Source organism: Lygodium microphyllum, chromosome 2 (assembly GCF_053477565.2).
Source record: "Lygodium microphyllum isolate KBCC chromosome 2, Lygodium_microphyllum_v1.1.10, whole genome shotgun sequence".
NCBI lineage: Eukaryota > Viridiplantae > Streptophyta > Polypodiopsida > Schizaeales > Lygodiaceae > Lygodium > Lygodium microphyllum.
The window spans coordinates 82,148,084-82,292,262 of record NC_141136.1 but is presented as its reverse complement, the minus strand read 5'-3'; the positions used below and the strand labels follow the sequence as shown (position 1 = coordinate 82,292,262).

Genomic DNA, 144,179 nt, shown 5'->3' with positions numbered 1-144,179 from the left:
GCAAGAAAGTTACGGATGCAGAAGCGGAGACATCCACTCCAAAGATGACACAAAAGGGGAGTACATAGGTCGGTGAATATCCTAACCCAAGGCACCAACTTGAGGCAATAGACAAGGTCAAGGAGTGGATAAGAGAAGCCCAACATCACCTAAAAGATGTTGAGCCTATCTTGGAGAACGATTTAGATGACCTCTCTAGTGCGAGCACACCAGTTTCACCAATGCGCTCAGGGACAAGAGACAATACTGCACCTCAAGCAGCTCCTCTTAGTAGGCAAAGCATGAGAAAAACAAGGCAGTAAACTAGTCAAGGCCATTGGCCAAGGAACACAGAGTTAGGAGAGAGGCAAGCGGCTAGCAACCTTCTTATGACACTAGTCAACACCCCTGTAACTCTAAGCTTAGGAAGCTTGCTTCGGCAAATCTAACACTATGGCAAGAGCTAAAGCATTGGGTAGAAGGACTTATAGAGTTAGGAGCACTCAACTTGCATGACAATGATACAATCACACAGATACCTAGTCTAATGCTACACTTGGTGTCCAAATCCTTACATGTTAATGCTTTCTAGGAAGGCATAGAGATGCATGTTGTGTTACTAGTCTTGGCACTGGGAGATGCCATGAGAAAGGGGATTGTATACATGGGGGCAAACGTAAGTGTGCTTAGCCATGCAATGCTCCAGGATTGGGGTAACCCACTGTCAACAATGCTAGGTTCAACGTCACACTCGCCCCAATGGAATGAGGGTGAAACCATTCGGAGTGTTGAAGAATTGGCCATTGAAGATTATAGGAGTGCAATTCCAAGTAGAATTCATTGTCATGAAAGGTGTGGATTACGATGTCTTGCTAGGCCGGAATGCATGAGTCATAGAAGACTAGGGTAACCGTCTAATCTTCTTAAGCAATCGAACAAAAGTTGTGAGGGTGGAGATGAACACTTGGAAGACTACACCAATTGACTTATAGGCCATCTATACTCTATTGAAAGGCGATACTCCAGTTAGGGAACCGTATGGGCCACTGACAAAGTACATCCCATGTCCGGAGGATGAGCAAGATTGGATGCACATGCTTGCCACTATCGATATGACATTCTCAAACGAAGAGGAATACAAGCGCACTGCCAAGACAAGAAGTGGGCCCAAGAATGAGTCCTCATTACTCTTATGCATGATGGCTGGAGCTCCTAATGGACTACCAATCCCGGTCATGTTCCACTTCCCAAGCAACAAATGAGAACTCCATGAGATCATTGTATATTTTCACAAGCAAGCTAGATGGCAATCCACCTGCTAATTTGAAACCTCTTAGGGATCTCTTGGACGAAGTACACAACCTAAACTTAAGGTACAATTGGGCTTTAGTGACCAATGGAAATGAGGATCTAGATCTAGGAGAGGATGAGCAATAGGTCAAACTAGGGAGGTTCAAATGATGAATATAAGGACTACCAGTCCTTCAGTGACAAAAGCGAAGAGGACATTGATATGATTGAGTATGACATTGAGGACGAGTAATAGAGCATATACGAGCATACTCCAAGCCACGGGAGGGGAATACCTTTGAAATTAAATGGGGAATAATGAGAATGGAATGTGATCGTGCCTGGTTGGAGCACATAGGAGCAATCGATTATTTGCAAGCTGGCCTCGCTCAACCTAGTGCTGCATCACTGCTTTGGGCAGAGATAGCATCTGAATTAAGACCACCTAGAGAGACTCCCTCTTCTAGTGAAGATGAAGAGTTTAACTCAAAATCAGATATAAGCTCTGACAACGACCCCAAAGTACCCTGATCCCCTACAACTAAATGCACCAAACCTAAGGCACATGCAGTTAAAGGAGCAAAGGAGAAAGCAGACCCATGAGTTAGAAGCTAAAGAGAAGAAGAAACTGAAAGACCTACCAAAGAGATTCACAAAATTCAAAAAGGGTGATAGGGTAGTGATCTTTCTAGGAGCCAAACAACAAGGGCAAGGAAGTGAGCCAATAGAAGGACGAGCCAAAGTCAAGGATGTTGATCTAGCCAAGGAAGGGGAGACACCCCGACCTGTCTTAATTATAGCCGATGACTTGACCAAGGAGGAAGCGAGTCTCATTGCTCTCTTAAGAGAGTACATAGACGTATTCACTTGGATAGATCCAAGTGTAGTGACTCATAGCATCCCTATGATGCCAGATGTAATGCCAATCAAAAAGAGACCATATCCTATGAATCCCAAACACGCACATGCTGTGAAGGGGGAAATAGACAAGCTAATACAAGTTGAGTTCATCTATGAAATCAAGCACATGGACTGGGTTTCACCCATTGTTATCCTAATGAAAAAGAATGGAAAGTTCAGCCTGTGTCAATTATAAGAAGGTTAATGCTACCACGAAGAGATACAATTATCCACTACCGTACACAGAGCACATGCTAGAAAGAGTGGCGGGTAAAGAAGCCTACAGTTTTTTTAGATGGCTTCTCAAGATACAACCAAGTGCAAGTGCATCTCAAGGATAGGCATAATATTTCATTCGCTACTGAGTGAGGTGTCTTTGCCTATGTAGTCATGCCCTTCGAGGGCTGACTAATGCACCAGCCACATTTCAACATCTCATGTGTGCCAGTTTCAAGGACATGCTTAGGCATGAGCTAGAAGTATTCGTAGATGATCATTGTGTCCATTCTAGCTAGCGAGAACAACTAGATAAGCTCAGTGTTGTCTTTGAACGATGCCGATTATATCATCTCTCGTTGAACCCCCTTAAGTGCTAGTTTTGGGTAAAGCACAGTTGCATTCTACAGCATGTGGTGTCGAAGAATGACATTGCCATAGAATTTTCAAAAGTTAGGGTAATTGTTGACCTTCCACCCCCAACTGATCATAGGGGAGTTTGGTGCTTTTTAGGCCATACAAGATACTACCGGCAATTTGTGCCATACGATGCATCGATTGCTAGACCTCTCTACAACCTACTCTTAGTATTCAATTGGACTGAAGAATGCCAGTGCCACGTATACAAGGAGTTGAAAAAGGATCTAACAACAACACCTATCTTAAGATCCCCAGACTGGACCATAACCTTCCATGTGCATATTGATACTTCAAAGTTTGCCATGGGGGCGGTGTTATGCGAACCTAGTGAACACAACTTAGATTATCTTGTGAGCCTTACTAGCAGACAACTCACGGATATGAAGATGAACTACTCCACCATGGAAAGGAAGGACTAGCCATGGTATTTGCTATGAAGAAATTCTGGCATTATCTCTTGGCCACGCCCTTCACTTTCTTTGTTGATCATCAAGCATATCTAGTAAATAAACCATGCGCTATACGACGCATTGCTCAATGGTTGCTTCTACTTCTTGAATTTGACCTCTCAGTGTGGTATGCAAAGGGGAAAAATACTACATAGCTGATCACATGTCCCGCATGTCCACTAGAGAAACCGCTGAACAAGGTATAATGGACGACTTGCTGGATGCGCACCTCTTTAACTTGTCTAGCGAGAGAGATTTATTTAGAGCCGATTTAATGCCGTACTGGGCAGATGACATAGTCCAAGTAATGAAGCATGGACTACTTAAGAGACCCATTGAGAAGGCTTTACTTAGGCGTCTCATCCTCAAGATACAACCATATTAACTCATAGCTGGTCAAGTCTATAGGCTAGGACAAGATGGCTTGTTACGTAGATGCGTGTGCAAGCATGAGATGCACAATGTGCTCACAGAGGCGCACACTAGAATTGCGGGAGGACATTTTAGTGGTGGAGACACGACAACCCGCAAGGTGTTGTAGTCTCAACTGTGGTGGCCAACCCTTTTTTGTGATGCAGCAAGATTTGTGAGGCATTGTGTTGAGTGCCAATGGACCAAGGTACTTGTTCAGAAGGACAAAATGGAGTTGACCCCTATTATTGCAAGACAACCATTTGAAAAATGGGGAATAGACTTCATTGAGCCCATTAGTCTAGCAACATAATACTCACAAGCCAGATATATCATAGTTGCCAACAGATTACCTTACAAAGTGGGCCAAAGCTCAAGCTACTAGAAAGAACAATGCTAGAACCACGACCAAGTTTCTTTGGGAACAAGTGATCTCATGATTTGGCTATCCCATCAAGCGGGTTAGTGACCAAGGCACACACTTTATCAACAAAGTGATTGCCCACCTCCTGTCCACCTTCCTGATCATACATCAAAAGTCCTCACCTTACTATTCTCAAGCAAACAGTCAAGAAAAATCCATGAGTAAAATTCTAGTGAATGTGCTGACCAAGGTTGTATGTCCCTCATGTAGCGACGATTGGGACAACAAATTGATGGCAGCATTATGGGCCTATCATACATTCTATAAAATGAATATGGAACAATGACTGGCCTATGATACATAAGCTATTCTATCAATAAAATTCTTTGTACCTAGTCTAAGGATAGCCATCCAACAGAGATGGGAAGGAAGGGAAGCATGGATGGATTGTCTGGCTGAGTTGGAGTGCTTATTGGAGACTCAACTTCTGGCAACATATGCATTGATTTGCATGAAGGCACAAAGGAAAAGCTAGTTTGACAAGCATGTCAAACAACGAGACTTTGAACAGGGTGACCTTGTACTACTATATTTGGTAAAGGGGCATAAGCAAAAGATGAAGTTCAAAGGCTTAGGACCTTTTAGAGTCCATTCCATCAGCCAAATAGGTAATGTGGAACTGGAAACCCTAGACGGTGAGGGCATAGGTTTTTTCAATGGTAGTCATATCAAGAGGTACTATCCTCCAACTCATCCACTCCATGAACCCCCGATGCTAGAACCCCTTGTCAATGTCAGAGTTGCCACCTTCATAGAGATAGAATATGAGGATGAAGAAGCTGTAATACCCACCTACTTGCATATAATGGTCACTGCTCAGAACACAACCTCGTTTGGCGCATTGATAGATGGAGCTGACTATAACATTCTGACCCATGATCATTGGACCCGAATCGACTGATTGCAGCTGCAACCCACAAACGCAAAGGTCAATCCTTTTGGGAATCAATCACATACACTTTTGGGAAAGTGCAACGTCGCAATCTCTATCAAGTCTGAGAGCATACCCATAATCTTTTATGTGTTGCCAAATGAAAAAGATGTGGGTAAGGAATCAGTACTAGGATGCACGTTTAAAAAATAAACCCACTATCATGTTGATTACGAGTTGCAATGCATCCACCTTCCCATTGGGAATGTATGCATAGTGATAGCTTTCAGCAAAGGGTAGTGTAGCTCTATCAAAGACCGCAAAGCCAATGATAGAGACACCCACAACTAAGTCTAAAAAGGGGGGTGATGACTTGGCACAACCCGTCGAGTCTCAATGTCAATGCACCACCATGAGCGGAACCAAGACCCATGAACCCAAGTTCAAATGGGTCCCTAAACATCAAGGACCACCACCTCGAAGTACTCAAACACGACATCACAATGCTAGGAACCCGTACTCAATACCTAGGAGGTAGAGAAGACATTATGGGCGTAAAAGAACGATCAAACCAAGATGGATCCCTAAGATCCTATTGCAAACACAAAGTTATCGTGAGGGAAATACCTGGATATGGGTATACCTAAAGCCAAGACTGCCAATGGCACCCTTCAATTGCAACCCTCAAGCTTGACCATGCAAGATCAAACAATAAATCTGGAACCAAAACCACCAATAGCTCAAGCTGCTAAGCCCACCCAACACAAGACCACTAAGTCTACAGAGCCTCAACTAATCTATCAGCCAAAACCGCATCATGATGTCCCTAAACCACCTCAACCTAGCACTACTAATGTCCACAAGCCCTCTCAAATGCCTGACAATTGAGACTCAACATCATAGACTACCTCTAACGTACAAGAGGCAAAGCTACACTCGTAAGACCCCTCAACATTGTAGACACCAACTGCAGACCTGTCTAGCCCAATCAAACCCCAACCACCACTAGGCTTAATTCCCTCTTATGAGAGCTGATCAATCCTTACTTTGGCCTTGGATTCGGCTGAGAATACGGGGGATGACATAGTCACTTGCATTTTCCACTTAGATGCCACCTTCATGACACTTGCTAAAAGCTATGACCGGTTAGACTTAGGTCTCTTAGATGAACCTATGGCCACAAAATGCATACATTCCCTTGTTCTTGGGAATAATTGGAATTCATATTCATTTTAAGGCCCCACAAGCAGTTTAGGAGTTCATTGCCACCGAGATATCCATAGAACAAAATTGCAAACAATGCCTTATCACCTCATACAACAAAAGCGCAGTCTCAGCCACAAAACTCAGGAGGTGGAAGAGTTGCAACACATCACTAAAAGCGATTATGCCTTCTTGAGCAAATGGTACGCTCTTTGCATTCAATGGGAATAGAGAGGCTGCCAGATCATAACTCATGCTGAGCAGAGACGTGCAAAAACCTAGGAGTATGATCCAACTTACATAGCTCCGATCTCATGTAGGGTGTTGACCATCATCCGCAATCAACCCCTAGAGGAACACATCATGACCCATCCTTATTTAAACCACATTCTCTCTGAGGAGGAGTCACACATTGCTAGCAGAATCAACTCTAGTGACTTCCTAATGGATGTCCTAACCTACATCACTCACATAGGCATTCGACCTTTCGACATGGACTACTATGCTACCTTGGAATACAATCCAAACTTCTATGTGTGGCTCATGTGAAGATAATGCCCCACACATGCTAAATGCCCTTAACCATTCATTCTCCAATCCTAGGAAGAATCTTTGTCAAATTGGGAGAGGAGGGGGCAAGGTGAGGAAAAATCAAACCAAAATTAAAAAACCAAACAATAGAATAAGTGTAGAAAGTAAAAAGAAAACAACAAAGCATAAAGTCGAAGGGCAAAATATGGTATACTTATGCTTTCTTGGAATGTATGAATGATATAAAAGGAAAACCTTTGTCAATATTAAAGAAGCTTGTCATTCTTGCCACTCTACATTGTAAAATTACCTCAATAAGAAACTAATTAAAATCCATTCTTGCCATGCAGAAATCAAGAATGGTAGCACACAAGGACAAGGGACACCTCTTTTCTTTGAACGACACGATGAGCGCCACAGATACAACATCAACTTTGAGACCTATAGCTACAACCAACTCAAGTTCCAAAGTGTCACTAACCTGAACAAGTTGGTGGCCGAGGAACCAACAGCAAAGCAGGTTGTGGATCAATGCAACCTCGCCAGATATGTAGAGAAGTTCTGACCACCAAAAGTGTTTGTATTTCCTGAGGGCTTATGATGCCACAAGGGATGTTGGAAAAGTGAAGATAAGACAAGGTGGAGAGATTAAGGAGATGGAAGTGAGATCGGCCTTTGGACCCAATCAAAGGATCCTTAGGATTGGTACACAAGCCCGAAAGAAGGCCTAAAAGAGATGTGTACTCCATGTTGCAGATGGATAAGGACAAGGTACACACCAATGACGGTATCAACTTGGAAGATGTGCTAGATAGGGAGATAAAAATGCAGGCCAAGCTAAAACATACCCTCTTCTCTAGCCTACAATACAATGTGATAATGCATTGAAGCACCATCCCCATGTTGGAAAGTGTGGCAATCAGGGTCTTGGATGAAGTGAACTTGAACTCGTACGAAAAACATTCCATGCCTCAGCTAAGGCACTATCAGTAGCAAGGCAGGTAGGAAGAGAATCCCCAGCATCAACTACAGAAAAGAAATGCAAAACCCTTGCATCAAAGGCCTCATTCATCCACTTCAGGAGGATACTCACGACTTTAATTAAATATTCCATTGGGGAGGTGGAAGGACCCGAGCACACGGGGGAGACACCGGATAGGTCACCCTCTCAAGAGCAAGATGTACCACCAAGACCTAGAGGGCCGCCTGAGAATAAATAAAGATAAGACTGAACTACAGAAAATAGCAGAAGAATCAAAAAGAGAAAAGGAGGACAGGAGAAGAAAGGAAGAAGAAGAACATGAAGAGTTGAGGAGGAAGGAAGAAGAGGACTTGGCACGAGCTGTGCACATGTCCATTGAGCAGCAATGTAGACACGAGGAATTGGCAGCAATAAGCCCACAAAGGCAAGATAGGATGAGGACCAATGGTCGAGTGCCAGAAGACTTGCCTCCGCCCAAGTGGACTACGACATCTTGCTAGGCCGACCCTCGATGCACAACGCGAGAGTCGTAGAGGATTGAGGCAACGGTCTTATCTTCTTAGGCAATCGAACGAAGACTGTAAGGGTAGAGATGGACAATTGGAAGACTACATGCCAGTCTACCTAGATACCATCTCCACCATGCTGAAGGGTGATGGAGAGATTAGGAGATCCTATGGGGCCCTTACCAAGTATATCCCGTGCTCTAAGGATGAGTGAGACTAGATACATGCTCTTGCTACTATCAACCTGCCGTTCTTGGACACGGAGGAGTACAAACAAGCCAACAAGGCAATTAGCAAGCCCAAGGACACACCCTCAATGCCAATCTGCATGATGACTGGAAGCCTACGCAAAAAAACCAACCCTGTTACATTCCAAGTCCCAAATAATAGACAAGAGCTCCTCGACATCCTAAGGTACTTGACTGACAAGTTGACTGGCGATCCAACAACTAACCTCAAGCCACTCCAAGATCTCTTGGATGAGCCTGATTGGTGATGGTCCAAGGTGTACGATTTAAACTTTAGGTACAATTGGGCTTTAATCCCCGACCTACCAGAAGAGACGTATCAAGACTTGGGAAATGAGGAGCAATTGGATAGAGACAGCTCTGATGATAAATATGAAGGATGTTTTTCCTTCAGTGATGAGAGTGAAAGGAAAATCGATACTATAGAATACGACATTGGGGGACATGTAATTGAACAAATATGAGTTGACTCCATACCACGCAAGTAGAATACCTTTAGGATGGAGAGAGAAGTCATGCGCAGGGATTGCAATCGAACCTGGTTGGAGCACATAGACGCAATTGACTACGAGTAGACAGGTCTAGCACAACCGAGTGACACACCACTACTAAGAACCGACTCACCTTCTGAGTTGCGACCACCAAGAGAGACTCCCTCTTCTAGCAAAGAAGGAGAGTTTGATTTTGAGTTGGAAGTCAGCTCAAGTCTAGCACAACCGAGTGACGCACCACTAATAAGAACTGACTCACCTTCTGAGTTGCGACCACCAAGAGAGACTCCCTCTTCTAGCAAAGAAGGAGAGTTTGATTTTGAGTCGGAAGTCAGCTCAAATAGTGATCCTAAGATACCTCGACCTTCCAAGACTAGACACACCAGGGGGGACCTACCCATCCACCTAAGACGCCGGTGGCTAAGGAAGGAATGACGGAAGCTGACGGAAGCTACCTCGAGAAACACAAATAGAAGAGCAGCAAAAACTACAAGACCTATGAAAGCGATTTACGAAATTCAAAAAAGAAGATAGGATGGTGATCTTGCTGGGAGCCAAACGACAAGGGGAAGTAAGCAAACCAATCAAGGGACCCGCCAGGGTTGAAGAGGTCAATTTAGCCAGGGAAGGGGAGACACTGTGACCCGTCTTTATAGCTGATGACTTGACTAAGGACGAGGAAGTAGGTTTCATTGCTCTCTTATGAGAGTATATTGACATCTTTTCTTGGTCCCTAAAAGAGCTCAAAGGGGTAGACTCGAGTGTAGTGACTCACAACATACCCATGACACCTGTGACGCAACACTGGTCAAGCAACGATCATATCCCATGAATCCAAAGAATGCCCACGCCGTCAAGGAAGAAATTGACAAGCTAATGAGAGCAAGATTCATCTACGAAATTGAACACACGGACTGGGTTTCCCCCATAGTCATCATATTAAATAAGAATGGAAAGATCAGAGTGTGTGTCAATTACAAGAAGGTAAACGCAGCTATGAAGAGAGATAATTACCCACTGTCGTACACTGTCGAGAGAGTGACTGGCAAAGAGGCCTACAGTTTTTTGGATGGATTCTTTGGATACAATCAAGTGCAAGTTCATCCTAATGATAGGCATAAGACCACATTCGCCATTGAATGGGGGTGTCTTTGCCTACATAATCATGCCTTTTGGGTTGACTAACGCGCCAGCTACCTTCCAACGATTGATGTGTACAATATTTAAAGACCTACTAAGGAAGGAGTTAGACGTCTTTGTGGACAACTTGTGTGTACACTCTACTTGGCGAGAACACTTAGACAAACTTTGAGCTATCTTTGAATGATGTCGACTATACCGTCTCTCATTGAACCCCTTGAAGTGGCAGTTTTGGATGAAGCATGGATGCATCTTAGAACACGTGGTGTCGAAAAACGTCATTGCCACAGATTTCTCAAAGATCAAGGTCATTGTCGATCTTCCACCCCCCCAATTGATTAAAAGGGCATTCAATGCTTCTTAGGCCATAGAGGGTATTATCGACGGTTCATGTTGAACTATGCACTGATTGCTAGACCTCTATACAAGTTGTTGATCATATTCAAATGGACCGAGGAATGCCAAAGCGCGTATGAGAAAATAAAAAAGGCTCTGACCACAACACCAATTCTATGAGCTCCAGATTGGACACTTATGTTCCATGTGCACATTGATGCTTCAAAATTCACCGTGGAAGCTGTGTTGTGCCAACTTGGTGAACACAACCTGGATTACCCAATGAGCCTTGCTAGCAGACAACTCACTGAGACTGAAATAAATTACTCAACAATGAGAGAGAGGGCTTGGCCATGGTATTTGTTGTAAAGAAATTTCGGCATTATATTTTGGCTATGCCTTTTACCTTCTTTGTTGACCATCAAGCCTTGTTATATCTTGTTAACAAACCTTGCGCTACAGGTTGCCTCGCTAGATGGCTACCCCTGTTTTTGGAGTTTGACTTCTCTGTGGTGGTACGTAAAGGGAAGCAGCATTACATGGCTAACCATATGTCTTGCATCCCCATGGAAGAAGTTCTTCGAGAAGGCATTGTAAACAAATTTCTAGATGTGCATCTATTCCATTTATCTAGTGAAAGGGATTTGTTTAGAGCTGACATGATGCCATATTGGGCAGATGACAAAGTTCAAGTGCTTGAGCATGGACTACCAAAACGACCGATAGAAAAGGCCCGACTTAGGTGGCTCATCCTGAAAATCCAACCCTATCAGTTGATAGCAGGCCCAACTCTACAAGTTGGAGCAAGACAAGTTACTACACAAACGCGTGTGTAAGCATAAGATGCATGACGTACTCACAGAGACATATGGTGGGATCGGAGGACATTTCAACGGAGACGCAACAGCCTGCAAAGTGCTGCAGTCCCAACTGTGGTGGCCTACTCTCTTCCAAGATGCAGCATGATTTGTGAAGAATGATGATCGTGCCAATGAACTAAGGTCCCTATTCGTAAAGATCACATGGAGCTAACCCCAATTATCGCATGACAATCCTTCAAGAAATGGGGGATTGACTTCATCAGACCAATTAGTCATACGGTACAATATTCACAAGCTAAATACATCATTGCTGCCACCGACTATCTAACAAAATGGGCAGAAGCATGAGCTACAAGAAAAAATGACACTAGGACCACTGCCAAGTTCTTATGGAAGCAAGTGATCTCATGATTCAGCTGCCCCATCGAACTTTTCAACGACCAAGGTAGACACTTCATCAACAAAGTGTTAGCTCACCTCCTGTCCTCCTTCCTAATCATCCATCGGAAATCTTTGCCTTATTGCCCTCAAGCAAACAGCCAAGCCGAATCCACAAATAAAATCTTGGTAAATGTTCTAACCAAGGTCATCTCTGTTTCTCGCAGTGACTGGGATAACAAGTTGATGGCGGTCTTGTGGGCCTACTGCACGACTTACAAGATGGCTGTAGGGCAAAACCCCTTTAGGTTGACCTATGGTACGGAGGCAATTCTACCCTTAGAGTTCTTTGTGCCTAGCCTCACGATAGCCCTCCAAGAGAGATGGGACGGGAAGGAGGCATGGCCATATGCTAATATGCGAGAAGGCAAGACACAAACATTGGTTTGACAAGCATGTCAAGCAGCACAATTTTGAATAGAATGACTAAGTACTGTTGTACTCAGTCAAAGGACATAAGCAGAAACTCAAGTTTTGGGGGCTGGGTCCTTTTCAGATTCGAACCATTAGCCAAACTGGCAATGTAGAACTCGAAACCCTAGAAGGTGAAGGCACAGGCTTCTTCAATGGAAGCCACATAAAGAAGTACTTCCCTCCCACGCACCCATTGCATGAGCCTCCAATGCTAGCAACCCCTTTCCAAGTATGAGTAGCTACTATCACTAAGATGGACAATGAGGATGAGAAAGCCGTAAAATGAGCTTACCTAAGCATAACGGTCACTGCCAAGCCCACATGCACCATCAATGCATTGATCGATGAGGGAGCTGACTCTAATCTCTTAACTCATGACCGTTGGACCCAAATTGACAAACCGTAGTTACAGCCCACTAACGCTAAGCTCAGCCGTATGGAGGCCAATCATACACACTTTGGAAAAGTACAAGGTTGCAGTCTCTATTGAGTTTGAAAGCATGCCAATGATCTTCTATGTGTTGCCCAAAACTAAAGATACAAGCACATAATCGCTGTTAGGATGAAAACTTTTAAGAAGCAAGCTCGTTGTAATGTTGACTACAAGTCACAACATATCCACCTAGCCATGGGCAACGTTCGAATAGTTACATCTTTCAGCAGGGGCAGTGTGATTCCTTTCCAGTCCGAAAAGCCAACGATAGAGAACCCCACCGTCAAGTCTAAGGAGGGGGCGTGACTCTCACAACCCACCAAGCCTCAATGCTAGTAACCCGCTGAACCCAACATTGAAGCCAATTAGTCCCAGTTCAAATGGGTACCTAAACATCAAGGACTGCCACCTAGAAGCAAACACCCATGCCCTTGCAAAGCTAAGGATCCACACTCGAAACCTATAAGGCCAAGACAAAAATATAAACATCGACATAGGGTCAAGTCATGGTGGCTCCCCAAAACCTTATTGCAAGCGCAAGGCTACTATGAGGGTAACCCCTGGATTTGGCTACCTAAAGCCAAAACAACCAAAAGTACTACTCAAACGCCACCCTCAAGCTTGGCCACATGAAACAAGGAGCCATAGACACTTGGACCATAAGGAAATTCGACCGCCAAGTCCATAGAATCTCCAACGCCTAGATTAGTAGGGCCTAACCCAATCTATTATCCAAAACCGCAACCTACTGCTAACAAACCGCCCAAATCTAGCACTGATGATAACCCTCAAAGCTTAGAAGCATCTAGTAGCATTACTACGGCAACTACAACCAAACCCATTGAACATGAGGCCAAGCTACAACCTAAGGAGCAAACCAAGCTGCGAGACCATTAGCTACGGAACTCTCTAGTTCTATCAAACCTCAACCACCCATCTACCGACCTTAGACCCTCTTATGAGTAGCGATCAATTCTAACCTTGGCTGCCAACTTAGCTAAAAATATGAGGGATGACTTGGTTGCTTGCCTTAGACGATTGGATGTGACTTTCATGTCACTCGCTATAAGCTATGACCTCTTAGACTTGGGACTCTTAGATGAACCTATAGCGATGGAAGTACTCACACTCCGTTGTTCATGGGAAGAATCGGAATTTGTGTGGCTTCCGAGGCAGTTGCGAAGCTAATTGCCACCGAGGTTTCCCGTGCACAAGCATAGCAATAATGCCTTATCACCTCATATGACAAGCGCATAGCTTGTGCCAACGATCAAGAGACAGAAGACTTGAAATAGCTTGCAGCCAACAACTCCCCTTTCTTGAAAAAATGGTACACTCTTCACCTTCAATGGGAGCTTGAGGGATGTCAGGTCACGTCAAATTCCGAGCAAGGTCATGCACCAAAACATCAGAGTATGACCCAACTTATGTGGCTCCAACCGCTTATAGGGTATTAACGACCATTCATGGATGAACCATGGAAGAACATATTCATAGAAATCCCTACTTAGATTGCATCCTCACCAAGGAAGAATTGCACATTGCTAGTCGCATGGACTCTGGTGACTTCTTGCTTAATGTCCTTACTTACATCACCCACCTCAACATCCGACCTTTCGACATGGACCAGCATGCTTACATGGAATATAATCCCAAGTTTTATGCTTGGCTCATGCGAGGGTAAAGCATTATAACCATGCACAGAACGCCCTCTACACTCTAGCTTTCAATCCTAGGAAGGATTCTTTTCAATCCCAAGGGGAGGGTAAGGGTAAGGTAAACCAAACCAAACACATAAGGAAAACAATAAAGGAAAGGCACACATTGGAAACCTCAATGGTAGGATGAAACAACTTGTAAGCGTGGAAAAGGTCAATAAAACATTTGAAATCAATAAACTAATCGGAAGAAAATTCAACTTTTGCATTTGAGCAATTCAGTTCAGCAAATATGCATTTGTTTCCTTTTGCTTGTGAACTATTCTAGATAACACTAATGGTGAATATAGTTTCATGACAGGTACCCATCATGGGCAGGCCAAGAAAAGGCTAGGAAATTTCCTTTTTTGAGAAGAAGAATAGGCAAAATGCAGTCTTTCGGTGGAAACATAAGCCTTCAACCAGTTTAAGTTCCACCATATCTTCAACCTAGAAGACATGGCCATCAAAGAATGGGCTATGAGGCAGATCATTGAGCAATGCAATCTATAGAAATACGTGGAAGCAGTGGGACAAAGGGTAGACTACATTCAATATGCAGAGTCTTTGCGGACTTTCCACAAGAACCACGACACCGTAACTGTGCATGAGGGAGAGGAAACTCATCGATATAGATTGAATTGACCCTGGAGCTGGTGGAAAAAGCATTGGGCTTGGCAAATAAAGTGTAGAGAAAGACGAAGAGAGACATGTATGCCTTGCTAGGAATGGACAAGGTGAAGGTCCACACAAACGATGGCGTTAGCTTGGTAGATATTTCGGATCCTGAAGTCCAACTCCAAGCCAAGATGGTGCATGCGTTGTTTTCTAGTCAAGAGGTACAACACCATCATGAGCCACATTAATGTCCCCTTGTTAAAGAGCATTGCAGCACGGCCGCTAGATGAAGTGAATCTCAATGGTTTTGTGAGGAAGAACATTGAAACCTCAACAAAGGCTTTGCAATGGGAGGGCAGCCCGTCGGAGAAGAATCCCTTGCCACCAAGGCTAAAAGAAAAGCTTCATCTTCAAAGGCTGCAACCATGGGATTCAATGGTATTCTTACCGCCATCATCAGGGAAGCCTTGGGGCAAGGGCAGGAAGGAGGAGGAGACTCAGTGGATCAAACACCAAGCAAATCGCCACCTCACTAGGAACAAGAAGCACAATCTAGCGAAAGGACGCTGACTGAGGAAGAAGAAAATAGGGAACAAGAAGAGCAAACTATCTAGGGAAAGGCTAAGAAGATGAAGAAGAAAATTGCACAAGAAAAGCAGGAAGAGGAGAGAAAGAAAAAAGAGAAAGAAGAATTGCAAAAGGCTCATAGGGAGTCCAAAAAGGTTGAGGAGGAAAGAAGAAGAAAGCAAGAAGAGGAGAACGAGGAGTTGAGAAGAAAGGAGGAGGAAGATGTCCATTGAGCAACAGCAGTCCAAGCAGGACACAAATTAGAACTTGCGAGCCAGCTTAAATATGAAGGGCCAAGCTCAAGCGCCCACATGCCAGAGTTCATGCCACCTGCTGTGTGAGAAGGCACAAGTAAGGCCCCAATCACCCCCACTCTCTCCCTTAGCGCCCACCACCACTGTCATGTCCACATCCAGTTCTATGACGGCCCAGGTGGACGCCAGCAACCTAATGGCTTGGGTCCAGCACTTCATGAATAAAGAAATGACCCGGAGGAGAACGAACCCCTCTAGTAGGAACCAAAAGGCCGGCCACAGCAGACGCCGAGTTGAAGCAAGACCCAAAGAAGAAAAAGGTGGTAGCCACCACAACCTCTGTTCCTGCAAATAGAGAGGCCACCCAGAGAATACGATGAATATGTCAAAGAGCTTCTCTCTCAATCAGAGAAAGCCGAGGAGAGAAAAATCATGGTAGCAAATAGCCATAGCCTAAAGGGAAGGGAAAGTCTCAAAGATTTGAAAAGGAGAGTAGAAGAATGGGCTAACTAGAATGAAAAAAGAGTTAAAGCCTTGGCACATCGTCTAGCTCAAGTAGAAAAAGAAAAAATACTTGCTGAAAGAAAGCAAAGCGGAGGCTACCCAAGTGAACTTCCAAACGCAGTAACACGCCTTCCTGGATACCCTATAGGACGTCACCCATGCAAAGGCAAGAGAGTCCATAGAGGCCATGAAAAAGAAACTGGGAATGTCTTGTAGAGCCCTGAAAGCAAGACTGCAGTTGCCACCACAACCTAAGGGATTTGGCCCAAGCCTGGCAGAGCAACACCACTACCCCCTATTGGCAGGGCTAACCCTACAGGAAGTAGACGCACTTGCATTCATCGAAGAAGAGTAGCAGGAGCCAAGGCAGGAGAGGGAGGAGGATATGAACTTTGAAATGGGACCACACGAGGAAGATCTTGTCCCACCGCCTCCTTCCCCGCGGCCCAAAGAGCAACAACACGCAGACACCTCCACGCAGAAAGAAATTTGGTGCTAAGGGAAAGAAGAAAACAAATGGTGGAGGAGACAAGGAGAAAATGGAATGCCAAGGGAGTGAGGGCACCCTAGGCACCTATCCCACCATGTAAGAACGATGCCCCAGTAAGCTTCCAGGCCGACCTTGTAATCTGGGAGAGGCAAGAAATGTCCAGGAGCCCCTTCGACTTTAACTTCTAGTTCCCCACCACCTTGCGTAGGGTTTTATCCATCAAGGTAGTGAAGGAGGTGATTAACATTGGAAGCAAGCTCGGACAGAAATGGCTGAGGAGAGAGAGCAGAACCCCACATTATGGGTCACTAAAGATGCCGAATTTCAGCAGAATAAGGTTTTGAAGTGCCAAGGTCTGTGCATGGCTACGAATGCCAACCTAAATGGAGAATAAGGGTATGTGACACCAACATGGATACTTGGATGGCCTTTTGCAACACTCGAGCCTTCGAGTGGAATGACCCAACCTTTATGCCCTACCCTCAAAGGATGGGAGTGGATTTTGACTCTAGTGACCACAGCCACTATGATGTCCCAATAATATATAATCATCATTGTACTACATATGAAGATGCCCTCGTCTTCACATCAAAAAATTTATATGATACCCTAATCCACTTCACAAGAATTCTCTTCATGCCTTGATCCTGCCTTTATTACTACTTGTAATTACCTTAGGCTACTTAGGATACTCCTTAGGCAAGACCCCACTTCACAGGAGTGTGACCTTCCAGTTCTCCATTTTGATCCTAATGCTATAGATAGTTGTGTGATGGCTCGATTGATGATGTGAGTTGCTCTACTACCTTCATTTTGCTTAGCTCTTCTAGAGGATATGAATGATAGCCGCTTCACCCGTTGCAATCATTCATTCCTCTCCACCACCACCCTTCAAGTTCGCCTAAACCTCGGGGTATCTCCAAAGCTACCAATTCCTTAATAAATCTATTAAGCCCCCTTCTTCACCTCACTCCGATGACGAAGACTAACTTCTGTCATGACTATGCAACTTGGCAAAAAAAAAAAGGAGACGAGAGATAAGGAAATAAAAAGAGAAATCACACGTAGACATAACAAGCTGCACATAGGTCACAGTCACTGAAGCTGGGCATTCTCAAGCTAGGTGCGTCCGATGGCTTCAGTCGGCCTACTCTGTCCCTAACCCCGCACATCAAGGGCACGACATACCTAGGGAGGTAATACTCACCTATGGTTAGACCTATCACCCTAAGCTACACGCACTGCACCCCCTTATAAAAGGAACTCGGTCCTCAAGTGAGGGACAGCACCCAAGCTTGACCTAACTCCCAATCCCACTAGCACAAGCACAACGTACCACACGGCAAAGCAAGACACCCCTAGGTAGTATGCCTTCTTTTCTTTTTAAGTACAAACAAGGCTTCAATCCTTCGACTTCCGAGGCCCCATCATCCATGCAATGTACTCTAGGCCTCCACCACCTTAACTAGGAGATCAATTTCTTCCCAAGACCAATTCCCCTGAGACCCCATCATCATCGACTCACATGTCTACCCTTTCTCATTGAACCTTCATCAGCTCAAAACCGCAGGTAGGCTCGAACCTAAGAGAGGGGCCATCTTATGCAACAATGTCACCATGTAGGCCCAACAAAGCAGGGACAGACCGCATAGCCCCAGTCAAAAAGTGAATGAAGAAGCTCATTGGGAACAGCACAAGAGAAGGCAACCGCGGAGGGCCAAGGGAGGGATCCGCCTAACACGATATTCAATTTTAAGGATGGATCCGCCCACTAGTCTCTCTTCACACAAGGATCCAACACGATATTTAATTTCAAGGACAAATTTCCTTATGGCCAGCAGCCAAGGAGGATACATCCAACTCCAATCTTATTCAAGGGAAGGTCGGCCAACCTTAAGAAGGGGGTTTGCCTTAACACCATTGTCAATTTCAAAGGCAAACCTCCACCACAGTCAGCTCCTCAAAGGGACTCACTTCAACACCATCTTTAATTCCAAACATAAATCCCTCCAACACATCCTCAACCAAGGCTTGTATACAAACTCAAAAAGCAATCCGGCTACCCCATCCACTACCGACCAACTCACCACCCAGCAGTGCCATGGGACTGGCACTCCGCTAGAAGGTGGGTAATGTTTACTCTAGAGCAAAGAAAGCGGAAAAACATGTATCAAGAGGAAAAGCACAAGGTGGAAAAAAGGAAAAGGCACCTCGTAAGAGAACAAGCCCAGAAAAACTTTAAAAGCATGGGACCGACCACTAGGAGTCCAAGCGCAACCATGGAAGTTGCAAAAAAGCCAAAAGCAAGAAGGTGCATCCAAAATCTTTGTAAAAGAGCACAAGGCTCCCTCCTGTGCGATTTGTAACCATGGACGGGGCGGTAGGACTAAGCTAAGAAGATAGGAGGACAATGGAAAAAAGGATCTTGCCATAATGGTCGGTCATGTGAAAAAGGAGATAAGGAGATGATGGCCCAAAAGAGATTTGGGGTTTTGTATATAAAGTTCAAAAAATGAATGAGAGTTCATTCTTTGGTGTGTGGAAAAGTAGACTCTTCTCTTCTCTTGCCTGCTTGCTTGTGAGTGCTTAAGGGAAGGGAGTGTGAGTGAGGGAGGGAGTGAGTGTGTGAGGATGAGGGATCTTGGAGGTGAAGCCCTCCACCATCTCCTCTCTTCTTCTTCCCTTCTCTTCTCTCATCTCGCACATGGCTATGGAGGATGGAGCTTGGAGGAAGAGGCTTGAGGATGCTTAATCTTGTATCACAAATCGTGGAGCTATCACAGTGCTTGAGAGAGGAAGCAATTCAATCAGGCATCAAGGTAACCTCACTATACTCGTAGAGAGGGATAGCGCGTCGACTGTGTAAGAGGTAGTCATTAGTGCTTGCTTCAAACGCTTGAAAGAATAAGTGTCCATGGGTCTTGGCGGTTGAGCGTGAGCTTGGCTCTACTATGTCTTGTAAGAGGCATCAATGTGCATAGTCAAGAAAGTATCTAAATAAGAGCTCCAACCGGCATTTAATATGATAGCTCCTTCTCTCAATTGAATTTACGTGGAGCTTAATCTTTCTCACCTATAATCAATACCATCCTTAAAATGCTCAATCTCTCAACTTGAACAGGCTTGGCTTGCACCTTGCATCTCTATGTGAGCTAGAGATGGAGATTGGAGAAGTAAACAATATGCTCACGTTAAAGCCTCTAATGGCTTCCTTTAGATACCATTTAAACTCATGTTAATTGTTAACCAATGATCCTTCTAAAGAAGTCCCTGCTCCTTACTCATAGCACGAGAAAATGGGAAGGGGGAGGAAGAGGAGGAGATGGTGATGATGATGAGGGGACTACAGTTGTAAGATGAGCTTGGCTAAGAATAAGGAGCTTGGTTCTGCTTGAGCCATTGAAACTTCTTCTTAACATTTTGCTCAAGCTCATAAGAGCTAAGGCTTTTCCACTTATATCATTATGGCTTGTTTACAAAGATTGTAGGCAATGTGCTTTAGTTAAAGTATTTTTTTAAAATAGAACTACAAAACACAAAAAAAGAATTGGAAGTGTATTCTACACATTCTTCCATGTAGTCTATGAGAGTTGTTCTAGACTCCTAGTACAAGACACCTCCCTTGAGATGCCATGATGACATGAGGTTGAATTTCTTACCTATGAGTCTAGATAAACTATGTAATGGACTTGTAGGTCATGAGAGTAAAGATCACATATGCCCACCTCCCAAATAATCCCTCTTTAACTTGTCAATCATCCAAGACAAGCTTAGCCCCAAATGCTCAAATCCATGCCATCAAGCCGAAGTATATTGACTTGCAAGTGTGCTATGACAACTTCAGGTCTACATGACCACAAGCAAGTCCAAGTTGTAGAGAGAGAATGCAAGAGAGAAAGCACAAAAAGCAAGAGACACAATGCGTAAAGGAGAACCAATCTCCAATCAACAACTCCTGTGAGCTCCAAAAAGTTCATGGAGTGCCCTTAATTTTTAGAAGGCACTTCATCAACTCAAGTGAGGACACAAGTTGGAGCACTTGGTGTGCCGGTCACATGATGTAAATTGTACTCCACAGACTTGTGTAGGTACAATTTACATGTGTAGCATAGCTTTCAGTAGTAATGCTATCCATGATTAGTAACTTGGATTCATGCAAGCAACACCATCAAACAAGGTTAAGCCAAGCTCTCCTAGTGCGTGGAATATAGCCTAAACATTGTTTAGCCCATCCTCTAATTGTATAGTGCAAAAGGACGGCCATCAAGTGCATCATACTCATTACTCATTTCAATGTTCATGGAAAACCTTTTTTCAACCCCTAAAAATAGGGACATGTCCCAAAGCAACTAATTCTCTTGCTCAACTATCTTAAATGACAATTATTATAGCTAAACTACTAAAAAATCCACCCTTTTTAAAGATCATGACAAATTCAAACCACTAGTTTAGACTTTCACTTGATACAAATACCCTTAAAAATGCCTTTTTTGTGAGCATTCTTCTATGGTCTCAACTCATGAGCCCTCGTCTATGTCAAACAAGCATGTCCTTATTGTTCTTGCTTATGTTCCACAATGTGTAATTGAACACATATAAACATACGACTCTAATTTTGTACATTTTATTTAGTTTTCCTTGGTTTGACATAAGGAGATCTAAGAGTTTGTTTTTTGTCATCCATGCCTTGGTCTTATATCCTTAGGCTTATATCTTACAATTACATCTTGCCACTAGTTCCAACAATGCTTACTTTCTTAATATAAGCTTGTATCTTACAATTACATCTTGCCACTAGTTCTAACAATGCTTACTTTCTTAATATAAGCTAAGTACATTTTTTGAGGAACCATGAAGCAACTTATTGTAGTTCCAATTGGTTACAAAGGAATTATGTGTTGGTGTAAGAAATTTCTAGTCTTTCTTAAATGAGTTTTCAATGGTTAGTACAAGATACAATGCTACCTTCTAAGATGAAGCTAAGGTAGTAATTTAATCAAAATGTGAAAAGTACAAAGATCATGAAACAAGGTAAATATTTTCATAAATAATAATGGCTTTTGACATTTGAGTGTGTTGCAGCTATCCTAATATGGATCCATTTCATAACACTTCCAAAGCATAGTAAAAACCTAAGAGAAACTTCAGAATCAATTTTGAAGATAAACACCAATTCTAAATGTTTCTTGAATCAACAAGAAAACACACCTCAAGAAGGAAGCAGAAGAGGTTATTGAGAACCGAGGCAAAAAAATGCACCTATTGTTCAATGAGATTCATTCAAATAAGGGATAACCATTCTTCAAGGATTGCAAGAGACAAATTCTACTGAAGACATTTGCTAAAGAAGTAACATTTTACCGAACTTTGTAACCCTAGGGGATGATGACTCTTGCTACCAAAGGTATAACATGTGATTCAATGTTCTCAATGTGTATAACTTGTGATTCAATTATGTTGATGGGATTAATGTATCTAATCACCCATGGTTGAAGACTTGATAAGAAAAGGGTGTTGAAATACTTATAATGAATGATGGCTAGGAGCACATAAACAAGGGCTAGAGAGATACATACCGAAATGGGTAAGGATCACAACCAATCAACTTTTGAACATCTAGTACAACTTGACAAAATTGGAGAGCTTCATGTACTATTTGGCTATTTAAGAGTTGTAGGTTAGCCATGCAATTCTGACTTTGCATCTGGCAGAATAACATGGCAAAGCAACAAAATAAGAAACTTATTCTAAGACTTTACGTCGATGTTACCCCAACATTAGCTATTGAGAATACAAGATTGATACACATCATCTTGTCTTAAGCCTCAATATCTACTCGTATGGAAGGAAAGGCAAGCCCTAAGGGTAGATATATGCCTCGCAAAGCCTTTCATTGGACATTGTAATCTCTCTTAAAGACATGACCAATCAAGTCCTTGTTCAACCTCCGTAAATGCCCCCTTTCTTTGGGAAAGATCAAAGCATACTAAAGCCCAACATAATTTATTGAAAGCGTGCATGTATAAGGATTTGCCTAGTAGTCATGACCTTGCCTTTACACACACACACACATGTGCATGTGTGTGTGTGTGTGTGTGTGTGTGTGTGTGTAGAGAGAGATGCACGTGTGTGTGTGTGTGTGTGTGTGTGTGTGTGTGTGTGTGTGTGTGTGGAGAGTGTGTGCGTGTGCGTGTGCGCGTGCGTGTGCGCGCACGCACGCATAGGGTAAGAGAGCCAATTGCGAAACAAGTGCCAAAGAGCAAACACTTTGGGGCTAGTAATGTTACAAAAGAGGAATATGCTGAGAACCCTGCTTGTGTCACTTATTGTATTTCTTAAATAAGTGACACAAGCTCCTGAAATCAATAAGAGACACAAGCAGGGTTCTCAGCATATTCCTCTTTTGTAACATTACTAGCCCCAAAGTGTTTGCTCATCTATTCAAATATTTAAAAAGCTACAAAATGGAAAACACACCCCCCGCCTCCCCTCAAAAAAAAAAAAAAAAAAGTCTTAGGTGTTCTATAGTTGGCCCCTTTACCCTAGTTGTGTGCATCGACATAGTGAAGAAAGACCAAAAGATGTTGCTTTGATCAAGAGTTACCACTCCTTTCGATTGTCAGACGACTTGCATTATTCAGTGTGCGCTAGGTTTGTGATTCAATGATCAATTGACACTTTGTTCAACAAAAGAGCAATCGCAAACGTTAGACTTAACATCATAAGCAAGGGCAATAGAAAGATCACAGAAGACGGCTGCTCTTGTAAACATTTGAAACTCAGCACTAAAGTATGTCGCCTTCAAGAAGGTTTACAGCTGTGTTTTGGGCTTTGCCAATCAGGAAAGGACCTAACACTCCAAATGTAAAATAGCTGGGAAACAACGTCGTATGCATTGCCTTCTCTATTAGATGTAGAATTAGAATTGTACCAAACCACGTTGCACCTTCTTTCTATGATCACATACTCAAATTACACGACGTCTCTCCTCAAAGAAACATCGTATATTCAATCCCATTTTCCACCATTTCCTTCGAGTCTTAGATCCTACAAATACTTGTTGAAGTGAGGATCCACACCCCAATCCTGTTAATCCGAAATGGAGACAACTTGCAGTGCATTCTTAGTCAGAGATCTACTAGCTCCAAGAGCGACAAGCAAGAGGCTTTTAAAATTGGGGATGGGGACATACCAACATTACACCATCCGCCTTAGACGCATTAGTGTTATGTCACCTGCACCAAAGCCTTCCAAAACTGCTCTTGCTGCTGGAAATTCAGCTCTAGCTGTCAAGCTGCAAAGGTCCAAAATTTCAAATAGAGAGCAGAAGATTGTTATGGACAGCAATATTTCCTTGTGAGCACAAGGCAAAACGTTGCACACAAGGCTTAGCCAGAATTCTGGAGGTTCTTTCCCACAAAAATAACGATTTTACTAGTGAAGATGAAGCGTTATAAAAGACATCATGATAACACACACACCTGTTTCAAACATAACATAAAATCAAAGAAGCAGAAGTCGTATACATTAAATATTTAACTTTGTAGCCATAAGCTGCTATTTTGCAGACAAATTGAAAGCATTATTAGGTAGTATCCATTCAAAGTAATCGGATACTCCTTACAAAAGGGAAACAGGACTTCTATAGTAACATATTTTCGAAGGAAGATTCAACCATTGAGAACGATGCTTGGCATTTGCATCTGCACACACTATGTCACAATTAACTCTCTACTGTATGAGCTTGCCAACTTACGAAGAGTTTAGAGACTAAACAGCTCCTTTCTCTTATACAGATCTAACTCCGACATTTGAGTTGATGGGAGTGTAACATCCAAGGCTGGGTGCCACATTTGAGTTGATGGTATGTCCCCCCACGAGATACATCCAAGGCTGGGTGCCACACGGTGGAGAATATGGCAAGCTCCTCTCCACACGAGCTGTGCCGCCTCGCAAGACCAAAGGCAGTGCTTTGGAGTTTCCAAGTGCTGCTATGGGCAGCGCTTACAATCTCCATCTTGCTACATCTGAGCCAACCAATTCTCCACACTCAAACCCCCATATGCCAAAAGCCAAAGGAAATATGACACCCTCCTCAGCCTCCAGTTGTCCCACAGGCGACGCTAGAAAGTCCGACAGAAGGCATCCGTGATACTGTGCTCCGCCCAGTATCTGCTACGCAAAGGCGCACAATCCATGTTCTCCTACATCAGTACATGTCTACCAATCCTCGTTGTGTATCCAAGAACCTTAGTGGCTTCTTGGCGACCACAGTGGCCAGCCATAGCCAATCTGGAGGGTCCCACTCCAACTCATTAAGTGGCTTTCTCTCCCATATCCAAAGGCACCACTCCCGAAACTCCTCCCAGGGCACATAAGGGTCCAATCGCCAGGTCTTCCCCTAGAGTCCAACCACACGAATCCTCCTCCAAGGAAGGACAACAATTTACTCATCCTGCTGTCCTTTGTCAAGAACCAAATGCCCCACATCCTACACGGTGAAGAAAGTCTCGTAGGGGGCACTGCCCACTCTACCTGCCACCTATAAGGGAATACCTGCCAGTGAGAATTTAGCAGTTCACACCTCACCAAGCTCCACCGGCTCTCAAATCGGGGGGTCTAGCCACTCCTAAGGGATCGTTGAGTCAATCTCCCTCCTTATCTCAGCTCCTCGTTGACAACCTGATGCCTGTTGCAACACCTCCTGATCCGCCATCCTGTACACCTCCCGCTACATGTTGATAGTACAAGCAGGGGCAACCTCCCAGCCAACCCACTGGATGTGAGGGCGCTCGCCAATCTGTATCCCATCCCGATCTTTGACCTCGGGGTTCCAAACCATTGGCTAGCAATCTATCTCCTCCTAGCATTCTGGGGGCCTCTGAACTAGGGCCTTGCGAAGGCCCTGCCACACTCGAAGTAAGCTGTAGAGGAAGGAAGATTTGGGTGGCGTAATCTGGGCAGTCGTGAAGATCCATCTCAAGGATAGCCTCCAACCACCGCCAAGCCTCGGTCCACACTCTTGCAGACCCTCCTACAGAAGGACCTTCTAGGTCTGCCCACTTGGTGTGAGACCACGAACCACTAGCTTACCCAAAAGGGCCAAGCTTGGGAACTCTGAGTCGATGGTCCCAAGCCCTCCCTTAGACTGATGTCGAATGATGGTCGCCCACACCACCTTGGCCCGAGAATCCCTAGAACCGTTGTCGAAGCATTTGGGATCGGAAGTCTACTACGCAGGTAAAAGACAGAAGTGTGAAGGGAGATTCAGGGAGAGGAGTAGACGGAAGAGAAGGGGTTTAAAGAAATAGATGTAGAAGAATACTCATAGAGATGAAGCCTGTTAATTTATTTTTGCATCCTGAGAAGATAAATCTCTTGCAAACCAAAAACGTGCATAAAACAATAGCTTCCTCTTTGCTGCTCAGACCGCTAATCTGATGCTTCCATTGGCTCCGAAAGGAAGGTAAAATATCATGACACCTGGTAAGAATACTCCTACATCACTCCTCCCAATCCGGAGTGTTGTTTGCTGCTTGTAAATTGCGATCACGCATCGCACAATTTCGCCAATCCTTCTTTTTGCATAAAATCCCCTAAAAATGGCTGAAAGCCACTTGCTTTCTTTTACATGTCACTCTATTCTAGAAGTTGTCTACAACTTTTGGATATTACAAGGAATAATATCTAAAATATCAAAAATAGGCTAAACTTGTCCAAAAATCTGGTATTTTTGAACCATCCATACTACGGACACTGACACTAATGACTAATATGGCATTGACTCTCTAGATCAATAAGAAAGCCGAATGACAATGCACTCTAGAGTTTTTCACACTGTGCTTATGGATCTGCAGTGTCAGAAGAAGTATCCTCTGTCATGTCAATGTCTTCATCTTTTACCTCTTCTTATTCCATATTCTCATATTCATGTTCAGTATCCAACTCCTTCAACTCATATGCTGAAAACTCCCTATGTTTAAAGAGCTTGATACGTTTTCCAGCCACTGGAATCCTTAGAGTTGTCCCATCCATCTCATTTAATGCATAGGTAGCATGGTCAAAAACAAACCTTACCACATATGGACCAAACCACCGCTTTGCCATCTTCCGACTGATACTATACTGATTTTTCAAGCTGTTGTCATAAACCAACACCCAGTCCCCTTCTTGTATAGCTCGTGGTCGAAGTCTGTGTCGCTTGTCAAACCTCTTCTTGTTCTTGATCCTTGTAGTCTTCAGCTTTTTCATGGCTATCTCAATGTCTTCAGGCCTCCTTTCTAACTGTCTAATGCGTAGGACCACCAACTCTTCTCTATTCAAACCCTCTTCCCATGTAGAACACTCCAAGTAGAAATAGTCTCCTCAATAGACATGATTGGTTATTGTCCATACATAAATTCAGCAAGCATATACCCTATAACTGCACTATGAGTGGTCCGATTAGCCCATAAAGCAAAGGGTAACATTCTTGGCCACTCTTTCATTCTACCCTTGCATGACTTTCGGCCTGATGACCTCTTTCACTTTTGCCATTTGTTTCAGGATTGTAGGCTAAAGTTAAAGCCAGCTTGATACCCAATCATGAAAAGAAGTCACGAGCCTCATCCACATCCAATTCTCCTCTATCTGCAACTACTTTACCAACACAACCATACCTCCAAAAGACTTCTCCCAATAAGAACCTACAAACTCCTTGAGTAGTCTTTGTACTAAGAGCTTGACCTTCCACTTAATTTATCAAGTCTTCTCGTGCAAGCACAAGATATCTCATATTTCATAAGCCTGTAAGCATAGTAACCAAATCAACTACCCATTTGTAATGCATAGACAATGGATAGGTTGGTTACAACCCATCTCTATGCTTTACCATGGAATACATCTGACAGACACTACATGATTTCACATAATGCTCCACATCTTTATATATGTTCTGCCACCAATACTTTTATTTGATCTTGGTAAATGTACCCCAAACTCCTCTATGTCCAGCCCATAAACTTTTATGAAACTCTTGCATCACTTGTTGTTGAGAAGCCCTATCTCCCAATACACATATTGGAGCTCCTCTCTTTTTCTTTGCATGCTTCCATAAATATCCGTCTTTCAAGAAAAACCCATAAGCTTTTCTTTTAATCCTTTTGAATTCAGCTTCAGACCACTCAACCTTTTTTGTCATGAGACTGAGATATTGGCCTATTTTTAGCCAATCATCCTCATACAACTCTTCCAAAAATTGTGTTCTCACAGAAGCATAACACTGATGATGCTTTCTCTCTTCTGCCCATCTCTTCTTCATGGCTGTAAGCTCTTTTCTTACTACTGAAATCCATGTTACAACAGTTGTACTTGTAGTAACAACAACTGCATACTCATTCCCTTCTGTCATAAAGTTGTTTTCAACACCTATTAAATCGTCCTCTTCATCTTCCATCACCTCCTCTTCATATTCAAACCTTGCTCATGAAAGCATGTCAGCCAAGGGGTTTTCTCTACCTGCAATATGCTGAAAATCAAGGTTAAGTGACTTTATATATGCAATCCACTATAACATGGTAATATCGGGAGTTGAGCAATTTACTATCACACCCAATAGAGATAGACAATCAGTCTCTACCACTACATGAGCTCCCATAAAATACTCCCTATCACACTTAAGGGCTGTCACTACACCCCAAAGCTCTTGACTTGACAATACCGCCGTTGCCGTTTATTGAGAACATTTGCTCCAAACCGAATGGCACACCTATTCCCATCAGTATCATCCTGACCCACTGTCCAACCAATGCCAATTGGGCTTGTATCCACAGTGAAAATAATAGACTGTCCATTCTCATAATTTGCTCTCTCTAGTGTTGGGGCTGAAATCAATAAGCCCTTCAACTTCTGAACTGCCCTCGTATGTTGTTTACCCCACCAAAACTTTTGCCCTTTTCTCAAGAGTTGATATAAACTTTCAGCCACATGAGCAAAATGCGGAATCCATATCAAGTAAAAAACACATGCACCCAAAAATCTTCTTACCTTGGATACATTCGAACATGTCTCCCGCATCCTGCTTATGGCATCAATCTTTACTCGTGAGGGCTTTCTTCCATATGGTCCACACATGTGCCCAACAACTAATACTTTCTCCACTCCAAAAATCAGCTTTTCTCCTGACAGAGTCAAATGCACTTCTTCATTGCAGCCCATAACATTCATGATCAGCAAACTCTTGAATGACTTCATACATCTCTAAAGTGTCAACATAAATAACCTTTTGTTCTGCCATGTTTTCAGCATTAATTGCTGCAGGAATTTCAGCCATTGTATCAACATCAACCAGCCCTGAAAACAACCCTGAAATACCTTCATTTGCAGCCATCAAACCATGTCTTCAGCTCTTTTTCAGCCCATCCTACATATTTCTTTTCAGCCCTGCACATGGCTGAAATATTCTTAAAACTGCCAAGACTGCATGCTGTCCATTCTTGCAATCCAGACACAAACACAGTTTCCCTCTTTCTTGGAGGCATTATTATCTCACTAGAGGCACTACCATAGCCTCCACTTACAACAGTGCTGTCTAAAAACCCTTACACTCTCGTACATTAGGTGACATGGGATTATCCTGCAGCCTATCCTGATTGCGGGGATGATTCACACAAACAGTGAGAAACTGTATAACCTTTGTATTGTCTTTACTCCGAACCCGAGCATATGAAGAACCATCATCCAAGGCTTTTGTTTCCAGCCTTGATTCCGAAATATAGAGCTATCCCAAAATCACCGGATAACTACATGAATCTTGCACAAAAAAATGATATTCATCCCTAACATCTCTTATAGTCACACGTACATTCGGATAAGCCGCATAAACATCCCCTGATGAATTGTTTGCTGCCCACATACGCCATCCCGAATCTATATCAATTGGCCAACCTCCATTCTCATACAAGCTGCGTGCCATAATATTGATTTCGGAACCATGATCCAAGAGAGTTATGCAAGGCATCTCTCTTGCTGCCACTTTAACAATTATCTTTGTTGTAGTACAAGCCCAATGCGTTCATGAATAATGTCTGCTTGGAATAAAATGAGCATCTTCTTCTTTATGTACTTGTTGATGGGCATCCCTATTATACATAGCCTTCTCTTTATGCTTACTCCTGCCCAAAAGACCAATTTCAACCACAAGCTTGCTGTCTACATTCCCATTTAACCCATTTTCAACATCAGCCTGCTCCAAATCAACATTACATGCATCATCATATTCTCTTTGAAGTTGTTTCTCTATATCTTTGTCAACCTGCATCAATGCTTGCAAAACTTCACCATCAAACTATCTTTTTCGTTTCAACATATCAATGATTGCATCATGAAATTCACGCTTCGCGATTCCAAGAAGTTCACCAAGCGTAAATTCCACTCTACTGCCAAGTATGCGATCTTCCAAGATCTTTTTAAGATTTGTGGCATTCTCAAGATCCAATTGTAACCTGTAACCGAGCTGCTTGCCTCTTTTCTTCCCTTCTTGTTTCGTCTCTTGAGATACATCCTCCATAACATGCTCAGGTATGCCTTTTTCAGCCTCTTTTTACTGCTCCATTTTACTTCGTATTATGCGTTTAGATGGGCCTGAAGAGGAAGGATCAGCAGTGTTCTCATCTCTTCTTCCTTTTTCTTCCACAAGAGCTTATTGATTATGAACCTCAGTCAAATAAGCACAAGCTAAAAATAAATCCACTAGTGCACTCCATTCTCTTCTTCCTCATATACTCTGACTTGCATTAGCTAATTCAGGCTTTGTTGTTTTGCCCTTTTTCATGCAATCTAGTGCTTGTATCCAAATGCGAGATTTTGCTTCAGCCATGCCTCATTTATGAGCTTCATCAATCCTTTCAATTCTCAACTCATATGTAGCTGCATCTATGGCAACAAATGTTGTCCTTGCAGCCAGATCTTCCAACCTCTTCTGCATGCTACCATTTCCAAAATTTGGCTCTATTGAAATACAAGTTTCTGTTGCATGTATTTTGTCATCTTTCCAAAAGACTAACCTTTTCGATTCTACTTCATGGTAGGCTGTACAGTCTCGCTTTTCATGCTATAAATTGTCACACCAAATGCATCTCCTCTTGTATCCTTCTCTATATGGCCTTTGGGCTGTTGCCCGACCCTTCTCTTCTACCTTGACATCCAATTTTTTGACCTTTGCATTGATTTCTGTCAAATTCACCCTCAAATCACGCATGCATTTCATTAATTCATCCATAGCATCACCTTTAAGAGCCAGACCAACAAGTATAGTCGGCTGTTCCGCCATAGCTACAGGCGCCTTGGTTGTAATTCCTTTTCGCTTCTGCTTCATGGTAGGCTGTACAGTCTCGCTTTTCATGCTATAAACTGTCACACCAAATACATCTCCTCTTGTATCCTTCTCTATACGGCCTTTGGGCTGTTGCCCGACCCTTCTCTTCTACCTTGACATCCAATTTTTCGACCTTTGTATTGATTTCTATCAAATTCAACCTCAAATCACGCATGCATTTCATTAATTCATCCATAGCATCACCTTTAAAAGCCAAACCAACAAGTATAGTCGGCTGTTCCGCCATAGCTACAGACGCCTTGGTTGCAATTTCAGCCCCCTTCTGAGCACTGGTAGGTGTGGTGCCTATACTCCATCTCAATTTCATCCGCTCTCTCTTTACCAACATATGCACTGCCTATTAGCCCAATCCGATTTTCATCCCGTTTCAAAAGAGGCATCTTCTAAACGATCATTCAACTTCTCTTGGAAGACAGGATCTGCAGCCTTCAAAAACAAATCAATTTTCTGACTCTCCAATGATTGCTGCTCATTGGCATCCAATTGCACATACCGACTTCCAAATTCACAGAGCAAAGCTGTAGCAGCCAACCCTTTATTAGGCTTTTCAATCCAATCTGTAAATGTCTTTTTAGTTACCAATCCTGCATCTTCCAAGAAAAACTCTTCTCTCAAAGCTTTCTTAAAAGCTACCCAATCAGCATCTCTTCTATATAACTCATCAATCCGATCATGCAATGCATGCATGGCCAAACGGGAGAAATACCGACTCCATGCATACTGCGGTACCCCATGAAACAACATCTTTTCTTCATACAACCGGATGAAGACCGAAACATTTTGACCCTTAAACTGCTTCAATTTCTCTCCCACTGCCTACAATGCATTCACAGCTAAGGAATCAATTGTTTTTGCTTCCTGCCAAGTTTGCATCTGTTGTTGTGACAACAACTGCTGTTGTTGTTGTTGCTGCAACAAAGCAATCATCTATTGTAAAGCATCACCATCACTTGAACTGCAAAATCCCCCATCTTTGCACACCTGCTGTCAACTTTCACGTCGAGTTCACCACTGTCGAAGCATTTGGGGTCGAAAGTCTACCACAAGGGTAAAAGACAATAGGTAAAGGGAGATTCAAGGAGAGGAGTAGACAGAAAAAAAGGATTTTCAAGAAATAGAAGATGTAGAAGAATACTCATAGAGGTGAAGTCTGTCAATTTATTTCTGCAACCTGAGAAGATAAATCTCTTGTAGACCAAAAACGTATATAAAACAATAGCTTCCTCTCTGCTACTCAGACCGCCAATCTAATGCTTCCATTGTCTCTGGAAGGAAGATAAAATACCAAGACACCTCGTAAGAATACTCCTAGATCACTCCTCCTCCCAGTCCAGAGTGTTATTTACATGTAAATTGCAATCGCGCGATTTCGCCAATCCTTCTTTTTACATAAAATCCCCCAAAAATGACTGAAAGCCACTTGCTTTCTTTTACATGTCACCCTATTCTAGAAGTTGTCTATAGATTTTGGATATTTACAAGAAATAAATATCTAAAATATCAAAAATAGACTAAACTTGTCCAAAAAACTAGTATTTTTGAACCATCCACACTACGGAAACTAACACTAATGACTAACATGGCATTGACTCTCTAGATCAATAAGAAAGCCAAATGACGATGCACTCTAGAGATTTTCATATTGTAACCGCATAGCAGCACGACAGCGTCTCAGCCAACCCAGAAAAAATTCCGCACTAGGCAGCAAAGCTGAACCACACAAGACGAGGAGAAGCACCAATGAGAGGCGATGTACCAAGCTGTCACTAGGAGGACCTGGTTGACCACGAGGACTCTCGGCCCACTAAGGAAAGGCAGACAGTGCTCCAGTAGATCAGCTTCCGCCTAGTAGAGTCGAGAACTTGAAGAAACTGCTGGGCAGGAGTGATGTCGAGTCCCACCTGGAACCCTAGATATCGAACGGTCTGTCCCCTGCTCACCCATCTGAACCCCAATGGACACCCCACTCCATGCTAGAGTCTAGATCTGTAAGAAAACCAACCGACTTTCGCCAATTGATTTTCGCTCCAGCGGCAATGCAAAATACCTCCAGAGCTAGTCTCACTCTCTCCAACATCAGCTCATCATCCTCTACATAAAGAGTGGTATCATCTGCATACTTTGAGTCCAGCAGCTCAGTCTCCTCTCTCACCGAAAGTCAAAGGTCACGTAGCCCGCTCACATATGAGCGGAGAAAGTAGGACGTCGCCTCCGTAAAGAGTAAGAACAGATACGGGGTAAGAGAGCAACCTTACCAGACAAATCTCTCTAGCCGAAACTCTCCCCCCCTCCTGCCACTTATGAGAACTCTGCTAGTGGCCAATCTGTAAAGTGCTAAAACCCCACAAATCCATGCATGGGGAAAGCCCAACCTCACCATGGTTCCCTCTAATAAATCTCAGTCAACCCTATCATAGGCCTTCTCGAAATCCAAGAGTACATCTAATCCCTGACCACTATACTGAGCCCACTCGGTCACCTCGAAGAAAGTGAAGATATTATCTAGGATGCTCCTATCTTGGACAAAACCTTTCTGGGTGTCATGAATGATGTCTAAAAGCACGGGGGCAGAGTCGACTACCGATCATCTTGGTCAGTGCCTTATAGGCCACTAACAACAAGGTGATCAGTCTCCACTGGGACAGCTCCAACCGGTCTCCCCCTTTGGCAAGGAGACTGACAAGACCTGCCGATAAACTCCCTGGCATTTGTCCTGAGCTGAAAATCTCCTAAAAGGCCAGTAGTAGGGGGCCCTTCACCACCTACCAATAGGTAGTGAAGAAGGCCACCATCCTCACCCAAGCATTTCTACCCATCTTGTGCATGGAAGGCCTCAGCTAACTCCTTTTGTGAAGGGGTCTAGGAGGAAGCGTCCCATCTCCTCTGTGACAAGGGATGGAATGCAATCCCAGACCTATTGTCTACAACGCTCTACTCTGGCTGAGACTAACTCTTGTTGAAGAAGCTCTTTGTAGAAGTCAGTGGCAATCTCCATCACCTCATCTGGGCCAGAGTAAATCCTACCGTACTGATCACGAAGGCTGCAAATCTGATCTCTTGAGATGTGAGGCTGATGCACATGAAAAAACTCCCTGCACATCATGTCCCCCTTCTGCGCCCAAAAGGTTGCTGAGGTACGGAAGGAGAACTCAGAGCGTCTGTCCTCAAGACCGGCAAGGGCTGCCCGTGCGTGCACCTCCTGCGTGTGGAGAGTAGGATGCCTTGGTGCCTCCTAAAGTAGTCTTTGAGTAGCTGCTAGGTCTCGCTGGAGTGCTCTCTCCTTCTCCTAACTTTGCTGCCTGGTGTGTAGGACTACCTCCTAGCAGATCCTGCTCGACTCGGCTAAGACCCTCTACAACCTCCTCTATGATCCGGTCTCCCTGGCCCACTCCCTAGTCCAGAGCTGCTCAATCAGCCTCCTCCCTCTTGTAGATTGAGTCATGGATCCGACAGGATCGCGTGTCAAGGGCTAAAGCGAGAGCATCAAGTGTGAGGAGAACCGGGTCATTAGAGAAATACTCTCTCCCTGTATCTAACCTTAGGTATTTAATATATATTCTTGTCTCCTCAACCAAAGCTCTAAAAAATTTTTAGTGAGTGAGCACCTTACTTTTCTCATGCATAAAATAAACCCATTCTTTTCAAGTATGATCATCAATGAAATATACATCATACTTGCAACCACTCATAGTTGCAATTTTTATACAATCTCACACATCAAAATATATCAACTCAAGTGGCTTCTTGCATACATGCTTCTCGTGCGAAAATACATGCCTTGAACACTTTCCAATTTGATATGCTACACATACTTTATGAATCCTATCAACTCTAAACTTTGGCAAGCTGTCCACAATATCTTTTGATTGTATATTTTTCAAATGTTGCACATTTATATGACCAATCCAACTATGCCAAATTTCAATGTCACCCACAACACTTGGACCTTATGCAAATAGAGTAGCATCATTCATTTTAGGTAGACCTACATCAAGAGTAAACAATATGCCAGCATGGTTATCTATTTGCAATCAATGTGTGACCAATAGTAGGAATGTCCTCTACATAATAACCATCAAATGTGAGCCGAACCTACAATCCCTATTCCACCATCTGTCCACAACAAAAATCAAGTTCTTAGTTATGCTTGTGCATGTCGCACATCAGCCAAGTACTTTGTTTTACCATCTTGTGTACTAAGGAAACATCTCCAATGTGAGTAATGGGACTATCTCATCCTCTTGCTCCACATATCTTGGAGACTCTCCATTGTGCATCTCTCTTAACCACTCTTCATGATAAGTCATGTGGTTAAATGCATCCAAGTCTACGTAGCAGTGATTAGACAAAGTGGTGTCAACCAACTGCCCTACCTGGCCTCCTCGAGAGGACCCCCACTCTCCCACATAGAACCGGTCCAGCCGCTCCAAAAGAGCTCTGCCCAACCGCTTGTATCCCCAAGAGAAGTCCAACGACCTCTCCCTCCTGTGAAAAGTTAGGCCCTACGAAGCATCATGTGCTCCTACTGCGAGGAGGAAGACCTCCCATGCCTCCTGCTCCTCCCTTGCCATACCCTAGTAATCTTTGCCTCTACCCTGTTGGTCCTCTAAGGCCTCCAAGTTATTGAAGTTTCCTCCACCAATCCAAGAGTCCACCTCTAGAAGTTCTGCTACAATCTCCATATAGAACCTGTTGCGTGCCCTAACCTCAATAGGAGCATAGACATTGAGGACTCCAAGGCATGAGTCCCCTAAATCCAATCTAATCCATAGAATCCTCCCTGCCACAATCATCCCGTGGTCTCGCACACATGCGGTAAGGCTCGGGCCAATAGAGGTGCATACGCCTCCACTCCTACCATGGGCATTGATGGAGTATTCCCAGTAGGTGTGTGAGCTGTCTGGAAGTACCTTCCCCACCCGATGGACTTGGGAAGGGGTGAGCTTGTGCTCCTGAAAAAGTAAGATGTCGATCCGTCCGGCAAGGGCAAGCTATTGCTCTTGCCAAACAATCAATTTCTTGGAACCATGTGCCCTACTATAGTGGAGGTTGTTCACATCCCAAGATGCTAGGTGTAGACTCATGGGGAAACTTGTGACTGACCAAACCGGCATCTGTTCGGTGTGGAAGATGCTGATGAAGAAGAAGAGCTATGGGGCATGCAAATGCGCTTGGCCGCAGGCTTGGAGGGTGAACTCCATTTCCCCATGGTGGCTCTCGGACAGACCATGGGGGTGATAGATGCTCCAGGCGGTACCACCAAGGTGTCGATCAGACAAGCTGAGAGTTGTGACTGTGTTCAGTGGTAGAAGCGGGCAGCCTATGCGAGGAGCCACTCCATCACATTCATTGGTGAGCTCCACTGGATAGGGGCTCAAAAAATAATGCTCAAATGTGAGACCTCGACTCCAGCCCACTAGTTAATGTCCATCATACACCTTGGCCACTACTGGGAGAAGAGTGCTAGCCCTCCTTCACCCATCCACCAGGAGATGTGGTCTACAACCTGGCCCCTCACTTCCTCTATCTGTGTCATCGTCTAGTCTCCTCAATGAGAGGTCTGAAATAATAAAGCATAGTTTGGTCCATCCGATGGTGCTAGTAAATGGACCTTGCCACTTCTTAACTTGCGGACCACGAAGATCCCCACCTCCAAAGGTAGTGGAAACTCTCCGCGCTCCGCAACTCTCAAATAGAACCATGAACCATTGCGGAAAAACCCTGTGGGAGCAACTGCGCCTGTCGAGGGAAAGTCTGACATGTGCAGCTGGGCCAGATGAGCTAGTGGCTGTGGCGGCGGCAAGGGGGAGAAGATATGGGCGTGTGAGGCTCGTCACCCCCTATGAAAAGGGGAGGGAGGGGGGACAATCACATGTATTGGATGAGGATCAGGGGGGCTAATCGGCAAGGGAGATGGTGGGGAAGAGAAAGAGTGAGGGATGGTGGGGTGATCGGAAGTATGAGGCAGGTGTGAGGGGGGGGGCAAGTGGCCCTGAAAGGGGAGGTCTATGGGATAGGGTCGAGGGGGAATCCATGAGGAGGGGGTGGAGGGGGGGCAATCACATGTACTGGGTGAGGATTAGGGGGGCTGATCAGCAGGGGAGATGGTGGGAAAGAGGAAGAGTGAGGGATAGTGGGGTGATCGGAAGTATGAGGCAGGTGTGAGGAGGGGGCAAGTGGCCCCGAAAGGGGGGGCCTATGAGATAGGTTCGGGGGGCAATCCATAAGAATGGGGTGGGCATGGGGGCAGGGGGATCTCACGTGGGGTGGGCTATGACGTCTCAGTGGGTGGTGGAGGTGGAGGCCTGTGATCCTGTTGGGTGGGACAAGCGGAGGGGCTACTACGGGGTGCTCTGGGCCCGTCGCATACCCTCCTACTCTCTACTACCGCAGCTGTGTCTAAGGGGCTGACTGAGGCCCCTCCCTCTCTGTCATCGCTAGACCCATGTAAAACCATCAACATCCACCTGCGGGTCTGCCAACTGAGCTGCCTTGGCTCCGAACTACGTGCAATCTACTGCATGATGCCCAAAGTCATGGCATCGCAGGCACTGACCAGGTTGCCCTATCACAATAATCTGCTGCCTGAAAGAGTGTCTGATTGCCTCAATCTCAAGAAACTTAGGTATGTTCTTTGTATATTTCACAGCCACCCGTACCTTCGGGACTCCTACAGCTATCACTGCATCCGCGAAGGAGGGAGAAAGAACTGTGCCAAAAAGCCATCCAAAGTCCTCCACTAACTGACGATACTCTACCGCCAATCCAGGGAATAGAAGGGTGACTAAGTGTCTAGGACACCTATTGTGGAGCGCGAATTCCTCTACTGTGAAGCCACTATACCACGGAACCATATAGATGACCCCCTTCATGGAGGCATAAGGTGAGCTATCCACTAGCTCCCAGGCTGCATCCACGCAGGTGAGTCGAACCATGAAGATCCCCTAACCCATGAGAACTGCCCCCGCAATCTGCGCTGCACCAATGCATAGCGTGGAGTGAAGCCAATCCTCAAGTTGTGCCTTGGATGGAGAGTGTCCTACAACCTGTCCAAAGATTGTTGTTTCTTTCAGTTCCAGCTCTGTGGCACGGACGGAAAGGAGTTGTTCCTCAGAAAGGATGATGCGCAAGGTGTTTGACTGGGGGGCACTCGCAAAATGCACCGGTGTCTAACTAGAGGTTTCCATTGCGCGTCACTGCTGAGGACCTACCGAGCTAGCTGCTATGATACCAAGGGAAATGTTGCTATAGATGTTGGGAGCAACTAGGATTTTTTTTTTCTTTTTTTCTTTTTAGATTTTCGTGGTCAAGTATTAGGCCTTGACAGGCAGACTTAACTAATCGCATAGGAGAAGCACACAGAAGTGTCGGTTGAGTCAAGGGCAGATAGATGGCCATAGAGCATTTGAGAGGGGTGGGCGAAGCTTAGAGAGCCTGTTTGGCGGAGGATGCAGGGGGCCTAGAAGCCCTCAGCAAAGAAGACCAACTTGACATCTGTCCTGATGTTGATGAGGTCGAAGGTGAGGGAGCCGCTGCATGTGTGAACAACGCAGAAGTGCCACAAATGCTTGGAGCAGACCTTGTTGGCGCAGGCCAAGTATGCTGGATCCGCCTTCAAGCACTGGAACTGCGCCAGCCACCCACGACGACCCAAACTTCACGCCGCTTAGAAGACACGATGCATGCTATGTCCTTCCCTCTCCCACCAATCGCAGCCTCCCCTTGCTCTTTCATTCCATAGTTCTTGCAGTAGTGGATCTGACATTCCAGCAATCTCTCACTCGCTCTTGCTGTTCACTCTTCAGTGTGTGCATGTGCATGTGCATGTAGCTGAGCATTGATCCAACAGTGGTATCAGAGCAGCCTCCATTTCCACCATCTAGTTCATGAGCTGCTGATGAAACGATTGAGCACTTGGGCTCAACTTCTTCTCTTCTCAGCCGGCTGTACACCTCAACCTTCAGCTGTCATTGTTCATTCAGTCTGAGCACCATCTTGGCTGGCAGCTGTATCCACTCCCATTAGTGCAGAACTGCCACCACAGCCAGCTTCACCACTGCAAGTGCTTCCACAGAGCTGCCTGCAGAAAGAACGTCACCTCTACTCTGTGCTTCCAGTTGTGCAGTTCCAATCCTGCTAGCCTAAGTCCCGCTCAGTACCTCCACCCTGCATCCTGCCCCCAGCAGTTACACACCTGCTCTGCCATTGTTGCCTGCTGCCTCTCAACATTGCCACCAGCTGCCGCCTACAGAGTGCCACCCTGTCCACCCTCAATAGTGTGTTTGCTTCCAGCCATGTGCTGTTCACCAGTGACGTCAGTTGCTTGACATCTCCAATCTCCAGCGTGCCACCTGTCTGCTAGTCCAGCTGCTGTGCACTGCCTTAAAGCTGCCTGTCATCACAGAGACCAGTAGTCTTCCCTGCCGCCCTGCATGCAGCCCAAAGCATATTTCCACAATGTAGACCAGCAGACTGCAAAAATTTGGGGTTTGCCAGATATGATAAAAGAATTTTCGCCTTTCACCTTGAATTTTGTACCAATTTCATCAGAAAATTTGGGGCTTCCCAGATATGATAAAAGGATTTTTGTGTTTCACCTTCAATTTTGTACCAATTTCATCAGAAAATTTGTGGCTTTCCAAAGTAGACCCTAAACTCAGAGAATTTCTTCATAGCTTTTGGGGATTTTCAAATACAAGCAAAATTTCTGAAAAAAAATTCACCAAAAATTGGGGCTTCATCAGGATTCCGGCTTATTTCAGATTCTTACATGGCATTCCATGACATTGGGAGCAGATTCCCTCCACATTGGCAGCATTTTTCTTGACATTCAGGTATGTCATCTTCAACTCAGTTAAAATCAATAAGTTTTTGCATTTTGCATTACATTTCCCTTTTTTTGTACCTATTCAGTTTTTTGGATAGTAGCTAGTTGCATTTGTCAAATACACATCGTAAGAATAATGTCAGCTCAAAGTGACTTCCTTAACATGTTTGGAGACAATGACAAGTTGGATGGCACCAACTATCCGATGTGGGGCTATGAAGATATGCTAGGGTTTGCACTAAGAAATCACAGAATGTACGGACACAACTAAAACACAATAACTCAAATAGTAACGCAATAAACGCAAACCCTAAATGCAAAATGCAAAAACACAAACACAAACAGAGAAGAAAGAGAACTCTAAATTGAATGAATCAATGCCTCAAAAGAATGAGAGAATATACAGAATGCTCAAGGGCAGATCTGTCTAGCAAGCAGTGGCTCTTGTGGGAGCGGGCTGAGGGAGGTGTCGTGTGTCGTCCACCGGAGATGGATCGCAAGTGCAGGAGCCACCAATCAGAGCAGAGGCTGATGAAGCAAGTGCTAAAAACACAAAAACCACCCGCTGAAGACAATGGCAACTAATCACCGGAAACAGTGGGAGGTGAGGCAATAGTGTAGACCATGTAATAGCAGTCGTGGGGGCTGGACAGCTCATGGAAGAGGGCTGACAACCAAACCTACAAGACAAGGATGGGCTGAATGGTGGGCAGCCTCTCTATTTACAGATGCAAAACAATCCTCCCAAATTAGGGTTTCGTATGCAGGACATAGAAACTCTCTAGAACCACTCCTCATTTAATGAAAATTTTGGTAATTTACATGTTTTGGGGCTGTTTTAAAGAGCTAATCAGTATAGAATGAATTTTTAGCTCAACACACTTCGTAGGTCCAAAACTGGAACCAGAAAGAGACTATAAGGAAAGCTCAATCCTATTGTTTCCCTAAGGCATAATTTTAGATCTTTTACGTGCATATACTATCTCTAAACCTCAGACTTGGGATACTCATTTACATTTATTACAGTTTGCTTACAATAATACACCGCACACATCTACAAAGAAAGCACCTTTTGAAGTTATTTATGGATATAGATTATCTACACCTGTTGCATCTTTGTCTAATAGAATTCAAAGTGCTGATGATATTGCTGCTATGCATAATAGTATTTTTGATGAAGTAAAGGATATGATTGCTAAAGCCCAACAATCATATACCAAACAAGCCAACAAGAAAAGACAAGCTATGAATTTCAAAGTTGATGATTATGTTTGGCTTAGAATACAAAAGCGTAGACTGCAAAGTGTAGATAGACATCCAGTTGTCAAATTAGCTCCTAGATTCTACGGACCATTTAGAATCACCCCAAAGTAGCCAAGGCATAGAACAAAGGGTGCACGTCGACTTCCCAATGGCCTACCAAGACTATAGAGGCAACGGTCATCTTACCAAGGGAGTCCAAGTAATCAATCCATAGAGGCCAAGGCATCAGACAAAAGGTGCTCGACTGCCTAATGACCTATGAGGACTTGCAAAGGCAAATGAAACAACATTGAACTTTTTCTTTTTGTCTTTTTTTAAATGGGTTTGGAGAATAGATATGGTTTGTGGCCTTTAAAATACCTGGCCCCGAATACATCATAAAACAAACAAGGTATCCCAACCACTCATGGGTGTCCATGACAAGGGAAAGTGGTGAAGAAGTAAAGGGAGGTGATGGTAAAGAATTGCGAGTGGAGATAGCTCAAGATCTACCCAAGTGTACTCTACACAATGAGATGCATAGAGTAGCAGGCTACATTATGAAAATGCACATGCAACAAACTTGGACAATGTTTCTTATGGGCAAATTGTTCAATTGCCCAAGTACCCTTGTACAAAGATAATGATGATCATGCAATACAAAGGGGAGGTACAATGGAGAAGGGAGGTCAATGTCGAAGATAAACACTGAATCCTCTAGAATACCAAGAAAGAATAGGAATCCCCTCTCAACCCTAGATGTTGAGGCCGAAAGAGGAAGAGAACCCTGATGTCGATCTTGGTGTGGCGCCAAGAACCATGATGATAGATGAAGATGAGGATGAAGCACCCCAACTGGAAAAACACCGCCATGATAGAATCATAAGAGATGACACAATCTCCCTTGACAAAGGATGCATCCATCCTAGAGCAAATCTCCAAGGAAGATGAAACCACGAAAGGAACGGTACACATCCCATGTTTCTAGCCTAGGAAGGATTGATGCAAACCTACATGTTAGCCCTACACTAAAATGCACAACCCTACAAGAGAAATCAGAACTACAAAATAGAGGTTAGCAATCAGATGCTTCCAAGCAAAACAAAACAAAAAAGTAAAGCTAAATGAAATATGTGCCATATGTGTCTGTATGAGTAAATGCAACACAAGACTAAATGAGAATCTATGGATGTTGTCACCATCGCATTTTTCCATCAACACGTCTCTACCAATGAAATGCATGACAAGGTGGAGAAGTGCGCCTAGGGTGGGGTGCAGAAGGAGACTCCTTAATGGATGCAAATAGTGCAATGGATGAGGAGCCAATAAACCAATTAGCTAATCCTTCAAGGGTAACGAAAGGTTTAGGTAGCTGAGGCTATTCGTGTGCCACATGTCCAGTGGCAACTATGCACTAGAACGAGCAAATGGGGCAACAATAGAAGGCATAGTTCGAGTGGATTGTCCAACAAGAGTGGAGGTAGTCCTAGTGGGATGTTGTGGTTCCTTAGATGGGAGATCCTAGACCTTGGTGTGACACTCCTCATCCACATGACCCAATCTCTGGCAATGTAAGCAAAACCTATTCTTTTGAGAGAGTTGCGCATAGTAAATCCAAAAGTGGAAATGGACTAGCTAGGCATGGGCATGGTGACCATATGAGTAGCCCATGGAGGAGGGATGGGGACACATGGGGCTAAGGATTTGAATCCTTATGTGGAAATGACCCATGGAGTGTGTAATGGTGCACCATAAGAAGAGGATGGAAATCGTTGCCTCTCAAAGACCGATAGATGAGGATGTGAATATATGGGGAAAGTGAGGGAAATACCTATCACCGCCATCCAAGGGTAAACAAATGTGTTCATTTGTGAGTGTGGGTAAGACATAGTATTGAAGGTTGTATCAGCGTGCAAAGTGACATTCACCTGAGGATAGGTAACATGGAGTGTAGAAAAAGAGTAGAAACTAGGAGCAAAGATGGAAGATCCAACTCCCAATGTACTGGATGCAAAAGTGGAGTGCAATTCGAGATTACAGAATGCAAAAGAAAGAGATACCTGAGATATGGGTGGGATGGGAGGTGAGTGAGATAAACCCTAATAAGGATTTGATTTGTGTGACATAAACATGCTCTAGGATCAAATTTGTTTTTAATAAGAGTTTGGTAAATTTGAGTTTTGGGGCTGTAATTAAGAGCTATGTAAAAATGCATTATTTAGTCCAACTAGACAGCCTCACATAACCACAAGTGAGCACTTCTTTTTACCCTGAGATGGTTGTGATGGGCATCCCCCTCACTACCCCCAATCGCTCACCTCCTTATCTATCAGCCTTCCAAACGCAGGGATTTCAATCCTCTGCTTACATTGCACCATCACGCACTCCATGGGCCACTCCCACCCAATCATTTCCATCCTTTGCTCCATGTGTCCCTATCCATCCTACATGGGCTACTCATGTTGTCACCATGCCCATGCCCAATCACTCCATGCCCACATTTGGTTCGATTGTGCACACTTCCCACATGCATGGAGGGTGCTCTAGGATTAATTTCCAAGTGTACTCCACTCTCTCACCGTACCCACCCTATCCCCATTACATATCTTATCCATCTCCTAGCACTACCACTCATGTTTCAACGGCCAAGTATGCCTTCATGGATAAGAATCATTTTAACTGGTCAAACATTCACCACTTGGTCGAACTTCATGCAACAATTGCTTGAATCTCAGGGACTTTGAGACCTAGTAGTCTTTGTCTCGATGTCAAACCCTCGACTGCTTACTAACCTTCAGCACATCCAGCTATGGAGAGCCTACAATGCCACAACAAATGTTGAGCTTATGCAAGGATTGCTTCCTTAGTTCCACTCTCAATTACAGCATTTCCCCCTCGCATCTGAGCGTCGGAGTCATCTCATTGACCACTATGCGGCACAAGATCACACCCAACATACCAATTTCGACTTTGAGCCTCAAGAGTTTTCCATAAAGTAAGAGGATAATCTGAAAGTCAATTTGGCCGAATATCGTCCATTACTCACTAAGGTTGCCACTACTGGCTCTCCAAAGTCGCGGACGAAGATCAAGTTACATTCTTTTGAATAAGTTTCCTCAAAATTCTTCCATGTCATTCAACACATCATCTTATTGCCTCGATTGCCGACATTTTATGAGTTCGAGTATGGTATCAATTCTTGCATTATGCAAGGCTACATGATCAAGTCGACAAGAAGTTCTCCGTATACTCTCATTCAAGGAAGGGTCAATTTGCCTCTTCTTTGCAAGGGAAAAAGATAGGTGGCAAAAACTCATAAGATGCGAAGGCGAGCCAAAACAAGGGTGACACCCCTTTCTCCAAACGAAAACAAAGAAACAAAACCCCAACAAACACTCTCGCTGCTGCCCTGTCTGCTCCTCCTATCTAAGTGACTGCTAGACATGTGATATGCGGACAGCCTCAATAGCCTACCATGACACTGGCCACACCCTTAGCCTTTCCTTCTTCAGACTTCCACAACATTCACTTGTACATACACACACACACTCATTGCACATATTTCATTTAGCTTTACTTTTCTTTTTTATTTTTCTTTGGAGCATCTCATTGTTGACCTTTGTTTTGTAGATTTCGATCTCTTTTGTAGGGTTTTGTATTTCAATGTACAGCTAACATGCAGTTTTGCACTGGCCATTCCTAGGTTGGAGACGTAGGATACACATCGGTCCTTCCTAGTGTTGGAGACATGGGATACGCATCATTTCTTTTGTGGTTTCATCTACCTAGGAGATTTGCTCTTCTACTAGCGTGGAGGCTTCCCCTCCCAAGGTGGATCATGCAATATCTCTCTTGATGCTATCATGGCAGTAGCTTCTACCTTGATCTTCCAATCGAGGTGCTTCATCCTCATCCTCATCTTCATGGTTCTCCACACCAGACAAAGATCAACATCAAGTTCCTCTTCCTCCTTCAGCCTCGACATGTAGGATTGAGAGGGGACTCTTACCCTTTCATGGTATTCTACAAGATTCAGCATTTCCATTCAACATCGGCCTTCTCTCCCCTAGTGTACCTTCTCCTTTGCATTGCATGATTTCATCATCTTTATAAAGGGCGCTTGGGTCTATAAACAATTTCCCCACAAGGGACTCTGTCCAAGTGGCACCTACTACATGCACATTCTCATCATGTAGCATACTATTATACATCTCATTGTGCAGAGCACACGTGGGCCGTGAGTTGTCTCTACGAGCGATTCTTCACCAACTTCCTACAACCTCGCCATTCTACATCACCCTTTCTCTCCTCATGGACACCCTCACATGGTTGGGTTAACTTTTTTGTTTTGTGATGTGTTGAATCTAACCATCCCTTGTCATTCTTCCCACGGGGCATAGTTACTTGAAAGGTTGCAAACCAAATCTATTCTCACCTCACCAAAAAAAGAAAAAAAAGAAAACTAAACTAAACAAAAAAAACCAAAAAAAAAAAAAAAAAAAAAAGTAAGGTTCCATCTGCCTTTGCAGGTGCCAAGACTTGGTGGACCACTAGGCAGCCAATGAGCATCATTTGTCCAATGGCTTGTCCTCTCTAAGGTGACTATTTGGACGCCCTTGGTAAAATAACTATGACCTCTATAGTCTTGGTAGGCCACTGGACAGCTAACAAGCACCCTTTGTCTGATGTCATATCCTCTCTAGGGTGACTACTTGGACTCCCTTGGTAAGATAACTATGACCTCTGTAGTCTTGGTAGGCCGCTAGGCAACCAACATGTACCCTTTGTCCGATCCCCTGGCTACTTTGGGATGGAACACCTTGGGGTAAAAATGGGCTTAAGCTTGTCTTCTAGTCTCTTTTTGGTTCCAGTTTAGGGCCTGAGAGGGAATGCTGAGCTAAAAATCATTACCCTCCAATTAGCTCTTTAAAACAGCCCCAAAATAGTAAATTACCAAAATTTTCATTGAACAAGGAGTGATTCTAGAGAGTTTTTGTGTCCCACAAGCAAACACCTAATTTGGGTGAATCCTTCCACATCTATAAATAGACAGGCTGCCCACCATTCAGCCCGATCCTTGTCTTGGGGTTTCCAGCCAACATAGACCCTCTTCCACTAACCGTCTAGCCCCTAGCAATTATTACTACGTGATCTATAGCTATTAGCTAGCCTCCCATTGCTATATGTGATCAGTTTCCATCATCTACATCACGTCGTTGATGTGTTTTTAGTGCTTTTCTTCATCATACTCTGATCCGACTTGTGGTTGCTATAGTCAAGATCCATCTGTGATTCGCAATACACATCAATGCCTCCTGAGCCTGCTCACACGAGAGCCACCAGCTATTCTGCTCCTATTCCAAATTTCAAACACTTGATAAATGAGTTTGAAGAGTACTTGCACATCATGTATAGTCGAGCTTACACCCCTCCTACCATCTTTGCTTCTACATCCGGACCAGTTGGTGAGACTGATCACCTCTCCAATCATGGAGGACATACAACATTTGGGATAACTAGCGACCCGTCTTCATTTCAGCTAGGCGCAATGTCAGGTTCATTCAGCCCCTTTGAGCCATATGAATCAAAACCCTCTCATGTTTCTCCTTTTGGTGTGCAAGATCCGGATGATTTTTAGTATGTAAACTTCAATAGAGGGGCTCTTGAAGTAGACATCCTTCATCAAGTATACCTACATCTTCTATTTCATTTGAACATGTAAAACACTCTTCTTAAATCCCTCCCATCCCACCCTCTTTTGAACCACACCTCAATTTCCTCTCTTCTTCATTCCAAAACCTCGAATTGCACTCCACTTCCGCATCCAAACACACTAGGAGTTGGATCCTCCATCTCCGCTCCTAGCACTTTCGTTTTCTCCACACCATATTCCACGTACAAATGTCAAACAGCTGATGGCAAACCCTAGCATATCTTCACAGCTCTTGATGAGCTCCCATGTCTCTGATTGTGCCAGTATGCTCCAGTAGGATGTACCCAACCACTGGGCAAAGCCTCCAAGCCCACATGGCACAAGACCCAACCTTGGTAAGCAAGATCCTATCTTGCATCTCTATCTCATACAATAGGTGGAGGCCTTGGTTGACTGACTGCCAAGGAAAGACTCCCCAAAAGATGCATCCCAAGCTAGGCACCGATCGACAAAGTACACAGCACACACCTCTCTGCACCAACTGCACCACCCAACATGACCATGGGTAGTGCCCCACAAGCCATAAAAGGCTTGAGACTCTCCTCAGCCTCCAACTATCCCAGAAGGGTTGCAAAAGGTATGACAAAAAGCCTTCCTAATACAAAGCTCTACTCAAAATCTACTATATGATGGTATATGCACATACTCAAAATCTACTATATGTAATGTGTATATGCACATACCAAAGAAGATTGAAAGATGTTTGGGTCTGAGTCTCTCTTTTCTTTTATAATCTTGTGGCTAACCTAGTGGTTATCCATGTCATAAGGTTATGTTAATCTCTCTCTTAGAGAAAAAACCATGACTATCAAAAAGCCTTTATCCCCAAAGGATGCTTTATGTGCTTCTCAGTGGAAAGAAGCTATGGACAAAGAGAGAATTGATCCACTTGAATCATACTTGAGGTCTAGTAGAGAGACCACATGACAAAAAGGTAATTGGCACAAAATGGGATTTTCAAAGCCAAGATCATTTTGGTAGTTCTTTGAATAATACAATACTGGACTGGTTGCAAAAATGTTTTGCTAGAGTTGGTTATGAAGAAACGGTCGCTCCTATGGCAAAGTATTCTTCAATTTGTGTTGTACTTGCTTGAGCAGCTCATTGCCACTGGCCTGTTTATTAGATGGTTGAAAATTCAGCCTTTCTAGATGGTGATTTTATGGAATCCATCTACCTAGAATGGTCAACTGGTTTTACACTTTTGTGACTAGATATAGCTACAGCTACTGGTCATAATCCTACATCAAAACGTATGGTTACAACACTATAACTACTAGAAGAGCTCATGTCACCTAAAGGAAATGCGGTCAAAGAAGGCATTCAAGTGTGAGGACATAATTTTGAAAATCTACATACCTGCTTCTAACAGCCACGCATGGCATGGCTATCCGCTGGGCTGCTTGAACCCCTGTTTGTGCACCTGCCAAAAGTATGCAATGTTGCACATCAACTCCAGCAACCTCAGCTCCTGCCCGCAACACTGCTACAGCTTTTCTGGAACTGGTTTATTGAAGACAACACATGAGTTTACCTTTGAAGTTTCTGATCATCTTGTCAACTCTTTGAACACATCGAAATTCATGCAAACTTTGAAGAATTTATGTTAAGCTGGCTACTTACACTTTTGTAAAGCATGTGTCCACTTCGACGCTCAATTTTAACATTGATGCTATCTCCTCAGCAACTCGTTGCTTTTCAGCAGCAACTGCAGCAACAGATCATTCTTGAAAAAAGTGGAAAAAAGAAAACAATTGCCTGAGACTCCCTTAATGTAGTTCTTAGCGAATATAGATTCATATAAGCACATGCATGACTGTTTTGGAAGGACATACCAGCCTTTGCAGCCTCCATAGCTAATTCTTCATCCAGACCCATTGAAGATCCAGCACCAAGGACAACTTGTCCATATACACTTTCCTCAACTTCTCCTTGACCGACAAAAAGAATCTTTCTAGCACGATCAGAACCCAGCTTTTCAATTAAAGATCTGAGGCAAAGTCAGAATAGTAAATTGAGACAAAGTTTTGCGGAAAGGATTTGCTATGACACAATACTCAGAATTTAGTCATGTATTTGTGACTCTGCATTTAGATTCCTCTGGCCTTTATACCTGCAGTAATTGAGGTATCACTGAATGTTAGACAGACAAACTTGAGAAGAAGCAGACAGAGATGATTTTTTACAAAAAAGGCAGGACATATAGCTCGAGTCAACATGACAGATAAACTGTATTTCCATTTGGGTAATATAATGACTTCTCAACTATGATCAATAAGCAAGCCCTTAATAACAAAAAGAGGCGATGAAATGCATATTAATTGACAAATCGTGCAAATAAAATAAACCAGAAGGTAATTCATGGCCAATGGTGGGCCTAGAGGCTTTGCTTAGGCTTCAACCAACATATTTGACCGCATGTTGTCACAATCAAAGGTTTGGGAGCTTCTTGGGAGTCTAGGCCACTACCAGCTGGCATTACCCCAACTCTCCATGAACCTTCCTCATAGGTGACCTGATTCTACACATTCTACAGTTAGGTTTTCTCAGCCTACTGGCCAACCAGCTGTTGAGGCCTTCTCCAGCATTTGTCTTCACTCTCAACTCTGTGTTTACTGGTTGGACAGGCCACCCAACATCCCTGCAGCATCCTCGAGCTGTCACTATCATTCCAACTGCTGCATTTTGCCAAGCAAAGGTCTTCTACAGCTGCTACATCTGCATTTTATGTCCAGGCATGCTGCCCTGCTGTTTGACCAGCTATCTACCACCTCTCAAACTGCTAAAATCATCATTAGGTCAGCTTCAGCATTCTGGACAGCATACAACAGCCTACATCTGACATCATTAACCCACTGCTGCATCTCAGGATCTATCTCAAGTATGACATATTCCTACATCATCTTGAAACAGTGCCACGGTCATAGAGACACAAAGGTTCAAGGCCCCCTGCTTATATCATCTTCATTCTCATTCAGCATTCCAAACATAGTCACAAGTGATGGGGGACGGGGACGGGGACAATGACAGGGACGGGGAGCAGCCAAAAATAGGGGACGTGGGATGGGGAACCGAGATGGTATTAAAAAAATCAAAATATATTTAAAAGATTAGCCTTCAAGGGAAGACATGGCGGCTGGACCCCTATGTTTTCCGGGAGGAGCTCCAGGAGTGGCGCCTCTGGATTTGGGAGGGCAGGCCACTTGACGAGCTGGAGTGGGATCCAAGAGAGTGGCTATGGACGGCCACTACGGTCGCCAAGAAGCCACCGAGGTTCTTGGAGTACATAGCCAGGATTGGCAGACACGTACTGATGCAGGAGGACATGGACTAGGCGTCGTCACGTAGCAGGTACTGGGTGAAGCAAAGCATCACAGATGCCTTCCGATGGACTTTCTAGCACCGCCCATGGGACAATTGGAGACTGAGGAGGGTATTGTATTTCTTATGGCTGGTGGCGCATGGAGGCCTAGTGGTGGGGAGTTGGTTAGCCTAGATGCAGAAGGATGGAGAGTGTAAACGCTGCACACAACAGCTTCTGGCATAGTTGTCAGGTACAAAAGGTACAATACGATACAATAAAATACAGTACTAAATGGTACCTTAAGATTTTATAAGGTATTGTACGATATTAGTACGAAAAAAAAACTTGATTATTTTGGACTAAAGATAATAAAATAGATATTTCAAGTCTAAATAGCAATGCTATTAGAGTATATAAGATAAGTACTTGAGGGTAACATGCCAAAACCTAATGCTGCATGCACAATATGTGCTACTACTACCTACAACTTATAACTACATAGATGGGAGTGGAAACATCATACATACATGATCATACAAATAAGAGAAGTGTGGGCTTAAGAGAGAGAAGGTTGTGAGAAATTGTTTGAATCTCAAATAACCTAATCTCATGGGAGAATCATATTAATGTAAGGAGCACTTAGCTCATCCCAAAGTGTAGCTCGAATGGGAAAGATGTATCCATTAAGTTGGTACCTTATGGTACTAATACGTAAGGTACGATACCTAAGGTATGGTATAGTATCAAACCTTTAGAGAGAGAGAGAGAGAGAGAGAGAGAGAGAAGGTTGAGAGAGAGAGAGGCTTGGGGGAGAAATAAGAAAGAAAGAAGTACAACACCCCCCCCACTGCCAAAAATAGCAGCTTTCTCCCCCCCTCCCCCCCCCCCCGGCCATTGATCCCCCCACCCTCCAATTGTTCCCTCTATCTGCAACAACTTTCCCCCCTCAGGTAGCACCACGACGTGATTGGTAGTTCTCTCAGAAGGGACGCACAATGGAAACCTCTGGTCAGACGCCGGCGCACTCAATGAGTGCCCCCCAGTCAAACACATTGCGCATCGTCCTCTCTGAGGAGCAGCTCTTAGCCGTCCGAGCTAAGGAGCTGGAGCTAAAGGAAACAATGATTTATGGTCAAGTAGTAGGACACTCTCCAGCCAGGGCCCAACTTCGAGACTGGCTTCACTCCATGTTGCGCATCCGCATAGCGCAAATCATGGAGGCAGTCCTAATGGGCCAAGGGATCTTCATGGTTCGGCTCAGTTCGGCAGACGCAACTCAGGAGTTACTAGCTAATTCACCATATGCGTCCACAAAGGGCGTCATTTACATGGTCTCGTGGTACAGTGGCTTTATTGTGGAGGCATTTGCACTCCACAACAGGTTTCTTCGACACCCCCAATCACCCTTCTTTTCCCCGGCCTAGCGATAGAGTATCGCCAATTGGTGGAAAACTTTGGACGGCTCTTCGGCATTGTCCTTCACGTGTCTTTCGCCGATGCAATGGCAGCAACATGAGTCCCAAAGATACAGGTGGCACTGAAAGAGGTCAAGAATATCGCACAACTCCTAGAGATTGAGGCAGGTGGGCACTCCTTTACGCAGCAGGTCATTGTGACTGGGCAACCAAGGCAATGGCTGCGCCGCCACAACTTTGGACATCATGAAGCAGTTTTTACACGTTTCAGAGCCAAGGCGGCTCCGTCCATAGGCCCGCAGGTGGACACAAATGGCTTCACATAGGTCCAGAGAAGACAGAGAGGGAGACGGCGGGGGGGGCGGAGCCAGCTCCTCAAACCCATCCTCGACAACAAGGAGCGGATGGGAGCGATGCCCCCTCGACAAAGCACTCCATAGCCTCCCCTGCCCATGCCACCCGGTAAGACCGAAGCCGCCCACATCCACCACCCACGCCACAGACTACCTCGCCTTGAGTTTCCACAGAGCCCACACACCCCCCCACGTCCCATGTCCCCCCCCCCCAACACCCCCCATGTAGATCCGTCCAACCCACCATCCCTCGATCCTCCTCCCCCCCACCACCTCCCCTACTGAGCACCCCCCCCCCCTAATCCACACCCGGTTCAGGTATTGCCTCCCAAACCCACCCCCCCTCTTCCCACAAGAGGTGATGAGCCACACACACCTACATCCTCCTCACACTAGCAATCTTCCCCCTCCCATACAGCCACCAACTCATCCGCCCCTGCCACCCATCACACCTTCTCGAGACAGGCACAGCTGCCACAGGAGTTCTTCCGCAGTGGCCCATGGTCCTACCTGAGAGTTGCGGAGTGCGGAGAGTTTCCACTACCTCTAGAGGTGAGGATCTTCATGGTTCATAAGTCAAGGAGGGGCAAAGTTCATCTACTAGCACCACCAAATGGACCAAACTACGCCTTTTTTCTTGAGTCCTCTCACTCAGGGGAGTGGACCACTACATAGATAAAGGAGGAGTTGAAGATCACGTGGCGGATCACACCTCCAAGTGGATCGGAGATGAAGGATTAGCACTGTTTGCACAGCAGTTGCCTAGTTGCATGATGGACATTAACTAGTGGGCTGCTACCGAGGTCCCACACTTGAGCATTATCTTTCGAGCCCATCCACAGTGGAGAGCTCCAAGGGATGTGATCGAGTGGCCCTTAGCATAGGCGGCCCATTTCCACTAGTGTACAAAGTCACGACTCTCAGCATAGCTAATAGATGCATTGATAGTACCACCTGGAGCACCTATCACCCCTATGGTCCGGCTAAGGGCCACCATGGGGGACTGGAGTTCGTTGTCCACACCTGCGGCAAAGCGTACTTATATGCCTTATAGTTTCTCCTTCTTATCAGCAACCTCCACACCAAACAGATGCCTGTTCGGTCAATCACAACTTGCCCCATGAGATTACACCTTGTATCCTGGAATGTGAATAGTCTCCCCTACAGTGGGGCACGTGGTTCTAGGAAGTTTATTGTTCGGCAGGAGCTGCAGCGTGCCCTTGCCGGACGGATTGACATCTTGCTTCTACAAGAGCACAAGCTCACCCCCACCCATGCCCAGCAGGTAGGGAAGGTACTTCCGGGCAGCTCCCACACTTACTAGGAGCACGCTATAAGTGCCCACAGTAGGAGTAGAGGCGTATGTACCTCTGTTGGCCCGAGTCTCACCGCCTGTGTACGAGACCACGGGACGATAGTGGCAGGGAGGGTTCTATGGATCAGATTGGATATTACGAACTCGTGCCTTGGGGTCCTCAATGTCTATGCCCCTATGGAGGTTAGGGCATGCAACAAGTTCAAGGTGGAAATCGCGGATGGACTCCCAGAGGTGCACTCCTCCATCGTTGGAGAAGACTTCAACAACCTGGAGGCTTTGGAAGACCAGCAAGGCAGAGACAGAAATTACCAGGGCATGGCTGGGGAGAAGCACAAGGCACAGGAGGTCTTTTTGCTGGCAGTCGGAGCATGCGATGCTTGGAGAGACCCTACCTTCCACATCAAGGAGAGATCTTTAGACTTCTCTTGGGGATACAGGAAGCTAGGTGGAGTCTTGCTGGAGTAGACGGACAGGTTTTATGTGGAAGAGTGGGGAGGCTCTCGTGCAGGCCAAATTGAGCAGTTGGCACGCACCACGTTGTCCGATCACTACCCGGTTCTTCTGACACTTGCCCCCCCAACATCCGCCCTAGACACACGATCCTGTCGGATCCTTGACTCGATCTATAGGAGGGAGGAGGTGACGAGACAAATAGATAAGATTTGGACCAAAGAGTGGAACAAGAGGGACCGGATAACAGAGATAGTTCAAGAGGTCCTAGCCGAGTCGAGCAAAATTTGCCAAGAGGCAGCCATACAAGCCACGCAGTAGAGCTGGGAGGAGGAGAGAGCACTCCGACGAGACCTTGCAACCACGCAGAGATTATTACAGGACGCACCAGGGGATCCCACCCTCCACGCACAGGAGGTGCGCGCGTGAGTAGCCATTGCTGGCCTAGAGGACAGGCGCTCGAATTTCTCTTTCCAAACCTCAACAGCCTTCTGAGCGCGGAAGGGGGACACGATCTGCAGGGAGTTCTTCCAGGTGCACCAGCCTCGCACTGCAGGAGAGCAGATACGTAGCCTTCGGGATCACTATGGGAGGACTCGCTCTAGTTCAGAGGAGGTGATGGAGATTGCCACCAACTATTTCACACGCCTTTTCTAGCAGGAGACAACTTCAGCTAGAGGACAGAGATATAGACAGCAAGTATGGGATCACATCCCTTCGCTTGTCACAGTGGAGATGGGACACTCCCTTCTAGCCCTCTTCACAAAGAAGGAACTAGAGGAGGCTTTTCATACACAGGATGGGCAGAAATGCCCAAGGGAGGATGGCCTTTCTAAGGCCTTCTTCACTACCTACTAGGAAGTGGTGAAGGACCCCCTACTGATGGCCTTCCAAGAGATTTTCACTTCAGGACACGTGCCAGGGAGTCTTTCGGCAGGCCTTATCAATCTTCTCCCCAAAGGGGGAGACCGGATGGAGCTTTCCCAGTGGAGACCGATCATCCTATTGTCAATGGCCTATAAGGCACTGGCAAAGATGATTGGTAGGCAACTACGCCCCGTGCTTCCAAACATCATCCATGACACACATACACGCTTTATATAGGATAGGAGCATCCTAGACAATGTATTCACCTTCTTTGAGGCGACAGAGTGGGCTCAACACAGTGGGCAGAGACTGGCCGTACTACTCTTGGATTTCGAGAAAGCTTATGACAGGGTGGACTAACATTTCCTAGAGACCACCATGATGAGGTTGGGATTCCCCCAGGTTTGGATTCGTGGGGTCTCTGTCATTTACAGATCGGCCACCAGCAGGATTCTCATAGGCAGAAGGTGAGGGGAGGAGTTCCGACTAGAGAGATCGGTTCGACAGGGCTGCCTCCTGGCCCCATACCTGTTTCTACTCTTTTCAAAGGCGATGTCTCACTTCCTCAGGGGTCACATGTGAGCGGATTACGCGGCCATTGACTTCCAGTGAGAGAGGAGACTTAGTTGTTAGACTCAGAGTATGCAGATGATACAGCACTCTACATAGATGACGATGAGTTGATGCTAGAGAGAGTGAGGCTGGCTCTTGATGTCTTCTGTTCTACAACGGGAGCGAAAATCAACTGGTGAAAGTCGGTCGGTTTCCTCATAGACCCGGACTCTAACACGGAGTGGAGCGTCCACGTGGGATTTAGATGGTTGAGCAAAGGGCAAACCATCTGGTACCTAGGGTTCTTGGTGGGACTCAACATCACTCGTGCCTAGCAGTTTCTTCCTGTCCTTGATTCTATTCGGAGGAAACTGACCTACTTGAGCACGGCTCATCTCTCACTAGCTGACTAAGCCCTGATGGTTAACCGGGTCCTCCTAGCGACAGCCTGGTATATCGCCTCGTGTTGGTGCTTCTCCTCATCTTGCATAGTACACCTTCACTGCCTAGTGCGGAATTTCCTTTGGTCAGGGTCAGATGGTTCTAGGGATTCCAAGGCCAAGGTGGCGTGGGCGACCATCATACGACATCGGTCGGAGGGAGGCCTTGGGATCATAGACCTAGAGTATCAGAGTATGGCCCTCTTGGGCAAGCTAAGTGTCCGCGGCCTCACACCAGGCGGGCAGACCTGGAAGGTCTTATTGCATGAGGGCCTTCAAGACTCTAGACCAAGGCTTGGCGGTGAGTGGAGACAGTCCCTGAGATGGATCTTCACGTTAGCCCAAATCACCCTTCCCAAATCACCTTTCCTACACAGTTTACTCCGCGTGTGGCAGGGCCTTCGTAAGGCCCTAATCCAAAGTCCCCCAAGCTGCCAGGAGGAGATAGACCATTAGCCGGTGATTTGGAAACCCCAAGTCAAAGATCAACAAGGGGCACAGATAGGCGAGTGCCCTCACATCCAATGGGCTGGTTGGGAAGCGGGCATGGCTCGTACTATCAGGACATGGCGGGAGGTGTACAAGATGGCGGACGAGGAGGTGCTGCAGCGAGTATCAGGCTACCAAAGAGGAGTGGACTTGAGGAGAAGGGAGATAGATGGAGCAATATCTCTGGAGTGGCTTGCTCCCCCAATACGAGAGCTAATAGAGCCGAGGGAGGTATGGGCAGCTAGGTTTTCACCAACAGGCAACCCCCTACAGGTGGTAGGTAGAGTGGGCGGCGCCGCGCACAGGACTTTCTTCGCCATTCAGGAGGGGGGACGTTTGGCTCTTGACAGAGGACAGCACGATGAGGGGATAGCCACCCTTTCTTGGAGGAGAATTCGAGTGGTGGGCCTTTAGGGGAAGACATGGCGGCTGGACCCCAATGTTTTCTGGAAGGAGCTCAGGGAGTGGCGCCTTTGGATCCGGGAGGGCAAACCACTTGATGAGCTGGAGTGGGATCCAAGAGAGTGGCTATGGCCGGCTACTGCGGTCGCCAAGAAGCCACCCAGGTTCCTAGAGTACACTGCCAGGATTGGCAAACACGTACTGATACAAGAGGATATCGATTGGGCGGAGCATAGTATCACGGAGCCCTTCCGACAAACCTTCTAGCGTCGCCTATGGTATAGCTGGAGGCTGAGGGTATCATATTTCTTATGGCTGGTGGCACACGGAGGCTTGGCGGTGGAAAGTTGGCTTGCCCAGATGCAAAAAGAGGAAGGTTGTAAGCGTTATACACAACAGCCTCTGGAAACCCCAAAGCACTGCCTTTGGTCATGTGAGGAGGTGCAACTCGTGTGGAGAGGAGCATGCCGTATCCTTCGCCGTATAGCACCCAATATTGGATGTATCTCATGGGGAGCTCTCTGTTAGTAGGCAGTTAGCCAGGGCCGCCACCTTTTGTATGACGCCGGCATGTAGAACGCGATATTCATTATCGAGCCAGGGTCGTACGCAGTGGTAGGTTTGGAGGCTCCACCCATCCGCTAGGTACTGGAGCCCACAGCAAACCGCTCGAAGATATGGGAGATCATAGGGATTCTAACTGGATGGCATATCTAAAAGGCGCGGTGTTAGGAGGCTTTTGGCTAAGAAAGACTTTCACTACAGGTGACCTTAGCAAAGCTCTGGACCTCCATCCACTCCCTCTGTAGCCGATGGGATCAAGTGTAGGGCGAGTCCAGGGCGAGTCAGGAGCTCCGATGTCATTGCATGCGCACTTGGGGCGGCCAGGACCTGTTTTTCGTGATGCAAGTAGGTAGCCCCAGTTGGCGATATATCCCCCCCCATGGTTTCTTGCCCCCATCCCCCCCAGACTGCCTTGAGAGGCTTGTATACATGATGTATTTGTGACTTTGCATCAGCTCCAGCTAGTCTGTTGAGCATGAGCACTCTGTTGTAATCAGTTTTTTTGAGTGATATAATCAGCCACATTTTATTTGCAAAAAAAAAAAACATTTTACTCTCCTACAGAGTTTGCAACAGCCATCTAGGGACTATTTTTGCTGCATTTACAGCAGCCCTTTTTTGTTGTACTACATGTTCCAATGTTGGAGGCATAGCATCATCAATTGCTTGTTGTTCGAGAGCATGTGGTGCAATGGCAGCTTGCTGTAACAAGCCTGTCTGGCCACTTTGAGCAGGCTCGGACCCCAAAGAAAGTGATAAGAGGACTTTGAAAACATCACCTGAGTCATAGGTGGCTGGCATTTCAAATTGATCATGCGAAAAGGCTGCATTTCCACCAAAAATAACATCTCTGCTAACAAACACTTTATTTGCGCATACATGAGGCTCCTTCGCCATATCTGCATCCGCTATGCATCCAAACACCCAAAAGTAGTCAACCTTTGGTTTCTTTCCATGCCAAGCCTCAAAAAGGTGTGATAATCTTTAGTGCCTTTGTTGGTGCATGATTCAAGACATGATTAGCACACTAAAGGCCCTCAAGCCAAAACTTATGTAGCAACCCCCTTCCTCTAAAGCATACATCTAGTCATTTCCATGAGTGTCTGATTCTTTCTTTCAGCAATGTCATTTTGCTAAGGGGTCATCCTCATAGTGGTTTGATGTGTGATACCTATTTCGAGCAAAAATGTCTCAAAAGCACGAGACATATTCCCTCTCTCTATCCATGTGAAGAATCTACACTTATAAACTAGTTTCAACCTCAAGGTTAGCTACCGAATGTTTGAAGTGCATGAACACATCAGATTTTTCCTTCAGCCTATGCGGCTAAGTATACTGTGAGTAGCCATTTATAAAAGTGACAAAATAGATATGACCCCCAAGTGCTCATGTCCTCATGTGACCACATACATCAAAGTGTATCAATTGCAATTTTCAAACAGCACACACTGCACCATCCTTTTTGAAAGCAAACCTATGCATTTTACCCAAGATGCATCCTTCACATGCATGGAAAGGTCGGGTGTCCATAGGAGGTAAGGTGTTCACCATCTAACAATGCTGAAGAGTCATCATGCTTACAAAACTCATAAGACCAAATCGGGCATGCCATAGCTCATAAGACCGAATCGGGCATGCCATAGCTCTGCATTCTCCATAGCAAGCGTAAGAGTGCTAATTGCAAGAACATTATGAGATCTCTCATATGTATCTAACAAGACAAGGCCCTTATACAAGGTGTCTAACAAGTGAAGAGCATAATCAAGCTCTCCATCTCTAGCAATATACTTGTCCTCCCCAAAGATGACCTGAAAGCCATGCTTATTGAAAGCAGAAATGGACAAGACATTTTTAGTGATACCAGGCACAAACAAGACATCTAGAAGCATAAAATTTAAGCCATCTATAGTAGTAATCAGCATTGAACCAATGCCACAGACATCATAACTATTGTTATTTACACATGTAATGTGTTTCCCTCCATGGGCTACATGCAAAGATGTAAACCAACACTTCCATGAAGTGATGTTCCTAGATGCCCCACTGTCAAAATTGGCATAGTCCTCCTTTACAAAATTGTTTGTACCATCCCCATTAGTAGATTTTAAGGTTGATGTCCCTTGAACAGCCAACAAACCAAAGTCCTTCTCTTTGGCCAATCTTTTCCTGCATTCATCAATGTGATGTCCAAGTTTCAATAGTGGACAATAGTGGCATTTCCCATTTTTCTTTGCCTTTCTTATGTCTCAGGTAGCCTTGCTAGACGGTTGTCCCACATCAGCTTTGAGCTAATATCAACATATTGCTTTGCTTTATCCTTGCCTTTGTACTACATGGCTACATCACTTGAACACACAGCAATATAACCAATTCTCTTCGCAACAAGTAAGAGATTCTAGCTTCATCCGGGCTGCAAAAATGCTTTCCAAGACATCCCAAGCTGCTTCAGAGGAGCTTTGGGCTAATTTTTTTACATATTGCTTTTCTTTACCCTTGCCTTTGTACTTAGAGAGCATGGCTACATCAATTGAACACAACAATATTTTTCTGAGTTCATACCTCTTGTAACAAGAGGCCTTCCAACTCCATGAATGTAAGGGGCTGCTGCCCCCCCCCCCCCCCCAAAGGACAATTCAGCGAGGTGTGGAAGCCAAGATAAGACTCTAGAGGTGAATTCAAAGTGATATTCACTATTTCTTCATTGAAAATAACCTCATCAATATTCATTAGCTGCTGCTGACATAAGTCCTACAAGTGTATAAGGTGATCAATCATACTATCACCCTCATACATATGCGCATTAACCAATTCTCTTCATAAGTAAGAGATTCTAGCTTCATTCTGGGCTGCAAACATGCTTTCCAAGACATCCCAAGCTGTTTTAGAGGTCCTATATGACCAAATATGAGATATAATCGCTCTCTTGACTAACAAGGCAATCAATGACAAAGCCTATGCATCCTTTGAATCCCACCTCCTCTATTACTAATTACCTAACCTCAATCTCTAAGATTTGAATAGAAAGGCACTGCCATTTGTATCCTCCCGGAAGATTGTAGTTCATGGCCTACTAACACAAGCTAGAGTATATGGGCCCTCTTGCACACCAAAAAGAGAAACAAGCACACAGCAGCCCAATTAGAGCATTTAGTGTTTTGTCATTGCAATCTTCACCTTCTTGAGAAGACCGTTGTGTCTCCTAAGCATTCACAAGTAAGGAATTGTATTATGCATAATTTAAATTTTTAACATTGCCCCTACTTTAAAGTTGAATTGTAAATTGTAATATGTATGAACATTGAACATGTTAAAACTACTATCATATCTTTGTCTTGTTCACTTTTATAGGTGAATGTAAATAAAATTAATATAGAGAAGGTGCATGACACCCCGGAGATACCACAGGAGAAGCGGAATATCTACTCCGTGCTCTATGAAGAGCTATCAGCAGTACTCTATGAGACTCGTACACACAGGAAGGCTAGAGCAACTAGAGCAAAGCCCACATATGGTCAATCAATATAGCTAGAGTCTAAGCTAGAGTCTGAGGCTAAGATTGAGACTACTTCATCATCTTCTTGATCAAGGTCCTTAAAGTCAGATGAGAAGATGGTGCACGGATCCTCACAATCCGAATGAGTCATAACTCATAGACTCTAGAGATTGAAGTCGTGATACCTCTGGAGTCAATTTAGCATTGCAATTGTCAGTTACAAGTCACTAGTGGTATTATGCATATCACACCACATTGATATCACGATTATTCATTCATACTAATACTTATAACTAAGTAGTTAATTTGGCAAAAACTCTCGTTCTCTCATTTCTGTTTCTCCCATTTCCAAAACTCCCCTGTACTATGCACAAGAGAGAGACACAGGAAGATACAATAGACGGCCCAAGGCTGTGGCAGGGCACCACACTAAACAATAGCCAATGTACAAGGCTGCGGCATCTAGTGCTGCAAGTGGCGACATTGGCAAACAAACCAATGGAGCTGGGTGATGGCAGCTCCTCTTTCTGCTTCTCACAGACTAACAAGTTGATTGGCGACAACAGAACCTTCGCAAAGTGATGGTGGCTATTCAGGATCCACGCGTAGGAGCTACTCTAATACTAAATGTGAGAAGTGCAACTAGCTATGGAGGAGAGAAATGAGAGAGTAAACAATAGATAGTATGTGAGTTGGAAACAGTTGTGTGTGCTTGGTGAATTGAAAGTGATAGAATGAAAATACAAGTTAGGTCTAAGCTAAGCCTAACCCCTAACTCAACTCGAGTCAACTTTAACTCTAAATGTAGTGACACACTGCAAACTAAATAAATAGAATATTGAGCACTACCCATAGAATTGGCAAATTCTAACAACCACAATCTATTATGAGTGATAGGAATCATTACATGACAAGTCTCTTTGAAGAGGCAATCTTGAGAATATAGGTATGGCCCTAAAGTTGTCATCTTTTCTCTCTAACAGCCACAACCTATTATGAGTGATAGAGATCCTTACGTGTTGAGTCTCTTTTGAAGAGGCAATTTTGAGAAAATAGGTACAACCCTAAAACTGTCATCTTCTTTTCATCCACAAACTAATGGGGAGCCTATAGCAGCAAATGCTACTATTTTATATCTTTGAAATGCTATGTATCCAAGCAAAAAACCAAATGGGAACTATTTTTGCCTCTTGTGGAAGGAGGAAAGAAAGTCCCACCCATCTTGCATTCATAGGATAAGATCTTTGAGGCCAACAAGTATGTCGAGAGTATGGATGAAGCTTATGCGAAAGGAAAGATTGCTCTCCAAAAGACTCGAGAGAAGCAAAAGAAAGCAGCTAACTATCACCATAGCACTTTGACATGTATAGAGGGTAATTTGATCTTGTTACACTTGGAAAAGGCCAAGTTAAAGAAAATGAGGGTCAAGAGCGTATTTTTCCTAAACTCAGCATGAGGTATCACGGGCTTTTCCAAAGTATTGCAAAGGATCAGTGAGGTGGCTTACAAGCTGAAGCTACCTAATCACTAGAAGATTCACAATGCCTTTCATGTGAGTCTTCTTTGGCAGTTCAGTGTGGTGATATGCCAAAGGATATTTGTGATGAGATGTAGCAAAAGGTTGAGGAACTTATGAAATCTTGATTCCTTAGTAGACATTGGGACATAAGGAGACGAAGGTCAAGGGTAAAGTCTCCCATCGCTATTTGGTAAAGTTTCAGAACTATGCACCACTTGATGCAAAATGGATAAAGAAGGATGATTTGGTAGAATCACCTCATTTATTTTAACTTTACCTAGATACTTTTCAATTGGAGCCCCGCCATGCTCAATCAGGCTCAGCAAAGCATAGATCTAGAACATCACACAATGCTCAAGAAGGGGATGGTGCTTCTACTTCGTTGCTACAGATATACTCACATATCTAGTGGCTATTTAGAGAGCTTTCAGATTCCATACACATAATTCTATGATCAGCCTACTAGATACTTGTGTTTCTAGAATTATATTTAGTTATTTACTACTACAATGAATACTATTTTAATAGTTGTGGTTTTCTACTCTTGTGATCAATTGTGCAGTAACTACCATCTTGGAAAAATATATATCAATAGAACATGGAGCAACAACAATGTGCTTGGTTACTTGGAAATATGTATGGATAAATGTACACTAGCAATACATGAAGTAACAACAACGTGCTTGGTTTCTTCGAAACATGTATGAATAACAATACATTCACGATATGTCTAGTTGCTAGAAAACATGTATTGGGCATTTCACATGTCACATTGGATCTTGATTACATGCAATCGAGGTCGCGATACTTCAATAGAGGGGTATGTCATTATGTGCAATCGGGATCACTTGCAAGATTTCAAAAGAGGCGTATATCACCATAATGAGAAATAAACTTGATGATTTAATTAAACTTCGCAAAGATTTTTAATTAAAATGAACTTTCATTCTAGTTTCCCTAGCTCTGGGCATGGTGACCATTGTACATGCAATGAGGATGTGACGGATTTGGCATTGGACATGCAAAGGAAAAGTGTATAAACTATGTAGTGCAAGAGCAACGCAAAAGGAACAAAATGCAAGCCGAAACTTTCATCAAATTGAAAGTTTGTACCTTAGAAATAAGTTGCATTTAAAGTTTCACCTAGTAAGCAGCTGACTTTGGGCAATTGAGTTAAAAAGAAGGCCTTGAGCTTAAGTTTGATCCAGTGAGCAAGTCACTTATGATTAATGATCAAGTCATTAATTATCCCTCAATCAAAAACAAGATCTAATTAAGGAGCAGTTGGTTACTCATTCCGAAAGCTTATCTTGGCTATTTGGGGCTTCTGCTCTCCCATTTCAACTGCCCAAGTTTAGAGACAACCATTCTTCTCTTATTTGCTACTAAAATTTCATGTTTCAACCATGGAATATGAGCTAACAGCACAGTTGAGTGTGGACAGCAACCAATCTTCTCCTCTTGGCATGTGGAGCCATTGTGCAGCTCTAAAACTCCATTTACAGTAAGGTATGCTGCTGTTTTTGAACTAAATATTAGAAAAATACATTATCGCAACGCTACAAGCTAAGACCCTTTCTTCTTCTCTGAGATCTCAAGCATACTTAGTGTACTTTCTAGACAACTTTGTTGCAAAAAAAGTGACAATCTCACAGTTATCTAGGGAAATACCAAGGACTATACAAGAACTATATAGGATAGTTATCTAGGGAAATGCTCTCCAAAGGTTCAAACACTAGTTATCATTTTTAGGGTTTCGCAAGCTAACGTATTCATTTGTATTTTTGAATACTCTACAATTGATTGGAAGCTAGTATTGAAGGTGACGTCATTCCAGTATTGGAGGTGACAAGGTCATTGTGCACCCATAGATCAGTTGTGTCACGAGAAATTACTGGCCATTTGTGTTGCAAGAAATCACTGACATACAACCATTTGTAACCAATAACAAGCATACATTAGTCATCTAAAGAAATACCAAAAGGGATGCTATGCTTAGGGAACAATAAGACTATAAGTGTTATGTGTGGTGCAAGAGCACTCTAGCTCCAGTTGTATGTGGATTTTTCTTGCTAAATTTACTGCCAAGCTGAATTAAGTGTTTGCTAGAATGTGTTCTACTGCGCTTTGGGATTTCGAAGGCTGGTTTCATCCACCTAAGTCATCTAGCTTTGAGCATCTTGTATACTCACTTATTCATTTACAGCATTCATTCATTACTTCAAAATTGTTTTACCTCTATTTTTGTTTTTTGCATTTTGCACTTTTGTCTGAGTTATTGTGTTTTACTCATGTTTATGCATTCTGGGTTTTCTCTAAACAAACCCTAGCATATCTTCACAACCCTAACTGTTAGGATTTCTTTCATCTTTACTTATTTCCTCTATGGTGAGACCTTTATGGCTTGATTTGCAATTTAGTCATACTTAGTTGTCCTTTGTGATAAGCTCTGACCTACAAACGAGGGAAATTGAACAGCACTTCGAGTGTACCATATTGCTCATATCTTGTAGGTCCATTTGACCACTATCCGATGTTAATGAATCTCTCTTTCTCTCTGCCATACCCTTCTCGTGAGTAGCTGCCCAACCTCTTCTCAACCCATATTCACATTTTTATTTAAATCTTCTCTTGATGTAGCATGTTTGGTCACCAAATTGTGCAAAATGCAGGGCAGGCCTTAAAACATGTCCTTCATGTACTAGTTGCTACAATAGAAAAAAGGGGATCAATCAACATCAGTTTCTACCATGATAGAATGCTTCCATGATGCAAAAAAAATTCACCTATGCTGGTGCTCTTGCAACCCTAGCCAAACTCCATTGATAAGCTCATAGGATGCATTCTCCATGACAACTTACCCAACTATATGTAAAACGAAGTAAAGTCATATAAAGCAGCACAAACCAAGCAGCATTAATGATGCTAGGACCTGCAATGATAGTCCTATAGCACTATAGACTATCAATTCCCCACTAGAATTGCAACAGACCATGGAGATTTGTACATCATAAAAATTCCAACACGTAAAGATCTTACAGGTAAATTTGAGTAGCTAGAGGAGTACAAATGAGTAAACATTATCAGGTAAAAGTGTGAACTTGACAGTGGTGAATTCAGAATCTGCTCGAACTACTGCCCAATTATCTTAGAGTCAACTGAAATAGAGCAACTAACACTTGTAGCAGCTGGCCTGAATATTCTACGAGACAATGCACCAAGTTGATGCCATTTTACCTCATCTTTATGCTATCCTAAATAAATTAAACAGTTCACTTTTTTATGCCAAGTGATGCTCAAATGTTCAAAAAACTTGAAGTCTCTTTCATGGTAAACTTAAACAAGCTGGCTTCCTCTTCAACACTTAGTTTGTATTCAGAATATTAGAACTTTTAAGAGCATCAACAGAGCAAAATCTTTGAATGCTTAAAGTAATGAAAAATTTACAGGTAGTACAGGACATCCTTCTCCACAAAATTCCAGCACAAGCATACACTAGGGATGGACACAGATTTTATACATATTAGTATTGCCGAGACATCTTGCAAAAGATTCAAGGCTCTCAGCATTCACAGTTCACCTTCATGGATCATCAACCTCTTCAATTTGTAGGTCTAGCTGAGCTCAATGGAAATTTGGATAATGTATATAGTACTATACCAATCTTTTTAAAGTGCATCCTTCCATGGCATAACATGTTCTGTGCCAATATTACAAACACACATCAAGTAAAAACAAAGTTGCACTGACCTTGCAACAATTTCTCCACTTTTACTGTATGCAGCAAGAACCACAAGAGGGATGCCTGCTTCAACCACTTCATCCACAAAACTGAAATAAAGATCATGGACAGATCACTTATGTGTAGATCGAGTTGGTGCAGTACTTATGTTAGAAAGCCCGAAAACATTCTATGAGATTTACAATCCATAAACAGTCTTACAAAAGCTGCAAAGAGTAACCATCAGCTCATCTTAACATAAGCACTGGTCCTCATCACACTTGCACAAAAGGATCCTTTCATATTTTTGCTTCATAAACTTGGTTTGTTTAGACTGTTAATTCTCCTTACTGCTAAATGAAATCATTTTCTGCCATCTTCTCTTAAATAGCTAAAAGACCAAAACCATACACCATCCTGGTGACTGATTTCAAAAAGCAAGCTCTGGGATGCTGCGCACAATCAAACATTCAAGCCTCAAGGTCTACACAGACCTGGAGACTTCTAAAAAGCAACTAATAAGAAAATTGACCAAAAATTTTATGGATACAAAGGGAGACACAACCAATAGCCACTCCCAAGAAGATTGGGCTAGCTTTTCTCCTTTGGCTTCCTCTAAAGTCCATGAATACTGCAATCCTCATAAAGGTAGAAAAATACATAGCAAGAGACCTAATCGTCTATTGTAGACATTAACTTGGGTCTCGTGTTTCAGCTATGCCCAACTTCCATATCGGGCATCCACTTAGCACTAGAGGGGCTGTTGGGCCAATGCTGAGCTGCACGTGCACACCGACACTCACAGTGAACAGTGAAAAGAGAGAGGAGATTTTTGGAAGCTCGCATCGTACAATCCCTAAGGTACTATAGTAACCCAAAATGGGTGTTCACATGGGGGGGAAACCCTTCTCCAACTAGAAGATAAAAAGTGCCAATGGATAAGGGAGCATTCACACCAAAACAATGGAGGAACACAATAAGTCTAACAAGTTGGATCAATCCTAAATTGCACGTGCGTCCATGAACACATAGACACTCTCCCTCTCTCGCTCTCTTTCTCTCACAATAAACCATGAATAGCAAGCGAGAGGAGATTGCTCAAAGGACAAATCCATTAATGTGAGAATGATAGTACAATCCCTAAGGTACTATAGTACCACACCCAAAGTAGGTGTTTCAAATGTCCACCTAGGATCAAACCTGCACATGGGACATGACACAAGCTATATCCATGAACATATAGGTATTGGACGTAAGACTCATCTCCCAACCATAAAGCCAAACATGCTCACCCCTTTGCTTTGGAACTAGCACCACATTGGGTCGCAACCACGTCCCAAGAGCTAGCATTCCATACCACCACCCCACAACATCCGAGTATATGGACACATCAACCTACAACCCAGCAGTCCAAGAGTAGTGATCACACATGTACACCATAGGGCCTTGAGTCCTATAAATAGAACTCGGCTACCCTTGTAATAGAGGCACAAGAATAGGCGTCAATTCATAGTCCATGAAGTTTCTAGAAGATTCTAGAGCATATCTGCATCATTGCTTTTGTCCTTGCTGATGTCAGCATATCTGCATCATGGCTTTTGTCCTTGCTGATGTCAGCATGCAATGTGTCAAAAATGCATGTCATGCCGACATGCACGCCATGCCATGTGGCATCTTCTTGTAATAACAAGGTGTTCCCCTTAACCGCCCTAGGCTATAGTATAAATAGGGGCCATGGGCTACAAGCCCTTCAGTCCTACCAACACCAATTATAAGGCTCCTACGAGGTAAACCCTCTTCCTATTCTTGCATTGTTCTAGTCTTGTCTTGTATCGGTCTTGTCTTGTAATCAAGCCATGCTCTTGTGAGCATTCTCTTATAATCGAGTTCTCTTGTGATTGAGTTATCTTGCAATCAAGTTCTAGTTCGATTTCTCTTTCAAGTTCTTCTCTTGCAAGTTGTGAGAGCAATCTCATCACTCTCGAAGAGTACTTGCTGAGCTCGTTACAACTTGGAAAGACTCTCCTATCATGATCTTGCCTAGTCTTGATGCAATCCGTGGTGGAAGGTATTGTTTCTTCTTTAAAAAGCATCCAGTAGCAAACCAAGAGCTTCAAGAAAGTAATGCAAGGCTATAAGCCGAGCAACCACAAGCTTTAGGCTTAGCTATACAAGATCTACAACGACAACTTCAAAAAATTCAAGAAACAAGCCTATATCAAGCCAGAGGTCCATCAACTATACTAGCAAACTCCATGATCCACATAAGAAAGGACCAAAGGTCAATCCTCCAAAGAAATTTGATGGCACAAGGTCAAGATTCAAAGGTTTCCTCTAGCATGTATGGTTGTTTATACATATGCAACCAGATCGTTTCAAATGATGCTTCTCCGGTCATATGCAACCAGATCGTTTCAAATGATGCTTCTCGGGTCAACCTCGTAGGAACTCTTCTCTCAAGTATAGCTCTCTCTTGGTTTGCTTGAGAAGGAATCCCCATTGCTACTGGAAAAGTAGCCAAAGTAAGAGTACCTAAAACAAACATTAGAAATCTACGCCAAGGGTCGAGACCCGCCTCCGTATATGCATCAGAATTTCAGCAACTCACATGCAATTCAATATCGAATGAGATTTATTTTATTAGTCAATTCCGTTAGGGATTGAAAGATGATGTTGAAGAACTTTTGCTCACTATTCCAAAGGTGCATGCACTTAGTGAATTTATCTCTCAAGCAATTGAATGCAACAACCACCTATTTGAGAGAAGACAAGAAAAATAAGAGGAGCCGCCTTAAATTCAAGCAGGACAAAGACTTTTGAAGATCCAATTGGCCAAGAAGAACAAGTATCTAAGGCAAACCCTATGCAAATTGACATGACGTGATTCAAGCCATTGACAACTCAAGAAAAGCAAAGGCGGCGCATTAATGGATTATGCATGTATTGCGGCAAGTCAGGACACATAGCTGAATATTGTCCTAACAAAGGAAGGATGAGAATTCATGGCGCCAGTACTCCATCACTATCAAAAAACGTCGATGTTCAGTCTTAGTAGAGACCGTACGGCTAGACAAAGCTTTAAGAAACCCAAAAGGTCTCTTTCTATCTGCAAATCCAACATTTAGCTTTAAGTTACCAATAAAGATTCACCTGACAAATCGGACAAGCTTTGTTAGACTCTGGAGCCACAACATGCTTCATGGATGAGAAATAGACAAAGCAACATGGTATACAACTTCTAAGGAAAGCAAAGCTGGTATGTGCAAAAGTAATTGATGGTCGGCCTCTTGCTTCGAGAGACATCAAGTATGAGACCTTGCCCATAAAAGTTACCCTAAGGAGTCTTGTATGAGATATAGACTTCAACATCATCCATTGCCCAAACAGTCTCGTTGTCATTAGGCTATCCTAGCTAGAATTACATAACCCCCAACGTCTAGAAAGGTTTAACCAAGGCCACTGCAAAATAATAAAGGAAAGAATCCTCCACCAATATACATTGGGGCAAAGGTATTCATATGTCAAGCGAAGAAAAATCCATCCTTTTTTATTTATGCAATTCTGATGGAAAAGCCAAAGGACGAAAGCCTGGACACACTACTAGCTTAATATACAGAGTTCAAGGATATGTTTGAAAAGAAGAATGCGGATATGCTAACGGAACACCAATCTTATGATTGTGCAATAGATTTACAAGAAAGAGCTCAACCTCCTTTCGCGCCCATATATAAGCTATCCCAATATGAATTAGCATGAGAATCTTGCCAAGGGATTCATGCGTCGTTCAAAATCTCTAGCATATGCTTCAATTCTATTTGTTAAGAAAAAAAAAAGGATCCCTCCATATGTGTGTGGATTATAGAGGGCTTAATAAGATTACTATCAAGAATCGCTACCTCTTCCCTTGATTCCAAAACTCCTTGAATGACTTGGGAAAGACAAAGTCTTCACCACGATAGATCTTGGTGGCCCCTACAATCTTGTCAAGATAATGGAAGGTCATGAATGGAAGACGACTTTTCACACAAGGTATGGGCATTCTGAACATGTTGTCAAGTCATTTAGACTCACGAATGCTCTAGTAGTTTTTCAACATACAATAAATGATATCATTCAAGAATACTTGGACAACTTTATTGTAATCTATTTGAATGACATCTTGATCTTTTTCAAGAACCAGGAGGAACATGAGCATCAGGTCAAAATAGTGTTAAATAATTTGCAGGAAGTAGGCTCGTATGCAAAGCTGAAAAAGTGTTCTTTCCATCAAGCTAAAGTTGAGTTTTTGGGGTACATCATTTCTAAGAAGCGAATATCTATGGGCCCTAAGATAGTACAAACTATTCTAGAATAGGAGACTCCTTCATTTATGCGAGATGGTCAATGCTTTTTGGGATTTGCAAATTTTTATTGAATCATTATGAAGGATTACTCTAATATTACTGCCCCTCTAACCAACCTAACTGGAAAGGACAAGTTTGTATGGGATCGAAAGGCTAAACAAGCTTTTCAAATATTAAAGCAGGCCTTCACCTCAACACCCATTCTCATCCATACAAATCCATTGAAGCCCTTTATCATGGAGATAGATACCTCAGACTTTGCACTTGGAGCTGTTTTATCCTAAATTTGTGATAACAATTGAGTTCATCCACAGTAGCTTTTCACTCAAGAAAATTCTCTAGTGTAGAAATCAACTATGAAATGCATGATACATAACTTCTAGCTATTGTGGACTCTTGGAGATCTAGCAACACCTACTTGAAGGCACCCCTCATAAGATCACTATCTATATGGATTGCAAGAATCTAGAATATTTTATGATTTCTCGTGTCTTGAATCGTCACCAAGCAAGTGTTGGGAATAAAGGCCTCGTGCCTTTAAATGTGCTCGGATGTGAACACATCCTTAGCACTTGTACTTACACATATATATCTATCTAAAAACCTAAAGATACTCTCTCATCATTGTACCTACAAACAGACTCACTCTCGACTCTGCTCTATCTCACTCTCTCTGACGCTCACTACGCGTAACGACCGTTTGTCTCAATCTCCCTGCTCAACCCCCCACTACAAACTACTATCAGAGCCATCAGGTTCTGCACGCTTCTCAAGACGTCAAGCGTGAGCTAGGCGAGGAGGAAGTTACAAGTGTCGCAGGCGAGCAAGAAGTGTCGCAGGCAGGCTCGACAAGAGGAGTTGCAAGAGTTGCAGGTGTCACAGGGCGTGCGATAGGTCGACAAACGGGTCAGGTAGCTAATGCGCTGCCAGGCGGGCAAGTACAGTGATTGCGTGCAGGGAGCCACCAAGACCAAACAAGCTGACGACCGGCGTTGTTCGCGACAGGCCTAGCAGGCACATGTGGGGGAAACCATGCAACAGTTGATGTAGCATCGGACGGTGATGGCTAGGTCGTCAGCAAACACGCCACGCGACAGGCCGGCAGATCAATGAACCTCAGGTCAGGAATCTTTTTTTTTTTTAATCAAAAATTTTCCTCTAATCTTTTCTTTTACCCCCTTTCCTTTGACGGCATTCATGCATGGAAACACAGTTTCCAAATTTGTGCAAATTTGGCCAAGAAAAATTGGGGCTTTTCTCGAATTTGGGGACTTTAATGCAGAACTGGACAATCTGACTCAGAAATTGCAAAATCAATGCACATTTGCCCAAGAATTTTAGGGCTTTTCACATTTTAGTGAAATTTTTTCAATTTCACTGAAATTTGTGCACACCGGATCCGAAAAATTTGGGGATTTGTCCAAATTTGATGCGAGCAAAACAAACAGTGATATCTGTCTCAGAAATATCAGGAATTTGTGACATTTTATCGTTGACATTTGGGGCTTTTCATGTACATGCGCAAATTGGGCTGAAATTTACCCAATTTCTCGACATTGATGCACATTAGACCCCGTGCAATTTGGGGCTTTTGCAATTTGGGTAAAATCTGTGCAACATTTGGTCATTTTATATACATGCAGGTTGAATTCCACGCAATTTAGACATCAACACTTGGTAAAATTGGGGGGTTTTGCTGAAATTGCTCTATTTTGGCAAAATTGGCATGTTCTATGCATGACAGAGAAAATATAGATGTGCGGTTGATGCTTTGAGCACAAAAATTTTGGGGCTTTTGACCGTTCGTGTCAAATTTCATGCCCATGTGGCATGGGTATATGTACAATAGAAATCGCAGCTAAAATCTGGGATTTCTCATGTAATGTGATGCATATGCCCTTGGAACAGCTGTAATCAGTTGTGGGATGTTGTAGCACATGGTTTGGTGCTTCTGAAAATTTAATAACAGATCTGAAATCTGTGATTCTGCATGGTCATTTATTGCTGTTTGGTACTTATTCATACCTTGGTCACTTGAGTGACAGTTTTGGGCCTGCTTTTGCTGTTTTTTGGTCACATCTCGGCTGAAAATCATGGCTGTCAGCCATGGCTGTCAGCAATGACAGCAGTAATCTGATCCACATAAAGAAGCTTGAAGGCGCACATAACTTTGCAGTTTGGCAAAAGCAGTGCTCCAATATCCTATTGCAAAAGAAGCAGGCAAAGCCGATCAAAACCAAAGGGGCAAAGCCCGCGGACATGGAGCAGGACGATTGGGATGAGTTAAATGAGCTTGCACGCTCAACCATAGAGCTATCAATTTCTGATGCCTTGCTGTTCAACATTGAAGGTTTGGATTCTGCATATGCTATATCGACTAGACTAGAAGAACTGTATGCACAAAAGAGTGCTACAAGCAAAGTGTATTGGTTGAAAAAGCTTATGGATTTGCGTATGAAAGAGGGTACAGCAATGTCTACTGGCTTTTGTGCACATTCGTAAAGAAAAATGCAACAAACTTAAGCCAAAGTCCTGTAAATGCATTTTCCTAGGATATGGTGACGAGGATAAAATAGAGTGAAAATTGTGGGATCCCGAGAAAAGGAAAGTAGTACGCAACAATGATGTTATCTTCCGGGAAGATCACATGCACAAACAGCCCGAAAAGACTGAGGAGGTCCGTAGGCTTATATTCCGGGAAGAAATACCTTTTGGACAACAAAATGTGCCCGCTGTACAGCAGCAAATACCTGCTGTAAATGAACCTGTAAATGTAGGAAATAATGCTAGAAATGATCAGCCAGCTATTGCCCATGATAATGAGTCACTACATGTGCAGGAACAGCCAAGATAGCAAGCTGTTAATGTTGATTTGCAAGCTGAAATGCCAGGAAAGTATGCTGAAAATGAAAATTTACAGAAACAGCCTGCAAACAATGACCATTGGGTTAGGAGATCGTCTAGGGCTACTAGACAACCTGACACGTTTGTTCCTGGTGCAAACAATGTGGCTGATTATGTCATGCTGACAGACTCTGGTGAACCGTCTTGCTTCAAGGAAGCAATGGACAGACAGGACATTAAGAAATGGTAAAAAGCCATGTTGTCAGAGATGGAATCTCTTGAAAAAAATGACACTTGGTGCAGTTGCCTAAAGGGAAGAAAATCCTTCCATGCAAATGGGTTTACAAAATGAAGGTCACTTCTGGTTCCTCACCAAAGTACAAAGTAAGATTGGTTGCAAAGGGATACAAGCAGGAGCATGGAATTGACTTTGATGAGATTTTCTCTCCTGCAGTCAAGATGACTACATTGAGAACCATTTTTGGGCTTGATTGCACTTGAGGATATGGAGCTCATACAGATGGATGTAAAGACTGCGCTTTTACATGGTGATATGCATGAAGACATATATATGCAGCAGCCTGAAGGGTTTGTTGAACAAGGGAAGAAAAAAATGGTATGTAAACTCAAAAGGAGTTTGTATGGGCTGAAACAAGCACCAAGAGAATGGTATCATAAGTTTGATACATTCATGCAGTCCCAAGGCTTTCATAGAAGTCAAGTGGATCACTGCTTGTACACCAAGAAGGCAACAGATGGCAGCTTGATTATCTTGGTTTTGTATGTAGATAACATGCCGATTGCTGGCAGGGATACTCATGCCTTGGACTCACTGAAGCAAAGTCTTCATGGCAGCTTTGACATGAAGGATCTTGGTGATGCAAATCACATTCTTGGCATGCGAATACTCAGAGATAGATCGAAAGGCTTACTCTATCTATCTCAGCAGGAGTATATCTCCAAAGTTTTGTAGCGTTTCAATATGGAGGGGGGGAAAACAATTGGGGTTAAAGGACTCCTCTATATTCCTCCTGGTCCTTTGCAAGTGGATATACTCAAAAAGAAACATGATCTCCCCTCAACACAGCATTTTTGGATTGACAAGACAATCATGCTAGTTTCAAGGGATTTTTAGTAGCCACAAATGTGGAAACTAGTCAATGACTTTCTGCGTTCTTATGACACGTACCATCGAGCTAAAATCCCTCATCATCGACCTCATGGCCTTCTTCAACCATTACCTATTTGAAGTAAGCCATGGTCATCCTTATATCCATGGACTTGTTTATTGAACTACCTTCTTCTAGAGGTATGATTCTATCTTGGAGGTGGTTGATCGGTTCACGAAAATGGCACACTTTATGCCAACAACCAAGAGCATCAATGGAGAATGGATAGCAAGGCTCTTCCTGGAACAACTATATCAGCACTACGGGTTACTTGATTATATTGTATATGATTGCAGCCCCCAATTTATCTCTGGGTTTTGGAGAAGCCTTTTTAAAATTCTAGGTGTACAAGTGAATCTTTCTTCAACCAATCACCCACAGAGGGATTAACAAACAAAAAGAGTGAATCAAGTCTTGAAGCAATACCTTAGATACACAATTAACTACCATCAAGACAATTGGGAGGATCCATTACCCCTTGTTGAGTTTGCGTGCAATAAATCCTTCCATGCCTCCACTCATCACACCATTCTTTGGTAATTATGGTCAATACTCAAGGATAGACAACCATGTAAGATCACAGGAGAAGAATCTAGCTGCTACCTTTAGCTCAATACTCTTTGATACTCGTAAAGAGTTATAAGCACACATCGAACAAGCTCAAGAGAAATACAATATGATTCACATGCAACATTCATCATACAAAATTAGAGATCAAGTTTGGCTTCTTCGACATGATCTACATTCTTCTCTCCCCTCCAAGAAACTAGATTATCAATAACTTGGGCCCTTCCAACATTCTTCCCTAAGTAAATCCAATCATCTATCATCGCCATCTTCCCAAGTCCATAAAAATCCATCTTGTATTCCACATTTCAGCCTTGGAGCCATGTCATATATCCAATACCCCTAGAAGAAAATACCAAAGCCATCACCTCCAACCATAATTAAAGATCACCAAGAATATGAAGTAGACAAAATCCAGGATTTGAGAATTTCAAGAGGCAGATTACAGTATCTTGTCCATTGGAAGGGCTATGATGCAAGTAAACGAACATGGGAACCAGCTTCACATCTTCAAAGAGCTCCTGTTAAGGTTCACAAATTTCATCTTCAACACCCAACCAAGCCAAGGCCTATTCAAAAGCACACCACCGCCCCTCGTGGAACTCAGTGCTAGAAGAGGGGATAATCTAACGAACGCTCAAGCAAGGAATGTAAGCTGGAATGGCCCCTAGTGTGATAAAGTTTCTAGAAGACCCCCCATTTGTAAAGTTGCAGCTTTTTTAGTATTCTAGAAGATTCTACAATATTCTAGAAGTTATCTGCATCATCGCCTATGTCATCACTGATGTCAACATGCCATGTGTCAACGTGCATATCATACCATGTATCAACATGCATATCATGCCATGTGGCATCCTCTTGTAATGACATGTGTGCCCCTTAACCTCCCTAGGCTATAGTATAAATTGAGTGATAGAGGTAGCCTATAAGAAATTGTCTAGGGTGGCGCCCGAAGGGAGGATGCCAGATGTCTACGGTGGTGCCCCATTGTGGGCGCTCATCCCCTTTTTGAGACTGTCCACTGTAAAACACTAAACACAAAACACAACCCTAAAGCAAAATGCAGAACGCTAAACTACGGGTGAAGGGTTTCTCAACACCCCCTCTCAGGCCCAAAAATGGGAACAAGAGAAGAGTGAGGTGGAGATGCAATGCTACATGCTGAAGAATGCTCATGCAGCGGGTGCCACTTGGACAATGTCCCTCGTGGGGAAATTGTTCACTTGCCCAAGCGCCCTAGTACAAAGATGATGAAAACATGCAATGCATAGGGGAAATATCAAACTTTGTGTGGTGCCGAGAACCATAAGGATATACCCGTACTTGATCTCAGGAGTTGGCTCCATGTTGACCAAGGGACGAAGAAGATCCACCCTATAATTTGAGAATACCGCCTAAAAGGAGACCTTTGAAGATAATCAAGAGACAGGATGAGCTATAGAACCCGAAACTCAACCTTGAGAGAGAAGCCACTAGCTCTGTGACTCAGCGCTAGAAGAAATACGAAGGCCTAGTCACCAACCAAGTCACTATTGAAGATCCAAGGGCCCCGATCTAGGTAGATCCTCTAGATCTTGGGTATGAGTAGAGAAAATGACTACTCAAAGGAGAGCCACTCCTCGAAAGTGAAAGGTGGTGGTGTGTAAAGAACTTCATGGTACATAGGGTCCCTCTCTGAATCAGAAGGAGTAGAAGCAGGAGCCCCCTGTGAAGCCGAAGAAGAACTGGAAGTCCCCCTCTCTGAGGGAGAAGTAAGAAAATCCCCCTCTAAATCCCAATCTGAGAGAGACAAGAAATCCAACCACTCATGGCTCACAGACTGTGAGGCATCTGATGACGAAGAAAGTGCCACCCATCGAACCGAAGAAGGTATCTGGGGCTCGCAAGAAGTAGCCGGAAAGCACCCGGAAGTGGCCTCTCAAACTTGAGTGGAAGAGGGTGGGGAAGAAAGGGGCTCAGGATGAGTCAAGGGTGGGGAGCAGTCGTGGACTCTCAGTGGAGTAGACTGTGAAGGAGATGTGAGCTGTGAAAGCCATTGTACTCGGAAGTAGGTGGGGGAAACCTCCGCACAATGGGATAGTCTCCAGGAGGTCTTAGAGCCTCTATGTGCTCAAAAGGACTTAGTACGCGTCGGTTGCGACTTATTGCCTTGAGCATAATACTCCAATAGCTGATGTAGAATGATCTCTGTAGCCCAGAAAGGAGAGGTGGCATAGGAAGTGCCATGTGGGAGACGCATATACTCCGGGGAGGTGGGAAGCGAAGGTCGAAGTCAGCAATCTTCGGTGGGATGACCGTTCATGCCACAGTAGAAACACCCACTAGACTGGTCATCTGTTGGGCAAGAAGCCATGGGTACCAATGTGCCTTGCTGAAGAAGGAAGAGGCTAGCCACGAACCATGAACTGCAATGTCCACCTCAAGGGCTAGGAGGGCAGTGGAAGGGCTGGAATTGAACTGCCAGTGGAAGGAGGATGCTAGTAGTAATAAGAGGTTGCAACTAGTAGAAAAACGCAAGGTACAGCAGTATGGTGAAGCTATCGGGTTGTAGAGAATAGCCGCCAGATTGCAGAGAATAGCTGCCAACAATCTGGCTAAGCCGCCAGCAAAGAGAACAGCTGCCAGCAATAGGGAGGATCCGCCAACAATCTGGGAGGAGCCACCAAAACTGACTGGGAGGTGGAGGCGGCAACAACAGCCCTGAACGCAAGCTGGAAAACAACAAACGCGAGAGGGAGCAACCGCTAGTTAGGATGTTGATGCAGCTCAAGAAGAAGAGAAGTGAATGCCGAACCCACCACCGGTTTTTGCCCTTACTAGAGTGGAGGATCTTTGCTACTGTTTGAGCATATCCAACTCTAATACCATCTCAAAAGACGACGTACTAGCGAGACAGTAGGGTTTGTGGTGGGGAGGAACACAGAGTGAACTCAGCAAATACTGAGAAGAGAAGAGAAGAGAGAAGAAAATCTGATGAATGGAATAATGAAGATCTGAATCATGAAGTGAATGTGATACAAGGGAACAAGTGTGCCATAGCACATGGAAGATGATGAAGACAGCCACGAACAACAAATTGCAATGTCCTCCTCAAGGGGTGTGAGGGCAATGAAGAGGCAGGGGAAGAAGTGACGGACTGAATGAATCGGCCATATCAAATAGGCAAGAGACTGTCTAGGGTGGCACCCAGAGAAAGAACGTCGACTGTCTAAGATGGTGCCCGGAAGGAGAGCGTCACGTATCTATGGTGGTGTCCCACTGTGGGCGCCCAGCCCCTTTTTGGGGTTGTCCACTATGAAACCCTAAACGCCTATGGGTGAAGGGTTTCTCAACACAAGAGACACATATTTGAAGATCAAAATTTTTGCTCTAGTATTAAAATTGTATTCAGCTAAGCATTACAACAAGAACGTCTTCAGATAGTGAGATGGGATCAAGTAGGGATGATACCTCTTGATCTAAAAATTCACAAAGTGTTGGGGAAAATGCAATTCCCAATCTTGGATAAGGTACGCAACATAAACAGCAAGCTAATAATGTTGATTTAGACCAAAATCTCGGTCCTTCTAGACCTTTAGAAGCTGATGATCACCAAGAGGAAGAGGAATTTGATGACCAGTTTAAAGATCAGCAAGGACAATAGCTGAAACAATTATGCAATTGCCAAATGATTCTTAGTTTATGCGCTTTTTGAACCCTTAGAGAAGGGCAACAAAGGCATGAAGAGGAAATCATCTTCGAGAGCTTCGAGACAGCAAGATGCACTGAAGGAAGAGCAAATACAACAGCATGATGTTCTAAATGTGGGTAGTGAGCATAAGCAAATGATGCCAATGGGGCAATTGATGCATATGCAAGGCCAACTTGGAAGTGACAATCCAATGATTTTTGGATAGTAGGGTATGCATGCAATTTTGGAGCAGCCATGATACTTTGGTGCTAGCACTAGTTTCCATTCTATGGTGGGTCAAGGACTGCATATGGGGATAAATGACACAACTCTTTATTATATGCAACAACCAATGCATGGTGTGCAAGGCCCAATCTATCCGAGTAAGGCTGATAGTATGCATAACCCCATGTATAACAATGTTGGCATGATGTTGGGACACAAAGTGGCAAGTTTGGCAATACATATATAAATCACAATGTGTTTGGGACTCATGGTACTAATGTTGGTCATAAAAATACTTTGTATAGTGTTATTCATGAGAAAAAAACGTAGCTAGTAATGCATGCAATGTATGGAAAAATGTATCTTGGTATAGCTGGTAGTAGCAAATTCCTATGCATACTCAGATTGCAATGGTCCAAAGTATGCAATTAAGAATGTTTACTTATCCATCTTGTACTCCTAGCATGTCAGGTACACATGAGGGGCTAATCAACTGGATGCAATATTGCATATTAGTTAAGTTGGAATTGCGGCAATGTGAAAGTATAAAGCATCGCAATGCTTAAGGGGAAAAAGGCCTATAACCTAGTGGACGTTTTGAGACAAGTACAGTTAGAGGTAAAGTTTCTATTTGCTTCTTGGTGAAGCTTCAGCATTGTTTCACCCATAGATGCAAAGCGGATGAAAGAGGATGATTTGGCAGACCATCCTCAGTTGTTATTGTTAAGAAGACTGCTAGGGTTTGCACTGAGGACACACAGAGAGTACAACCACGACAGAAACACAAAGACACAGACACAGACACAGAGGGCAAAATTCACACCCTAAACGCAAAACTCAAAACTCAAACACAAACAGAAGAAGGGAGAGAGAGAACACAACTCTAAAGTGAATCCCAAGTCTGTGACCACCAGTCGGAGTGTAGGAGTGCTGAATAGTGAATGGCAGCAGGCTGGTCACCAAAATGCAACAGTCTGAAGCCTGGAAACTGGTAAACGCAGCAGTGTACCACCGATCAGGGGCTGGAAACTGTGCACAGTCTGCTGTAAACAGCAGGCTGAAACAATGTCTGAGAGTGTCAGGGCTTGCAATGCTGAAAACGCACGTTGGCTGATCCTGGAGATGATGGACAGCAGGCTGAACAGCAGTCTGGGACAGTTTGAAGCAGTCGCTAGCAGCTGAGAGCTGTCATCTACAGCAATGGACAGGCTAAAGATGATGTGGCTGCAGTCGATGATGGCTAGACAGCAGATGGAGGCGACCTGCAGGCTGGAAACTGGGTACCAACAGCAGCAAAGGGTGTGTGGGCTAGTGTAACCTGCAAACAAGGATGATGGCTGAATGGGGGCAGCCTGTCTATTTATAGATGTGGAAGGGCACCCCAAGAATTAGGATTTCCACTAAACTTTCTCAAACCACTCCCCATTTTAGGGTTTCCACTGAACTCTCTCAAACTGCTCCCCGTTTTAGGGTTTTACTCTAAAAGAGCATTTTTAGTGTGTTTTGGAGCTGTTTAAGAGGCTAATCAGCAAGTAATTAATATTTTAGCTCAACACCCCCTCTCAAGCCCAAAACTAAGTCGAAAGGTTAGGCCAGCCATGGTGATGTTTATGTACCCCAAGGCGTCCCACCCCAAAGCAACCAAGGCATCGGACAAAGGGTGCACGTCGGCTGCCCAGTGGCCTACTAAGACTACAGAGGCAATGGTTATCTTACCAAGGGAATCCAAGTAGTCACCCCAGAGAGAACAGGGCATCGGACAAAGGGTGCACGTCGACTGCCCAGTGGCCTACCAAGCCCTACAAAGGCAGATGGAACTACATGAAACTTTTGTTTCTGCCTAGTGGTCTACCAAGCCCTACAAAGGCGGATGGAACTACATGGAACTTTTATGTGTGTGATTTTTTTTTTTTTTTGAAATAAGTGTGGTAAATTTTATGGGATGCGGCCGATTGAGGAATAGTGACCCAGAAGACGGGAGTAGGGAGGGTACACCCAACACATCACAAAATAGTACAAGCTAACCCATCCACTCAAGGTGTCAATGACGAGGAAAAGTAGGTGATGAGGTATCCATGTGATGAAGAAGGATGGTGGTGTAGTAACAACAGCCGCCGGTGAAAACAGCTTAGGATCCGCTCAAGTGATGCTCTGCACAATGAGATACAAAGTATGCTACTGCTGAAGAATGATCATACAGCAGGTGCCACTTGGACAGTGTCCCTCATGGGAAAATTGTTCACTTGCCCAAGTGCCCTAGTACAAAGATGATAAAATCATGCAATGCAAAGGGTAAGGTACAACAAGGGGGAGAAGCCAATGTCGAAGACAAAGTGCTGAAGCCTGTAGAATACCAAGAAGGGTAGAAACCCCCTCTCAACCTGGATGTAGATGCCGAAGAAGGAAGAGGAGCCTGATGCCAGTCTTCGTGTGGTGCCGAGGACCATAAGGAATGAAAAGGAGAAGGAAGCATCCCAGCTGGAAGAGCTAGATAGAAGTCACCGCCATGATAGCATCAAGAGAGATATTGCACGATCCGTCTCGGGAGGGGAAGCCTCCATGTTGGTAAAAGAGCAAAACTCCAAGGATGATGAAGCCATGAAGGAACGGCGCACATCCCAAGTCTCAAGCCCAATTAAGACTGGGCAAACCTGCATGTTAGCCCTGCACCGAAAACAAAACCTGCAAAGGAGATCAAAGTCTGCAATCACAGAGGTCAATAGTGAGATGCTCCAAAAACAAATCTAAACTAAAATGAAAAGCTAACTGAAGGAACAAGTGCAAAGATGCAAATGTGTATGTGTGTGTGAGTAAACGCAGTGGAAAACTTTAAATGTAGAGACAAAAATTCTATGGGCCCGACTCCAAGAGGGCGAAAAATGAATGCTAGACCGACCTAGAGTATCCGAAATGACCTAGAGACATGCTAGTCTAAGAAGGTGGCCACCATCGCGTACGTCCAGTAGCAGGGCTCTGCCAAGGAAACACCTGACCAGCTGGGGAGGAAGGTGAGATAGATGCATGAAGTGCAATGGGATCGGAAACTACAAACCAATCAACCAATCCTTCAGGAGTAGAGAAGGATGGCCACTGACGCTGTCCGGGTGCCACATGTCTAGCAGTCGCTGTGGGGGCTGGAGGAGCAGATGGGGCAGCAGTGGAAGACGTAGCCCCACTAGACTGTGAAGTCATAGCGGTCTGCTGAGGCTTTTTAGGTGGAAGACCTTGGGCCTTGGAGGGACACTCCTCATCCACATAGCCTACTCTCTGGCAGTCTGTGCAAAACTGGTTTTTCTTAGGGAGTTGCTACCAAATAGGTCTTGATTCTTTGGTTCCATCGGAGGAAGAGGAGTCACCCTTTGATTGGCTTGCCTTCGCATCTAGCGAGTCCTTGCCACTGGTGGTTTTCCCTCCCGAAGAAGAAGCAACCAACCCCCTCTGCTCTGAATAAGGCTGTGATGAGGATTTCTTATGGACTTGATCATGCAGCCTTGCGTAACGCAAGAACTGGCACTGAAACTCGTAGAAGGTTGACAATCGAGGTTGGGAGATAATGTGTTGAATGAAATCGAAGTATTTTGCGGGCAACTTATTCAAGAAGAATGTAACCTGATCATCATCTGACTTTGGAGAGCCAGTGGTGGCGAACTCGGCAAGTAACTGCCTATAGTCAGCCAGCTTGACTTTCAGATCATCCCCTTCCTTAAGAGAGAACTCTTGAAGCTCAAAGTCGAGATTGATGCGCCCAGTACGATCACGAGCCGCATAGCAATCGAGAAGGTGACTCCAATGCTCTGACACGAGCAGGAAGTACTGCAACTGAGAGTGAAACTCAGGAAGCAATCCCTGCATCAGCTCAACATTGGTTGTAGCATTGCGGACTCTTGAAGCTCAAAGTCGAGATTGATGCGCCGAAGTACGATCACGAGCCGCATAGCGGTCGAGAAGGTGACTCCAATGCTCTGACGCGAGCAGGAAGTACTACAACTGAGAGTGAAACTCAAGAAGCAATCCCTGCATCAGCTCAACATTGGTTGTAGCATTGCGGACTCTCCATTGACGGATGAGGTCAGGGTGAGCTAGTCGAGGGTCCAACATAGACTCTACACCAATGACGAGGTCCCAAAGACCCTGAGACTCAAGCACTTGTTGCATGAAATTCGACCAAGTAGTGAAATTTAACCCGTTAAAACGTGACTTATCCATGAAGACATTCTTGGCCATTGCAACAGGAGTGGTAGTGCTCGGAGATGGAGTGTGAAAAAGTGTAGTGGGGATAGGATAGGGGAGTGGAGTACACTTGGAAATGGGCCTGAGAGTACCCACCAGGCATATGGGTAGTGTGCAAGGTGGATCCATAGGTAGGGATGGGTTAACTAGGCATGGGTATGGTAGCCACATGAGGAACCCACGGAGATGGGATGGGAATACGGGGAGCAGAAGATGGGAATCCCTGCGTAAGTGTAACCCAAGGAGAGTGTGAAGACGCACCATAAGCTGAGGGTGGAAACCCCAGCATATAAGTGGTCATGGGAGATGTGAAGCTGGGGATAGTGAGGGGGATGCCCATCACAGTTGACCCAGGAGTGATGGGTGTGCTCATTTCCTGAAAGGTGAGAGGCATTGTGTTAAAGGGTGGCATTCCCCCTAACGAAGTACCATGGTGCAAAGAGGTAGAGAATGGGGTGGAGAAGGAAAAGGTGCTAGGAGCAGAGATGGAAGATCCAACCCCTAGGGTGTGTGATGCACATGTGGAGTATAATCCAAGGTTTTGGAAATATGATGAGAGGTGTGATATAGAAGAGGGTGAGATGGGAGGGAAGTGAAAAGTGTGTGTGATATGCTCAAATGAAACAGAAGCTGTAGATCTACCTGAATTTCAGCTGCTTCGTGAGCCCCCTCTATTGAAGTTCACATACGTAAAGCCTTCCGTATCCTATACCTCAAAAGAAGAAACAGGCGAGGGTTTCGATTCATGCAAAACAAAAGAATTATACAAACCTGACATTGGACCTCGCTGAGATGATGAAGATGGATCGCCAAACGTTCCGAATGCTGTATGTCCTCCATGATCGGAGAGGTGGCCAACCTCACCAACCAGTCCGAATGTGGTAGCAAAACTGGTAGGAGGGGTGTAAACATCACCGTACTTATTGCAATAGTACTCCTCAAAGTCCTCCTCTGTCATGTTAGTGAAATCTGGTGAAGGTGGAGTGTCGTCCTCCTCACCGAGTCCATAATGCCGTCTCAGGGCCTCCAATGATGAAGAAGCCTCATAAGACATCATAGGAACTGGAGAAGAAGGTGTCTGGGACATTGTGATTCGGTTACGAGTCGTATTGTGTGCCTTGCACAAAGACTAGCTCTCAACAATAGCCGCACAATACTCTTTACAAGAGTGGCTCTGATACCATGTTAAGAAGAGTACTAGGGTTTGCACTGAGGACACACAGAGTGTATGACCACAATAGAAACACAAAGACACAGACACAAACACAGAGGACAAAACTCAAACCCTAAACGCAAAACTCAAAACTCAAACACAAACAGAAGAAGGGAGAGAGAGAACACAACTCTAAAGTGAATGAATGCTGTAAATGAATGTAAGAGTGTACAGTGTGCTCAAGGGCAGAGCAATGTCGAAGTGTGACGTCCACCGAAGATGGATCCCAAGCCTATGACCACCAGTCAGAGTGTAGGAGTGCTGAATAGTGAATGGCAGCAGGCTGGTCACCAAAATGCAACAGTCTAGAGGCTGGAAATTGGTAAACGCAGCAGTATACCACCGATCGAGGGCTGGAAACTGTACACATTCTACTGTAAACAGCAGGCTGAAACAGTGTCTGAGAGTGTCAAGACCTGCAATGCTGAAAATGCACGTTGGCTGACCCTGGAGATGATGGACAGCAGGCTGAACAGCAGTCTGGGACAGTTTGGAGCAGTCGCCAGCAGCTGAGAGCTGTCGCCTACAGCAATGGACAGGCTGACGATGATGTGGCTGCAGTCGATGATGGCTAGGCACCTGATGCAGGTGGGCTGCAGACTGGAAACTAGGCGCCGACAGCAGCAAAAGGTGTGTGGGCTGGTGTAACCTACAAAACAAGGGTGATTGCTGAATGGGAGCAGCCTATCTATTTATAGATGTGGAAGGGCGCCCCAAAAATTAGGGTTTCCACTAAACTTTCTCGAACCGCTACTCGTTTTAGGGTTTCCATTGAACTCTCTCGAACCGCTCCCCGTTTTACGGTTTTACTCTAAAAGAGCATTTTTAGTGTGTTTTGAGGCTGTTTAAGAGGCTAATCAGCAAGTAATGCATATTTTAGCTCGACAGTTACAACTTTACCTAGATGCCTTTAAGTTACACTCGACTTCAATACGGGCTCAATCAAGTTCAGCAAAGTAGGGGTCCAAAGTATTACTTAATGCTCAAGGGGGAGGTAGCACTTCCACTTTGCTAGTTATGGACAGCGCTCGACCTCAATCAGGTTTAGCAGAGCAAGGGTCCACAAAGTATTGTCTGATGCTCAAGGGGGAGATAGCGCTTCCACTCTGCCGGTTGTGGACACCTCTCGTATGTAGTGGATCTCGTATGTATTCAGTATGCATCCAAGTTACTAAGCTGACAATATGTCTACCATGAGGTCACTACTCAATGTACTAGTCGTTGTGAGATGTATGCAAATGAGTATGAGTTTCACCCGGCACTGAAACTTTACTTTTGCATCAGTTTATGATTAGTTTGGCATGAGTTTTTACCTTAGTTTTAAGGCAAGAATTCTGATCAATTTTAGCTTAGTTGTTAATCATTTTGGGATCACATTTGCAACAGCTTGTGATCAGTTCTCAGATCAACAAGTGATCAATTTATGATCAGATTATGCTCAGTTTTCAAAGGTTTACAGTTGGCTCCATGAATAACAACATGTCAATAAATGCCATCGAGAGCTTCGGCCATGGTTTATGCTGAAAATATGCTTTACTGTGGTTTTGAAGTCAAAACAGTTAAGAAACATGAGTTATGAATGTATCTAATGGGTTTGTAGCAACAATCCTAGATTGTTTTTCAAATTTATGTCATGTTTATATTGGCTAGAAATTTTCAGCAAGTTTAGGGCATACATTAATGGCCAATGTTGTAACTATAATACCTTATGAAAATTTTAGTGCAGTATGCTTTTTCTTTGGCACAATGCAGTGCAATCGAGGATAATTGCACGAATTTCAAGGGGAAGGTTTGTCACGGGGCTTGAAATTTCGAGATAATCTAATCTTGTCGATGACATTTGATTAAGATATTGATCAAATGTGGAAGGTTATTTAGCACATGTGATGCACATGGCAATTATTTCATGGTAACACGTCAAAGACCTAGAGGATGCAGTAGATGTCAAAGGCAAAAGTTGTAGTAAGTTATGGATGACAGGTACTAGGTAGTACCCAGTGTTAGATCTAAGCCTAGACCAATTTATTGGTCACTAATGTCAGTGGTGACATTAGAGACTAAGCATTAATTACAGTCTAAGGATCAATAATTGCTCAAGGATACTTGGAAGACTAATTGACCTAGCCAATTGAATTATTGGTTGATGAAATTGATATTCTGAGCACTAGAATAATCATTAAATTAATTTTTTAAATCAATATTTTGAGAATTAATTCAATAAGCTCAATAATGCTAGAAAATGAGATTAGAAGGCTATCACTCAGAAAAAATTGCCTATGCAAGTAGGAAAAACGTTTTTAGGGGCTAGTGGAAGTCCATTCCAACCATTGTGAGAGAAAAAGAGGCTGTTAGAGAGCAAGGAGAGGCTGCTGATGTGATTTATAGCCACTAGGAATCAGTCTACAATGTGTAACAACAGTTTGGAGCCATCCAGGAGGAGGTGACAGCAGCCCAAGGTCCTTCAACTGCAGATGACAGCATATAGGATGGGGCAATAGTCTTTCTAGTGGTCTTAACCTATAGGTGACAGCTTCCATGGCTGCTTAAGCAAGACAACAATAGTTTTTCACTGTTTCTCACGATAAGACTCTCAAATTTCTCTCTCTACAGCATTCTCTATCATCCCCCAACCATCTCTCAAGTTATCCCACCATTTCCCAGCAATGTGAGAAATCAAATGAAGAAAATTCAGTCCATCTCTACTGTAAACCCTAATTCACAGCAAAAATTAGGATTTTGACAAGCGCCTCAAGATGCATGCTCAGAATTGAAGGCCTAGGACTTGAATTCCAACAGCTGAAATTGAGAAATTTTAGGGAGATTCAAGAGGCCAACCAGCCCAATATTAGATTTGGGACTCAATTTGTTTTTCAAGCAAAGAGTGAAGGCCAATCCCCAAGCAAACCAAGGGGCAAATTGATTTGGAGACTTGTTGGTCAATTTTGATAGCAAGAGGCACATGGAGTAGCAGAGGAAGTCAAAGGATCTCAATTGTACTCCATCCATTTGCAGTAAAAGTTAAAGAAATACTGCAAGAGACACTAGTTTTGGGGCCAACAGGCTATTCAATGTCCAAGATTGTATGGTAAAGTGTGTATTTCAATTTTTGTAAATTTGTTAATTGCTATAATTAAGTGCTTAATTAGGTTATTTACCATCCTATCCCAAAAGAAAGGCTGGTTTTAGTTGAAGAAGGCCCTTTACGGCTTCAAATACGCTTCACATACTTGGAATGAGAAGATAGACTTGTTCCTCCAAGAATAGTCAAGGTATTAGTGTTCGGCTCCTAATCTTCAATTGTATGTCCATACATTAACTGGAGGACACGCTTTGTTTTTGTTTCATGTGGATAATCTCATTCTAATAGGTGACCATGCCCAAAAGGTCAAGCAAACAAAGAAGGCACCATGTGAGATGTTCGAGATTACGAATATGGGACTCCACTTCTTCCTAAATCATGAGGTTTGGCAAAATCCGAGAGGGATTTTCATTTCTCAACAATGGTATATGCAAAAGCTTTTGACCACCTTTGAGATAGAGGGATATTGATCTATTTCTACTCCCATGGAACCGAACTCCAAAGGATCATGCAAATTCATCAATGGCAAATGCTATCCACTACATGCAGTTGATTGGATCGTTAATATGGCTTCTAAATATTTAGTGATTTGTGCTTTACTGTTGGTTTGCTTGTAGATTTCATGAGTGAATCCAAGCTAGTTTGTTGGCAAGAGCCTTTTGCAATTCCTGAGGGGGACCCCCAACCTAGGTATTTATTATTCAGTAGGTACAAGAGATTCAGCCTTTGTTCTATAGGTCTAGACAGATTCCAACTCGGCTGGAAATGTTGAACAGCTGGTTATTGCTTTACTTTGGGTGTAGATGCTATCTCTTGGAGTAGTAAGAAGCAACCCACAGTTGCCCTTTCATCTGCAAAGGCGATGAAGTTGATATTTACAGAACTCTATACAGAGCTAATGGTAGCTGACAGTTCAATTAGTGTACTCATGGGCAAGGAGTTTGAGTAGTCAGTAGTAGGGGCTTGATCATTTGACATCCTTCACCATCAATGAGGAGTGGTTCAAGTGCTTTGCAAACATATGTGAGGTAGAGTCTAGTAGCTCCAATCTTGTGCCTCATGATAACATTCCCCCCTTGTCAAGAGAGTAGTGCACTGCCTAGGGAGCTGTCATTTGATGATAATGGTAACCTCATCAATGAGGATGAGCGCAAGTGTCTCACCATTCGCCTCCGAGGAGCCATCTTCAAACTCTCTTGATGAGCACTCCGATGCAGATGGTACTAATGATGATGACGATAGTGATACCTCATTCTAGATCTCCCTCTCTTTTGTATCTGCTCCATGTCAAGTGCTTCACAATTTTGGTAACATGTCCAATCAGTGTCCTAATGTAGTACATCCAATTCCTATTATGGAACAATCTGATGCCTTGGAGAACTTTGATGTTCAGCCATGACCACTGATGTCTAAACAGATCTTAGACAAAACAAGAGCAAGTTCGATTCTCTGTACGTAGTCATAGTAATGACCCAAAAAAACAGGTGCATGCACAACAGCAGCAAGCCCCTTAAAAAGAACTTTTCTCAATATAAGGTGTCTATAATGACTAGATCTGAAGACACCTGAGACGAATCCTAATAAAAAAGTGTCTTCATCCCCCCTTGAATTTGGAAACCTTTGGAAGGATGTGGTGGTTGGTCCTGATGTGGCAACCCATCTTCAGTCATCTCTTCATTTGCTTTCTTGTCTAGGTGCACTGCGTGTTAGTCATGTTCATGCACTCTCATTTTCTCTGCAAATCTGTACCTTCATACTGTATGTCAGATGGCATGGCAATGCTGATGTGTCATGATGATATGGCATCTTGATGTTGCATCAGATTTCTCTGATCCTGGGACTTACCTTTCTAATTACCAATTGATTTCCGTCTTTTGTGCTTTCAGCAGCAGGGGAAATCCCAGGCTGCAAATTTGGCTTGGAAAGGAAGCTATTTAAACAAATCATGGTGGTGACTAATTCTTAAGAATCCTGGCTCGCTGCTCTGTCATGTGGCTAGCTGCTCAATCATGAACATGGATCTGCAGTCATGTGACTGATCCTGCAATTATGAACTCTGAAGAAAGGATGCCGATTTTGAAAATTCAGTTCTGTCGAGCATTGCCTCCCAGAAAATGCCATAACACTCTCTAAAAGCTCAGCAGGAACAAAGGAACAGGATGAAAACATTTAATCATCCAGTAGATCCCCGACAAAAGGTAGAGTTGTTGGACTAATTGTTGCATCTAACCAACTAGACAGCATTCAACATATGAGCCAATAAGTCAAGAAAGTATCTAATCCAGTCCAAGAAGATGATGCTGTCAAGTGAGTTCATGGCCCTAAGAAACACCTTGCAGCAAACATGTAAAAATCCATGCGAATACATCACAAGCACTGCCAGTAAAAGCACAGCTTTCATGATATGAAAATTTTGGGCATATAACTAACAAGGTCCAGAAAAACTACATATGAAAGGCATATCAAAAATTAAAGAGAGGAAACACAGAAATGACCTTTCAACTCCTGGGCGTAAAGACAAGCTACCAGCAGTAACTCTCTCTTGTAAAGCTACTTGCTGTCCATTGATCAGAATATGGGTGTCAAAATGTTATTTTCCACAGTACACATGCAGAAAACAGGAAGAAGTTACCCTAGATATGTGTACAGCAAAGCTAATACCAGAAGCAACTCTATCAAAAGGCCTTTGTGTACCCCACTAACCTTTTCATGAATCAGATTCTGAACAAAGGCATCTTTCTGATCAGTAGGTAAAGCCATGGGCCAGCCAATCTAATCAAACCATCAGATGAATGGTTAGAACATCAAACAACCGATAGTTATCTGTTTCCATAAGTAGCACTTTTCCAGACTAAATTATGTTTTCACCTGCCTTCTTTGATGAAAGCTTATGTTTGCAGAAACTAAACTAAAATATAACAAAATGGAACTGCGGCATTACCCTTTCAAAAAATAATGATAGCATTCTTTCTTCATCTCCACCTGCTTGTCTATAGCATCCAGTCATTTATAAGCCCCACTTCATTGCAAGATTTCATAACAATGTGGTCAAACCACACAGTACATAGCCAGCAGACTACCTTAGCAAGTCAGCATAAACTGGTTCTGTCCAATTTGCACAGTCCAGTCCCAGCTTCTGAAATGCTGCAAGACCCAGCCACATACTAGCAACATAGCCATACTGAAATAAAGCTGGAAGAAGAAAACTTGACCATTCTATTCAATGCTTTAAACCAGAATAAATTAAAGAAAGATCCTCAGGTTTTAGCAAAGCGGAATTAATTGAAGAGCCCACCTACATTGAAAGCATGACGATGACCAAACCGGTGCACATCAGCAACAACTCTGGATATCAAATGCAAATAAAGTTGTATCAATCTCAGTAAGAACTGTTGTTAAGCCTAAGCTGTTGAACTTCAAAATATAATAAAAATAGTTAAATTGCTAAAGCGGTACCTTAGCCCTAACCTATTAATGAAGGACATGCTTAAAAATGTTGAAAAAATCCATCAAACATTCAAGCAAACTCATAAGACCAAAACACTACTATAAGATTGCACCTCATAGTTTCATCCATACAAGTAGTAAGTTCAAATTTGACTCATTTATGCAATGAAAGAGCACTCAATGCACACATCATGCATAGAACTAACTAGCAATAAAGAGCTAAGTGGAAAAATTGCAATACCGATGTAGCAATCTAAGCACATGGTCTCTATGACAGTGATGGCTTTAGATTACTCCCACAAACAACAAACATAATGTTGCACACTATACATCTTGGGCACTCTATGAGGATACACTAGGGTTTGGAAAGAAAAATAGTGTGTATGGAAACCAACTAATATAGTGAAATCAAAAAAACACAATTTACAAAGAAGGAAATGAATGAATAAATGTTGAATGCTACATGGAAACTCAAAGAATAAACCAAGTATGCAAGGTGTGATGCATCACACACTCCAAGAGCAGTGTGAGAAAACAAGACTAGCAGTGGAGGAGAGAGAAACAAGACAATGATAGTGAATGAGCTGAAGCAAGAGAGTAAGAGTGTACTTGTTGAACTGAAAGATAAGAGTGAAAGCCCAACACTAGTTCAGGTCATAGGTTGACCTAACCAACCTTCCACCAACTAACTAGAGTCAGGCTAACTTACTCTAGTCCCTCGTGTAACTAGTGTACACACACTGCATTGACACTTGAATAAGTGTCCACATGAAATCAGCCTTTCTTCCAGGGATGGGCGGTAATTCCCTAATTACAACTTAGTTACAACAGCAACATTTATTACAAAACTGAGAAATGCAAACTAACTCACAATCTTGGACAATGGACACCCTATTGGCCCCAAAACTGGCGCCTCTTTCAGTATTTCTTTAACTTAATTGAAGAAGTTAATGTACAATAGCATTTTCCAAATCCCTTTTGGTATTCCAACTCCCCTTGCTGTCCAAAATGATCAACAATTGCCCTCAACATGAAACACAAGATTTCGTGCTGCTATAATAGCACTCTGGCTGTCAGAAATAATGGGCATAGGACCCTCCAATGTTAAATGTAGATCAGCCAGCAATCGGTGCAACCATACACATTCCATTGTTGCTATGAAGGCTGCTCTATACTCAGTCTCACAAGATGAAGTAGCCACTATAGACTGTTGCTTGCTTAGCCATGAAATGCATGAATGGCCTAGAAAGAAACAGTGTCCACTAGTAGACTGTTTAGTGTCTGCATCACCGGCCCAACTTAAATCACTATAAGCATGTAAGTGCAAGTCTCCCCTCAAGGAAATAATAATGCATGTGATTGAGTATCTTGCAAGTATCCAAAGATCCACTTAACAGCTTGCTAGTGTATGCTCCATGGGTTGTGCATATATCTGCTCACCTAAGATACTGCATATTGAATGTCAGGACGTGTGCTGCAAAGGTAAATGAGGCAGCCATTGGCATGGTTGTAAATTGCAACATCATGCATAGACAACTTTAAGCTTGGCTCCATAGGAATACAAACACCCCTCAGGAGAATGGCATCTTGGAGCGGAAGAATCGCAATGTAATCGAGATGGCCTGTACCATGATGGAGCATCGTCAGACACCTCAGTGTCTATGGGCTAAGGCTGTGGCTACTGCAGTTCACATCCTTAATCATTCCCCTACTTCTGCCGTTGTTGGTATGACTCCTTATGAGGCGTACTTTGGTTCAAAGCCCGATGTTTCTTATTTCAGGGTTTTTGGGTGTGATGCTTATGTTCACATCCCGAAGACACAGCGTGACAAATTTGAAGTGGCTTCCACAAGACAAGTGTTTGTGGGCTATAGCTCGCAATCTCAAGGCTACTGATTGTATGATCCTGTTAAGCGGGATGTCTACACAAGCCGTGACGTTCCATTCGTGTAGGTTCCAGCCCCAAAGGGGGGTGAGGACCACCCTGTACGTGGAGATCCCGGTGATAGCTGGGCCCCCCAGCAATTGTTTCTCTTGAGCCTGTGTCCCTTGAGGACTCTTCTTCGCATGAGAAGCCTGCTTCCCAGCCATCGGATTCCCAGATTGGTTCTTTGTTATCGGTGGACCTTCCAAAAACTTCAGCAGATGGAGAGCATCGAGGCGAGATTCGACCTCCTCCTCGTTTGACCCGTGACATGCTCCGAGGTTCAAGGATCCAGGGGGTCATTGAGGAGTGGCAACCACAGGATGGACCGCGGAGGTCACGGAGGCACCAGGCACATACTATAGAGCTTGCTTGCTCTAACTGTTGTTTGATGTCCCGTGTTATGCAGGACAGAAAGCCTACATCAGTGAAGCCTCAAGGCTTTACAATCTAATCATTGGTGGAAAGCGATGGAAGCCAAGTTGGAGGCCATTATGAGGCTATTGAGCATAATGGCACTTGGTACCTTGTGCCTCATCCCTCTCATAAGAAGATAATTGGTGTCAAATGGGTCTTCAAGACCAAGTACCATAGTGATGGCTCTTTGGACAAGCACAAGGCTCGCCTTGTTGCTAAAGGTTTTGCACAACGCCCATGTGTTGATTTCCATGATACTTTTGCCCCTACTACTCGCATGGCGACTATTCGTGTTGTTCTTGCCTTGGCTGGTCATAGGAGATGGCCTGTCTTTCACTCGGATGTCAAGTCGACCTTCTTGAATGGTGATTTGAAGAAGAAGATCTATGTACAGCAGCCTCCTAGCTTTGGTTCCTCAGATGGGAAGGTTTACAGGTTGAAGAAGGCCTTGTATGGCCTAACGCAAGCTCCGCGTGCTTGAAACGAGAAGATTGATTCGTTTCTCCAGGCCAAGTTGGGATATCAGTGCTCTAGGGCCGATCCCTAGCTTTATGTGCATCCTTCCGACGGTGGTCGTGTGTTGTTTGTTTTGTATGTTGATGATTTGATTATTACAGGTGATCATGCCCAGAAGGTCCAAGAGACGAAGGCAGGCCTACATCAGAAGTTCGAGATGACGGATTTAGGACTTCTCCATTTCTTTTTGGGCCACAAGATTTATTATACTCAAAGGGGGATTTTCATCTCTCAGCAAAGATATGTACAAGAGCTCTTGGTGACTTTTGAGATGGAGGATTATCAGTCCATTTCTACTTCTATGGATCCGAACTGAAAGGCCACTTCACACGCAGATTCTCTTTTGGAAAATACTACCCGCTACCGTCAGCTGATTGGATCATTGATTTGGCTCCTCAACACACGGGTTGATCTATGTTGTGTTATAGATCTCTTGGCTGGGTTCATGAGTGTACCTCACCAGGTGCATTCGCAAGCCACTCAAAGGATCCTACAGTTTCTAAGGGGGACCTCGAACCTAGGGATTTTCTATCCAATAGGTACAAGTGCTTCTGATCTTGTTCTTACAGGTTGGAGTGATTCGGATTGGATTGGCGATGTGGACCATAGGCAGTCTACTACAGGTTATTGTTTTACCTTGGGTACTGGTGCTATCTCTTGGAGTAGCAAGAAGCAGCCCAAGGTAGCCCTATCTTTGACTAAGGCATAGTATCGAGCCGCACCTTCTACCACGTGAGAATGTGTGGCTTTGGTGTTTGTTGGAGAAGCTTGGCTGCCCCGGACTCATCCTACTATTTTGCAGTGCGACAATGAGAGTTGCATTGCATTGGCACGGAATCCCGTATTCCATGCCCGGATGAAGCACGTAGAGATCCAGTACCACTTAATCAAGGAGAAGCTTTTACATGAGACCATCGATGTGGAATACTATAAGACCGAAGACAATCTTGCAAATTTGTTTACAAAGGCACTTCCCCTGGCTTACTTCACCGACATTCCAAATCCCTCTGTCTGTTGCCTTGTCCAAGATCTGAGAGGGGGTGTTAGAGTCATTCCCCGGACTAGCAAACAGGTGCCACGTGGCAGCAATCGGACTGCATCAGTCGGCTGCAACCTGATCATTTTTAGGCATTATTTTCAGCCTATAAATAGGCTGTGTTTTCAGTAGTCTTGGCAATTGTGTCTCACAGATTTCAGCCTGCAAACAGATTTCAGCAGTCTTGGCAATTGGGGCTGACGGAGATCGAGATCCTTGAGGTGGAGACATACGCAAATATTCTCTCTACACCCGTGTATAATTCTGCACCCTTATACAGCATTCTTCACTGTAGATTTTATGCATTTCACTGTCTCTTTCTCTTTCTCTCTCCTCTCTCTGTTCACTCTTTGTCATGGTCATTCGCTTCCACACTGCTTCACTCTGACATACCTTGCATCAAAAGAGTGGACCACCACTGTAATGCATTCCCTTTCAAGAAAGTGGCTGCCTTTCAAATCTTTGAGGACTCCGTGAAGTTCTCCCCTGAATAGACTGCATCAAACTGCTAAATGAAAGTCAAAGCTTTCAACCTATCTTATACCCCGCTGAAGGACTCAAACTTCACTGCTTTTCCACCCTCATCATAGTCTTTTGCTGCCCCTTTGGGTGTCAAGTTGTCATACATTGGTGGCTGCAAAAAGGGTACATTTGATGAATTTACATCAAAACCAAAGCCAAACGAAGCATTTGCATAACCAACATTCATTCCTTGAGCCGCATAAGCATTCGGGGGCGCAAATGCAGTACCAAAGATGTTACTTTGTCCCCCAGGCATCAAGCCAATGCTACCATACATAGGGTTTTGCATATTTTCAGCCATACCCGAATACATTGGGCCTTGCACACCATGCATTGGTTGCTGCATACCATAGGGATTTGTGCCATACATTCCCGTATGCGGTCCTTGTCCAATCATAGCATGAAAAATCATGCTTCCACCAAAATATCCTAGCTGCCCTATCATAGCATGCATGCTCGGCCGTCCAAAATCCATTGGATTGGCACTTCCGTGAGATGGCTTTGCATTTGCATTCCTTGCCCCGTAGGTACCAATTGTTTTATTTCATTAGCATCTTTGGGAGCTTCAAATGAAGGGTTTGGTATTATCTTCGGTACATCTTGCTATCCCCAGGGTGTAGAACACTTCTTCTTCTTGCCTTTGATGTCCTTCTTTGGAGCATTCAAAAATCGGGTAAATTGAGGATCCTTTGCCAATTCAGCAAAGAGATTTGTTGCTGTCCTCATCCGATTCTTGAACAGGTCATCAAATTCCTCTTCACTTTGCTAGTCATCAACCTCCTTATGCCCTGATGGTTGTGCATCTTGCCCAACAGCAACATTTTCAGCTTGCTACCCATGGTCTGAGCCTTGTCCAAGGTCAAGCATTGCATTTCCTTCATTCACATGTGAATGTTCATACTGAGAGGCATCATCACTGCTTGAGTCCATCTCACTATATGAAGACATTGTTGTAATTTCTCAGCTGAGATTAAAAATTAGCACTGCAATCAAGTGCCTCGGCCTCACCAAATCAAGGGATTGAGTGGTATCCCGGAAATAGAGCCATGTAACTAGCCTTCCTCCTCGGATAGGGTGGTAAATAACCTGATTAAGCATTATTTACAGCAACTAACAAATTTACAAAACTGAAATGCACACTTTACCGTATAATCTTTGACATTTGACACCCTGTTGGCCCCAAAACTAGCACCCTTCCTTAATTGAAGAAGAAATTGATGTACAATGGGATTCTCCCAACCCCTTTCGGTATTCCAACTCCCATCGCTATCAAAAATGACTAGCAAGTCTTCAATCTGATTTGCTTCTTAATTTGGGTAATCAATTGGCCTTCCCCCGCTTTGATGGAGATGGAAAATGCCCCAAATTCAATGATTTGTTGGTCCCTCCACTTGAATAGGCTAAAAACAACTTCAGCCCTGTTGAATCCAAGTCTTGGAGCTTCCAATTTCTGACTTTGCCTTCTCCCTGCCCTTGCCCCAAGGCTTCTCTAATGATGGTGAGGACCCCACCGAATCCAATGATTGAGGCCTTTGAAGATGAAGTTTTTCTTTTAGCCTTGGTGGCAGGGGACTTTCCTCCTGCGAGATGCTCTCCTGTTGCCAGAGCCTTTGCCGAGGTCTCAATGGTCTTTCTCATAAAACCATTGAGGTTCACCTCATCCAATGATGGTGCTACAATGCTCTCTAGCAAGGGGACATTAATGCGGCTCATGATTGTGTTATTTCTCTGAGTAGAGAACAATGCATGCACCATCTTGGCCTGGAGTTGGATTTCGGGATCTGGGATATCTGCCAAGCTAATGCCATCATTGGTGTGGACCTTCACCTTGTCCATCCCCAGCATGGCATATACATCTCTCTTCAGCTTTTTCTCCACTTTATTTGCCAAGCCCAATGCTCTTTCTACCAACTCTAGGGTCAATTCAATCTGCACTTCACGAGTTCCTTCTCCCTCCCACTTCCCTAGGCTACTGCTAAACCCTAATTTCTACTATTGCAAATTAGGATTTACAATAGAGAAATCTGAAATTTCTCAGCCTCTGGTGATCTCAATGCTGTGATCTTTGGAGCAAGGCTATAGAAAGGCTGGGAGATGAGAGAGAATGCTGAGGAGAGAGAAAATTCAGACTTTCTACGCGAAGAACTGAAGAAAATCTGTCATTTACTGTTGTTGCTCTATCCCAACAGCTTGTGGATGCAAAGAACTGAAGAAAATAAATCATTTACTACTGCTACCCTGTCTCAACAGCCTGTAGATGTTGTCACCTGCTGTTGATTGGTCTACTCCTGCCCCTGGTTACCTCAGAAGGTCCTCCAATGGCTGCAAATCAAACCAACAACATCTTCTCTCTCTCTCTCGCAGGTTGAATACACGAAAAATGCCTCTCCAACCTCTAAAGACGTTTTTCAGCCTTACATGGGCATTTTTTATAAGTGGCAATCTTTTAAAATGGTTTTTCCAGCATTATCCATAATTAAAAATTAATTTTCAGTCTTTAAATACTGAAAATTAATCTAATAATTATTTCAATGCCCTGAAAAATAATCTGACTAGCCAATAATTAAATTGGCTGGACAACTTCCATTCTCGAGTGTCTTCACGCCATCTTTGACTATCAAATTAGCGTTAAGTACCATTAAACACCACTTCTCTAGTGTCACCAACTGACACTTAGGGTCAAACGAATGACTTGGGCCAACAATTGGCACAAAATACCACCAAGTATCCATGTGGCATAACTTATAGTAACTTTTGCCTTTGACATCCCGTGATTTCCTCGAGTTCCGGGCTCATAAATTTACTCTAACCCTAGTTACAACTCACATGCGCAACATTTACTTAACCATGGGATTAAAAATTAATCTGCATGTTAAGTGAGGTTTCAAAAATACATGTCCTCATGACACTAACTCTATCTCTAAGAGTGGTAACACAACTTATAACTTTAGTTGTGTTCACACTAAGAATTGAAAAAAAACTAAAATCTAAAATATTGGGCACTGCCCATAGAATTGGCAAATTCTAACACCCCTCTACACTGTCAATGTGGTAAAGTACAAGAATGATTAATCAACAAAGGGTAGCAAGTTTAAGGACTTGTAAAAAGCCTCAAACATCTCACGAGATAGTGCTTTGGTAAAAATGTCTGCAACATTTTCCTATATAGGAACATACATCAAGCTGATCTCTCCTGCATAGCATCTCTCTTTGGCATAGTGGTAGTGCACCTCAATATGTTTTGTGCGAGCATAAAACACAAGATTTCGTGCCACTACAATAGCACTCTGACTGTCAGAAAGAATGGGTGTAGAACCCTCCAATGGTAAATGTAGATCAACCAACAATTGGTGCAATCATACATATTCCATTGCTGCCCTGAAGGCTACCCTATACTCAGCCTCATAAGACGAAGTAGCCACTATAGGCTATTTCTTGCTTAGCCATGAAATGCATGAACGGCCAAGAAAGAAACAGTGTCCACTAGTAGATCACCTAGTGTTTGCATCACCAGCCTAATCTGAATCACTGTAAGCCTGTAATTGCAAGTCCCTCCCCCCCAAAAAATAATAATACATATAACTGAGTACCTTGCAAGTATCTGAAGATCTGCTTAACAACTTGCCAATGTATAGTCCATGGGCTAATGCATATATTTGCTCACCTGAGATACTACATACTAAATGTCAAGGCGTGTGTTGCAAAGATAAATAAGACAACCAACAACCTGGCTATAAATTGCAACATCAGACATCTCTTCACCATCATGCATAGACAACTTTAAGCATGGCTCCATAGGAGTGCACATAGGTTTGCAATCTTGCATATTAAACCTATGTAACAGCTTGTCCACATACTATGACTGTGACACAATGATACCATGCTGATTTTGGGTGAACTGAATCCCCAAATAATAGTGTAGACTGCCTATATCTGACATAGCAAATGCATGTTTTAATTCAGCCTTGAAATCTGCAATTTTTACTTCTAAAGGTCCAATAAGCAACATGTCATCTACATAAAGAATGATAATCAACAATTGGGTGGGGGCCCTTGTACCTCCCCTTCCCAGGAGGTCACCTATCCCAGTATTGTTCACGCCAATTTGCACTTTATTAAAAGTTTCCCGTAATTTGACTAGCCATCCAGCCCTCAAAACCTTAAGGTAATGGACAACCTTCGGTCTATCCAATTATGGAAATCTTCCTCCATTTGGCCTAGGATTCAAACCTAGTCTCAACACATCACTGCTACACTAATTGAAACCAGCCTTCCTTCTTGGAATGGATGGTGATAACCTGATTTAAGAGTGAATTACAGCAATAAATAAATGCACATAAAACGAAATACACACTTTACCATAACATTCTTGGACAGTAGACTCCCTGTTGGCCCCAAAACTGGAACCCCTTGCGGTATTTCTTTAGCTTTCATTCAATTGGAAGAAGTACAACTTGAGATTCTTCAATCTCCTCCTGCTAACCAATTGCTCTTGCTGTCATAAATAGCCAGCAAGCCTTTTGGGTCATTTGCCCCTTGATTCACCTAGGACTTCTTCTCCAATTTGACCCTTGGCTGGCCAAATGCTCACCCAAATCAATTTGGGATGGGCTGGCTCCTGAATTCCCTTGATAATCTTCAATTATCAGCTGCTGATTTCAGTCCCTTGAGCTTTCAACCTCTGGCACAAATCCTAAGGTGGCTGCTAAACCCTAATTTCTGCTGTAAATTAGGGTTTACTGCAGAAATTACAGATCAGCCCACCAAAAATGGCTGAAATCTCCTCCAAATGGCTAAGAATTGCTGAGAATGGCTAAGCATGGGCTAAAGGAGATGAGAGAATGCTGTAGAGAGAGAAAATTCTGAGATTTGTCGCGAAGAATTGATCAAATTCAGCTGATGCCTTGCTGTACCAGCCCCAAACAGATGCACCAACAACAATAGGAGCATCAGACTGTGATATTCAAGAGAAAGTGCATCAGCAGCAATTGCCAGCTTTCCAAAATCAAGAATACGCAATCTCCATTAACAAAATGGTCTCCAATGACTGGGAAATGATCCCAAAAGCTAGCAGCAACAGTCCAACACCTCTTTCCAACAGCTCCAAAATGAAAAAACAAGATTTCCCTCTCCCTTCAGCCCTATTTAGCCTTTCCCCCGCTTGGATGGGAAAGTTTTGCCAAGTGGCAGCTTTCTTAGTCCATTTTCAGCCATTTCCAGCCATTTAATTAATTTTCAGAATTAATTAATTCTGAAAATTAATTCAGCCCTTAATCCATGCCCAAAAAATTGACCTTGCCCATCCAAAAATTAATTGGCTAGGCCATTTGCAACCCAAAGTGGTCCCATGCATTAATTGACCCTTGGACAAGCATTAATCCATTAATTAATGCCTGGTCCCTAGTGTCACAACTGACACTTAATGGCCAATTAATGGTCCTAGGGACAAATTGACACCAAAATTCACCTAGAATCTAACAAGTGTAACTTGTTACAACTTTTGCCTTTGACACCTATCTTTTTCACAGGGTCCTTCGGCCTTCAACTGTGAAAAAGTAGCTTGCACCTCACATGTGCAACACATGTGCATCTTTTGATTGCACATTTGATTAATCCTTTAATCAAATGTCAATTAAATATAAGCAAAGCATCAAATTTTCATGTCCTCGTGACACTGATAGTGAGTTAGTTTTCTCTAGCAAGTGTGGATTGCATTTCCAACATCCCCCCTCAAGCCACGCCTTGGTTGAGGTCCTAGTGCCACCCAAGCTTAGCAACCTGAGCTCTGATACTGTTAGCTATTTCACTCACGCCTCAATTACGTCTACGCTCACATAGGAGTGTTGATGATCAGTAGGACACTGAGGCACTTTTTACTCTCGATAGGAGAGGTTTTGTAAACTCCCCGAACAACGTAGTATGCTTAACAATTATGATATTCGCTTATTTTCGAGATTTAATATAAAAGAGAATGAACACTTAAAGCTGAAAATGAAAATTACTCACAAAATTACAGCCATGAAAATGTAAAAGTAATGGAGACAAGATTGAGGGTTGAAGATGGGCAACCCCCCCCGAAGGAATGTATTTCTGCTCAACCCAAGTCCCTTAGGGAAGAGCTCAGTTACAATCAACCTGAGAGTGAGAAGAAGCAATTCTCACTCTCACAAGATCATGCAAAGATGTACAAACACATATGCATTATCTATTATGCAATGATAAGAACTGATTTCTTTACAGTATGAGAGAATAAAAAGGGGAATTCAGCCTTTCTCCATCGTTGATCAGTAGTACATGGTTAGGGCTTGCTTCTTGTAGCTAAAATGGAAGAAAGAGCTTGAGAAGGAGGTGCTGTAATGAATTTACAGGCTTGCTGTCCTGTAAAACAGCAGTGATAGAAGAGGGAATATGGAGGAATTTGATAATGGAGAAGTGGGGGATAATGATGGGGATGGATGAGGCCAGTTTCTGGCTATCTGTGGGTGCTATACATGAGTTTACAGCAAAGAAAAACGATGTTGAATAAAGAAAAACGAGCTCTTATTTATAGGAGAGGGGAGAGCTAGTACAAAAGGGGAAAGTGGAGTAGCACAAGACAAGTGTCCAACCACATGTCATGAGATGTGACAAGTGGTGGGACACTTGGAAACTTGTGTGACAAGTGTCTTGACACTTGTCTCTTCTTTATGGCCTTCCTTTTTGGGTTGAATACTGTCAAGAATAGAAACAATCAAATTTAGTAAGCACAGTCAGAGTACAGAATTTACTATTTTTAGAATGACATCCCTATTTTTTAGGACTAGCATTTTTAGGCTAATTCGAGGCTCCTAAAATTTAGGGACCTCCTAAAATTTAGGGACCCCCCTAATATGGGTGTCATATGAAAGCTTTTTCCGTGTACATCACAAAAATGATATCCGAATCTTCATGTGACTTTCCTATGCAAAGAAATGTGCCTTTCAAGCTTTCAACCCACACATGCACATTATACAAGCATTTCATGATCATGCCATCTTGTTGATTGTAACTGTTTGTTCTGGTGGATCTAGCCCACACTTCAAGGCATCAATCCTTTCTGTGTGCGAGTCTAACCCTGATATGCGTGAGTTCTAGTCACAGGCGCCCAATCGGGTCATATAGGTGGAAGTGTGAACTATCTTTTCTCTAACCCACCGCATGGGTCCACCATAACCTGTGACCACTCATCAGTGGCCAGCTCCAATGCACTTTTCTTTATATCTAATTAGTGCAAAGGAAATAAATTTAATAAATCATTATATAGACAAATTAATGAAAAAGGATACAAATTCTGTTTCTATAGAGTTGTGACAGGTTTTTTTCCCCTAAACTTATGGTATTATTTTGTATGTGCTTATGGCACACACTTACGGGCACTTACCATGTTCAGGTGTGAACACCCCCTACAACCCTAAGGTTTAAGGGTTGTACTTTGTACTTGCATTCTACACTCTTTCAACTATTGCATTGGGTGTCGTGCTTCACTCTCAAACTGTCTACTGTTTTCTATGCTGAGCTTCGATCCTGCCGTCCTCTCTCACAAATACCAAGTTAGAAATTGGGTAGAGGCCCTTCTGCCTCCCCTTCCCAAGAGGTCACCCATCCCAATATTGTTCGCGCCAATGCACGCTAAACCAGAAGTTTCCCATAATTGGACTAGCCATCTAGCCCTCAAAACCTTAAGGTGATGAATGACCTTCGATCTATCCAATTATGAAAATCTTCCTCCATTTTCCCTAGGATTCAAACCTAGTCCCAACACATCACCGCTGCACTGATAGTGAGCTAGTTTTCTCTAGCAAGTGTAGATTGCATTGTTAAGAAAAGTGCTAGGGTTTGCACTGAGGACACACAGAGCGTACGACCACGACAGAAACACAAAGACACAGACACAGACACAGAGGGCAAAACTCAAACCCTAAATGCAAAACTCAAAACTCAAACAAAAACTTAAACACAAACAGAAGAAGGGAGAGAGAGAACACAACTCTGAAGTGAATGAATGTTGTAAATGAATGTAAGAGTGTACAGTGTACTCAAGGGCAGAGCAATGTCGGAGTGTGACGTCCACCGAAGACGGATCCCAAGTCTATGACCACCAATCGGAGTGTAGAAGTGCTGAATAGTGAATGGCAACAGGTTGGTCACCAAAACACAGCAGTCTGGAGGCTGGAAACTGGTAAACGCAACAGTGTACCACCGATTGGGGGCTGGAAACTATGCAGAGTCTGCTGTGAACAGCAGGCTGAAACAGTGTCTGAGAGTGTCAAGGCCTGCAATGCTAAAAACGCAGGCTGACTGACCCTAGAGATGATGGACAACACACTGAACAGCAGTCTGGGACAGTTTGGAGCGATCGCCAACAGCTGAGAGCTGTCGCCTACAGCAATGGATAGGCTGAAGATGATGAGGTTGCAGTCAATGATAGCTGGACAGCAAATGGAGGCAAGCTACAGGCTGGAAACCGAGCGCCAATAGCAGCAGAGGGTGTGTGGGTTGGTGTAACCTGCAAAACAAGGATGATCACTGAATGGGGGCAGCCTGTCTATTTATAGATTTGGAAGGGTACCCAAAAAATTAGGGTTTTCGCTAAACTTTCTCGAACCGCTCCCTGCTTTAGGGTTCCCACTGAACTCTCTCGAACCGCTCCCCGTTTTAAGGTTTTACTCTAAAATAGCATTTTTAGTGTGTTTTGAAGCTGTTTAAGAGGCTAATCAGCAATTAATACATATTTTAGCTCAACACCCCCTCTTAGGCGCAAAACTAAGCCGAAAGGTTAGGCCAGCCATTGTGATGTTGATGTACCCCAAGGCGTCCCACCCCAAAGCAACCAAGGCATCGGACAAAGGGTGCACGTCGCCTGCCCAGTGGCCTACCAAGACTACAGAGGCGATGGTTATCTTACCAAGGGAATCCAAGTAGCCAAGAACCATAAGGAATGAAGAGGAGGAGGAAGCATCCCAGTTGGAAGAGCTAGGTAGAAGTCACCGCCATGATAGCATCAAGAGAGATGTTGCACGATCCGCCTCGGGAGGGGAAGCCTCCATGTTGGTAGAAGAGCAAAACTCCAAGGATGATGAAACCATAAAGGAACGGCGCACATCCCAAGTCTCAAGCCCAAGTAAGACTGGGCAAGCCTGTATATTAGCCCTACACTGAAAACAAAACCTACAAAGGAGATCAAAGTCTGCAATCACAGAGGTCAATAGTGAGATGCTCCAAAAACTAAACTAAACTAAAATGAAAAGCTAACTAAAGGAACAAGTGGAAAGATGCAAATGTATATATGTGTGTGAGTAAATGCAGCGGAAGACTTAAAATGTAGAGACAAAAATCCTATGGGCACGACTCTAAGAGTGCGAAAAATGAATGCTAGACTGACCTAGGGTATCCGAAAGAACCTAGAGACATGCTAGTCTAAGAAGGTGGTCACCATCGTGTATGTCCAGTAGTAGAGCTCTGCCAAGGGAACGCCTGACGAGGTGGAGAGGAAGGTAAGATGGATGCATGAAGTGCAACGGGATCGAAACCTGCAGACCAATCAACCAATCCTTCAGGAGTAGAGAAGGATGGCCACTGACGCTGTCCGTGTACCACGTGTCCAGCAGTCGTTGTGGGGGCTGTAGGAGCAGATGGAGCAGCAGCGGAAGGCGTAGCCCCACTGGACTATGAAGTCGCAACGGTCTGCTGAGGCTTTTTAGGTGGAAGACCTTGGGCCTTGGAGCGACACTCCTCGTCCACATGGCCTGCTCTCTGGCAATCTGTGCAAAACCGGTTTTTCTTAGGGAGTTGCTGCCAGATAGGTCTTGATTCTTTGGTTCCATCAGAGGAAGAGGAGTTACCCTTTGATTGGCTTGCCTCTCCATCATTGTTAGCCGATGCTAGCTCCAAGCTTTCGGTGGCCTCCACCCCTTGCAATATCAACCCCTCTATTTGCATATTGTCTTCATCTATGCTCGGAACATCGCTTTGATCATATATTCTCGCACTTCGAGGAGCTGAAAGTATAATATACCACCATCGAGGTTATCGGGGGTTTGGATAGAAGATTACATGTTCACAAACACGTACAAGAGAGTTTAAACTATTATGACATGTACCATGTCGTAATACAATTAACAAACAAATGAGTCCATGCACATGTTCACAATGGGCCGACAACACAAAGGTATTACGCAAACCCGTCTTTTTTTTTTCGGAATCTATTTCGAGAAATCTAGATGGACCTCTTCGAACTGTTGCTCCAACTCCTTCAAGGGCAACTTATTCAAGAAGAATGTAACCTAATCGTCATTTGACTTTGGAAAGCCAATAGTAGCGAACTCGGCAAGTAACAACCTATAGCCAGCCAGCTTGACTTTCAGATCATCCCCTTCCTGAAGAAAGAACTCTTGACGCTCAAAGTCGAGATTGATGCGCCGAGTACGATCACAAGCCGCATAGTGGTCGAGAAGGTGACTCCAACGCTTTGACACGAGCGGGAAGTGCTGCAACTGAGAGTGAAACTCAGGAAGCAATCCCTGCATCAGCTCAACATGGACTGTAGCATTGCGGATTCTCCATTGACGGATGTAGTCAGGCTGAGCTAGTTGAGGGTCCGGCATAGACTCTAGACCAATGACGAGGTTCCAAAGACCCTGAAAGTCGAGCACTTGTTGCATGAAATTCAACCAAGTAGTGAAATTTGACCCGTTAAAACGTGTCTTATCCGTGAAGGCATTCTTGGCCGTTGCAACAAGAGTGGTAGTGCTCGGAGATGGATAGTGTGAAAAATTGTAGTGGAGATAGGATGGGGGAGTGAAGTACACTTGGGAATGGACCCCAGAGTGCCCACGAGGCATGCGGATAGTGTGCAAGGTGGATCCATAGGTAGGGATGGGCTGACTAGACATGGGCATAGTAGCCACATAAGGAACCCAAGGAGGTGGGATGGGAACACGGGGAGCAGATGGGAATCCCTGCGTAGGTGTAACCCAAGGAGAGTATGAAGACGCACCATAAGCTGAGGATGGAAATCCCTCCGTATGAGTGGTTATGGGAGATGTGAAGTTGGAGATAGTGAGGGGGATGCCCATCACAATCGACCTAGGAGTGATGGGTGTGCTCATTTGCTGAAAGGTGAGAGACACTATGTTAAAGGGTGGCATTCCCCCTAACGAAGTACCATGGTGCAAAGAGGTAGAAAATGGGGTGGAGAAGGAAAAGGTGCTAGGAGCAGAGATGGTAGATCCAACCCCTAGGGTGTGTGATGCAGATGTGGAGTATAATCCAAGATTTTGGAAAGATGATAAGAGATGATCAAGGTATGATATAGAAGAGAGTGGAATGGGAGGGAAGTGAGAAGTGTGTGTAATACACTCAAATGAAACAGAAGCTATAGATGTACCTGAATTTTGGCTCCTTCGTAAGCCCCCTCTATGTGAGATGGAAGAATCGAGGTGCAACTGAGAGTTCAATAGACAGTGTGAGAGTGAGAGAGATAGAGTGAAGCACGACACCCAAGAGAATAGACTGAAAGAGTGTAACCAGAAAGTACAAAGTACAACCCTTAAACCTTAGGGTTGTAGGGGGTGTTCACACCCGGCACACACAAAGTGCCCATAAGTGTGTAACATAAGCATATAAGCACATACGACAATAAGACTATAAGTCTGGGGGAAAAAACCTCTCCTACTGAGAGTAAAAAGTGCCCCAGTGTCCTACTGATCACCGACACTCCCATATGAGCGTAGGCGTAAGTGAGTCGTGAGTCAAATACCCAACAAACCCCCCTAGAGCGAAGAGTGATCAAGAGTACAAGGATCATCCGCTACCAAACGATATCAAATTTAAAGCATCGTAAAATGCTTCAAATTTGTCACGAGGAAGAGCTTTGGTGAAGATGTCTGCCACATTACTAGTGGTAGAACAATAGACAAGGGTGATATCACCTGCATGTAGCCTCTCTCTGACAAAGTGATAATGGATCTCAATGTGTTTAATGCGGGCATGAAACACTGGGTTCCGTGCCACTGCAATGGCACTCTGATTGTCAGTGAACAAAGGAGTAGACTCCGTAACAGATATATCCAAATCAGCTAGCAAGCGTCTAAGCCATACGCATTCAACTGTGGTAGTGAAAGCTGCCTTGTATTCAGCTTCACATGACGATGTGGCAACAGTGGATTGTTTCTTGCTAAGCCAAGAAATGCAAGAAGAGCCAAGAAAGAAACAATTGCCACTAGTGGAGTGACGTGTATCATAATCACCAGCCCAATCAGAATCACTATAAGCATGTAACTGCAATGGTCCCCCCTTGGTATAAAGCAACCCAAGAGATCGAGTACCCTGCAAGTAACGAAAAACACGCTTGACAGCTTGCCAATGTGATATACGTGGCTGATGCATATACCTGCTCAAAGCTGAAACTGCAAACTGTATGTCCGGCCTAGTGTTGCATAGGTAAATAAGACATCCAACAGCAGGAGCATATGTATGTATATCAAACAAATCATTGTCATCATGTAATGACAGTTTCAGTCCGGGTTCCATGGGGGTACAAACTGGCTTGCAATCCTGTAAGCCAAACTTCTCAAGAAGCTGCCCAATATACCTTGACTGTGATAGCCCAATACCTCGAGCATCATGTATGAACTGGATGCCCAAGTAGTAATGCAAAACTCCCAAGTCAGACATGTCAAAAGTTTGCTGCAAATTTTGTTTAAATGCTGAAATCTGATCAGCATGTGTTCCAGTGAGCAAAAGGTCATCAACATAAAGACATATAATCAGCATAGATCCCCCTTCTTTAGATACGTAAAGGGTAGACTCAGATGAGCTGTTTAGAAACCCCTGACCAAGCAAGAAAGCATCTATTTTTGCATACCAAGCTCTAGGAGCTTGTTTCAAACCATATAGTGCCTTTTTGAGCTTGCATACCAAATGTTCTGAGCCTTCAACTGCAAAACCAATGGGCTGCTGTACATAAACTTCCTCCTGAAGTTCCCCATGTAAAAATGCAGTCTTGATATCCAGCTGATGCACTGTCCAACCATAATGTACAGCCAAAGCAATCATAGACCTAATGGTCGTCATACGGGAAGTAGGAGCAAATGTCTCCTCATAGTCAATACCCTTTTTCTGTGCGTAGCCTTTAGCTACAAGCCGTGCCTTGTATTTATCAATGGATCCATCTGCTTTCCTTTTCAGTTTGTAGACCCATTTCATTCCAATGGCTTTCTTCCCAAATGGCAAGGACACCAAATCCCAAGTTTGATTCTTACTAATAGAATCTAATTCAGCTTGCATTGCTGCCATCCAATGCACACTGTGTTGTGCATCCTCAAAACATTCAGGCTCTTCATTATCAAAAGTACTTGCTGCCATAACAAACTCCATGGTATGTGCTGAATCATGCAAACGAGTTTGCATTCTAGTACGACCAGCCATGGGTGCATCCAAAGGACTATCTTGCATAGTCTGCAAATACCGTCTAGGTAACTGTCTAGCTTCCTGACTGTGTGTAAGCTCTTGCTGAATTTCAGTTTCAGCATTATGCTGAATATTCCGATCAGCCAATGGCTGAATTTCTGCACTTTCCATAGGAGCAACTGGCTGAACATTAGGTTCATTTTCTGAAGCTCCAACTGAATCACCAAAAGTAATGGGCAGCAGCCCTTCAAAAACATCACGGGCAGCCTGATATGTGTCCAAACCAGCCAAGGATAATTCTGATTTTTCATCAAAAACAACATCCCTGCTAACAAAAACCTTCTTTGTAACGGGATCATAGAGTCAGCCTTTGCTCTCATTGCTATATCCCATAAAAATGCACTTAACAGCCTTGTTGTCCAACTTTTTTCTAAGTACCTGTGGAATATGGGCATAGGCAAGACACCCAAAGATACAGAAGTGACCAACAGAAGGTTTACGGCTGTTCCAAGCCTCAAAAGGTGTGATGGTCTTCAAGGCTTTGGTAGGGCATCTGTTCAAAATATGGCAAGCACACATGACTGCTTCCGTCCAAAAACTATGAGGCAAGCTCTTTGCCTTCAGCATACATCTGGCCATCTCCATGAGTGACCGATTCTTCCTCTCTACAACCCCATTCTGCTGTGGAGTATAGGCAGCAGTGTACTGATGGACTATGCCTTTTTGCTTCAAAAAAGAATTCAGCATAGAGGACATGTATTCCCCCCCTCGATCCGAAAAGAGAGCGCTAATTTTGCATCCAGATTGATTTTCAACAAGTGCACTGAAAGCCAAAAATGCATCATACACTTCTGACTTCTTTTTCAAACAGTAGACCCAGCAAAAACGTGTAAAGTCATCAATGAATGTCACAAAATAATAACAACCGCCCAATGACATTGTTTGCATAGGCCCACAAACACCTGAATGCACCAACTGCAATCTGGTTGTTGCTCTGAAAGCAACATCACGGGGAAATGAGAAACGATGCATTTTCCCCAAAATGCATCCCTCGCATAAGTGCTCAGGAGGTCTCTCCAAGAGAGGTAAGCCATCCAGCATCTGAGTACGCTGCAAAAGCATTAAGCTACCAAAGTTTACATGCCCCAAACGAGCATGCCATAACTCCGCCTGTATCATAGCAGGAGTAAGAGTGGATGTCAAGTATGCCGACTAATCTACTGAAAGAGCATCCAACTCATATAAACCATGACACAAAGATCCTGTCAATACCAAAGTCATGCGTTCTTTATCTCTAACCATGCAACGGTCATCATTAAATGTGACCTGCAAACCACAACGTGCCAAAGAAGAAATAGAAAGCAAATTCTTCTTGATTCCAGGCACAAACAAAGCATCCTGCAGGCGGAGAATAGAGTCATCAATGGCTGTGAGCTGAATCTCCCCAATACCATGAACAAGGTATGATGCATTATTGGCACACTGTACAGATTTCCCAACGGGAGGTGCACTAACTGAAGCAAGCAGATCTCTGCGAGATGTAATATACTAGAAGCACCACTGTCAAAGAACCAAGTGTCAGCATCCTCTGTAGAGCTAAGTGCTCTATCGGCCCAAGAGATATCATAACTGCAAGTGTAAAAACAATAATCCCTGTCCACAACAAAGAACGCGGACTCACTAGCAGTGGAAGAAGTAGTAGAAACAGACATTCCTGACTCCTTCTCTTTGGCAATGCGCTTCATGCACTCAATGATATGTTGGCTTGGCTTCTTACAATAATGACATTTCCCTTTTTTAGCTTGCGTCCCCCCTTGTGTCTGATTCTGCGATGTGCCCGAAGTGCCAGAACTCTGTGGAGCATTTTTCACCTTGCTGTTTTTGCCTTTCTGTCTTGCCACAAAAGCCTACTCAGAGACTATAGCATCCACACCACTATTTTTCCTTCTTTGCTCCTTCTCTAGAAGCAAACTAACCAGCTGAATAAAAGTGAGTGGGTGCTCAGCAATCCTCATGGTGAGGTTCAATGCAGTATGAAAAGACAAGTACGAAGGAGGTAAGGAATTCAAGGTGGTGGATATCAACTGTGCATCCGAAAAGTACTCATCTACATTCATGAGCTGCTCCCTCAAGTCTTGAATCTTATTCAAGTGATCCTGCATAGAGTCACCCTCATTCATCTTTAAAGTCTCTAACTCTTTCTTCAAGAAAGAGATCCGAGTCTCATTCTTTCCTGCAAACATATGCTCCAAAGTCAACCATGCATCTCGTGAAGAAGATGCTGAACAAATGTGAGAGATGATGGAACGCTGAACTGCCAGAGCAATCAGCGATAAGGCCTATGCATCACGTGTATCCCAAGCTTTTAGAGCTGCAGTTCTTGGAGGAAGTGGCTGAGGTGGAGCGGGCTGAGGTCCTCGTTGTCCACGTGCTCCTTGAGGAGGAGGAGTAACGGGAGCTACAACTCCGGGTCGAGTTTCCTCTCCACTGACATAATCCCATAAATTATTGGCCACTAACACATTCTTCATCATGAATGACCATAGCGAGTAATCGTTTCCATCCAATCTGTCTTCCTTGGATACATACATAAATACATCACCTCCCTGATTTGCCATGATGAAAATTTTCCAAAGACAAATGAGCAATGTCAAAGCAGTAAGGACTGGAAATCTGCAAATTTTCAGAAATTGCAGCAAGCACACTTCTGCAATTAATGTGCAAGGGCGTACTCTTGTCAAAAAACTGTCTTTTAATGCACGCTTCCCAAGGTGCAAACATGCTCAGCAACACTGTTATATCAAAATCCCCAAAAATTTTGCCAAAATTTCTGTCAAAACAGTCTTTCTGTGATTGTAACAGCAGTTCATATGCAACTGTCCTCAAAATACATAAAAGCCCCAAAATTTATGATGAACAAGTCCAGAAATTTGCATCAAATTTAGCCCACACTTGTATTCTGTATGCGGTGCCTGCAGCGTATGAACCTCCTCTGCCAAAAATTTATTCTGGAATAAAGTGATATTTTTGTTAAAAAATACCTGACATGGTCAGGGCGGACGCCGGTCAAACGACTGGTTGACGTGGACTGCAGGCAGACGATCAGAGTGGTGCAGTCATCAGGTCGCAGATCAGACGGGGCAGTCGGGTGGGCGTTTGGAGCAAGCGAACAGGACGGCGGGTTGCTGACGTGCCACAGGCAGGCGGCGTGCCACAAGCAGGCAACACTGGAGACAAGCAGCGTACCACAGGCAGGCGGAACTGGCGGAGCTTCCTAGCAGGATCAGGCGGTAGCTGCAAACTGACGGGTGGCGCACTGGGCTGAGGAGGTGGCGCCTGCAACTGGCGAACAAACGAGCTGCAGGTCGAGCTGCTGAGCTGGTGGGTGTCGACTGCAGGTGTCGACTGCAGACTGGTGGACTGGTGGCGTCTGGGCAGAGCTTGCGGAGGCTGCAGATAGCAGACAGCAGACTGCTCTGATACCAAATGTGAGATGGAAGGATCAAGGTGCAGCTGAGGGTTCAGTAGACAGTGTGAGAGTGAGAGAGACAGAGCGAAGCACGACACCCAAGAGAATAGACTGAAAGAGTGTAACCAGAAAGTACAAAGTACAACCCTTAAACCTTAGGGTTGTAGGGGGTATTCATACCCGATACACACCAAGTGTCCATAAGTGTGTAACATAAGCACATAAGTGTTAGCAGTCATGTTTGTCATGCCTTGTCATCTCCTGCCTGTGAGCCTCAGTCTGAGTCAGATGAGGATATTAGGAGCTCTGACATGTCTGTCATGTGTTTTGATGGAGGAGGCTAGTCACTCTCGATTGGCTGTCAATTTGCATTTCTATGCATTCCCTTTATTTGTCGGGGTTCAATGTGCATTTTAGGGCAGTTTCTGCATTTCCCAGGCCGTCCACACCTGCCAGGTATTGTCCCCCTGTTTCGGGATTTTCTGGCCCCAAATGTGCCACGTCAGCATTTTGCGACTGCATTTAATGCAGTCGACCCAGTATTTAGGGCCCCTGGGGCAGGTAGGCCAGTTTTGGGCTCTTTTGGCTATATATAGCCAGCCCCCCACACTTGGCAGATTATCTCTCAGTCTTCTTCCTCTTCAGCAGGTGCACACTCCGACATCCTTTTCCTCCGTGATGGTGCTGCCATCGTCATCAACCTGATCTGGTGCCCTCACTAACGCTTCGGGCTGCGTGCAGGGACTGATCAGTCCATTTCAGTGTATTCAGCATTCATTTCAGTCAGTGCAGATTTTCTTCCTTCATTCCCTGCTTTCTCTCTCTCCTCCTCTGTGTTCGTGTTCTTCTTCCGTTGCGCACTCTCACATGGTATCATCGCCAAACTGAGAGTACGGAGGTCTTCATCGACTGGAGAGACACCACACCTATCATCTGTTGCTGCCCCCCTTCTCTCCAACAGCCAGGCGGCCCCTCCAGGTGGTCTATACATTTGCGTTTGCTGCATCAGCCCCTTCCAGAGGCTGCCACGTCATCAACCAGCCCTGTCTCCTTGCGTTTTCAGCTGGGCGGCCTTCTCTTCAGCTGGGCAACTCCACTACACGCTGCATTTTGCATCCAAGGTGGTCGTTTTCCCTCCTGGCGGCTTCTCTCCAGCTGGCGCTTCTCTTCTTGGCTGCGTTTTGGTGCCTGGCAACTTTCCCTCCGGATTTTGTGCCCTACACAGCTGCGTTTTCACCTCCTGGTGATAGGCGACCTGATTTCCTGGAGTTTGGTGGTTCTTCTGGTGGTTGGTGACCCTTCTAGTGGTCATTCTTCGGCATTGGCACAGTTTTCTTTGGTGTTTGGTGTTTTGCAGATTTAGAAGATGTCTTATCATCAGTTTACAGGTTTTGATGACTCAGATGATGAGCTTTTGTCTCGACATTCATCTGAACGGAGGCGTGATTTCTATCGCGAGGATCGTCATACGGAGTCTATTCCTCGTTCTCGTCCCCCTTCTATTCATGTATCTCGGCACGCCCCTTCCAATGGGCCGAAGATGCAGCCTTTGGTACCCTCTGTACAGGTACCCGTACTTCCTCAGCTGCCCAAAGAGGACCGGTTGGATGGCTCCAACTTTTCTCTATGGTCCTGCAAGGTGGAGTGTATCTTGGACTCCTTCGATCTTTGGGAGCTTGTTTCTATTCCTATTCCCCGGCCTAAGGTGGATCCCGCAGATGGGACATCTATGGATCGTGCAGCCTTATGGGATCGGCTTAATTCTAGAGCCAGATCTTTCCTCTTTCTGAGTTTGCAGGATTCTGTCCTTGTTCATGTTCACAGGTTGAAGACTGCAGCAGACATGTGGAGAAAGCTCGCGTCTCTCTATCAACAGAAGACGTTTGCCCACCGGATCTCTCTCGAAAAGAAGTTGCGGATGCTCGCTATTGATGATAGTCCTTCCATGAAGGACCACATCAACAGGTTACAAGATATGAGGGATGAGCTTGCCTCCCTCAGTCGGACGATATCTTCTGAAGACATGGCTATGATTCTTTTGACTCAGCTGCCATCGCCTCGGTTTGATGTCTTCTACACCAGCCTTCTTACATCGAGGACCCGTGAGAAGCTTCTATGGGAGGAGCTATCCCCGCTTATCTTGGAGCATGATGAGCGACTCAGAGAGGTCAGTGCTAGTGGATCCGACTCCACTAAAGCCTTTGTTGCAGGTTCGGGAGGACAGAAGAAGAAGAAGAAGTCAAAGGCTAAGAAGAAGGACAGTTCTTCAGGCTCTGACTCAGATTCAGAGAGACCGAAGTGCCCACACTGTGGGAAAGGGACACATCCCGAGGAGAAGTGCTAGAAGAAGTACCCTCACCTTCGTCCGGGAGCGAAGGGTGGATCTACATCGGAGCCTTCTTCTACCTCTACACCAGCTGTTACCCATGAGTCAGCGTTCCTTCATATCCATGCTTTGGAGGAGGATCCTTCTTCCGTGGCTGCAGTGTCTTCTGCGCAGCCTTGGTTAGTGGACAGTGGTGCTTCGAGTCATATGACTCCCCGAGGTGATTTGTTACAGGATCTCCGTCCATCAGAGGGTTCCGTCACTGTTGGTGACATTTTACAGGTGCCTATTAGTGGAGTTGGCACATTGCCTTTGTTTATAGACCGACCTACGAGCTTCCTTTCACAGGCCCTACATGTTCCAGACTTGGGCCTTTCCCTCCTCTCAGTTTATGGCCTTACGAGGCTTGGCACACGAGTGATCTTCACCGAGCATGCCGTTGTTATTGAGGATTCTCTTACAGGAGCTGTCTTATCTACAGGTTGGCAGGAGAGCGGGCTTTACAGGCTCCATTCCCCTTCTTTGATGCAGGGACCTCCGAGGCAGTCTATTGCTACACCCGTTCCCGCTTGTGCACCTTCTATTCCACAGGTTCCTTCCCATCCCCCACCTTCTCCTCCGGTGGTTCCCTCGTACCCCCCATCCCTTTCAGAGGGGGACGATCTCGGTGATGCGGCTGTGGATTCCCTGGCCCCTAGTGTTTTAGAGGGGGCTTTCCAGGATCGTGAGGAGCTCCTTCAACAGCAGTCTACTTCGACGGACTTCATCGACATTGGCATTCCTCTTGCCATCCCCGGATCCATTTCTTCTTCGGCCTTCAGCCACATCCAAGATCTGAGAGGGGGTGTTAGCAGTCATGTTTGTCATGCCTTGTCATCTCCTGCCTATGAGCCTCAGTCTGAGTCAGATGAGGACATTAGGAGCTCTGACATGTCTGTCATGTGTTTTGATGGAGGAGGCTAGTCACTCTCGACTGGCTGTCAGTTTGCATTTCTATGCATTCCCTTTATTTGTCGGGGTCCAGTGTGCATTTTAGGGCAGTTTCTGCATTTCCCAGGCCGTCCACACCTGCCAGGTATTGTCCCCCTGTTTCGGGATTTTCTGGCCCCAAATGTGCCACGTCAGCATTTTGCGACTGCATTAAATGCAGCGGGACTGCATTAAATGCAGTCGGCCCAGTATTTAGGGCCCCTGGGGCAGGTCTGTTAAAGAGATCACAGCCAGGCAGGAGGTTTCAGCCTGGTGCAGTCCAGTCGGACTGCACAGTCGGACTGCCACGTGGCAGTCCGACCTGCAGCAGGCAGTCGGCTGCATTTAATGCTGCATTTAATGCAGCCGACTGGGCATTTCTAGCGCCCTATTTCCAGGCAGTTGTTGGCTATAAATACCCGACATTCTCAGCAGTCTGACACACTTCTCTGCTCGCAGATTACAGACCGGTGACGCGCAGATTCTGTCTCTGTTCGCAGATTTCAGACAGCAGACAGTGCAGACTGCAGCGGACTTTGAGGTGGACAGCAGGTTGCATCGTCGAGGTGAAGACACGCAGTCCAGCGCACTGCGCCCGTGTATATATCTGCATATCTTTGTATTCAGCATTCTTTATATAGCAGATCTTCATCGTCCACTGTCTCTTTCTCTCTCTTCTCTCTCTGCGTTCTCTCTCTCTCAGTCCTACGCTTCCGCACTGCTGCACTCTGACATGGTATCAGAGCAGTGTTTGAGGGCTGACTGAGCGCAGAATCAACCTGAAGAGGAGTTTCCATCGCGACACAAATTTGCGTTTTTTGCGTTTAAGGGCAGACAGGAGGGCTGCGCCTTGGAACAAGGCTGAAACGAGTGTGGGCGCACAGGAAAGGAGTACAGGTGGTGGATTTGCTGCTGTTTACTGCTGTTTGACGCGGAGGAAGTTTGAGTTTTCAGCCTACAAGTGCAGGTTTTGCTTTTTCATTGCCTCCGGCGAGTGAAGAAGGTTCAGGACGTGGAAGAGCCTTAGCAGGCTGAGTTTTCCCAGTCAGAGGGGGCTGCTTTTGCGTTTGTGAAGGCATTGCAGGTGAAGATGTCTACAGAGATTGACTTGGAGTTCCAGCGATTATGGACCGGAAGGTGCCTGTCTTACCGGCTCTTCCTGCAGATCAGAAGCTCGACGGCGACAACTACCGCATTTGGCGCGTCATGATGTTGGCCATCCTTGAGTCCTATGATTTGGCGGAGTTGGTACAGGAGGAGATTGACCGGCCCTCGGTAAGAGATGAGTCCAAACTCTCTTCCGATGCTCGTGCGGAGTTGGCCAAGGCCCAGTCTCATTGGGACAAACCGAATGCCAGGATTCGATCCTTTCTCTTTCTATCATGCACTACAGCCGTGATCGCTCACATCGAGCACTTGATGGTGGCTCGGGAGATATGGCTGGAGCTTGATCAGATGTACAATCGGATGACCCTAATGAAGCGGGTTTCTTTGGAGGTACAGATGCGGACTTTGTCCGTAAATAAGTCTTCTTCGCTACGGGAGCACATTAACAAGCTAAGGCAGCTTCAGATGCAGGTTCAGAATGCGGGGAAGCCAATTTCCTCCGAAGACATGGCGATCACACTATTGTCCCAGTTGCCGCCACGATTTGGTACATTTTACTCTGCCCTTATTGCTTCGGGGCGAGAGTCTACTCTTCGCTGGGAAGAGTTGGTTCCTATGGTCTTGGATCAAGAGGAATAATTAAAGGGACAGAATGCTTCCAAGTCGGAGGCGCTGACAGGTCAAGCCTCTCAGAAGAAGGGGAAGGACCAAAAGAAGAAGAAGGGGGATAACAAGTCCAAGAAGGACAAGGAGAAGGACAAGGACAAAGACTCCACATGCCATATTTGTGGAAAGACTGGCCATTGAAAGAAGGATTGCCCTGACAAAGACACGAAGGACACCAAGAAGAAGGAAACCAAGGATTCTGGAGCGGTGGCTGCACCCTCATCAGCTGCATTTCTTCATCTAGCAGTCATTGAGGACGCTTCACTGAATGCTTCTAATGCTGCGATGACGGCTCCCCAGGCTCGAGAGTGGATTGTTGATAGTGGTGCCTCACGGCACATGACTCCTTCATCAGATGGTGTTGCCCAGTTGCGACCGTCGCGTGGGCAGATTCTCATTGGAGACAGCTCTTCAGTTTCTATTTCCGGTCGGGGTAAGATGCAGCTTATTCCCGATGGACGAGGTGGTACCCATACCTCAGAGGTTTTGCATGTACCAGGATTAGGGTACCATCTCCTTTCAGTTCATAAGATTTGCTCCCTTGGTCTTCTGGTGGAGTTTGACATTACTACAGTGCGAGTCCTTGATCGTGGATCGAGGAAGGTTCTCTCATCCGGATATGAGGAGAACGGCATTTACAAACTGAAGTCTTCCACCGCCCTCTCTACTCTTCTTCTTACCTCTCAGTCACAGTCAGAGTTATTGTTGGGTATCTCACACGCCTTACTTACGCCTACGCTCATATGGGAGTGTGCGGGTGATCACTAGGACACTGGGAAACTTTTTACTCTCGGTAGGAGAGGTTTTTTCCCCCAGATTATGTATACTATTTTGTATGTGCTTGTGGTGCACACTTACGGGCACTTACTGTGTTCGGGTGTGAACAGCCCCTTATAACCCTAAGGTATAAGGGTTATCGTTTGTACTTTCAGCTAACACTCTATTCAGTACTATTGCATTGGGTATCGTGCTCAACTCTGTCTCTCACTCTCACACTGTCTACTGCACTTCAGCTGCACCTCGATCCTCTCCCATCTGACATTTGGTATCAGAGCTGGTCAGCAGCTCTGTTCGGTTCCCGAGGACTTGCGTCAGCACTGACAGCTCGTCAGTACCTGTCTGGTACAGCACGTGCAGCCTGTACCTTCGTCAGCAGCCACGTCACTTGCAGCTCAGTCCTACCCGTCATCAGGTCATCAGTCACTCAGCGCCACGTCACTGCTAAAGGCCACCCGCCACCTGTCTATCAGAGCTCCCGCCTCTGCCGCCTGTGCCCGTCACATCCTGTGACCCCGTCACCTCCTGTGTGTCGCCTGCAGCCCCGCCAACTCCGCCAGCTGCGCGCCACCTACAGAGGTCGCTGCCACCTGTGCGCAGCTCCGTCTGAGCAGCCGCCACCTGCTCCGCCTGACGCCGCCTCTGTCGCCTGCTGCGCCCCTGGACCTGCACGCCTGTACCTACACGCCACCTGTGCAGGGCCGTCGCCTCTGCACTCTGCTTCCGGCAGGCGCCAGCTCAGCCAGCGCCACCTCCTGTGAAGTCCGCCATTTGTGCAGTACCCTAAGGCGCCGCCACCTCTGACGCGCCACCTCGAGATTCGTGCTAGTCTCGGGATCCATGCCCGTCTTCGACCTGCAGAGGTAACATTTCTGCATTTTTTATTTCCACACAGGGATTCGTGCAGCAGCAGCAGGTTCAGTTTTCAGCATTGGGAAACGTGCTGTGTCTGTCTGTGACACATTGAATGCACATTCTGGGGCTTTTGTAACAGACATTTGTGACAGAAATTTTGGGCAGAAAATTTTGGGGCTTTTGATGTTTTAGTGCTGCTGAGCACTAATTGCACCTTGGGAAGCGTGCATCAGTGACAGTTTTTTTTGACAGAGTACCCTTTGCACATTAATTGCAGACTTGTGTTTGCTGCAATTTCTGGAAATTTGCAGATTTCCAGCCCGTACTGCATTGACATTGCTCTATTGCCTTTTGGGAAATAATGGCAAATCAGGGAGGAGATGTATTCACCTATGTGTCCAAGGAAGACCGATTGGATGGGAACAATTATTCCCTTTGGTCTTTCATGATGAAGAATGTATTAGTGGCCAAAAATTTGTGGGATTATGTCAGTGGAGAGGAAGCACGACCGGGAGTTGTGGCTCCCGCTACTCCTCCTCCAGGAGGACGTGCAAGAGGGCAACCTCAGCCCCCTCCACCTCAGCCCGCTCAGCCACTTCCCCCAAGAACTGCAGCTCAGAAAGCTTGGGATACACGGGATGCACAGGCTATGTCGCTGCTTGCATTGGCAGTTCAGCGTTCTATCATTCCTCATATTCGTTCAGCAGCTTCTTCACAAGAAGCTTGATTGACATTGGAGCAGATGTTTGCAGGAAAGAATGAGACTCGCATCTCTTTCTTGAAGAAAGAGCTAGAGACTCTAAAGATGAATGAGGGTGATTCTATGCAGGATCATCTCAACAAAATTCAGGACTTGCGGGAGCAACTCATGAATGTGGATGAGTACTACTCAGATGCGCAGCTGATTTCTACGACATTAAATTCACTGCCTCCCTCTTACTTGGCTTTTCATACTGCCTTGAACCTCACTATGAGGATTTCGAAAGAGCCCATCACTTTCATTCAGCTTGTCAGTTTGCTTCTAGAGGAGGAGCAAACTAGACGGAACAGTGGTGTGGATGGTATAGCCTCTGAGCAGGCTTTTATGTCAAGGCAGAAGGGTAAAAACAGCCAAGGGAAAAATGCTTCGCAGAGTTCTGGTAGTAGTAGCACTTCACAGACAAGTCAGAAACAAGGGGGCACGCAAGCCAAGAAAGGAAAATGCCATTACTGCAAGAAGCCTGGCCACTATATCACTGAGTGCAGGAAGCGCATCGCCAAAGAGAAGAAGAAGGAGTCAGGGATGTCTGTTTCTGCAGCTCCTTCCACTGCTAGCGAGTCCGCGTCCTTTGTTGCAGCCAGGGACTATTGTTTTTACACTTGCAGTTATGATGTCTCTTGGGCTGATAGAGCATTTAGCTCTACAGAGGATGCTGACACTTGGTTCTTTGACAGTGGTGCTTCACGGCATATCACATCTCGTAGAGATTTGTTTGCTTCTCTTGGTGCACCTCCCGTTGGGAAGTCTGTTCAGTGTGCTAATAATGCATCATACCCTGTTCGTGGTATTGGGGAGATTCAGCTTACAGCCATTGATGGCTCTATTCTCCGCCTACAGGATGCTTTGTATGTGCCTGGCATTAAGAAGAATCTGCTTTCCATTTCTTCTATGGCACGTTGTGGTTTGCAGGTCACCTTTGATGATGACCGTTGCATGGTCCGTGACAAGGAACACATGACATTGGTCTTGACAGGTTCTCTGTGTCATGGGTTATATGAGTTGGATGCTCTTTCGGTAGATCAGTCTGCATATTTGACATCCACTCTTACTCCTGCTATGTTAGAGGCAGAGTTATGGCATGCTCGTTTGGGGCATGTAAACTATGGCAGCTTGATGCTATTACAGCGTACTCAGATGTTGGATGGATTACCTCTCTTGGAGAGACCTCCTGAGCATTTATGCGAGGGTTGCATTTTGGGGAAAATGCATCGTTTCTCTTTTCCCCGTGGTGTTGCTTTTAGAGCAACAGCCAGATTGCAGCTTGTGCATTCGGATGTTTGTGGGCCCATGCAGACACAGTCATTGGGTGGTTGTTACTATTTTGTAACATTTATTGATGACTTTACACGTTTTTGCTAGGTCTACTGCTTGAAAAAGAAGTCAGAAGTGTATGATGCATTTTTGGCTTTCAGTGCACTTGTGGAAACTCAGTCTGGTTGCAAGATTAAGACTCTCCGTTCGGACCGAGGGGGGGAATACATGTCCTCTATGCTGAATTCTTATTTGCAGCAGAAGGGCATTATCCATCAGTACACTACTGCATATACTCCACAGCAGAATGGGGTAGCAGAGAGGAAAAATCGGTCACTCATGGAGATGGCCAGATGTATGCTGAAGGCAAAGAGTTTGCCTCATAGTTTTTGGATGGAAGCCGTCATGTGCGCTTGCCACATTTTGAACAGATGCCCTACCAAGGCCTTGAAAACCGTCGCACCTTTTGAGGCTTGGCACAGCCGCAAACCTTCTGTTGGCCACTTCCGTACTTTTGGGTGTCTTGCATATGCCCATATTCCACAGGTACTTCGAAAGAAGTTGGACAACAAGGCTGTAAAATGCATCTTTATGGGATATAGCAGCGAAAGCAAAGGCTACAGACTCTATGATCCCGTGACCAAGAAGGTTTTTGTCAACAGGGATGTTGTATTTGATGAAAAATCAGAATTATCCTTGGCTGGTTTTGATACATATCAGGCTGCCCGTGATGTCTTTGAAGGGCTGCTGCCCATCACATTTGGTGATTCAGCTGGTACTTCAGCAAATGAACCTAATGTTCAGCCAGCTGCTCCTATGGAACATGCAGTAAATCAGCACATTGCTGAAACTGAAATTCAGCAGGAACTTGTACACAGTCAGGAAGCAAGACAGGTGCCTAGATGGTACACGCAGACTATGAGAGATAGTCATTTGGAAACACCCTTGGCTGGTCGTACTCGAAGGCAAACTCGACTGCATGATTCAGCACATTCCATGGAGTTTGTTATGGCAGCATGTACTCATGATAATGAGGAGCCTGAATGTTTTGAGGATGCACGACATAGTGTGCATTGGATGGCAGCCATGCAAGCTGAATTGGATTCTATTCATAAGAATCATACTTGGGATTTGGTGTCTTTGCCAGTTGGCAAGCGTGCCATTGGTACGAAATGGGTCTACAAATTGAAAAGGAATGCAGATGGATCCATAGATAAGTACAAGGCACGGCTGGTAGCTAAAGGCTACGCATAGAAAAAGGGCATTGACTATGAGGAGACCTTTGCTCCTACCTCCCGTATGACGACCATTCGGTCTATGATTGCCTTGGCTGCACATTTTGTTTGGAAAGTGCATCAGCTAGATATAAAGACTGCATTCTTACATGGGGAACTTCAGGAAGAAGTGTATGTACAGCAGCCCATTGGTTTTGCAGTTGAAGGCTCAGAAAATTTAGTATGCAAGCTGAAAAAAGCTCTATATGGTTTGAAACAAGCTCCACGAGCTTGGTACGCAAAGATAGATGCTTTCTTGCTTAGTCAGGGGTTTGTAAACAGCCCATCTGAGTCTACCCTTTATGTACATAAAGAGGGGGGATCCATGCTGATTTTGTGTCTATATGTAGATGACCTTTTGCTCACTGGAACACATGCTGATCAGATTTCAGCATTCAAAAATAATTTACAGCAAACTTTTGACATGTCTGACTTGGGTATTTTGCACTATTACTTGGGCATCCAGTTTGTACATGATGCTAGAGGCATTGGATTATGTCAGTCAAGGTACATTGGGCAACTTCTTGAGAAGTTTGGCTTACAGGATTGCAAGCCAGTTTGTACACCCATGGAACCTGGGCTCAAACTGTCATTACATGATGACAGTGATTTGTTTGATATCCATACTTATGCTCCAGCAGTGGGATGTCTCATCTATCTATGCCACACTCGGCCAGACATACAGTTTGCCGTTTCAGTTTTGAGCAGGTACATGCATCAGCCTCGTATGTCGCATTGGCAAGCTGTGAAGCGTGTGTTTCGTTACTTGCAGGGTACTAGAGCTCTTGGATTGCTTTATGCCAAGGGGGGACCACTGCAGTTACATGCTTACAGTGACTCTGATTGGGCTGGTGATTTTGATACTCGTCACTCCACTAGTGGCAATTGTTTCTTTCTTGGCTCGTCATGCATTTCTTGGCTTAGCAAGAAACAATCCACTGTTGCCACGTCGTCATGTGAAGCTGAGTACAAGGCAGCCTTCACTACTGCAGTTGAGTGCGTATGGCTTAGACGCTTACTTGCTGATTTGGATGTATCTGTTACGGAGCCTACTCCTTTATATACTGACAGTCAGAGTGCCATTGCAGTGGCACGGAACCCTGTGTTTCATGCTCGCACGAAACACATAGAGATTCACTACCACTTTGTCAGAGAGAGGCTACATGCAGGTGATATCAGCCTTGTCTACTGTCCTACCACCAGCAATGTGGCAGACATCTTCACCAAAGCTCTTCCACGACACAAATTTGAAGCATTTCGCGATGCTTTGAATTTGACGCCCTTTGGTGGCGGATGATCCTTGTACACTTGATCACTCTTCACTCCAGGGGGGTTTGTTGGGTATCTCACACGCCTTACTTACGCCTACGCTCATATGGGAGTGTGCGGGTGATCACTAGGACACTGGGGCACTTTTTACTCTCGGTAGGAGAGGTTTTTTCCCCCAGATTATGTGTACTATTTTGTATGTGCTTGTGGTGCACACTTACGGGCACTTACTGTGTTCGGGTGTGAACAGCCCCTTCTTAGGTATAAGGGTTATCGTTTGTACTTTCAGCTAACACTCTATTCAGTACTATTGCATTGGGTATCGTGCTCAACTCTGTCTCTCACTCTCACACTGTCTACTGCACTTCAGCTGCACCTCGATCCTCTCCCATCTGACAGTTATGGCATGCTCGGTTTGGTCACCTGAACTATGACTATCTTCGGAGGGCGTCATGTGGACAGCTTCTTCGAGGATTGCCGGATATAGTGGTGAGCCAGCAGCCATGTGTCTCCTGCATCCGGGGGAAGCAGCATAGGGATGCCATTCCCCACACAGCTTCGCGGCGGTCTACTTCACCGATGGAGCTAGTATCTACGGATCTATGTGGCCCTATGAGAAATGAGTCCTAATATGCGTGAGTTCTGGTCACAGACGCTCAATCGGGCCATATAGGTGGAAGTGTGAACTTCCTTTTCTCTAACCCACTGCGTGGGTCCACCATAACCTGTGACCACTCATCAGTGGCCAGCTCCAATGCACTTTTCTTTATATCTAATTAGTGCAAAGGAAATCAATTTAATAAATCATTATATAGACAAATTAATGAAAAATTATACAAATTCTGTTTCTATAGAGTTGTGACAATGACCACCAGTCGGAGTGTAGGAGTGCTGAATAGTGAATGGCAGCATGCTGGTCACCAAAACGCAACAATCTAGAGGCTGGAAACTGGTAAACGCAGTAGTGTACCACCGATCGGGGACTGAAAACTGTACACATTCTACTGTAAACAGCAGGCTGAAACAGTGTCTAAGAGTGTCAGGACCTACAATGCTGAAAACACACGTTGGCTGACCCTGGAGATAATGGACAGCAGGCTGAACAACAGTTTGGGATAGTTTGGAGCAGTCGCCAGCAGCTAAGAGCTGTCGCCTACAGCAATGGACAGGCTGACGATGATGTGGCTGCAGTCGATGATGGCTAGACAGCAGATGGAGGTGGGCTGCAGACTGGAAACTGGGCACCAACAGCAGCAGAGGGTATGTGAGCTGGTGTAACCTACAAAACAAGGATGATTGCTGAATGGGGGTAGCCTATCTATTTATAGATGTGGAAGGGCGCCCCAAAAATTAGGGTTTCCACTAAACTTTCTCGAACCGCTCCCCGTTTTAGGGTTTCCACTGAACTCTCTCGAACCGCTCCCCGTTTCAGGGTTTTACTCTAAAATAGCATTTTTAGTGTGTTTTGGAGCTGTTTAAGAGGCTAATCAGCAAGTAATGCATATTTTAGCTCAGCATTTCCAACACAGTGTTGATTATCACAATGACTTTACTTTCTTTTCTCTTCTTCTTGTCTCTCTCTTTTCCTTTCACTCTGTATTCCTCATTCTTTCATTGCGCACTCTCACATAAACGCCTTTTACACCTCCCAACATTAAATAAGGGTTCAGCTCATATGTGTCCTAGCAATGAGGAACCTAACCCTACTTAAGCAACTATGTGAAGTGTCCTAGTTGCTTGATCCAAGCATGTATGTCTCAAATGTTTATTGAGGACCACATAAACTACCTTCATAGTCCAAGTTTGTCTCTAGGCAGCTCTATAATTTTTCCTAGCTTATGAAAAACATTTTCTGCAACCAACCACAGAAGGAGAGAGCTGAAAGGCAACCAATATTCTGTATCATGCATCCTAAACGAGTCTTGGCCGTGCTTGCCTAGTGGACCATTAAGTCTTCACAGACAAACAAACAAGATGTCCTACATTGTCTTACTTTTCATACCAGTATGAGCGTGCAATTGTGGCTCTTACAGAAATCAATTCCCTTTTAGACCATGTTATCGTCATAATGGATAGAATCTCTATTGCTTTGATGGATGAGGAACTCTGAATCTTATTTTGTAAGCCGATTCTTGTAACTTGAAACATTGCGAAATAGCCGCAATTAATTGCAGGTCATTTATCATATTCTGTACATAAGAAATGCAGTAACAGTACCCTTCCACCCCCATCAGAAATGTGAGATTTTAGCAGGAGGCACTTCTTGTATTATCCTGCATAAGAAATGTAGTAACAGTACCCTTCCACCTCCATAAGGATTGCGATTGGGGAGTGCGCCTGTTCTGCAGCATGTTGTGCGGATTCCTCCTGCTGGGACCGCGCTCTCCACCTTAGAGAGAGGCGCTCGTCGGAAGACGATAGGGATGAGAATGATGAGGGGGAGGACGACGATGATGGAGATGATTCGAGGTGCACGAATTTGCAGAGAGAGGACGAGGCCAGCCCCGACGAAGAAAAAGCTCGAATGGAGCGAAAGACCCAATGGCTGCAGGGGGGTGACACGTATAGCGCCATGTTTTGCAGTCCTGCGGAGGAGGAAAGATTTGTTTGGTTTTGTTTGAAGGTGTGGATGAAGCTTGTTCCGCGTGGGGAAAATGGACTCTTTTGCGTTTCTTTTTCCACGTGGTGTTTAACATCACGAGCTAGCTAAGGCCGGTTACACATGGAGGGGAAACCCCAGCTGCTGCTGTCATTGTCAATCCTACTCACCGACAACTTCTCTAACTAACCAAGTTTGCCCTTCAGATAGAGGTATCTGTACATATTGGTTGTCTGCAATTGCAATTCGCACATCAGAGGCATCATCCAACACAAGCAAGTAGGGAAGTAAATGCCTTATGCCCTCTATCTGTCCATATTGGTTGTCTGCGATTGCAATTCACACATCAAAGGCATCATTCAACACAAGCAAGTAGGGAAGTAAATGCCTTATACTCATGTTATCTTCCTTTCCTTTAATATCAAAAGTGGATCAAAAGATGTAGTTCTCACTTGGTGCCACACAACCCTTATAAGGATCATCATCAACAATAAGGATGGTTTGTGAACCATCGTATTCAAATTGCATAGCCATTTTTGCTAAGGGCTTGAACCTTGCTTCCACACCTAGCTTCCTTGGTCTATACAATGTCATTCCTCAAATCTATAGCAATGCTCCTCACTCAAAATGACAAATAAACCTAAAACATACCCTACTTTCTATTATAAACTTCTAACCATTGACATGACATTATGCTCTTATGCAGTTGACCAGATTCCAATATTACATCTTTTTGGCAAAATATTCAAGAATTCCATACAACCAATTCAAAGCACTAGATACTTGTTAGGGCCATGCATTATAGATTCATGAAGGGGTGATGGTTGGATACAAGGCGTGAATAATAAACCATTCATATCTAGTACCACTATTAACATTGGTTTCTTTGTTGTGCTCGGTGTTGTAGAAATATTAAGATTACTACCAAATGATTTCTCCATCACTTCATCTTGGATTTGCCTCTTAGGAATGACAATATTTGGTGATGTTATCTTATATCCTACTCAATTGAAAGAGTTATAAATATCACAATGGATTGGAAAGGTGAACTTATATCAACACTCATATTAAGCACAACATAGGACTTCAATATTCTAAAATTGAATTAATATCTCCCTATTGTGATATAATATTTTCATGTTTCAATATACAAGAAGCACATATACAAGAAGAACATAGTTTCACCTCTCTCTTCATTATCTCTTTTAAGGATATAGCTTGGCCATGTGCTTAAGCATGGCTCTAAGGCCAAGATAGTTTCAACTCTCTCTTTGAGAACTTGATGTCAAGCCTAAACCTTAGGGAAAGATAGTCTCAACTTCTCTTTGGGTACAAAGCTTGCCTATATGCTCAAGCATGGCCTTGATGGTAAGATAGCTTCAACTATCTCTTGGTTTCTTCTTGAGGTAGAGCTTAGCTATGTGCTCAAGCCTAGCCACCACTGGGAAAATCTCTCTTCAACTTCTCTTTGGGGCCGAATTGGCTATGCGTTCAAGCCTTGCCTTGATGGTGATAAGATAGTTTCAACTATCTCTTGGATTTTCTCTTAAGGTAGACCTTGGCCATGCACTCAAGCCTAGCCACCACTAGGCAAAATAGTTTCAACTTTCTCTTCAAGATCCCCTTGAGGTAGAGCATGGCCTTGTGCTCAAGCTTGGCCATGCACTCAAGCCTAGCCATTAGACAAAATAGTTTCAACTTTCTCTTCAAGATTCCCTTGAGGTAGAGCATGGCCTTGTGCTCAAGCAAGATAGTGTCAACTCAATATCCCCTTTAGGTTGAGGTTGGCCCTACATGCCTGCAAAATATGTTGACATCTTGTCATGTTGCCATGGATTGTCTTGAAGAGATGCATGGGATAGGCTTGGGAAGTCTCAAGATCTTGTTGGCTTGTCCCATTTGCAGCTCGTCTTGATCTTCTTTACCCATTCCTTAACCTTGTTAATTACAACTAGTTGTGTTGAATTGGGTAGGAATATACATTGTCCTTGGTGTGCATCACAAGTTTTTTAACCTATAAAAATGATTAACAGCTTTGTACGGGATTGTTTCTAATGCACAAGAAAAATCAACACAATTTCTAACAAGAACAAAAACTATTTGATTGAGAGTGAAAATGAAAAACTCGTCAAAACAAGACAAAATTTTTCTCTTTTGAAGCTTGGATATATGAGCTCTATACAATATTTTGCATTACCATTACAAAAATATAAATTTACACTATATCCATATCATCCTCTTTGGCTACAAGGTCGGCCACACCTTCTGAGTCTTCTGCAACTTCTAGTTCTTGGATTTATTCATCTTTCTCACTTGTATCTTCGTCACTACCTGTAGTAGCATAGTCCTCTGCTTGCATCTCCTTTGGTATGCATGCCCAAAATCTAACATTCGCATGAGATTTTTCCCACATCATTAATGTATTGTGTAGCTCCTCATGTAGTTTTGGTGTTTCAACCAAATGTACGCTTCTATGAGTTTCTAGGACTATCTATGTAATAGATCCACTGAAAAAGCATCCATGATGTAGTCCCCAACCCTGCAAAATTTATTGATGCATACATGAATCAATTGTACCTTCTTCTATTGAAGATCACCTTCCACAATATTGTAAATGCTAAGATCCTGTTTCTCATCATTGGAAACATTCAAATATACATCAAATCCATCATAGTCATGTTCTTTTCCAATAAAGACAAAAACTGACATTATCTTAGGAACATGCTTGAAGGGTGTATCATCTCTTGTGCTTGCCATCTCGAATAATATTCGATGCTTCCAAGTTTCTCATTTCAAGGCCCATTGTATAGCAACAAAGATTTCCATTTTTATAAGCTCAAAAATAATGGTCTTGTCTATAATATTCATTAGTGCTTGAAAAACCTTGGAATACAACTGGAAATCCCATGGCATCCTTGATGCATGCCCCTGGGTTTGACCAATTATACACATGCCCAACAATAGACTCTCACCTTTGAAACATCTATCCAAGAAGAAGCCACCTTCCATTTCAATACTTGCCATGTATGCTCGCCATCTGAGGTCTTGTTCCGAATCTTTGATTGTATCTACTTAATCTACCAACCATTTCACATATACTTTTGCATCTAAAGGAAACTTCACATTTAATCTTCCAACTTGAAACTTTGATTTAATCCTATCAACACACATTTCTTGCAATCAATTATATACACTATCTTCAATGATAAATTGTTTACATAACTCCTCCCAACTATTGCATTTTTCATTAGCAAATGTATTGAATGTAAGAAGTAGTTTCACTTGCACATCTTGCTTTATCTTTTTGACCATGTCAACCATGTCAATCTTACCTATATCTTTGACCCCCTTTGCAAAAAATATATTCATCTATAGAATTTTCGTATATAGCATTCTTATGTCGTTATCTACTAGCCCAACCAAGCAACAAAAAGTACTAGTATTTGGTTTTTTTCCACCCAATTTCCCTTCCATTACATAATCCATAATATTGAGCCATGTCTTAGAGATGCCATCTTCACACATGACCATGTGGGAAAGGTTTTGTTGAAAGCTTGGATCAGTGCTCATCTCAACAATACTAACAAATTTCTATATAAGACAAGTGAAAAATAAATAAATTGTTTTTTGAAAAAGTTGCACAAACAAAAAACAAGATCTCTAATACAATAATTGCGAGGATAATTGATTCAGAGTACTTACATCCCATTATTGGCAACTTTCAATAGATTTGATCACACTAGGTGTAGCTTTTGAATGTCTTACATATGTTATCCATTGGATCTCAAGTGCTCCAAAGTGCTCTTGTACAGTTATTTCTCCAAGTGTTCTTGCATTTCTTCGTTGGATAACATAGATATAGCAATCGATACCTTTGGAGGGGCATCCACCACAATACGTGTAGCTCACCTAATGTAATGTTACTTAATACTTTCATGCTCATCTAAATTCATTTTGATGAGTATTCTTGCATCATAAATTGAGTGTTGACCGCCTAAGATGTAGTAGAAATGATTGTCCGACTCCTCTTCTTTCACTAACTCCCTTGGTCTAGGAACAACTTTCCCATGAGAATTCTTATATATTGGCATTAGATATGCAGAAAAGGAGGTTGGCATGGGTTCTAGTTGAAACTTGCTCAATAGATAATTTACATACACCTGCTCCTTTGGCCTATAAACATATTGTGATGGAGCTTCCCTACATTTTACTAATAGAATGGAGTATTGTTTGTCAAGGCCAAATGAAAAGTCCTAAGCATATGCATTAAGTCTTGGGGCCCTTGACTTCTTTTTAAGCTTTGCAACTTGTTGCTCATCAACTTCTGGTATTAATAAAGGCTCATGGTCCCCCCAGTTGGATCTAGTGGATCAATTGGAGAAATTTTCACAAATGGTAGCTCCCCTACTTGTGATGAGTGTCATTTTGGTTGTGCTAGATCTCCTGCTTTTGATGATTGTCCTTTTGGTATTGTCTTGGTCTTCCATGGGGTTTTCTTCTTTATACCTTCAAATGTTAGGACAATTCCATCATTGGTTGGGTTGGGATTTCACCCTGACACATGAGTTTCTATTCCCTAGTAAACATATGATTATCACTATCCTTCTTGCCACATTTTTTCCACATTGTATACTTTAGAGAGGAGTTGATAATTGAATTTTCCAATAGTGACATCAAGGCAAGATAACTCCTCTTGATTGTTGGTGATTCTTCCAAAAATAATTTTCTCTACTTGTTCGATATTATCCCAGTATAGTTCATTGTCCTCGTCGTTTAGGATAAACAAGTGAGGCTTGTTGAGGAATTTACTTGAAGGGTTGAGTATATCAATGTACCAAGACTTCATATCAAAATATGCAAAATTTACTGCAAATTGATCTTCCACAACTAATGCCTTTCTTTTTGAATCCATCTTGGGCTCTTCCATAACTGATGCCTTTCTTTTCAAAGCCATCTATTCGGATACATCACAAAAAATTATGTATACAATGTAGACTCAAGTACTCCAAAAACAATGATTTCAATGTAAACACAATCATAACTTCATAAAGACAAAATCAAATAAAACATAAGGCTAGAATTAGCCATATGTGCAATGAATTTAAGCCATATCTCTTGGGATGCAAAGCTTTGTTTACAAATTATGTATACAATGTAGATTGAAATATTCCAAAAATAATATTTCAATGTACACAAAATCAAAACTTTCAAAAAGCCATATGTGCAACAAATTTAGGCCATATCTATTGAGATGTAGAGCTTTGTTTAGTTCCCTTTCCTCTCGGTCTCTATCATTTGATTTGCATGCTTTGTTTAGCTTCTTTTGGAGAGTTAGCACAGTCATCTCAAGTTTATCAATTCAAGTTAAGGTTTTTTTTAAAATCATTTTTTGTGCATGATATTATATTTTCTTCAATCTAGGGGGTACAATCCTAGTATATGAACTTTATCGTGGAGATCTTTTTAGGTGAGGGCTTGGCCATGTGCTTAAGCCTAGCATGGAGAATATACAATCCTCTTCAAATGTAGTGGTAGATTTTAGTTCCCTTTCCTCTTAGTCTCTATCCTTTTCTTCACATTGTTTATTTAGCTACGTTTGGGTTGTTAGTGTACATTCATCTCAAGATTATCAATTTAAGTAAAATCTCTAGAAGAAGAGATTGGCCCTACACTCAAGCCTGGCATGGAGGGCAAGTTAGTTTCCACTCCATCTTGCAGTTTTGGTTGGAAGCAAAGCACACTATCCTCAAGGCCTCTTTTGGTTTAGAGCTTGGCCTTGCACTCAAGCTTGGCATTGAGGGCAAGATAGTTCCCACTCTATGTTGGTGCTCTATTTGGAAGCTGATGTCGTTCATAGAATATGAGCATGGTTCTACTCTCTCATCAAGATCCCCTTGGGGTGGAAATCTTACTACTATGGATTTTTTATATTTAGTATAAAGGATACAAATTCAAGACATGAGAGTTCTTTTCAAGAACTCACACTTTCTAGTTTAATTTGCACTTAATATATAGAAGTCAACTACGAGGTCAAGGCCTTGAGGGAAATATAGTTTCTACTATATCTTGTATGTATGGTTCTACTTTGTAGCAAGGGCCATGATGGCAAGATAGTTCTTACTCCATCTTGGAGACCTCTTTACGTCTAGAGCTTGGCCTTGCACTCAAGCATGGCACTAACGGCAAACAAAATTCCTACTCTATCTCTCTTTGGAAGCATAGCTTGGCCTTGTGCTCAAGCCTTGCATGAAGGGCAACATAATCTCTACCATATGTTGGAGCTCTCATTGGTGCAGATCTTGGCCCTATACTCAAGCCCATCATCAAGGCCTTAAAGGCAAGATAGTTCCTACTATATCTTGGATACAGTCTCACTCTTTCATCATCTGCTTTAGGTTTATCTCTTACTATTAATTTTTGGACTTTAGTATGAGGATATAAATTCAAGAGATGAGAATTCAATGTACTTTAAAGATACTCTATGTTGGATATCTCCTTGGAAGTAGAGCTTGGTCTTGCACCCAGGTCAAGATTGAAAGGGATGCAGGAGACGCGGGAGAGAAGAGCACACACAATGTAGGTGCTGTCAACAATATTATGAAATCCTTATTGCACTTTCATATATATATGAATAAAGAATATGGGTAGTGATGCCAGGAGGCATATTCCACGGTGGATTCCGTGAGGTTTTACGGTGGATTCCGTGACCACGGTGGATTCCGTGAGGTTTTACGGTGGATTCCGTAAACTTAGATGACCGGAGCTCATACACAAAGAGGATTCTTTGTGCGAGAAGTTGATGGGGACGCCTGTCCTTTTCGGGCGTTTCATTAATTTAGTGTGTACGTGGGTGATTTCGCAAAATGCATATTAAATTAATAAACGTTTATGAGTTTAGAGTGCGCACTCGTAATAAATTAAGGTTAGGATTTATTTCTAACCAGTTGATTTATTTATGTAGCTGAAGACTGCTAGGTATTCACTTTTGTCGGTTTAATTGTATTATTTTACTAACGATTGTGAATGCTTCAGTTGATGTGTAGAGATAGCAGCAGTGGCGGAGGAAAGCATTGGAGTCTAGCGAGTATTCGACCTTTGGATTATATTTTGATAGGCGCCACACCTATATTTTGTTATGTCTATTGAGACATCGATTATTGATTATTATTTTGTATGCGCCTATGCGCACGGATATGTTATTTCTATTTGGACATTGAGATTGGGCGTGCCAGACTCTATGGGCACCGTCCATTAGCTTTATTTTCCTATTTTTGTAGAAAGCAAACTCAAAAGCTAAAAGCTTGTCATATTTTTGTAAATTGGGCTATTATTGAGCATGAAGATCGAAATATACATAAAATACATGCTTTGTGAAGCGCTCACACAATGCATGGGGGGAGATTGAACCCAATTGGTCTCTTGCTTCTTGTCCTTCATGCTTTTACATTGTTTTTTGTGCAAAAAGGTAGAGTTCATTGTTCTTAGGGACCTTCCGGGATTCACTACGTGAGCATACTGCGACCGATCTGCGCACCAGGTAGTCACTGTACATGGGCAGGCCCAAGGGCCTTTTACCCCAACAATCTCCCACTAAAAGGCCAATGGGCAAGGGAGTGAAAAAACATAACAAAAGAAGAGAAGCAGGGTGAGGAATCATGACATCTCACCCAACGCCCAATCGGAAAGCGAGCTATACAATAAGTGGTGAGAACCTCCTCACAAGAAGAGTCAAGCATCCCTAAGTCCATGACATCCAAGAGATAAGCGATCCCATAGCTCTAAACAATAGAGCAATCCATGACTGCTTCCCATGAAGCAAGCAACACAACTCATAAGTGCACGGCTGTAAAGCATCAAAGTGGCACATAGCATGAGCGCAACGCATATAAGACAGTGGAGAGCATATAGACTCTCCAAGGTCAATCATTGAAAGAGGGCCAGCATCCCAGACACAAGTCAAATAGGGTCTCAAGATAGTATGCGGCCTCAGCAAAGCGGAAGACTAACATACGGCTGTAGAATCAGCCATAAAGCGCACTGAATGTGCATTAAGAGGCCTGAGAGGTGTCTGCATCTCATAAAAGACAGCATGATGGCTGTGTAGAACCTACTGGGCATCTAAATCCCAAAACTTGTAAGTCGTAAAGTCACCATCTCCATAACCAAGGAGTATGCATCTGCGTGACATAGGCTCATGTGGCATACTAACAAATGCCTGGCTGCCAAACATCCTCAAGTGATCATAGGAGGGTCTCATGCCACTCCATGCCTCATGCGGAGTAATAACATCCAAAGAGAAGCATGATGTCCGATTAACCAAGTAGACTGCCGTCATAAGGGCCTCAGCCCAAAAGCCATAAGACAACCTAGCTACAGTAACCATAGAAGCAACCTTTGCCTATAAAGTCAAGCACATGCCATGAGCAATCCCATAATACCGTGGGCATAAGAAATCAATGTCATATTGTTGACAAGAGATTCGTAAGCTGGGAGAGATAGCATGACTCTCATAATCCATCTACAAGCATCTAGGCCTGTTACCAGCATAATCCATAAACCTGTCAAGCATAGTAACAACATCCTTAATCTGTACCAAAGGGTAAGCCCAAACATGATGGGTAGCATGATCCATGAAGGTCACAAAATACGATGCTCCACCAAGTGACTGGGAAGGCATAGGTTCATATACTGCAACATGGACTAGATCTAGAGGAGCATGCCTCACACGATCGCCATAAGCCAAAGAGGCTCTGCACGGACCATGAGTACAATGAGGGCAAGTAGCATGGGGAAGAGCAGGCAATAAGCCCATATCACATAAAGCATCCATCTTAGTGTGTTGTACATGGCCTAGGAGGCGACAATGCCATAACAATGCATGTGGTATCTGCATAACTGCAACCATAGAATCTCCCACATGAGAGACATGCACTACATAATCACTGCCATATCTAGCACCTCTTGCCAATACCAAGCAACCACGATGGATTTTCCATGAAGTATCCCCAAGAGAGACATAATATCTTGCACCATGCAACTGACTGATTGAGATCTGAGCGCAGGTATATGCAAGCCATCATTGAGCATAAGAGAAGACTCATTTGGCAAAGTCAAGTGTGTATCCCTTGTACCAATAACATGACAATCCTACTCAAGGCCCAAAGAAATACATCCGTCAACCTCCCTGTAAGAAGAGAATCAAGCTCTATGCAGAGTAACATGACAAGATGCCATACTGTCTAAAAGCCAATCAAAGGCATAGGCCGTATCACTGAGCAAGTAATCTACAAGGTAACACGATGCCAGGAGTCTAGGCTCAGCTGCATCATCATGGGTAACTACATGCACCATACCACTATCAACTGTGGTCTCACCTACTGTATCATTGACTATGCTCTCATGTCTAGTGCGGCGCAATCTTTTCTGCTCTCTAATCCGCTTGAAGCATTTACCTTCACATGCCCTATCTTTCCACAATGAAAGCAAACAAAACCTGTAAAACTTGTAGAAGAGGACAACTGCTCTGTAATAGCATGAGTAGGGCTATCCAATACATCCAAGGAGTGAAAGGTGAGAAGGATCGAAGCTTGCACTCAAGAGCTATGGCGAGAGAGCAAGAGCAAGAAAGAGAGAGACAAGAAATGGGAACTCCAACAGTCACAATGTGTGATCGGGCCTTCCTTTATTCACACTGTCACTAAAAGAATAAAGAATAAAGTGACGGGGACAGGCACCCGCCACCTGCAGTGTGCAATGGTGGTGACTGTCAGTGTAGTAATACACGGGCGGCTAGGCGGAGGTGCCTTTATCCCCAACAACCTCCCACTTAAAGGTGAATCTGCCCTATTGAGGAGTGAAAAGAAAAAGAAAAAAAAAGATAGTACAACATGTACACATGTACAATAGGATGAGGAAATATGTCATCTCATCCTACGCCCATCAACCTCCTGAGGAAGGCAAAGTGCTTTGTAGAGAGGCTTTTTGTGAGCAGATCTGCAGGATTCTGGTCAGTCGAGATCTTGACAAGGTCAACAGACTTGTCCTCAACGACCCCACGTATGAAGTGATACCTCACCTCAATGTGTTTCGTCTTTGCATGAAAGACTGGATTCTTGGCTAACTGAATAGTACTCATATAATCCGAATGCAGTGTAGGGATAGCATCAATACCAAGGTCAGCAACCAAACGACCCAACCAAATGGCCTCCTTGCAAGCCTCAGTGGTTGCAACATACTCGGCCTTTGTAGTAGAAAGGGTCGTGCATTTCTGCACCCTGGACATCCAAGAAACAGCACCTCCAACATAGGTGAATACATAGCCAGAAGTGGACTTCCTACTATCTGCATGTCCTGCATAATCAGAGTCAGTGTATACCACGACTCCTATATCCTGGCTGCCATAGCATATGCACATATCTGTAGTGCCCTTCAAGTACCTCATGATACCCTTCACGGCATCCCAATGCTTCTTGCCAGGTGTAGCCATATAGCATGCCACAATACCAACTGCAAAAGACAATATCTGGACGAGTGGCAATCATGGCATACATAAGACTGCCCACTGCGGATGCATAGGGAATCTTGGCCATCTCGGCCCTCTGCTCATCTGTCTGCGGGCAATTAGCCTATGATACCTTCACATAAGAAGGCAATGGACAGCCAATAGGCTTTACGTCCTGCATGCGAAAGCGCTCAAGGACTTTATGAATGTACTCCCTCTATGACAAGTAGAGGAGTCCCTTATGCCTGTCGCGCCTAATGCGCATACCAAGTACGTGAGAGGCCTGTCCCAGATCTTTCATCTCAAAGCTCTTTTTGAGCTGAGCCTTAAGAGCATCTAGCTCATCATTAGCTTTCCTTGCTATCAGCATATCATCCACATAGAGTACCAAAATCAATAAAGAACCATCACGGGCTTTCTTCGTGTAATGACACGGATCCATAGCACTCCTATTGTAGCCCTGTGACTGCATAAAGGCATCAAACTTATGATACCACTCCTTAGGTGCCTGCTTCAAGCCATAAAGACTTTTCTTCAATTTGCACACTAGGTGCTCCCTGCCAGGTTCTGCAAAGTCCTTAGGCTGCTCCATATAAATCTCATTATGCAAGTCCCCATGTAAGAAAGCCGTCTTGACATCCATCTCGTATAAATCCAAGTCAAGCTGAGCAACCAAAGCCAAGACTAAGCGCAAGGTGGCCATCTTAACCACATGAGAAAAGACCTCATCAAATTCCACACCATGCTCCTGCTTAAAACCCTTTGCTACCAGTCTAGCCTTCTATGCCAGCTTGGGGTATCCAGGGGTATTTTTCAGCTTGTACATCCACTTGCATGGCAAAGCCTTCTTGTCCTCAGGCAAGGAAACTAAATCCCAAGTCTCATTCTTATGCAAGGAGTCTATCTCAAACTGCATAGCCCTCTCCCAGGAGTGACTGTCACTTCTGCGCATAGCCTCATTATAAGTGAAAGGCTCTCCTACATCTGTAACCAAGACATAATGCATCGAGGGCTGAAATCTATCAGGTGGACGTTTGTCTCTAGTAGACCGTCTCATGACAGGATCTGCTGCCTGCCTAGCTGCCTATCCAACACCCTAACCATGAGCATCTGCTGTAGTCATAGGCTGTCCAACTGGCTGTGCGGGAGCTCTCGGCTCCTCTTGAAATATGACCCTGTGGATCTCAACAACTCTCTCAGGCTGCCGATGCATCTTGTCTTCATGGAAGACTACATCATGACTGCGGATGACTTTCCGTGCCTGCGGATCCCAGAGATGGTAACCCATCTCACCTGCATCCCCATAACCAAGAAAAATGCATTTGACACTTTTAGCATCCAACTTACTTCTCTTGTCCCTGGGCACATGGCAAAATGCCTCACATCCAAAGACACGGAGATGCGCATAAGAGGGAGGTTTTTCAGTCTATACCTCCTCTGCAACTTGGAAATCCAAACCAATAGAAGGTGATCTATTTATGACATGCACAGCTATACTAACTGCCTCAGCCCAAAAGCTCTGTGGTAGGCCTGTATGGCTAAGCATACTGCATACCCGCTCTTCGATGGTTCTATTCATCCGCTCAGACAAACCATTTTGGGGGGGTGTAGGGGGCGGTCAACTGATGCTTAATACCCCTCTCATCACATAGCTGCTCAAAAGCACATGAGACATACTCACCTCCATTATCTGTCCTTAGGCATTTTAGTCTATACCCAAATTGGTTCTCAACCAATGCAAGCCATCTCTGAAACACAGCCAAGACATCGGATTTCAGCTCAATGGGATAAGCCCAAACTTTCCGTGAAAAATCATCTATGAACGTAACAAAATACTTTGCACCACCCATAGACTGACAAGGCATGGGTCCACAGACATCCGAATGTACCAATGCCAAGGGCTCACTCATGCGTGGCCTACCAGACTTCTTATGCGTAGACCTAGTCTGCCTGCCATAAAGACAATGCTCACATGAATCAAAACATGCATAATCAAGGGGTGGTAAGTACTGCAAACCAGAAAGCATATTCATTCCCCTCAAAGACATATGTCCCAAACGGGCATACCAAAGAGATACATGTGGAATAGAACCCGCATACAAAACATGATCAAGGGAAGAAGCAGATACAATCAAGGGATAGAGACTGCCAGCCTTGGCACCTCTCGCAATCACAAGTCTGCCACGAGTGATCTTCCATGCAGAGTCTCCAAAAGATACATGATAACCTGTGTTATCAAGCTGTCCTCTGACAGGAGACTGCGTGTCAAAGCAGGTACATGACATACATCCTGCATAACAAAACTGCTGCAAGGAAACTGCAGCCTAACATCACCAATGCCCACAATATCAAGAGAGCTGACATCACCCAAGCGCATAGAACCCGAAATAGTACAGTATGAATGAAACCACTCTCGGGAAGGTGTCACATGAAAGGACACACCTAAGTCCAAGAGCCAACACAGTGCATACATAGAGTGTATCTGTGTCATCTGCGAAGCACTAGAAGAAGCTGTAAGGATATAATCATCATCAACATCCTCACGCTGCATAACATTGATCTCTTCAATTTTAACACTGGACTTTGCAGGCACTATGTTGGGATCAGAAGACTTATCCTGCACTTTGTCTTTCCCCTTATCTTTGCGCCTTTCATTGCGCAGTTCATGGCATTGTGGCCTGATATGGCCCTTTTTCCCACAATGGTGACAAGTAACATCTGCATTCCTGCCACGGGATTTGCTATGTGACTTCCCACGAGACTTGGACTGAGATTTCTGAGAATCGTGTCCATGGCCACTACCACTGCCATGCTTTCCATATCCATCATTCCTGCCTCTAATTGTCATAGCATGCGACACACAAGAGGCATCCAAATTCTTACGGTTAACCTGTTCTTGCAGAAGAGCACTCTCAACATCAGATAATTTTAAGGTAGCAGCAGAGGCACATAATGCAGTGTGAAATACATCCCATGACTCATTAAGAGTACCAAGCAAGAAAAGAGGAGTGACGTCCTTTGCAAAAGTGATGTCCTGCAAAGTCAAGTTCTTGAGTATAGCATGGAACCGGCTCAAGTGAGCAGACATAGTCACATTCTCCTTCATGCGCAGATCCATAAGCTGCTTCAGCCAATACATCTGACTCGTTGGTCTTTTCTTGTCATAGGGATTCTTGATTTTATCCCACAACTGCCATGCACTCTGTTCTTCCTCAAATACATTGTAATGTACCTATTCTGTGAGAGATAATACAATAGTGGACTTGCATAACTCATCAAGCTCAAGCCATTTCTCATCTGGCATAGTTGCAGGCATATACTCGCTCAACCTCAATGGATTGATCTGCGATTTCTACACCAACACCTGCCAAATCTGGCTCTTCCAATAAGAGTAATTCGTACCATCAAGCTTAGTGATGTTGAAAATAGCATGATCAGGGAACGAACTCACCAGAATACAGGTTGGAAGACTTTAGACAATTCAAAACTGTTTGTTGTTTATTGCAGAAAATGACCAAAGAATCACCAAAACGAGAGAAAATGGCGAGAAAAGTGTAACCAAAGCTGGTGCCCACCAAGTACTAGTGAAAGTACATCATTTCAGAATATTTCAACATGAAAAATCCATGTCAGTCCGGAGTTATATGCTTGCTGTAATAAATGATAGCAGGGTACTGTGAGAGTCAATTTTTGACCAAATCACTGCACCAAGTCAATAAATGATAGCCAAGACATGACCAGCTATAAATGGGAATAAATCAGCACCAAATAGTCATCAAGACCCTAAGCAAACACCCACACATGTCACCAAAGCATCCGTCAGTGGAGTAGGCGTACCCCTAGACAATAGGGCAAAGTATACATAACACTGGCCACCAGTAGGTGTATGCTCACAAGAGTGCAAAGCCCAAGCTTAGGTCAAAAGCAACTCCAAGATATCAGTGCATGAACCATGCAATATTTAAGTGTGAGACCTCAAAGTTTCAAGTATTTGAAAAATGCTCAAAATAGCATAAACCTCATGCTCAATGTCGGTCAAGCATACAAGATGCTCCCACTGGCACAAAAGGCAAATAAACAAGCTCAACAGCTCAATCAAACCAAGTCAGAGTACCAAAGACAGGTAACCAAGACAATGCCTCAATAGCATCCAAGGTCGTAATGGAAAAAGCCAAGTCGTAACGGAAAAAGCCAAGTCAATGTCCAACTGCTCAAGGGAATACTCAAATGAATGTCGAGACAAGCTCAAACAACTGCCATCCATAGCCAAATCATAAAGCATTCACCCAAGACATCATAACCCATACTGGGTAGCCTAGGCATAAACCATGTCATAGATGAAATGCTAGCTGCAAAGAAGTGACAGTCAAACCCAAATCGAGCTCTAATCTTAGTTCAAAAGCATTCTGGAGCATAAACAAGACGTGTGGCATAGTCCAAATACATCATGACATCATACCAAGTAGCCGGGAACACTGCGTGACCAATAGGCATAACCCAACTGTAGCATAAATAGCTTCAGCCCTGAAGTTTCCAGCAGCATATAACGTCTGTAAACTGAGCAAATTAGTGCTCAATCCAAGCTCAAATCCATAGGCAAAACATAGGCATACATTCCCGTATGTATAGGCACCAACCGGCCATAATCGGGCATCAAATGCCAAGACCTGTAAGCATAAAATTGAAGTAACAGGTGGCTGTGCTGTTTTAGACAAATCTGGGATTGTTCAAAACAGTCAATGCCTGAGCTAAATCAGCTCCAAATGTGTCGCACATAAGAGGCATAACATCCATAAATGATCCTGTATCAATAGATATCAGTAGAAGTATCACATAAGCCATAGGCATACAAATACATGTTGTCTCAGACCTAAAATCTATTGCAGAATAGCCTCAATAGGTCGGGAAGAAGCTCGGGAAGCCGAAGAGTGACGGGAGCTCAAGAGAATGAGCTATGGCTGGCGGGAAGGAGACCCAACACGAGTGGGGAGTCAATGGGAAGCTGAGAATGCCACGAGCCAAGCTCAAGATTCGGGAAGCTGTTCGCTAATACCAGTTGAAAGGTGAGAAGAATCGAAGCTTGCACTCGAGAGCTATGACGGGAGAGCAAGAGCAAGAAAGAGAGAGGCAAGAAATGGGAACTCCAACAGTCACAATGTGTGACTAGGCCTTCCTTTATTCAAACTGCCACTAAAAGAATAAAGAATAAAGTGATGGTGATGGGCGCCCGTCACTTGCAGTGTGCAGTGGGGCGGTGAGTGTCAGTGTAGTAATACACGGGCGGCTAGGCGGAGGCGCCTTTACCCCCAATAAGGAGCTCAAAGAATCAGGGGAACTCTCATCAGAGAGAACAGGCTCATCAAGAGGACTATTTGCATGACTAGAAGAGCTAGAAGTCGTCATAGCATACATCAAAGGGGACTCATCCAAACCAAAAGGGGAGAACATAAAGGCATCAACCACGGATGCAAAAGCTCCCACATGGACAAGCCTAGCAGACATAGGCATGACATATCCAACCATTGTAGCTCGCAGCCATAAAAGCATAAGCATGCCTCAGAGCCATAAATGCATAAGCATCCTTGAAACATAGGAGTATATATAACTTTGCAGTGTCTCATACCATGTATTGAGATACATGTCCAACCAAGAATGGTAGGTGGCAAATAAACTTGCAAGAATCAAGCTCCAATAAAAGCCCAAATATCTGTGTAAAAGCATCCAGGTAAGAGGCTCTGTAAAATACATAGCAGTAGACCATGTGCATACATGGGTAGCCATAAAGATCAACTACTCCCTGACATACACGGGCAATAATAGCCCAAATAGCATAAATGCCATACAACAGAGAAGCAGGATGGCCATAATTGTAAATCCCAAGCACTATCCAAGTCCATTGATCAGTAAGTATCCCGCATATCAAATGCAAACGAGCAATCACAACTCAATAGGCAACTGCCAAAACAAGGGAGCAGTCACTGCTCAATACCTGTAAGTGCATCCAAGTAATAACCAAGATCCATAATCAGAGCATCAAATCCCATATAGCATCCAAGGTCGTAACGAAAAAAGCCAAGTCGTAATGGAAAAAGCCAAGTCGTAACGGAAAAAGCCAAGTCAATGTCCAACTGCTCAAGGGGATACTCAAATGAGTGTCAAGATGAGGCTCAAACAACTGCCATCCACAACCAATCAAAAGCATTCACCAAGACATCATAACCCGCACTGGGTAGCCTAGGCATAAACCATGTCATGACAGTGAAATGCCTGCAGTAAGGAAGTGACAGTGAACCATAAAATCAAGCTCTAATCTCAGCTCAAAACAATTTTGAACCATAGAAGAACCATGTGGCATCATCCAAATGCGTGAATACATCAACCCAAGTAGCTGGCAGCACCCCGTACGCAATAGGCATAACCTGGCAAATCATTAAATAGCTTCAACCCTGAAGTTTCCGGTAGCATATAACCTCTGCAAACTAAGCAAATCAGTGCTCAATCCAAGCTCAAATCCATAGGCAAACCATAGGCATACATTCACGTATGTATAGACACCAACCGAGCATAATTGGGCATTAAATGCCAAGACTTGTAAGCATAAAATTGAAGTAACAGCTGGCTGCCCTATTTTGGACAGATCTGGGACTATTCAAAACAGTCAATGATTGAGCTAAATCAGCTCCAAATACGTCTCACATAAGAGGCATAATATCCACATGTGATCCAGTATCAATAGACATCAGTAGAAGCATCATATATGCCATAGGCATACAAATACATGCTGTCTCAGACCTGAAATCTATTGTGGAATATTTTGTCATTGTAATTTGGAAAATCCGACATCACCATCGCGTCCGGAGCATGCGAAAACCCCAACTTAGACTCTTACCTTGCATAAATCAGGTTCCAAAAGCCCAAGATATGACAAAAAGAGTGATTTTGAGCCATTTTTGCAGGCATGCGCAAATAAAACGTGAGCATGCTGTTGTACTTGAGGGGCCAAATCAAGGTGGGTAGGGGATAAGTAAGAGCCCAATGAAAGCCTACAATAGGCCTACATAAGCCTAGGACAAGTCCAAGCAAGAGGTGAAGAGAACAAGCTTCAATTATGGAAGCTATGGCTGCCTCTTCATGAAACCCTGTTGTTCATGTCAAAGAATGGCTGAGAACTGAGTGAGAAGCAAGCTCTCATACCTCGTGTAGATGTCGAGGAAGGCCGGGAAGTGCTCGCGAAGGACCTGCTTTGATACTAGTTGAAAGCGATGCAGGAGACGCAGGAGAGAAGAGCACCCACAATGTAGGTGTTGCCAACAATGTTATGATAGCCTTATTGCACTTTCATATATATATGAATAAAGAAGATGGGCGGTCACTGTACACGGGAAGGCCCAAGGGCCTTTTACCCCAACAAAGATAGCTACGAGATGGGAGTCCTTGGTCATCATCTACAATACACAATCCATAAAGAGTACTCAATAGTTATGTTGCTTGAGATTAAGTAATCTTTTTAATATGAAGTATTCCTTTTGGTTCCTTCTTGTAGGGTTTAGTCTTTTAAGGCTCTATGTTTCTCAAATCCTTGCGAGGTGAGTTTGGGTTGTCACTATATATTCATCAATTCAAGCAAAATATATGGAAGTAGATCTTTGACTTGCACTCAAGCCTCACATTGAGGGCAAGATATTTTCCACTCTATCTTGTAGCTCTAGTTGGAGGCAGAGCACATTGTCCTTGAGGCCTCTTTCAGCCTACAACTTGGCCATGTGCCCAAGCCTAGCATGGAGGGAAAGATAGTTTCCACTCTATTTGGAAGCTAGTGCAATTCACAAAATATGGATATAGTTCTACTCTCTCATCAAGATCCCCTTTGAGTGGAGCTCTTACTAGTATTGATTTATGATCTTTAGTATAAGGGATAAAAATTTAGGAGATGAGACTTCATTTCAAGGACTCACACTTTCTAGTTTTATTTTCTCTAAATATATAAAATTCAATTACAGCATCAAGGACCTGAGGGTGAGATAGTTCCTACCATATCTTCTCCATATGG

General features: G+C 44.0%; 1 protein-coding gene across 1 annotated transcript; it reads right to left on the bottom strand.

Annotated features, from left to right (window-relative positions):
- Positions 1–23,336: 23,336 nt before the first annotated feature.
- LOC148039944 (Haloacid dehalogenase-like hydrolase (HAD) superfamily protein) lies at positions 23,337–125,679 on the bottom strand. The gene is made up of 12 exons (XM_087695408.1): positions 125,329–125,679; positions 90,316–90,361; positions 90,097–90,197; positions 89,958–90,006; positions 89,720–89,788; positions 89,512–89,573; positions 65,706–65,786; positions 48,625–48,779; positions 48,413–48,497; positions 48,149–48,292; positions 23,827–23,927; positions 23,337–23,728 (listed from the first exon to the last, which is right to left on the bottom strand). Exons 1-11 carry the CDS (start codon positions 125,601–125,603, stop codon positions 23,831–23,833), a joined length of 1,164 nt encoding a protein of 387 aa, XP_087551534.1. The 5' UTR covers positions 125,604–125,679; the 3' UTR covers positions 23,337–23,728; positions 23,827–23,830.
- Between the last annotated feature and the right edge of the window lie 18,500 nt (positions 125,680–144,179).

What these genes read in the sequence shown, in the direction of transcription:
- LOC148039944 (XM_087695408.1), bottom strand. Translation starts at nt 125,603, where the DNA reads ATGGCGCTATACGTGTCACCCCCCTGCAGCCATTGGGTCTTTCGCTCC. An exon ending in TATCATTATTTTTTGAAAGG is followed by an intron (nt 89,789 to 89,957) that starts GTAATGCCGCAG and finishes TGGTTTGATTAG; the next exon opens with ATTGGCTGGCCCATGGCTTT. An exon ending in TATGGAGGCTGCAAAGGCTG is followed by an intron (nt 48,498 to 48,624) that starts GTATGTCCTTCC and finishes CTGTTGCTGCAG; the next exon opens with TTGCTGCTGAAAAGCAACGA.